The 144,179-nt window shown below is 34.3% G+C and overlaps 11 protein-coding genes across 23 annotated transcripts; 4 read left to right on the top strand and 7 right to left on the bottom strand.

The window, feature by feature from the left end:
• Positions 1–5,859: 5,859 nt before the first annotated feature.
• LOC122309888 (GRIP and coiled-coil domain-containing protein 2) lies at positions 5,860–22,556 on the top strand. 8 transcript variants are annotated; one of them, XM_043123650.1, is made up of 14 exons: positions 5,860–6,208; positions 6,707–6,804; positions 7,880–7,965; positions 8,639–8,767; positions 8,975–9,077; positions 10,265–10,465; positions 10,651–10,773; positions 10,997–11,034; positions 11,109–11,238; positions 12,438–16,931; positions 20,647–20,802; positions 20,988–21,089; positions 21,167–21,309; positions 21,934–22,556. In XM_043123650.1, the coding sequence occupies exons 5-14, from the start codon at positions 9,000–9,002 to the stop codon at positions 22,214–22,216; spliced, it is 5,748 nt and encodes a 1,915-aa protein (XP_042979584.1). In that variant the 5' UTR covers positions 5,860–6,208; positions 6,707–6,804; positions 7,880–7,965; positions 8,639–8,767; positions 8,975–8,999; the 3' UTR covers positions 22,217–22,556. The 8 variants fall into 8 exon arrangements, with proteins under 8 accessions (XP_042979584.1, XP_042979585.1, XP_042979587.1 ...); XM_043123648.1 differs by lacking the exon at positions 8,639–8,767 and having other exon boundaries at positions 5,861–6,208; positions 7,869–7,965; XM_043123646.1 differs by lacking the exon at positions 8,639–8,767 and having other exon boundaries at positions 5,861–6,208.
• Positions 22,557–23,529: 973 nt separating this feature from the next.
• On the bottom strand, positions 23,530–25,934 carry LOC122309890 (membrane-anchored ubiquitin-fold protein 6). The gene is made up of 3 exons (XM_043123655.1): positions 25,323–25,934; positions 24,527–24,697; positions 23,530–23,915 (listed from the first exon to the last, which is right to left on the bottom strand). The coding sequence occupies exons 1-3, from the start codon at positions 25,450–25,452 to the stop codon at positions 23,860–23,862; spliced, it is 357 nt and encodes a 118-aa protein (XP_042979589.1). The 5' UTR covers positions 25,453–25,934; the 3' UTR covers positions 23,530–23,859.
• A 6,580-nt stretch (positions 25,935–32,514) lies between these two features.
• LOC122309891 (F-box/kelch-repeat protein At1g22040) lies at positions 32,515–35,292 on the bottom strand. 2 transcript variants are annotated; one of them, XM_043123656.1, is made up of 2 exons: positions 35,136–35,292; positions 32,515–34,245 (listed from the first exon to the last, which is right to left on the bottom strand). In XM_043123656.1, exon 2 carries the CDS (start codon positions 34,141–34,143, stop codon positions 32,722–32,724), a length of 1,422 nt encoding a protein of 473 aa, XP_042979590.1. In that variant the 5' UTR covers positions 34,144–34,245; positions 35,136–35,292; the 3' UTR covers positions 32,515–32,721. The 2 variants fall into 2 exon arrangements, with proteins under 2 accessions (XP_042979590.1, XP_042979591.1); XM_043123657.1 differs by having other exon boundaries at positions 35,030–35,260.
• Positions 35,293–37,174: 1,882 nt separating this feature from the next.
• Positions 37,175–39,942, bottom strand: LOC122309892. Its single transcript, XM_043123658.1, has 2 exons — positions 39,564–39,942; positions 37,175–38,663 (listed from the first exon to the last, which is right to left on the bottom strand). Exon 2 carries the CDS (start codon positions 38,528–38,530, stop codon positions 37,436–37,438), a length of 1,095 nt encoding a protein of 364 aa, XP_042979592.1. The 5' UTR covers positions 38,531–38,663; positions 39,564–39,942; the 3' UTR covers positions 37,175–37,435.
• A 20,614-nt stretch (positions 39,943–60,556) lies between these two features.
• Positions 60,557–64,797, bottom strand: LOC122311981. The gene is made up of 2 exons (XM_043126786.1): positions 63,814–64,797; positions 60,557–61,621 (listed from the first exon to the last, which is right to left on the bottom strand). The coding sequence occupies exon 2, from the start codon at positions 61,546–61,548 to the stop codon at positions 60,697–60,699; it is 852 nt and encodes a 283-aa protein (XP_042982720.1). The 5' UTR covers positions 61,549–61,621; positions 63,814–64,797; the 3' UTR covers positions 60,557–60,696.
• Positions 64,798–65,150: 353 nt separating this feature from the next.
• Positions 65,151–67,480, bottom strand: LOC122311982 (60S ribosomal protein L30-like). Its single transcript, XM_043126787.1, has 5 exons — positions 67,318–67,480; positions 67,124–67,229; positions 66,892–66,993; positions 65,492–65,560; positions 65,151–65,401 (listed from the first exon to the last, which is right to left on the bottom strand). The coding sequence occupies exons 1-5, from the start codon at positions 67,336–67,338 to the stop codon at positions 65,361–65,363; spliced, it is 339 nt and encodes a 112-aa protein (XP_042982721.1). The 5' UTR covers positions 67,339–67,480; the 3' UTR covers positions 65,151–65,360.
• Positions 67,481–72,904: 5,424 nt separating this feature from the next.
• On the top strand, positions 72,905–78,195 carry LOC122311842 (aspartic proteinase-like protein 1). The gene is made up of 10 exons (XM_043126579.1): positions 72,905–73,423; positions 73,764–73,902; positions 74,750–74,991; positions 75,129–75,353; positions 75,491–75,629; positions 75,706–75,776; positions 75,861–75,960; positions 76,588–76,648; positions 76,825–76,896; positions 77,811–78,195. Exons 1-10 carry the CDS (start codon positions 73,101–73,103, stop codon positions 78,065–78,067), a joined length of 1,629 nt encoding a protein of 542 aa, XP_042982513.1. The 5' UTR covers positions 72,905–73,100; the 3' UTR covers positions 78,068–78,195.
• A 6,725-nt stretch (positions 78,196–84,920) lies between these two features.
• On the top strand, positions 84,921–86,232 carry LOC122311456 (heavy metal-associated isoprenylated plant protein 24-like). 2 transcript variants are annotated; one of them, XM_043126009.1, is made up of 3 exons: positions 84,921–85,080; positions 85,292–85,504; positions 85,663–86,224. In XM_043126009.1, exons 2-3 carry the CDS (start codon positions 85,348–85,350, stop codon positions 85,956–85,958), a joined length of 453 nt encoding a protein of 150 aa, XP_042981943.1. In that variant the 5' UTR covers positions 84,921–85,080; positions 85,292–85,347; the 3' UTR covers positions 85,959–86,224. The 2 variants fall into 2 exon arrangements, with proteins under 2 accessions (XP_042981943.1, XP_042981944.1); XM_043126010.1 differs by having other exon boundaries at positions 84,954–85,076; positions 85,663–86,232.
• Positions 86,233–93,692: 7,460 nt separating this feature from the next.
• Positions 93,693–101,057, top strand: LOC122311528. 3 transcript variants are annotated; one of them, XM_043126115.1, is made up of 22 exons: positions 93,693–93,891; positions 94,069–94,126; positions 95,750–95,920; positions 96,214–96,429; positions 96,706–96,915; positions 97,254–97,384; positions 97,487–97,607; positions 97,704–97,813; positions 97,934–98,020; positions 98,144–98,257; positions 98,335–98,445; positions 98,575–98,661; positions 98,787–98,891; positions 99,022–99,123; positions 99,233–99,328; positions 99,479–99,592; positions 99,799–99,916; positions 99,999–100,070; positions 100,199–100,282; positions 100,390–100,514; positions 100,634–100,729; positions 100,841–101,057. In XM_043126115.1, the coding sequence occupies exons 2-21, from the start codon at positions 94,112–94,114 to the stop codon at positions 100,719–100,721; spliced, it is 2,277 nt and encodes a 758-aa protein (XP_042982049.1). In that variant the 5' UTR covers positions 93,693–93,891; positions 94,069–94,111; the 3' UTR covers positions 100,722–100,729; positions 100,841–101,057. The 3 variants fall into 3 exon arrangements, with proteins under 3 accessions (XP_042982049.1, XP_042982050.1, XP_042982051.1); XM_043126116.1 differs by having other exon boundaries at positions 100,002–100,070; XM_043126117.1 differs by having other exon boundaries at positions 96,709–96,915.
• Positions 101,058–111,473: 10,416 nt separating this feature from the next.
• On the bottom strand, positions 111,474–113,578 carry LOC122308774 (zinc finger CCCH domain-containing protein 15 homolog). Its single transcript, XM_043121979.1, has 2 exons — positions 113,411–113,578; positions 111,474–111,774 (listed from the first exon to the last, which is right to left on the bottom strand). The coding sequence occupies exons 1-2, from the start codon at positions 113,507–113,509 to the stop codon at positions 111,640–111,642; spliced, it is 234 nt and encodes a 77-aa protein (XP_042977913.1). The 5' UTR covers positions 113,510–113,578; the 3' UTR covers positions 111,474–111,639.
• An 18,140-nt stretch (positions 113,579–131,718) lies between these two features.
• Positions 131,719–136,448, bottom strand: LOC122311736 (low affinity sulfate transporter 3). Of its 2 annotated transcripts, none has more exons than XM_043126383.1 (12): positions 136,030–136,445; positions 135,873–135,921; positions 135,477–135,684; positions 134,977–135,151; positions 134,745–134,810; positions 134,413–134,643; positions 134,198–134,324; positions 133,769–134,055; positions 132,659–132,852; positions 132,486–132,571; positions 132,170–132,246; positions 131,719–132,072 (listed from the first exon to the last, which is right to left on the bottom strand). In XM_043126383.1, exons 1-12 carry the CDS (start codon positions 136,363–136,365, stop codon positions 131,923–131,925), a joined length of 1,986 nt encoding a protein of 661 aa, XP_042982317.1. In that variant the 5' UTR covers positions 136,366–136,445; the 3' UTR covers positions 131,719–131,922. The 2 variants fall into 2 exon arrangements, with proteins under 2 accessions (XP_042982317.1, XP_042982318.1); XM_043126384.1 differs by having other exon boundaries at positions 131,925–132,068; positions 136,030–136,448.
• Positions 136,449–144,179: the final 7,731 nt, after the last annotated feature.

Below are 144,179 nucleotides of genomic sequence, written 5' to 3' on the forward strand. Positions count from 1 at the left end.
TGATCATGCCCCATGTTTGAGCAGATTCCGTCTAAGAGGTGCTGCCCTTTGGTTCACGTCCCTTGCCATCTTTACATAGACTACAATGCACATTTTGGGATCACAAAATAAGGGTGTTTCGGCTTAAGGGTTAGCAAATGACAAGTATTTTTGCTGCATGACTCTCTTCTTTTCTTTCCAAAAATGCCCTACAGCCCATGAACTCTGATGTAGCTTAACATTTGCATTATAAATCTTTTTGAGTGCATAATATCAGAATTTATCAATTGACTTAAGTACCATAATCTACTGTATAATTAAGTGCTTAACTCATTTTTCGTTAAATAATTTATTCATTTAAGCAGTTTAATCATGCAGTTTTAACGCTTCATCATACATCAAGCCGCAACATCTTCCCGCATTAAAGCAGATCAACCAACAGACACCACCCATTCAACCCTCTCAGTTTCTTTCCCCACGCCTCCACCTCCAAGAATATCAGCCCCTCACATATGTTTCCATCACCATCACCAAAAGCCTATGTTTCCAAACGATGAAACTACCAAGCACAGGGATCACACGACAAGCTCATCTTCTTCCTCAAGTACCTAAGGGTCGCTACAACCGTGATTATTTTTTTGAAGCTCCCCCTCCATGCACAACGGAAATCACCATCACTGAGGCCCTATTCTAAGCAAGAAAAATGGAGCAATATTTCCCCATCGCGAGCCAACCTATGATGCATACAACCATTTTGGCCATGTGAATAAAACTAAGAATCTTAGTAGTAAATAATAAAAGTTAAATTTATTCTTAACACTTTAAATACGAATAAGTCTATTTTATGAAACGAGTTTTCACTATTATTTAATATATTATAATAAAATATCTTAAGCAAGCCAAGTTTACTGATGAGTTAGATGGTTAAGTTGGACTGATTTTAATTGTGGTAGGACACCATTATAATATTTTGTAGTAAGCTAGGCTGAAAATAAATTTTAGATTTAGGATAGATGGGTTGTTTAGGTATTTTGGGTACTTAATTGTAAATTACGTGCTTAATTAAAGAGTCACGCATGATTGAAAATTGATACAAGTTGCATGCCTATTTATAAATGACGATTGATATTCGCTTGACATTGTGGTGAAAAAATTCAGAGAAGTTAAAAAATCTAGGTAATCGAAGTTCATATACTAGACTTTGCATAAAACTAAATGAACCAATATTGATTTTGAAAAAATATGCATGTTTGTTTTGAAAGAAATGGAAAAAATGATCTCAGTTATGTGTTCTGCATTATTTATAAAATCTGTATAAAAGAGAAAGTATTTTCTGTTATGACTGATGTAGACATGAGCAAACTTTTGGCACTCTGTTTTCTGAACTGTGCAAAAAGATCGAATATGAAATCTAAAAATTTGTGTATGTTATGTGAATATGTTCTAAATCTGTTTTGATTAAGTGAAGATGATAAAATTTTGTTCAGTACTATGTTTTGATATGATGTGACATATGAAAACCTGTATCTGGTTTTACTCTACTTTGCTCTGACTTTATTATAGGTGTAAAATTATGGCCTCTATTATATAGTTGATACTAACTTCTATGTCTCTGAGTGCACCCACTTTGTTATAAAGTGATTTTTTGTGTGACTTATTTTGTGTGTATACTCAAGGCTCTGAGAATGATAAAAGAAAGATTCACTTCTATCTTTGTTTGGTTTGGCCATCGGATATAGCACAACTCTACTATAAGGGTAAAACATGGCCTTTGTTCTAATAGGATGCTCTGATACGATATGATATGAGATGATTTGATGATGATGTTCAGTTATGCTATATCAAAGGATTTTTTTAATATTAATATTTTTGAACTGCCGTTCTGATATTTTGAGAACATGTTTTGGTTCCGCACTCTGAAATTAATAATGTTTTGCTTTGCATTTTGAACTCATAGTATATGTACTTTGTTGACAGAATTGTTGATAACTCATATCTTATTTCCACAATATTTTCAAATTTTTTAGATGTTTTAGCTAGGGATTAAGGATAGGAAGCATGGGAATGACTATGTGAGTATAGTGGTTTAAGTGCAAAGATGATACTTTGATTATTGGAGAATTGTATTTAGTAGATTTGTTTTATTATGTTGACTTGGGTTATTGGGATGTTTTAAGACTTTGTGATGTCTTAGATTAATTATAATAGAGTAGTTGATGTGAAACAATGAGTATATGTTTGATAGAGAATTTTGGAGTATATATACTATGTGGTTGGAAGATAATTTTAAGTTATAGGAACTAACTCCCTGGACCTTTGGGTATGGAGCGTTATAGGCGATATAGACTTGAGAGAGCTTCAGAGGGAGAAAAGTTTTCAAAGATCAAACCAACAAGCTGGTTTTAAACGAGAGGATAATTAATGGGAATTAAACTGATTAGGCTAATAAAAGTTATTTTTTCTCACATGTTTAGTAAAAAATTTTCCCTTTCATAGTTACTTCATAAGAGATGATCCAAAAGCTTAGGCCCTGTTTTGGATGTTGAGATGGTTTTATCTCATCTCCACATCCAAACATTACTTACACACACATTTTTTAATTTCAAATTTTCAACTTCTTCATCTAATCATTATATAATCATTATAACTTTTCCAAACCTCCAAATAAAACACAAAAAATAATTTAACTTTTTTAAATCTCAAAATAAAAATAATATTTCACTACTAGTCACAGATTTCTTATTTCAACATCCAAACTAGGCCTTAAGAGATGACCCAAAGGCTAGGACCATGATATAATTTTTGTTTGGGAGGCAGAACTATAAAAAAAGGTTGTTTGAAGCGGATGAGAATTAATTTTTAAAACCTACTAGGAATTTGGGAGACTCCAACCATGAACTTGGGTTATGCTAGCTGATAGAGAGAAATAATTGGAGGAAGAATATAATATGTCATTAGGGCAGACATCAATAAATGCAAATGTTGGCTAGCTTGAATAAAATCTCAAACTCATGGATCTTCCTACATTTTGTCATCCATATTTATTTTGGACAGTATAGTACACAGTTTGATCACCATCTTCAATTATCATCTTCTCTTTGACAATATTTGCAATATTACTTGTAATGAGCATTTTATTTTCACTATCTTACGTTTGGGTAGTGAAAAGTGTTGAAAAAAGTTATGAATAATAATGAAAAAATAATAATAGAATATTAAATAATAGCAAAAAATAGTAAATAATAATAAAAAGTAATTGAATAATAATAATAAAATAATGAATAACAGTAGAGTATTCTGAGAATACCTGAAGTATTTCTGGTATCCAAACCTAAAAGTGTCATTAATATCATTAGTGTCATTCTTTCTCTGGCTATGCTACAAATTTAATGTCTAAGATGCAGTCTTTTCCTTTTTTCTTTCATTTTATGCACTGATGAGAACTGAACCCTAATTCTTTTTTATGTCCATCTTCTTTTTGCTTTACTTAATTGGTAATTATCAGCCGCATGATGGGATTTAGCTTTCCTGTCTGAAATCATTTCACCCTTATTAGTTTAACCTGTCTAAGAGTAAGACCATAGTCCTGGTGCATGATTATCTTGTGTTTCCTGTAAAAAAGAATGAAATTTCAGCAAAGAGAACCAAAAACTTGAAACTTTAAAGGATGAAAAGCTGAAGCTAAATTGGCATTTTGTCTCTCTGAGTTTGGCTATGCAAAAGTGTAGGACCCAAGAGATTTTAATCTCAGGAAACATCAAATCAAGGTGTTGATGCATTTACAGGTGTTGTTTTCCTCCCTTCTGGACCATCATCTGTAAAATGTAGCAATTTTATCTCGACTTGATAAAGGCGCTCCTTCAGTCATGATGCACGTGTAGCTCAAATGGTGTCACGTGATAAAGCACACACAAAAAGCTTAGCTGTGAAACTATGATGCCCACTCTGACTACAAGTTGATCCATGGTGCCACCAATTGGTACCAAACCCATGTGCATTCGTGCCCACTTTGAAGGCGACCCCATGATCCAAACCCTCCCCCCTCCCAAAATTGTAATGTCCCATTTCTATATATGAATAATTTTACCTATAATCTTTATTTAAAAATTATAATGATACTATATCCATGTGCATTTGTGCCCACTTTGAAGGCAACCCCACGATCCAAACCCTCCCCCCCTTCCCAAAATTGTAATGTCCAAATTCATGCCATTTCTAGTTTTATCATGAATAATGTTACATATAATCTTTATTTAGAAATTGTAATACAGGTCTAGGTAATTTTATTTTTAAAATATTTTAAAATTACAAAAATATCTCTTCTAAAATAATATTTTTTTCCTTTAATAAATGATCTACATATATAGTTTCTACTTAAAGACTGCAAATAGAATTTTCCTTCTATTATAGCCCGGACTTTCTCTCTGTCTTTGGCTGCACCCCCGTTGTCCTTTTGCTTGCCATAATCACATTGTGACCTTTGTTAGGACAAGCTTAATAAAGCCAAGAGCCGAATTTGGTTTGCATTATTACAGACAAGCAGCAACTTGCAACCACCCCACACCCACCCCCCAAAAAAAAAAACATATAGAGTTCAACTTTTATATGCATTAATTAAAAAAGAAGTGTTACATTTATATTCGGACTTTACAAAATAATGTGGTTTAATTTGATGTATCAGATTTATTTTATAATAAAAAATTATTTTATAATATGATGTACTTGCTCAAATCATGTTCATTTGTAATTTTTTTTTTAAAGATCTTCTATAGCACATTTTTAATATTACAATATGCTATAAATTATATAAAGCACAATATACACTATAAATTATGTATAATGATATTTAATATTACAATACTAACACAAATATGAATTTTTGGATTCTTCAATGACCTTATATTTATTATTTTTTTGAATTAAATATATTTTTTATTTGCACACGATACTACGACTGAAACTTACAGAAGATTTAGGTCTCGTTTATTTTTTCGAACATAAATGACCTCATTTCATATCATTCTATCCTTATAATTTTTTAAAATCTACACATAAAATATAATAAATAATTTAATTTTTTTAAATTTTAAAATAAAATTGATATTATAATTTTTTTAATTTAAATTTTAATAAAATATTTTATTTTATCTTATTTAAACTGTATAACTATTTTAATTATTGCTAGTATAAATGATCGTTGACTAAAGTGGTAACAATTTTTTTTTGGAGGGAGGAAACTAATAAGAAGTTTCATACGTGTCAATCATTGGCCATCCGTAAAACAAGGGAGAAAAATACAACAGTCTACAATATATTGTCTGTATGGATGGAGAATGAAGGCCACAAAGGAATCAAACCCAAGGGCATTTCAGTAAATTGGAGACTCTTCCAGACCAGACCAGTAAAAATGTAAGGAAATTGCTTATCCAATGTATGGTTTCCGACGGCCACCGATTTACGGAAAGTTGGATTCATAAAAAATCTCATATTATTTTATCCTATTATTAATTTTTTTATTAAATTTTTACATAAAATATAATAAATAATTTAATTTTTTTTCAAAATTTTAAATAATAATAATATTAAAAAATAATATATTATTTAACTTTTAATTCACATGTAAAATTATTTGATCTCATCTTACTAATTAAATAAGTCTTTAGTTTTTTATTTTTATTTTTATTTATTTAATAGTTAAGTTAATATTTTTTAATAAATTTATAATTTTTATTTATCATTTTAAAATTTTTAATAAGTTTAAACAGTATTTGAAAAAAATAAAAAATAAAATAAAAAGACATTTGCCTATTCTGTGACTGTTTCGGTGGAATCCGTCTGTGGGAGTAGCACCACCCAAAATGTGAAGCCACACCGGCAACCTTGGTTTGTGTTAATTTAAGTGAAGTGAAGGCGAATAATGGAGTATCAATCACAGTGTTTGGCGGGTTTTTGAGGTTGATATAACATCTGAACCCCCCACAAAGCTCCATTTCACCTTATTAATGGCGATAACCCCCCTTCTCCCCCACATTTTTGCCACTTATTTACTCCAACTCTCTCTCTCTTTCTCTCTCTCTCTCTCTCACAACTAAAGTAGTAAACTAAGGCATGCCTATAACCTACAACATACTGTTTTCAGTTTCTCAAATCTCAGTGGGAGTCTCAGAACCTTCACTCTAAAGCTTTATCTTCTTTCTTCCACACCAAGCACCTACAGATCCGGAACTAGGTACCCACCGTCACTGCTTTCCCCCATTATTTTAATCCCATTTTGTGTGTTATATATATTTTTTTTGTTTGGTTTGAATTTCGAATGTCAACATTCGCTGGTTTCTCTCTCTGTGTTCATTTCACTGCTCTGGGTGCGGAAAAATCAGCTGAATTATTGCGCATTCTTTTGGCGTTTTCTTCATTGTATGGTTTGGTTTGAATTCGACGTCCAAACGTGTCAAATCTGGTTTTTTTTTTTTCCTTTCTTTTTATTGGAGTAGTTTTTTTCGTTTTTCTGACGTTTCGTTTAAGAAAAACAGTGGGGTTGTAGCTTAAGATACCTTTTTTTCCCACATTTGGCTGGGCATTGGGTTTGGATTCTATTCCGCTCTTTTCCCTGTTTCAGTGTTTTAGCATTGTAGTTTTTCTAGGTCTTTTCCTGTCCTCTCTCTCTCTCTCTCTCTCTCTCTCTCTCTCTGTGTGAGAGTGAAAAGCTAAAATTCTCTGTGTTTTCTAGGACTGGGATCCGTGAATATTTTCTTTCGAGTCGGTATTTGAGATTGAGATTGTCTCTGGGTTTGGCATTTTCGGAAAGTTTATGACTCGTCGAACAAGGTACGAGCCGGGATTAGCTTTTGTTTCCGTTCCTCGTTAAAACTTTCCCCTAATATGTTTACTTTCTGTTTGGTTGCTGAGAAAATTGTGGAACGAAATGACAGATAAAATTTGGATGCTTGAGCTCTACCCAGCTCGACCAAGTAGTTGTAGTAGATCCGGTTAAGCGGACTATCCGCATTGTATGATTCCCAAGGGGTTCCGTTAGGATTTGAAGTTATATCAACGTATTTTTTGTCGGACCAACCGTGTCTTAAATTTTTGATAATGTAATTTGAAGATCTGATTTGTATAAACGTTTGTCTTGTCTGAGTCTCTTCATGATTTCAATTGTCCTTTTTTTGTGCTATCAACATCCTCATTACTTTTCAGTTCTGTCTGGCCCAGGGAGTTGTGGGATCAAATGCCAAAACCCTTTTTCTTAACAAATATTTTTATTTTTTAAAGAAATATGTGCGTAAAATGTCATGTGTATTACCATTTTATATCAACGGTTTATTTAACAAGACTAATTATACACACACACGCACACATGCACACACGCACACACCTATATTGGGCCTGCCAATTAGTGTGTAACTAGCTATCCCTAAATGAAGGAAAAGTGGCATAAGCAACTGTTTGTGCTGAGAAAAGGATTCTAATTTGAATTTTGAATGGGAAATACTGGGAAATTTAATGGCATATGCAATTTGCTTCTTTTTATCACATTTATATTTTAGATGTGTCAGAATTTGAACCCTGGATTCAATAACTACTGGAAAGTGATTCTCGGTTCTGTTATTACTAATTTTGACACTGAAGAATTTAAATTATCAAGTTTCTTCTTTTGTCTAGTTAGTCTAAATTCTGGTTGCTTGGTAGAATCAACCCTTGAGGATGTTTTACCACTTTTAAGGTATATTACAAGTTAACTTACTTATAAGAAAATGTTTGTTAATCTTCAAAGCTCAAGGCTTGAATTAGTGGAGATGACGTTTGATTAAAGGTTCATGTAGTTTATTTATGTTTAATTTAAGAAGGAAAGAGTTTGGTAGGACCGAGCTTTAACTGACAAAATGTAGTGAGCTTTCAGGTTTATAATCTTGAGCCATGTTGGATGCACCATGTCAATGACTGAATCTCTTCTATTTCTTCATCCATAGAAAAAGTTTCCCAACTGTAAGTTTTCATGCTTTTATAAGAAAAACTTGTCTTGCTGAATACATTTGCCCATTTGAGTTTCCATGAGTAAGCATCTAGTTCGGGTTCTGGTATGCATATCCTGCTCTAAAATCTTTGTCAGGTTCCAATATATATGTTTTTTTTAGAAGTAAGAAGAAATTTTATTAGAAACAAATGTATAGGCAAAGCCCATGTACACAGGAAGTATACAAAAGAAAACACCTAAATACATTCTAGGAAATAGAAATTGACATCAGAAAATCATGAATGGAAGTGCTGTTAATCACTAAAGCAGAAAACCAAAACATCAAAGAGTGCACAAAAAAATTCCGAAGTTGCTCCAAAGAATGCTACTTGTCATTACAACACCGGTCATTCCTTTCCATCCACAGTATATGTTTTTCTTTTGTCAGATTTATTTCTATGTGCTACCACAAGGGATTAATTATGGTTGCCTGAAATACTATGCTTTTTGGTTGTTCATTTCTAGTAGACTTCCAAGCATAATGATGCCTTTCATTGATTGCTTTTATATGTTTATGATCTCCCTTTTTATCAAATAATATACTCTCCTGCTAGCTATGGAACTTGTTAGTCATTGCTTCTTGAAAGGGGATTAAAAAAATATATATTTCTAAGAACAAACTGCTACTGATTCTGGTCTTTCTAGGAGACCTTACTGACCTCCAAACTGAAAAAAGAAAACTGACCTCCAAGCTGATTCGAGGAATTTGTACCTCTTCAAAGTTGTGGTCTTCCTGCACAATGGACTAATGTTCCTTTCTATGCATTTATTCTTGTAAGCTCATAATATTAGTTGAGAATGAAAAATTGTTGCTAGAATATTGGTGTTTGTCATCCAGCAGAGAACAATTTTCACCATTCCCCATGTTTTCTGCTTTTTAAGGTCCATCATTATTATATTTATTGTGAAATAGTAAAACTTTTTGTGTTGATTTAGAATAAATGCTAGAGGGGACTGATGTGGAACCCTGATATTATGCAGCCGATCATAGATCAAGTTTCCAGCAATGTCAAGGATTACAAAGTGGAAGCTTGAGAAGACAAAATTAAAAGTTGTCTTCCGGCTACAATTCAATGCCTCACATGTAAGTTTGCTTGCAACATTGTAAAAATTTATGCAACTGCGAGAAATTTCCATAAGTTCAGTTTATCATTATCTGTGTTGATTTCCTTGGAGGTGTAACATATGCTTCTGGTTAAGTTTTTTCATAAGTTAGGGTTTCACTATTTAAATACTTACAAACAGGCACCCACAATTGCTTCATATATTGATACAGAAATTACAGCAACATAAGGTGAACCAGAAAAGGTTATTAAACCATATGAGTTCATGTAAAGTGTGAAATTATTGCAAGATGCTGATCTAGCTAGGGATGGAGCCAAGTATGGCTGAGTAGGGCAATTGCCTTCACTAATTTTGTATGAATTTTAGGTTTGGCTCATAAATTCTACAATTTTTAGAGCGTCTATGTTTTGCACGCACTGAGATTTTTAAAAATGGAAGTTGGTGATTCTAAGAAATTATGAGTTTTTGTCGTAAAGGAAAATTACAAGATTTCAATACGAAGACCTTCATTTTTTGAAATTATGTACTTATTATTTTTCATTAAAAAATATTAGTTATTCTGGTGCAATGCAGGGTTCTGCAACTAGTTTAAAAAATATTTAAGAAGCTAAAAGAACCTACACATTTGAATTTAGTTGCATGAAAAAGTTTACTGAAAACTCTTATCTGTATAGTTATCTTCTGGTGTTTTGTGTTTTATTATTTATGAGTGTACACACACACACACACACACACACACATATATATATTCAATATTACTGTAATTATAAAAAAAAAAAAAAAAAAAAAAAAAAAAAAAAAAAAAAAAAAAAAAAAACTTCCTTTTTGCTGTGATAGTATGTTGTGATAGAACTGTTTCTTTTATACAAAAATTTCAATGCTGCAGTATTTGTCCCAGTATACCATACACATGTTTTTTAAGCGTTAGAGACTATGATGTAGACTGAAGTATTGCAAGCATTATTTATGTTCTTATTTTTCGGTTCTAATAAGCTTTTGTTACTTTTCCAAAATACACAAGTAAAGGAATCTACTCTGCACATACTAAATTCTCAGTCCAAATGACTGTACATTCTCCCATGGATGTATAAATGTTCACCACGTTTTGAAGTGCTTTACAATGCATTCTGAATATGTGAATTTTGTTTATTTTTCTGATATTTTTATATAAGCATTAAATAATTTTTTTTTTTCTCTGTGATCTAGATTCCCCCAAATGGATGGGATAAGCTGTTTATATCTTTCATTCCTGCTGATTCTGGAAAGGCAACGGCAAAGACGACCAAGGCAAATGTGAGAAATGGGACGTGCAAATGGGCAGATCCTATTTATGAAACTACCAGACTTCTTCAAGACATCAAAACAAGGCAGTATGATGAGAAGTTTTATAAACTTGTGGTGGCAATGGTAAATTCCTTCTATCATTACTTCAAATGATATTTTCAGTAATGTAGTTAACATGTGAGCCATATAAGCTTACCTAATCTGTTCCCAGTTATTATCTTTTTCTTCTTAACAGTGGTACTTCCATCTTTTCTTTTTGTTTCCTTTTTTTAATAGCTGATATTGACTTCATATTGGCCTAAATCTAGGGTTCTTCACGTTCCAGTATCCTTGGTGAGGCTAACATCAACCTTGCTGATTATGCTGATGCCTTAAAGCCTTCTGCTGTTGCACTGCCTCTTCATGGATGTGACTCTGGAAGTATCTTACATGTGAGGATTTCTGCATTTCATTCTCTCCCTTACATAATACTTTTTTCAGAAAAGTATTTGTTAATTATGTGCTCTCTAGCTCATATATTAATAACAACTAATATCTTCCTCTGTAGCTTCCAGTAACAGTGTGTTATTCTAGCTTGCTTGCTGTAAAGTATTTCCTATAGAGATTTAATGTTTTTTCTCATAATGTTTTGTTGGTTTTGTCATTCAATGCCAGGTCACTATACAGCTGCTAACATCTAAAACTGGTTTCAGGTTTGCATCTAGAAGTATATTTTTTGTACTTAAAGCTAATTTCAGCGCATTCATTTCTATGTGTTGGCTTTCAGAGAGTTTGAGCAGCAGAGGGAACTAAGAGAGAGGGGTCTGGAGACAACTTCAGACCAAAATAGTCATTATGAATCTGCTGGTAGAAAAGTAACATCTTCTGGAGAGACTGTCAATGATCTAATGGATAAGGTTTGATCATTTTATTGTTGCTTTGTATATATAGTATTTACCTTCTCTTTGTTATAATTAAAGGTCAAGTAATCTGTCATCAGGAAAATGTCCTCCTCAATAACAATGTATTTCTCCTGATTTGTCCAATGCTAGCCTGAGCGTCTGGCTTCAGTGTCATGACTAAAAAGACTTATTCTAAGATTACAATGCTTTTGAGGTTGTTTTAGTTGCATTTCTAGGAAATTCTTGTCTGGCATGAATAAAATTCCTCTTTCAAGGATTCTATGCTTCCGTAGAAAGCTAGCAATTGAGGCTCTGTTATGCTGTTCTATAATCGTCAAACAATTGGCATGAATCCGTACTACACAAGCTTAGTTTCAAATAGCCTGGCAAGAAAATAGTCATTGTTTTGCATTTGAAAAATAAATACAGTGTCACCATTGCCTCTAAACTTCAGCCAACAATTTCAGTCTTGCATTCATGTTATTGGGGCAACTTTGTTGAACCTTTTAGGTGATATGGTTTTACAAGTTCACTAATTTCTTGGACTACAATTCAGTACAAATTTTATTGTATAAGATATTTGTTTATTCACTAAAAAAATATTATTCCTAGAAATACAAAGGAAATATGCAGGTCTTGTTAAACCATTTTGGGGAGGGTGTGGCCTCTGAAAATTCAGAACAGAAAAGCATAAGAAACCATAAAAGCAAGGTGGAGAAGCAAAGAACTACTAGGCGATCCTGTCTGGGAATTGATGCTTGCATGATTTAGGCTCCGTTTGAGTAGTAGAGTATTCTGAGTTCATTATTTTATCATTACTTTTTCACTGCTATTCATATAATATCTAAAATCACCTCACTCATCTGTTATAATTATGCTCTCTCTCATAATTACACCACAAAGTCAGTGATACTGATGAGATTAGCCATCTTAAAGTGATTAGCTCGTTTCATTGTTGGAATTACTAGTGACTCTGTCTTGTCTGGCATACATTTTTTAATGCATATATGAAAAAAGATTTCTCTTTAGTATCATTGCGTCCAAAGTACTAGAGATTTCATTAATGGAATTTTGTGTACTTTGGGACAAGTTGAGTGGCCTAATTATTTGATGGTGAATGATACAATTTAGTGTTCATATTCAAAGCAATTTTCTTGGCTCAAGGATTTTCTTTATGATTGACAAGCATACTTGTCTTCTTTGATTTTCCATAGGTTAATGCAAGAGTTAGATTCAAAAAAGAATCTCAAGAACTTCCTTCGCTTGAGGAAGAGGTTGGACTGAATGAAGAGTATGCAGACTCTGCGGTTGGATTTGATGGCTCATCCAATACTTCAGAAAGTGTATATGCCGAGAAGCATGATGTGTCCAGTACAAATGAAATTGACAGCCTTAAGAGTACAGCCTCGGGCGATTTAGGTGGACTCTCCCTTAGTCAAAGTCCTCAGCCAGAGAAAGGGGACCATTCTGATAATAGATTTTTGGCCCAAGGGACCAATGATTGGGTTCAGGGCTGGAGTTCGGACTATTCTGCAGACAATGATTTAGCAATTGTTTATGAAGAGAATAGTAGACTTAGAGGAAGCTTGGAAATGGCTGAATCTTCTATTCTCGAACTTAAGCTGGAGGTAAGTGCATTACAAAGCCATGCTGATGAAATAGGTGTAGAAGCACAAAAAATTGCCCATCAGCTTGCTGCAGAAATTGCTTCAGGAGAAGAACTGGCAAAGGAAGTATCTGTGATGAAATCAGAGTGTTCAAAGTTCAAAGACGATCTTGAGCAGTGTAAAAGTTCTAAATTAGGCCCTCAACGTTCGGAATCTATTGTGACAGACCAGGAACACGTATTTCAAGAGTTACATATAAGATGGTTAAAGGGGCTTTTACTAGTGGAGGATAAGATAAGAGAGCTTCAAAACAAGGCATTCTTTGGATCACATGAAGGAGACTTAAGGTTTCTGCACTCGGACTTGGAGGCACTGCTTGGTGTTCTGCAGGACGTCAAACAAGGAACTGGACAGGCAATATCAGGGCCCAACTTGAAAAGTGTAAAGGATACCAGAGAAATGAAGTTACATAGAAGTGAGCTAGTTGTGCCAGGAACTGGGTTTGATGCAGACCTGTATCAATCTGAAGGTATCCTTCATTGTCTTAAGATTCCTAGCCTGGTGTCTCATGAATCTGATTCTGTTGATTCTATGAATGCATTGAAAGGGAAACTCTTTGAACTTCTAAGGGAGTTGGATGAGTCCAAAGCTGAACGGGAAAGCCTTGCCAGAAAAACGGACCAGATGGAGTGCTACTACGAAGCTCTTGTTCAGGAACTTGAGGAAACTCAGAGGCAGATGATGGGAGAGTTGCAAAATCTCAGAAACGAGCATTCTACTTGTATATACACAATTTCATCCACTAAGGTAGAGATGGAGACTATGCACCGAGAAATGAATGAACAGCTAACAAGACTTGCTAAAGACAAGTGTGATTTGGAATCTCTTTGCAAAGAGCTTGAAAGAAGGGCTGCTTCTGCTGAAGCTGCACTCAAGAGGGCACGCCTGAATTACTCGATTGCTGTGAACCAGCTACAGAAGGACCTCGAACTGCTTTCTTTCCAGGTTCTGTCTATGTTTGAGACTAATGAGAACCTTATCAAGCAAGCTTTTGCAGATTCTCCTGGACCAGTCTTTCAAGGATTCCCCGAAATGGTGAAGAAACAGAAATTGGATTCAGAGGAATTTGGCACTTCCAAATTGTTGCACTGTCAGCATAACTATGCTGGGGTGAATAAAGAGAACTTGTGTGGAGATATTCCTTTAGAGGATTTGAAAAGATCACTATGCTTGCAGGAAGGGCTTTGCCAGAAGATTGAAGAAGAAGTTTACGAAACGCATTTAGTGAACATGTACTTGGATATTTTTTCCAAAACTCTACAGGAGAGTTTGCGTGAAGCAGGTTGTGAATTTATACTCGTGAAAGAGAAACTGGAAGAATGTACAAGGCAGCTGGAGCTTTCAACCAAGTCCAAGGAGTTACTGATGCTTAGGCTGCAGGAAGCTCTGGACGATGTTCATTCTCTTAATGATTACAAAGCCACTTGCATTGCGAAATGCAATGAGTTGGCTCAGCACAGCCAAATTTTAGAATCAAATTTACAAATTGTTACCCATGAAAATAGTCTTCTCAATCAAAAGATTACTGAATGGGAAGCATTGATAACAGAGTACAAAAGTTATGAGAGTACATATGAGGCCTGCACCACAGAAAAGTTAGAGTTGGAAAACTCATTGAACCAAAAGACCTTAGAAAATCACAAGCTTCGAAATGATGTTTCCTCTTTTCAGGAAGAGTTAAAAGCAGTTAGAACTGAATTTGATGAGCTGATTTCCGAGAAGAAGAATCTAGAGGATGCTATCAAGTTTCTGCAAGATAAGTTGTTAAACCGGTTGGCATCTTGTGACAAAAAGTGTGATAGACTGTCTCTCCAGAGTGAATCTTTCTGTCAGGATTTGGAGTCAAAGAACTTAGCAGGTGTTGTGCTGCAATTAGAAGAGCTTCATCATAATGCATTTGAAAAGATTCTCCAACTCATGGAAGAGAAGGAAGGTCTGGTGGATGAAAGAGATTTGGCTCAAGTGTCCCTAAAAACAGCAGAATCAGATAATTTGATCACAAAACAGAAGTTTGAACATTACATACGGGCTATAATGGATAAACACGATGTTTCAAGTGCCCTGCTACAAAAGCTTCAATTAGAAGTTGATATTATTGCTAACAGAGTCAAGATTAGCTCTGAAGCTGAAGAAAGATACTCACAGCAGCACAGAGAACTCTTATCTGATCTAGACCGGTTCGAAGTTGAGCTGCAACAACTTACTTCTCAAAACAAGGATCTTGTCGAAGAAATTTTGAAGTTAGAGAGTGTAACTGACAATCTTGAAAAGTGTAAGGTGACCATAGCAACATTTACTGAAGAAAAAGACACTTTAGTGGCTTCTTTAGAGGATAAAACAGAGGAATCTGCCAAGCTCGCATTGGAGCTTAATAACTTGAAAGAAGGTTTTCAATCCCTGCATGATGAGTTGGAGATTGAGAGAAGCTCCAGATGTGAATTAGAGAGTACAGTTTTGAAGCTTAATTTGCAACTGGATGAGAAGCAGCGGCAGTTACTTCATTATGATCAGCAGAAAGATGAGCTGTTCCATCTCAATCAAATGCTATCAGATCTAGAATTAGAAAAAACGAGAGTCTGCCATCTTTTGTTGACCACTGAGGAATGTCTTGAAAGTGTTAGGGAAGAATGTTCCTCTTTGGAAACTTACCTGTTTGAAATGCATGAGTTTTCAATTGATACAAATGTTAGACTCATTTTCACAAGAACTCAGTATGATGCCTGGATGGGCGATATCATTCAGAAACTTAAATCTGCAGAGCAGCAACTTGCTGAGCTTCACCAGAAGCATCTTAATGAAGAAACAGTACGTGATTGTCGTTTAGGTAGTGAAGCCTGCTACATTGAAGAGCATGCAATATGGTCAACAAGTCTGGACTCCTTGAGGTTGGATTTAGAAGCCTCTAACGCTGAAAACAGAATTCTTCTTCATAGAAATGGTGCTATAACTTCTGAACTTGAGAAGTACAAGAAGGTGGCTGAAAATATGGAGGCTACTTTCTATATGGAGAAAATTCAGCATGCTCTTGATCTTGAAAGGCTACAGCATGAGTTAATGAATTCTGAAGAAGTGGTTGATAACCTGATGTTCTCCAAGGAGGAACTTGACGTCAAATATTCAATACTCAAAACCAAGTTAGATGAACAGAATGCTTATATAACCTTGCTGGAAGAAAATAAAGATGAACTGATAGCGCTGAGGAAGCAATGTGGTGAGGTTAACCAGAGGCTTGCTGAGCAGGTTCTAAAGACAGAAGAGTTTAAAAACTTGTCCATCCATTTGAAGGAGCTTAAAGACAAGGCTGATGCTGATTGTCTCCAGGCTCGTGAGAAAAGGGAACCTGAAGGACCACCCTTTGTCATGCAAGAGTCCTTGAGAATTGCATTTATCAAAGAACAGTATGAGACCAAGCTGCAAGAACTGAAACACCAGATTTCCATCTCCAAAAAGCATAGCGATGACATGCTGTGGAAATTACAAGATGCAATTGATGAAGTTGAAAATAGGAAGAAAGCTGAGTCTTCTCACTTAAAAAGAAATGAAGAGCTGAGTTTAAGGATCTTGGAATTGGAAGCCGATTTGCATTCAGCCCTTACTGAAAAGCGTGAACTAATGAAGGCTTGTGACCTGATGAAGGCTGAAAAAGAGTGCTCATTAATAAGCCTTGAATGCTGCAAGGAAGAAAAACAAGAGCTTGAAGCCTCTTTACAAAAATGTAATGATGAAAAATCTAAATATGCTGCAGAGATTAGATTGATGAGAGATGTACTAGAAAGTTCCACATCCCAGATAAATATTCAGAAGGATGGCTATGATAGATTACTCAAAGAGAATTGCACACATGCTGAGCCAATTGGTGGAAAGCTTCATCAGAAAAACCCAATTCCGGGGATTCCAAGTAGTGTAAGAGTAAGTATGGAGGCCACTCCTGGGAATAGTACGACGGAGGAACTGTTTCGTTCAATAAGTTACGATGAACCTGCTATTCCTGCAGATGAAACTGGCCAAGCAAGTGCCCTCATGAATGTACAACACATGCAGGTACTTCATTCTTTGCTTTTCATTTTTTGTTGGGATCATCCTTTAACATGTTAATTAATATAGTTCGTTGTTACCTGTACAAATCTTGCAATTAACTATTTAAACAGTACAATTTTACTTTATATTTGAAAATTGATTAGATGACCCTACGAGAACATATTCATGAAGTGCTTATCAACGACGCCTGTAAGTTAACCCACAATATGTTGGTGTAGAAAGAAATATTTAGGAAGTCTATCTAATGTTTCTCGACAAGCTTCCATTCTGCCTACAATTTACTGCTTGTTAACTTGCTAGGTTCTGTTTGCCCAGGAGACCCTTTTTCCTTTTGGAAAAACGAAAAAGGCAATATGATTTGTTGTATAAACATGTAGCAAATATTCTTTTGCCTTTTCTTTTCAATGAGGGGTGAGCACGGTCCAATCCGGTCCGGGTGATGGACTGAAATTTTTGGTCTATCATTTCCTCGGACTGGACATCCCTATTGACCGGACCGGTAGCTCTAGTTCGGTCTGGTCAGTCCAACTTTTTAAAAAAAATCGATTAATAAAAAAAAAATTATTTAAAATACTAAATTAAAATTAAGTGACTTATTATATGAGAATTACATAATAAATTATACAATTATTAATATATACTAGTACTATATATTACGGTTATACATTAGAGAATATAATAATACATTGATCTAAATATATATAGTTATAGACTTAGTACCAATACTATAACTAAAAACTATACTAGTAGAGTATTACTAATATACTATATGTTAGTGATAAATTGGTAATGCTATATTAAATAATACTCTTATGTAGTTATAGTGATTTAATACCAACATATTGAATTAACTATACTAATAATATTATAAATTTATACATATACTATAATTTATACTATAACTCTTATAATATGATAATATATTAATATATACTAGTACTTTATATTATAGTTATACATTAAAGAATATAATAGTTATGTAATATTGTGATATATATAATTAATTTATACAATTATTTATATAAATAATATATATAAAAATTATATATATTTTTTACTTTTCATTTGGTTCGGTCAGTTTCTCCGGTCCGGACTGGCCGAATCTCACACCTACAGTTTTCATAGCATATTTCCCTTCTCATCTTTTTCACTTCACATTTACCTTTTGCCTTCAGTAGAGACCCTTTTGGAGCTTTTTTCAATTGTAAACAAGGATTTTATTGATGATGATGATAGACATTGTCTAATTGCATGAAACTTATACAATAGCAACTCGTAGGCATGATTATCAAGTGATACAAGTAAGTCATGGATATTCAGGCCATTAAAATCTATTGCGATCGACCAATGGATTTAAATGTGAAACAACTAAGCTCATTAATTAGCCGCTTGTGATATTCGAAACTTTTTCATTCCTTTCTCTCCAAAGACACCACCATATACAAATGGGGGTCATCTTCCATATTGTTGTGATTTGTTAGGAAATCATTATACTTCACGGCATCACCAAAGCTAATCCTACTCTAGAAAAGAAATCAATTCGTAGGGTCATTGACAGCCTCGCAGTGAAGTAGGAAATGGCAGTGGTCTCCCCACTCTTTTTGTGCACACAACATCAATCCATCACAATGCTCAAGCATTTCCTTAAATTGTCTAACGTGAGGATCTTCCCCAAGGAAACTGTCGATATGGCAAAAGCTGCTTTTTGGGGTGCCTTAGTCTTTCAAATACTCTTTCATGGGAATGGGTTTGCATTGTGCATAATAAGGGACTTGTAAAAATGAATGGATGGTGAACTTTCCTCTCTTCAAAGGGCGCCAGAAGATCTTATATGCATCTTCCACCCTCTCTCTAATAGCGTACGAAAGATTGTAAAACTCGGTGAATACTTCAACTTCACAATCTTTTGTGGCTCTGGAGAAACTGGTATTCTATTGAGCATAACCAATGGATAGTTCTAAAAGATCTGCAACTGAGGCAACCTGCATCCATGCAATTCCATAGATTTCTATTAGGCTTTCTTGATGGCCTTGTTGCCACACCATAGGTCATACTAGAATTTGATTCTGGACCCATCATCCACCTCAGAGCGAGTATATCTAGAGAAAATTCCCCATTCTTTTCTTATATGCATCCAAATCCCCACCCCATGTGCCCGTTTTGGAGCTTAAGAGGAGCTTGTAACTTGTAAGGGCTTTTATATTGGCATAAATGTGATTTGAATGTTCATGTGAATTTGATCAAAGTTAAAAGAAAAGGGATAAATAAATAAAATAAAAGAGGTGCTATTTGTATTTTCATTGTTATTATTTGGACCCATTGTCTTTTAATTAGGTTTGAAATGACTGGAATGCATCAGTCTATATCACATGAGTACCGACCTGAGTGCTGGAATCTAAATTTAACACATGGGGCACTGCTCTCTTACATGGCCATACTACAATTATAATGTAGTTCCTTTTTTTTTTTTTTTTTTTGTTGGGGTTCCCCGAAGGAATGCTTGTATATGCATAAGTAGAGGCTTATGGGCTGCGTCATGTTTTTCTCATCACTAATTGTCCAAAAACTATATGCAAGCAAAACTGTCCATTATCTCTAGCATTTAAGAGTTTATTTAATTTGTTAGGCCTGTAAATTAGGTTTTTTCTTCGCAAGTTTATGTGATTGTCTTAACAGTACTATCGTACTAGGTCATTTGGGGTTTGAATAATTGAAATGGTCTTGATAGTTTTGTCAAATACGGTGATGTCTTCATGTTACACTACAAATAATGCAACAAACTAGCAAAGGTATGAAAAGAATAACTCACTGGTTCAACTCTTGCGTGAATGCCTAACTTCAAAAGTCAAGAGCCTTGCCTTAGACAGTCAATTGAAAGAGGGTAGCCAGGATAAAACATATTTCCTTGTATAGTTTGTTTATCATCTTAAAGCAAGCAATGAAACCAAGGACAATCATTTTGTGCGTTATGTATCGCCTCTTTCATTCCCATGCTTCTTTTTCTTCTAGATTAGCTGCAAGTCTTTGATAATCTTGAATCCTACAGACACTTTTTTACTTCTACTTCCTCAGTCTTGTAGATTCCGTTGTGGATTATGACCTTGTACAGAGGAAAGGAGGGGGGGTGGGGGTGGGGTTGGGGAATGCTACATTCCTCTAACATTGTATTTGCCAGGAGCAACCTCTGCCTTTTTCCAAGCCAGAGATTTTATAGCTAGTGATTTTGCACCTAACTCATGGGCTTGTGTTGTCTGAGATGCTTAAATTAGGCAACTCTTGAGACATCTTTGCAATAACATTTGGCCATTTTGGGAAAATTTCTGTATGACTAAATGCTTTTGTTACTTTGTAGCTGTAGGGAATTGATTAAATGAAACTCATCAGTTACTTTGCTGAGAAAAATGACACTAAACTGATGTATTCATATCATCTCTCATGGTTTCTATTTTTATCTGTCTTCTGTTGCTCAAAGTCTTCAGTTTCTGAGTGATGTAATAGCACTTGCTTGCCTGTTCTTGTCAATGAATTAGTTAGCAGTTTTGTTCATTTATTATACCGAATTAACTGATGTTACCTTTAAATCATATTTACACTACTGTTATAAAAAAAAGAATGCGTAAAAGAAGATATCATTTACTTTGATTTTTCATCTATGGTGTGTATTCTCTTGTAAGATAAACTTGATCTCCATTAAGTTTTGTGAATAATCATTTGTCAGGATATTCTTGAATCTGGAGGTGAAGAAGGTATTTCAAGTATTGTTCTTGTAAATCGGGAAGACTTACTTCACACTGACATAAAGCATTTAGCTCTTGCCAATGATCACACTAAGGCTCAGAGTCTAAAGTCTAGCCTGGACCATTTAAATAAGGAGGTATACATATTGTATTTTGTGATGGAAAATGATAAGATGCCTGTATGTCATTTTTAGTATGGTCTTGGAAGGCATGGTTAAATGAAATATAGCATTTATTTCCTCATTAAAGACTAGAAGTTCGTTGCATTATATTTGTTAATGAGTATTTCCTAATATAGAATCTAACTGTTTTCTGCTTGCAGTTGGAAAGGATGAAACATGAGAATTCGCTCACTCCCTTAGATAATAGTGATGTTTACTCAAATTTTCCAGGTTTACAAAGAGAACTAATGCTGTTACATAAGGTAGATGAATTAGCGACTTCACCACCTTGCAGTATTTAGCGCTATATTCTAGATACTCATTTCTTCTTCTTTATCAGGCAAATGAAGAATTGGGGAGCATGCATCCTTCGTTCAATGAATTTTCTTTTAGTGGTAATGCATTGGAAAGGGTACTTGCCTTGGAAATTGAACTTGCTGAAGCACTGCAGGCAAAGAAGAAATCTAGCATCCATTTTCAGAGGTACATAATTTATGACTGTCATAAACCTGGCTAGTTGACTACTGGTTGGCATTGTTGGGGTCACAAATATGTTTGGATGAGCAACTTCTTCTTTTGCACGTTCAAGGTCTTGTACTTTAAAGAGATATATTCTGTATATAAAAAGCCCAACTCTGCCTTGTAAGGAATTTAATTTGGCCCCAAATGCAAAGTACAAACAAGAGCACAAAACCAGTATTATAGGTATCCTGTAAAGCTTTGGCCCCAAGGTTGTCTTCAAAAAGTTTGCCAGTCCGCTCAATTTCATATAAGGCACATTAAATGCACTCATTCAGCTCCTTAATTCTTTCCCTTATAATTTTTTAGAAGACTGTCATGTACATTTTTACGAGTAGTGCATTGAATCGTTGTTTAGAATAGTTAAAGTTGGTTATTTTGATATAATCATGTATTTGTGAGCATTTATACTTGGTGTTCCTATAGCTTTAACGAAAGCCTAAGATAACCGAAGTAACATACTAAACCAGAAGTTTCAGAATACAAATGTATCTTAGAATTTTAGGGGATGGAGGTAGTTCACCCTATAACTAGCTAGACAAAGGATTCATCATATTAATTAACATGATACTCTTTCCTGTGATCCAGTTCTTTCTTGAGACAGCATGGTGATGAGGAAGCAGTATTCCAAAGCTTTCGAGATATCAATGAGCTTATAAAAGACATGTTGGAACTGAAGGGAAGGTATTCAAGTGTGGAGACCGAACTGAAGGACATGCATGATCGATACTCTCAACTAAGCCTTCAATTTGCCGAGGTTGAAGGAGAGAGACAGAAACTGATGATGACTCTTAAAAATGTTCGGGCATCCAAGAAGGCCCTACTCTTGAATCGATCCTCATCAACTTCCCTTGGAGAAAATCCCTCCTAGCCTCACAAGTGTCTGCCCAGAAGCCATCCTATACTGAGCTTAGTTAATACAGGTGCACATGGACACCGCACATTCAAGGACTGGGAAGCTGCGGCAATGGCCAACTAGTTTGAAGCTTAGTACAGTATGTCCAAAGCCAAGTAGCAGGTACTCGTGTAAATTAAAATTTTACTGTGCTTGCTGGCCATGTCATCGGTTATTCGTATAAATTATAGATCCCTGTAACGTCTTGGCTTTTTATTTTTATTTTGCTCCGCCTCATCGGTGCAATTCGTTCAGCTGTATAGTAAATCAAATTTTTTTGACTGACATAATAATTCTATTTAGATCTTCAGAAGAATTACAAGAACATGCCCCCCCTCCCCTTCCCATTATCTTGTTGCTGGAAATTGACCAGAGCATTTAGATTATGTTGCACATGACCATAGTTTTTTTTTCCATTTTAACTCAATGTTGGACATTGCGTTCGGATCTACATTACACATTGACTTGGTCGGATTTATTGGTAGCAATGAGGATAGGTTGCTTATTGGGTGGAGTATCTTATAGTTGAAGAGCTGTAAAAACGACTCCACACGGCTTGCAGTTTGATCTAAACGACGTTCGAATCAACTTCCAAAAACATCAGGATTGTATGTTAGCCCTCTCGTGAGTGGTTGGCCCAAAAGACACAGGAGTAGTAGTTTTGTTTGTGACCCAACCGACCAAATTCGATTCTTGGTTATAGAACAAGATGTTTACTCCTACCATCAAGCCACTCTAAATCAATTTAATTTGGTGGTGCCAATAGGGACCTGATTTTAAAGGAGAGCTGGTCTTAGCTTTTACCAACCAAGTAATGTTACAAACAGTCATGAAGTATGTAAATGTTGTACAATCACTTTGAAAAAAAAAAAAATTACTAATAAAAAATTAATTTTTTTTACATGAATCTCATATTTATTTATTTATTTTAAAATAATTACGCGACGTTTGCACTCACAATTGCAAATATCATTTCTCTTACCGATATCATTAACTGCATGCAACATGGACATTCTGGACTAGAATGTCCATATTTTTTTTTCTTTTATAACCTTGGGTGTCCAGATCAGCTTACGCGCACCTAGGAATGTCCATATTTTTTTTCTGCCACGTGGTGATGCCTAGTGGTACATCTCACTTCTCATCGCTCCACTCAGAATTATGTGGATCAAACTATGTTAATTTCGCCCTGGGGATTATATTGCTGTTGGTGTTTAATGAATGTCATATAAGATTATATTCTTGTAACGTCACGTGATAGATCCCCAAATCAAAAAAAGAAAAGAAAATAAAATAAAGAACTCTTTCTTTTATAACACTTTTTCTATTTTCTTTCTTTTTCCCCATTTCACATTATGCCGAGGAAAATCTCTTAATAAAATAAACTTCAAAACCAGCCCAATTTCGTTCTATCATTCACAAAAAAAAAAAAAAAATGAAGAAACCACAAAGATCAAAGTAAATGATGTGGTGGGGGAGAAACCTCCAAGCTTCTTGTTTCTGCATATGCTCAATATTGAGAACTGGGTTTGCTGAACTGTATATCAGCAAGCCTCTAACTGCAGCACGTGGGAGATACTTAAACACAATTGGAGATGCTCTGGTTGTCTGGCTTGAAGCTACATGATGGAGCATGAACAGCAGGCCGCCTTTGGAGAATCATCTTGCAGTTTCTCTGTACAGAATGCAGCAAAGTGTTACTCTTTTTGGTTGGAGCTGCATTTTTCCTATCTTTTGTGGTTGAACGACTAAGATACTCACCACCACCATTAAAAAGAAAAAGAAAAGAAAAAAGACTAGCTGGAAACAAATACCACAAGAACACAGCCAAATGCAAATTATTCACAGGTATGACAAAATATAGCAAATAGTTGATCTGGGAAAGTACAGCGCTCCCCAAAGAGCTGTGCTGCAGAGGAATACTATTCTATGCAGCAATCACAATTACAGAACGCTGGATTGGGCATAAAAGGAGTGATTCTGCGTAATGTGAGCTGAAGAAAATGGGGATGATGAGGGCAGTAAGAGTAAAAGAAACTTAAAGCTAAATGTTCTACAAAATATTGCCAAAATGATGGGCAAAAAGGTATCAATATGGCCACAAACTTTACTCACTCATTAGTATGAAAATATTACCGACTTCATTTAGCCCAAGAACGAGGCATCTCTACGTATTCCTTAGCACACCCATAGTAAAGACAGCCATACACACAAGCACATACATAAACACAATGGATGAGCAAGTATGTCTAGTGACAATTAAGTGCGATATGCATCATGGATTACCACTGCTCTTGTCAGAAAGTGGAGGCCGCACAACAACATGCATAGTGATGACACTTTCTGAGAGTTCACCAACTGGGAGCCTGGACTCCGCCAGCGTCCTGTTATTTTCCAGTATCTTTCCGGCATTGATAAGCTTCACATCGTTTACTGTTCTCGGACCATTTTCTTTGTCTATCAAATAGGAGAAGATATTGATGAGAAAATTGAGAATATCAATCATTTGAATAACAAGTTTTAGCACAATATTGTGATCATTAAACTACACAATAGTTCAACAGTTTAGGCAAAGATAATTTTCCTATGTCTATCAGTTTGTTCTTTGCATAGTAGACAAGCTATTGCCAAACTACCAACAAGACAGAATGACAATAATAGAGACAATAATTCCAAACAACATTTCAGCATCTCAAGCAAAGCAATCATACAGACAAGCAACATGTTCTTTGTTTTAAGAATTCTGCTTTGTAATAATCTATGTGAGTCCGTTATGCTTTCAAAAGAGAAAACCCTATCTAGTATTGGTCATATAATTTGCAGAAACCTACCAACTTAGAAAAGAATGCCATCAAAAGGACGAAAAAACTAAGCCTCTTCTCTTTAAGGCAGAATGAGAAGCTCGATCTATTAAAAGACTTTCAACAATGGAAGAATTTGAATGAGATATACCGTTAGTTTCAGAAACAGTAAAACAAAAAGCACCCAAGTTGTTGACAAGTGCAAGAAGACACAAATTAATCTAGAACAGCACAAAAGCACAGAAATTAATGGGGGTAGGAAAAAAAAATCATTTACAAACCTTTGGGCCACTGTGTAAGTATTTTTCCTTTAAGAGATGCCACAGAGGTAGCTGGGCTGTACTTGCTCGGCCCTATGTCGGTGCCATCAGCTAGCCTGAATTTGACCTCTATCAAATCTTCACTTGCCATTGATGAAGCTCCCACCAAAAAACAACCCTCAAATTCTCATATCCAGAATCAGATTCAATTCCACAAAGATCCAATACCTCTTCAACACAAACCCTTTTCTCTAAACAGAGAGATTTTGGGTCGAGAAACTAGAAAATCGCTATTACTCTGTACTACAGTCTGAAAACCGACACTGAATAAGAAGATATTGAAAACCCAGATCAAATCTCATAGGATTTTTCAAAAAGAAATGATTTGAAATCCTCAACAAGGACGTAAAGCAACCATTAAAGAAGCTCAGTAATTGATGGTACACAGAAATACCAGATCCAATTTCTAAAATGTCAACCAAAGAACAGTAACGGAACAAAAACTCTTATGAAATAGAGAATAAAGACAAGGATGTGGTAAAAGAAGAAAGGAAGGAACTACCTATATGGGAACTTTTTCAAGGGACATCCTTTTACCTGAATCTAACGGAAAATTCCAAGCATGTAGAATTGCAGAAAGTGACAATTTTTCTCATGGCTGCCCATATTATTTTATAATATTCATTGGATAATCGATGAGTTTCATGACAGTGATGACACTAATAATTTTCATAATGAAAAATGATTTATATAAATCTTAAAATAGATAAATTTCATATAAGTCTACGTAAAATAATAAATTTTGCTTAAAAAATAAAAAAAAAAATTATTTTTTATTAATAAGATCTATTTTTTTTTATAAAAAATTTATATAAAATTGATTATATAAAAAAAGAATTACTATAAACATAAAAAAAAATTATATAAAATAAATTTATAAATTAACATGACTTCATAAAATCTGTTAGATTTAATTTATAATAAAAATAATTTTATAATCTCACATATTATATCAAATTAAATTAATTTATAAAATTACTTTTATATATATTTTTTTATAATTAAAATATTTTCTTTATAAAAATGGGAAGAGCATTACCTTTCATTTTTCTTTATGATTTGAGATTTTGAAAAGTGGGCCCACCAATTAGCCCAAGATCCTACCCAGTAACTGCAAGCTGGCCGACGTTTCCTCCCCACTCAAAAAGTAAATACAACTCTCATTATAATTTAAGAACATTATTTTGATGTGATTGCTTTCGTTACTCAATATAAAGACAGATATAATATTCTAACGGCAATAATAGCAATACATAATATGCAAAAGTAGGGATGCCATGGTCGGCATGCCTTTTCTTTTCCTTTTAATAAGAGTTGGGGATATCAGTGCTATTTTTTTATTTTTTATTTATTTTTTAATGAGAATTGATTAAGTTATAAAAGAAATTTTTTTAGTAAGAGAGTATTTGATGTGGTATGTCATCCTATAAAATTATTTTATTAAAAAATAAACTAAATATATCGTATGAATTTATATCCGTCCGTAAATTTATTTTTATAAAATTTTTTTATAATTATATCACTTCTCTTTTTCAACGATATTACGCTCAAAATGTTATGAATATATTTTTTTCCTTTTAAGTAATATTATATATAGTCGTAAAATATATAAACACCATACAGTCGCTTTAAAAAAGAGTAAAATCTATTATTAAAATATTAATTTAATTTCATGTGATCTATTATTTATTAATTTTTTTTAAAAATAATTATATGACGCTTACACACTTATGACTATGTCAAATCATTTCTCAAATAAAATATTAATATGTAAGAGTATACTTTCAGGAAATCGACCTCAAATAGGAGGTTTAAGACTCGGTCCGAGATGGAAGGAACGTTCGATTACATTAATACTAATCATATCCTAATCTATATTAGTTTCTCCATTGATCATTAGCTGTATATCAGCAAGTTGAAATATTAGTGGCATAAGCACAAACATGAGAGAGAGAGAGAGAGAGAGAGAGAGAGAGAGAGAGAGAGAGAGAGAGATCGTTTGTTGGAAATTCTTGTTTGCTCTATAATTAATAACTCTCATTATTTGTACATGAGATGGCTTTGTCTAATTTTGTCTGCAAAACTAGAACCACCAGCCCTGGAACTTCACATTTCCATGAAAGATGATAGGATTGTTGAATTTACCACATCAAGATAACAAAGAAGGAAAAAAAGATAAAAAGGAATTTATTTGACAATAAAAACTTCTACCGAATTTGGGTATTACATACAGATAGCCTCATAATGTTTACCCATATTGTAGAAAATCAGTTCCAGATCAGAAAAGGATAAACTAGCTGTTTGATGGTGACATTTGAACATATCAATTATTCTTGACCAAACTTTTGTCTATATTACTTGCTTATGAAAAAGGACCACAAATAATACAAAAAAAAAAAATGAAGTGGATGGAGGGATCTTGAATTGATTCTGTATGATTAGCGTTTCAGTTGGTATGAGGTGGATAGATTCTGAAACAATATGTATTATGGAGAAAACTAACATACACTCATCATTAAGACATGAATTTGACAATACAACCATTAAGTGTAATTTGAAGTATTGTTGAGATAAGATATAAGCTAATGCTTAGATGACAATTGAGAGATTTTTTTGTACTCAGTCAATATGTGGCCACACCTACAACTCTTGAATCACACTGTCATGGAAGGCCAACACAGCAAAGCATATGACAACTAAAAAGAACCTAAGTAAAAACAACACAGCAAAGCGGACCATATGACATTAGCTAACATCTGTAAAAATACTGCCAGAGGAGAACAAAAAACTAACAAACAAAACAAATGCAAAAAACAAAAAACAAAAAACAAAGAGCAGTTCAAGCATTCGGTTAAAATAAATGATGAGGCCCCTTACTTTTAAACCACAATTCATCATACTTCTCGGAAATTAACTAGATCCACAGTTTTCAGGACTTGGAAGAATGGAAAAGGCCAGAAAGTGGGGTACCCTCGTGACCACATGACTTGGCATTTATTAGTTGGAGGAATAGTCCTGAAGGTTTTCAGAGAAGTCGTTGGTAGTCTCCTCTCAGGAGAGATTTAACAAGAAAAGGTATTCTCCCCACCCCAAGTCCCAACAGCAGAAAAATGTTGCCCTCTTCAGTGGTTGAAATTGCCAGATCTCATATCTTTACATTTCTGTTTGACACAGAATCCGAAATGGTAGCTTTCTCCATCAATTCCCATTATCTCCAACCTCCACCACCATCATTTGTTTTCTTTCTCTCTTCTTCTTCTTCTTTTTTTTTTTTTTTTTTCCCAAATAATGCTTTCTTCTTTGAAAGTTTTTCGTATATGGACAACCCATCTACCATTCAAGCGCCAAGAGATTCCCTCTTAGGGGCACTGGCAAAGCATTACAAGTAGAAACCAATAATGCAGGTGCAAAATAAGAACCCTTCTTTTTAAGAATCAGCTTAGACATTCTCTGTAACTCCAGTGATTTAGATAATTAAACCGAAGTGCCTTATAAACATAATAAAAACCATTTGAAGAATAATACTCGGAATTCATAAAAAAATTCAACTCAAATTTTGCAAGAGTATTCGCATGGATAAAGATTTAAAGCAGTGTCTCAGAATTTGCATGAGTTTTTGCATGGGTAAAGACTTAAAGCAGTGTCACATACATCATTCTGATATAAATAGTTGATATTACAAAAGATGCTAAATAACATCAGGCATATTTTTATACTGTAAGTCTGTAAGCATCCAAACAAAATGGCCCACCACTGAGAAAAGAGGGAGTTAAGTGGAATAAAGAGAATAAGAACAATGGTATTTATTGAAATGATAAATCTGAGACCAAAATTAGAGAATCTGATCTGGCCTTAGATTAATACAGAACTTTGAGAAGGGAAAAGAGAAATTACCAAGCACAAAGTAGCATAATGAGGAACTCAGCCAGTCATTGTTCTTCGTAAAGAAACTTATAATCAAATGAAAAAACATAATTCATCAAGTCAACAAAAATTAAAGAACAAAGGATGAAAGGAGCAGAAAGAACAGCTCCACAACACTCCCACAAACATAGAAGTAAGTGTGTTAGTCTCTATATTACCATTAGAGTAACTTCGCCAGTATTTTTTCTCATATATTTGTTGTCAACATCCTTCCTTAAGCCTACTAACAGCAGTTATCTGATATCCATAAGTGGTTCAAACAACTCAGATAATAAGGGATTACTGCTTATCAGAAAAGAAAGTATTACCGCTAAATTGTTCAAAATAGAGATTGGAGACAAGAATTGCAGCACCATGCTTCTGTAGTCAAACTTCTGATGATTATGATGCAGCCAAATAAATATTGTGTTGATACATTGAGCTTCAGCCATAATCTTCACCATGAAATTGTTTTAACATAATTTTAGGGCACCAAGTGAAAGGGATTCCATATGAAAAGCTCTAACAGCAAAGCTCACATGAATTTGACTTCGTAAAATCCTCCCATTAAGATTACTCTTAACTTCAAACTTATTGTAAACATTCTTCCCAATCTGACAGTCTAATCTGGCAATTGGTTAGCAGTAAAAGGCTCAGTTTCTACTGATTTGACAATCATTTAGAGGCCTATATAGTCTCACACCACCAACAGTATCAAAGACATCAAACAAGCAAAAGATTAAGAGAAGTTAAAGCTCAGCATTCACTATCAACCTCTCATTATGACATATTTGATTCACAGCACCACTCAATATGTAGATTGTGCAAAACTCACTTTTAGGAGTGCCATTTCTAAACAACTGTTATGTTCTCTCTAATCACAGAAAAATTCTCTGTGGCTTTTTGGTGAGTCTAACTTTGCCTGAAAACTGCTTACATTCTGTGAACAAAGAGCGTTCTTCCAACCTGATTGGGAGAGAAGTCACTCTTTCGCCTTCCGACCCAACAGAAGTCAGATGACTATACTGAAGTTGACCAGTAGGGTTGGAAATACAGAGCTGAACTGCCCTTTGACTGTCAAGTCAGAAATCGGAAGGGTTAAAACACAGAAAAGCCCACATTTATCATCCATAACATGGGTTAGGCTTCCCCTTAGGCATAAACCATATATTTATTTACTGATTTCTTGTGTTTTTCTTTTCTTTTTTTTTTTTTTTTACCTTATGTTCCCAATGTTGGGTCAAAAGGTGAAAAAGAAAATTCCTCTTTTGCATCACCCCGCAGATGCAGCACACAGCATCGATAACAATAACAACAATAAGCATAGAGGTTTTGGAAATGAACCAATAACTTCATATGATCCATTGTCTTCTGGATTCAGCGGCCAAAAATAGGACTTCCAGAAGTGATGGTTTGTGAAACAGTCCTAGCATTGGGCTGCTTTAAGAAGCTCTTGCATCTACAGCAGAGATACTTGCATGGAGCAACAGGGAAGATGTTGCCATGAGCAACAGTGCTGGGGCTGCCTGAGAGGAGCTCCATGATATGAGACAGACTGTTAGCCAAACGTTGGCAAGGGACATCAAATTGGGCATTCTTCATAGGCAAAAGAGCGGACACCTTTGATGGGCAGGCATATGAGAAGACAGTGGTACAGAAGATTGTACGGGGCTGCCAATCTGGACAGTGAAGGGTGGTGGTGGGGTGCGTCTAGTAGACAGAGGGTGGCAGATCTGACTCTCAAAATCAAAATAAAAAATAGAGAAAAGAAAAGAAAAGGGATAGGGGAACAGGAAGTTGGGGCCAAAAAGGAAAAAGGGGTGGGGGATCTCCTCCTTGAGCACTGTCAAGGAGGTAAAGATACTCACTAGAGAGGCAAGGGAAGAGACACTCAGGGAGGCTTCCGGGGTTTTGGCTTACTAACATAGTATTTGTAGACATTAATAGGGCTAATCTATTGTATATGCAGTTGGAGCATTAATAGTTAGTCATTTCTCTACTAAAAGGTACATTGTGAAAGCAGATGTAACGTGGAAATTTCAGATATGCGATATATCTGCACTAGATCTTTTAAAGGTCAATCAATTTCAAGTTAATTATGATCCACAGTTTCAATTTTTTTTTATATGAATCCACAAATTAAATCAATTGCCTGAGTGATGAAATTTGGCATATTTTCTACAAGTAATTCATGTTTTGGCTTTATAGTCGGACTCCCATCAATCAATTAAAACCATAAAAGTCAAAAAATATCAGAACTACCTGAGATTTATAATAAAGCTTTTCAAGCTCAATTTACCATTTCGGTCAAGATTGTTATTGTAAAACTTTTGAACCAATTATAAAAACAGATAAAATATAACAGTTTTAAATGCAATCACCTAAAATGTTTAGATATGTCAGATGTGATCATGTGAGTTTCAAAAAAGTCACAAGGCATCAAAAGGATAGTGTACCCATAGGATTTGGTGTAATTAGCACTAAGACATCTCAAAAACATGCTTTAACAGCCCTCCCAGAAGGGAGGGGGATGAGGGAGAAAGAAAATGTCTTCTGAAAGAGCTGAGCAGATCAGCAGAGAAACTAAATTCTTGTCAGTACCTCCGAATGTATTAAGTTAAAAACCTAAGCTGATGAATTTAGGTCAACATTTATCACTGCAAAGCAATTAGCATTGTAATAATGGACAGATGAGTTAATACTATCTTGCTTAGAAGATAAGTTGTTCAGCAAACATGCATATCATCAAGTACTTCATGCACTAATATAATCTGGAGTTTTAATTGGTATACTATAAATGCATCTAATTGTTTATTTAAACCACAATGTCACCTTCCACCCATAATTAAGGGAAGGAGGCATCATTTGAAGTCAAACTCATTGATACTGTCATGTTGATACCTTATGTTCTTAAGTCAGACAAAGGTGAAGGATATATGACATGATATACACACACGAAGTCCTAGCATAGGAGCAGAAGCAACAGTAGTTAAATGATGTTCAGAAAGTGACACAAACAAGTGACAGTACGCTCTCATTTCTCTATACTTCTCACTTTTTTCCACGAAGAGTTTTGCAGTAACATATTTACATGCACCACAAGATACAGAATTAAGTAAACGCACTTCTCTTTAATGAAATTAAAATGATAATTGTGTCCTAATTAGAAAAATCATAAAACCATACACAGTAACTTACCCGATTTCCATAAGCAACAGCGTCAAGATAGGAGGGAATAGCATGTATGATGTGACAGAAGTAAAAACTTGCCAATTATCTTCTGGCTATTATAATAGCATTTGCAAACTTATGTATTACTGCCTCATGAGACAGTTCATATAAATCATACAACATTTGCTTATGTATATATATGAAAAACAGATTATATAACACTTTCAATGCTTTAGTATCCAATTGCCATTCAGCATCCAGATCACTCATAAAACTTAATATAATGCTAAATTTCAAGTACTTGACAACTGACCAGCTCAGCAGACCCAAAATCCCTAGTAGCAATGACCTTCCAAAAAACAGCATCAGATTCTGCGATTGAGTCAGAATGTTCATTTAAGGAGCCAGAAAAAAGAGAAGTGGAGCTGGATGGTGAAGAACACAAATCAGCCTGCAGAACTGCAATGTGATGATCAGCATCTTTTGCGATGACATGAAGCTTTCCATGAAAACCAGCAAGTAAATATGGAGATTCTGAATCTGCATAATCATAAATAGGGACTTTTCCAATAACAACTTTCCAAGTATCTTCTCTTTGATCATATACCTTAATTTTACCACTATCCAGAGTACTAGAAGGATCAAATGCATATAATTCACCATCTACAACAACACTCAGTTTTGTACCAGCTTGTCGTGCAGGCCAACCTTCACCCATGCCATTTGGCATTTCAATCCATGAATTTGTTTCGGGGTCATAAATCTCTCCTCCAACATCAACAAAGAAGGGCCACGAATATAAGCTTTGAGGCACACATAACCTTCCCATGTATGAAGTCAACCCAGTGGCAATAGGCTTTAGCATGTCGGCCAAATAGGCAGTGGGTAACATTTGTGCTTTTGAGAATGGCATGCTTGGTACTTGGGACCACGTCCCCATCGAAGGGTCGAAAACTTCAGCAGACTGAAGAGGAGTCAATCCACCTCGCCCTTGACTAACACCTCCAACCACATAAAGCTTGTTATTTAAAATTCCAGTCTTACAATAAGCTCTGCGTGCAGACATAGAAGTCATTTCCCTCCACTCATTTTGAATTGGATCAAATCTCCAAACACATTTCATGGTCAAAGCTCTAGAGAATCCACCAAGAACATAGAGGCATCCATCAACAGCTCCAATAGCACAACCACAAAATGGCATTTGATCCAACGAGTCCTTTCGCCCAAGCCAGCCTCTAATAACTTCAGCAATGTTAATACTTGCACCAGCCATGTTCCACATCCAAAGCCCAGAGAAACCCTTCCTAGAGTCGTCTTCATAAACAACACTGGGCATCATAGGAAGCCTATGCCATTTTCTTGAAAAAGGGTCTAAAGCATGCCAAAAAAGCTTATCCTCCTCAACCTTAGTCAACAAATATAGCCACTCTTCAGTCGTCCCAAGCTCCTTCCTTAATTTAAATAGTTCGGGGCTCCTAATGGTTGTCATCCACTTCCGTGACACCAACCGCACATTGAAATAGCAAATTCTAGGAAGTCTTGCAATAATCTGGATTGACAACTCATCAGGAAGACTTGGAATCAGCCTTGCGCTCTCCTCATCAAAGTTTGATGACATTCTTTGCCTCTTACAAGTCTCATTTTGAGAGACCTTGTTGTGTTCACTCGTCCTACACTTTGGACCAGCCAAACTCAAAAATTGCCCCATTGAGTAACTTGCGAGATCAATGTTTGAAGAAATTCCTAACTTTTGACTTTAGTCCAAGCACAGCCAACTAATCCAGTGACTTTCCCTTCATCAATGCAAAACCTAAACACAGAGAGAGAGAGAGAGAGAACTGTCAATATCATGCAAGAAGCCTTTTACCCAGGGTCTAGGATGATATTTATGAAATTTTCATAACCTTTACACGATGTAGCCACAAAGCCAATGTATGCTAAAGATCTTCAAAAGCATGCTTTCGAGTTTTATGAAATGACTGAGAAGGAGGAACACTAGTATTTCTTCTTATTTAAAAAGTATAACCTTCAAAAAATACAAGTGTCCCACAAACCAAACCATTCATACTTCTGCGCCAACTAATGTTGAACACCCCATATATATATATATATATAAACATATCTCCAGAAAAATTCACACCGCTGCGAAGTAGAGAGAATAATTTAGTAGTACTATACTTCTGCAAACTGAATTAAATTGGTTTCCCCCATTTTCACCTAACCTTTTGAGCCAAGAAATTAGAATAACTTTCAATGCCTCATACACACGGGCATCATGCAAAAACACATCACGAAATCAGAATCACACAACAGTATTAGTATTAGTACTCTCATTTCCCCCAAATTACTCACTAACCCATATAACAATAGGACATTGGATCCTTCTCAAACTTAGTGAAACACTCACACACAAACTGAAACCAAAGCTGTAAAATTTCACAAACGCGATCAAATTAAATTCAAACAAATAGCATGAACAAAGACAAAGTAAAAGAAATACCCATGAAAAGTGAAAACAAACACGCAGACACCCTAATACCCACTAACCAACCCAACCCAAAAACAATAATGATGATGATTATAAAATTACTCACCGCACTTGCAATTATCATTTGAAGTTTCGAATACGGAATTCGCAATTCTAACTACAGATCACGTGGATCATAAAATACTAATACAGAAATTCTTCATCGCATATACCTAAGAGAAAGATCCAGTGAAATGCAAGAGCCCAGATTTGTCATAGAATTTCGAAACGCCTGGCAGATTCATGCTCCCTTTAGATGTCTTGTATTGAAAACTTATCTGTATTATGTACTTCTGATTTACGAGTTACCGAAGCTTTTGTCCACTAACCATTATCGTGGAAGTTTTTATTGGCTCATGACACGTGGACCCGCAAAATCATCCCACGTGTTGTTGTAGCATCCTGGTAGCGTACCTCCCAGACCAGGCAAAATTTATTTATTTTTTTATTTTTTTTAATATTTAAAAAAAAAACTTTAATACATTTAAAATCATATTCTTAATAATTAAATAAAAAAATTTTTGACCAGTGGTCAACTAGAGGGTCAAATATAAGGAATATAGAAGCTTTATCTTTTTTTTTTTTTTTTAATTTTTTTAATTTTATATTTTAATCACCTTTTTGGGGGTTTAGATTTTGGACGGCATTGTATCAATTTTGACGGCCCTCGGCTGCTTGGATTCCCTTGCGCATTCATGAATCTGTACTATTCATGACGTGCGGCACGTTGAAGATTGTAACGTCAAGTCGTTTTCGATTGTCCCCTTTTATTATTATTATTATTTTAAAAAAATAAAAATCTTATTATACAAAAATAAAAATCGTACGTAATTGGATGTTTCACTTCGGCATGAATACCGGGGAGGGAATTTAGTAGCTGATTTTCTGGGAATTAAGGCAAGGCAAGGCCATCGATCTTGATCTGGAATATCTAACTTAATTAATTTGATTTCTATCCATATCATTTTCCTTTGCAGATTAGTGGTGCATATACATATTTATATATATATGGATTGGATCTTCTTGGACTCCCTAGTACTTTTAGACAATATTAGTGAAAAAAATATTGTTTGTTTTTATATTCTTAGAAATTTTGTGAAAATGTACACAACTAGTACTACTACCAGTAGTTGTATTACTATATTTGTTTTTCATGTTGTAAAAAAGGATGCAAGAAAAATAAAGTAAAACAAGAATCGATAAAAAAATTTATGTAGTTCGGCAATGTGTCTCTAATATCTATTGAGTTGCAGAGCATTTTATTTTCTTGAAAGTCGAATACAATACTGCGATAGAGCAATACAATATATATGCAGCGAAAACCCTAATTAGGGCTCAGGTCGAATTGATTTACCGTCTAAAAGCGGATCAAGATTTTTCTTGGACCTCACGGGATTTGTATATATTCGCTTCCACTTCGACACGCTTCATTGAAAATCTATAAAAAAACTATAATAAAATCTGTATTAAGTTAGATCATCAAATCGAACCGCCACAAAGAATAAACCAAGCTATTCCATATAGATAAGCCCAACATTTTAATATATATATATATATATATATATATATTTTTTTTTTTTGTTTTCTTGAAAGTCTTGGTTTTGGGATTCATTTCCTTAATTATGTAAGCCTCAAATTAATAATGTGGAAAGGTGAAAATTTTGATAACTTTTTAGGGCGACATGGACTATAGGTATCCTTTTTTTTTTCTTTTTTCTTTTTTAAATAAATAAATATATATATATATATATAATTATTTTATTGTTGTTATGATTATTTTTTATCGCTGTCTATTTAGGGACGTTGGCCATTCTTTCTCATTCCTTGAAAATATGGGATGTCTTGATTGAAAATTCTCTAACAAAAATGAGAATCAAAAGGTCAATAAAGTAGCATCATCATGTCCTTTTGAAAATACATTCAATTAACTTAAAAATAAATACAATTTGCAACTTCAAAATTAATATTAATATATATATATTATAAGTACTGTCAAGATTACGCCACGTCACTTATTTTCATTCAACTCAATGCAGCATGGCACAATGTGTATATATATCTAGAGATCATCATCTGCTTGCTTGGTAATTCCCTTTGTAATCATCCGACCATCGAGATTGCTGGACGTTCTAATTTCCGAGGCCATCTTAATTTAAATTAAGCCTCTGAGCTATAATATAATTAAACTCCTATTTATGTACATACGATTGACATATATATATATATATACAAAAATGATACACATACAATCAGCTTATATATTCACAATTCTTTACATAATCTTATTTTAATTGAGGGACATTTTTATAAAATAACTATAAAAATAATATTATTTTATGGAAATATTCTCAATTTAAAACATAATTATTATAAAAATGGTTGTATATATATATAATAAATACACTTACCACAGTGATCATCTTGTTAGACATTGGGTGATGATCAGGCCGATGAGCTGATGGCCGGCCGCCGGCTAAGCATGCGCGAAAGCATTCGTGGATATTAGCATTGCGTTTGGATTAATGAAAACATCCGCATTATTGGTGAAGCACTTGCGCAGATTTTCGCTTCTTTCTGTAGTAGTAGTACTGCTACTGATCATGATCCCATTCTCCAACCATATTTTGACAGGAATGGTAGAAGCTAATGAAGTGATCATCAAATCCTCCTCTGCGACGATCTCATTATCATCATCCACATGCGGATAACTGCCGTCGTAACCAACTCCAGGTTCTTGATATTGGATTTCGACTTCCTGATCATCATGCATCGACTTTCCGTGATCTGTCTCTTTGTCTTCAAAATGATCATGGAGATCTTCCGGTTCTAGCTCCTCATCATCGTGGTTGATCATCTCCTCCTCGCTTTCGACTTCGTCGAGTGGTACGAGATTTAAGATAAGCCGGCCATTTTCCCTGTGTGCTTCCAAGTACTCATGATGCTTCACTCTCTCAACTTCAATGATGAGCTTTCCATCTCCATAATGTCTGGTTAACACCCAAGGCATCCGACCGGGCAAATTACCTGTCTGTGCAAGCAGAGGTATTGGAGGCGGGTAATGATTTGATCTTGTCCCTGCAGCACGGTACCGTTGATTCGGCTTATGATCATGTTGACGGCCATTCGATTTCTTCAATCCTTTAATTTCATCTTCATTAGAGCTCAGGTAAACTCCACTCTCTGTTCCAATCAAATCGTCCAACATTATCGAAGACAAAGATGAAGAACTATTACTCGAGGTCGACCGGAGCAACGATGGCGAAATAGACGGTAATTCTGATGAATATGATGACGCCGACGATATCATGTAGGAATGAACAATGTGAAGAAAATGAGTTGGATCTCGAGGGCTCCTTGCTTCCAGGTAAATTAGGGTTTTGAAACCCAGTTGGAGATCACAATTATGGGTTGGAAAATCTTTTGGGGAGTGTACGGGAGATGGCTGTAACTTTGATACCCATAGCAAAATTCCACAGAGGGACGAAAGTATGGACTTAGCCTTGCTGATTAAGCCTTGATCACCCAAATAATCCATTCTATCTTTACATACATACATACATACATACATATATATATATATATATAACCTTAAACCCTAGCCTTTTCTCCCCGGCTAGTTACCAGAGATCACTGTATATAGGGTGAAGCTTGGAATTAGAAGCCTTCTAAATTCTCATACCAACACACTAATAATATTCAACCTGCAAGATCATGAAGAAGATTAAATTAAATTAAATCAAAAAATAAAAATTGGTACTTCACAATTAGAAGTAGCTATATTGTAATTGGGCGACAAGTGAGACACACGTGCATTTAAATAATATTAGAAAAATTAGTATGTTTGTCGCATATTTAATAAATACTTATCAAATTTATAGATGAGTTCTCCAGCTTAGATTAGAAGAGAGCTACGTCCGTTACGATTTACAAACGAATCAGAGATGGATTGTCAGTTATATAAGAATTTTTGGTTAACAAGGTTATTGCACGTGGTATTATGCAAGTTATTCAAAGTTGTGATGAGCAATTTACAAAATTCTTGAAGAAGTTTTGTTTACATTCATCAATACCGCTCATCTTAACAGATCAATACTATGATTCTTATGTGAACACAATAAACGGGCATGATAGCGAAATCCAGCCTGATCTTCAAACACCCACAAAATATTTGGACAATAAAAATATATAAATAAATAATCGATATCGTCAATATATACACATGAACAAACAGTCTACAGAGAAACAATTGCCCAATGATGAAGATTCCATTGCCAAACATGCAATATATAGCAGCTTTACCAGTAAAAATCATATATATATATATATGTAAATGCAGTTCCAAAGCATGTTATATGTAGCAGTGATGAAGAGGCAAGAACACCTTGAGAATTCCTGCTTTAATTCAGTAAATATCGAGAGGGAATTAACCCCTACCCAAATATATTATAAACCTTTTCAAATGAAAACATTGACTCTCATGCAAATTACTGCTGATCTAGAAAACAGCCATAATTTTGCAAATGAGGAACAAATTAGAGAGTGAAAAAGTACAAGCTAGCAAGAAAAAGAAAATGTCATCAAGAAAGAAGAGAGTCAATGACCTGAAAACTGAGATGATCATCGGGAATTAGGAGTTGGTGACATTGGCAGCACCAGACAGATTTCTTACTCGTTCATGAGAAGCACGAGCTGTGATCTCTTCTCCTGATCAACTCAACTCAGACTAACAAATCCACACCATCTCTACAATTCTCCAAAACCAAGAAGCCCATTTATAAGAGAAAACTTTGGGTAATAAGTACTGATGACGTTACCTTAGTTGCCCTTGATGAACATAGACGACCATCCTTGCCCACACATATTGCTCAAGGCTAATCAGGTGATTTCACTTGCTACGAGAAACGACTCCTCGTTTTAGGACCTGGTTCTCATGCAAACCAGAACCCTTCTAATTCCTGCAACCTGAAGCCACAGTCGCAGATCAAAATCAAACCCCAATGCCAGGTAACATAAGATAGAAGAACCCAAGATAAAACAAGAGGAGATGTGAACAGAGGATCACAAAATGAAACATCTATCAACTGATTTTGTTTGGTTCTGTAGCTCTGGCAACCATGTTCGATGCCAGGTCTGTTCCTTAAAGCTCCTTTCACTGACCACCTTAATGGACACGTATAACCTTCGTTTGCATTCTCTTTTTATGTTAAGTGTCATAACTTTCCCCAGATACATCTGTAGTTACCTAAAAAAGGTAAAGTTAGCCTCGATTTTTATGGTATTATATCGATCTTTGATTGTAGTTGTGAGCATTATCACAGCTAGCTGGCTAGCTCCCTGCATTTTCTTGTGATAATTAATTAGTCGATAAGGTTAAAAATTAGAAAATCATGGAGGATTTTCCTGATCCAATGTGATCATAATTACTGAAGCTGCCCTCTAAATTATCTTTTGTAAAGAATATGGCATATATTGCCTGCCAAATTTTAGCTATAAATAATATAAATGAAGGCACTGATACCCATATGGGAATATATTAGATACCCATATGGGAATATATTAGATACCCATATGGGAATATATTAGTACCATTTCCGGTTTAAATTGGGTGATTTAAATATTTTTTGGATAGCATAGCATATATACCATATTGAAACCGCTGTTCATGTATTCAATCCAGCTTGCAGCGAAGGAATACATACATGATATATCTACTAAAAGTCATTACTTTTTTCCACTTTTTTTTAAATGAGAAATTGACTTCATTCATTCATTGTAGAAAAGTTACATTCATGACTGAATACATACAGAGAAATTTCTAAATCATAAGCCAACCATTGAGCTTTTGGAGCTCTACTAGTACACAAATTTTCTTATGAAAATTTGTGTACTAGTATGATCTTAACTACTTTTGTAACTCTATACAGACAAAACGTCCAAGAGACAAGTTAAAAAATAAAAAATAAACAAAAGGAAATGCCAAAGAAAATAAAAAGATAGATATGAAAATGACAAATTATAATTTAGATCATTTATTCCGATAGAGTTTAAAAGTAGCCATAAAAAAAAGAAGGCTGCTAGAGCCACACAAGAATTCTACAAATGATCTCAAAAACTGAGATCTCACAATGCCATGTCATCTAAGTTATTATTATTTTTATTATTTTTTCTCTTTTTCAATTTTACCCATGCATTCCCCCCAGCCTCAAGTCCCCCTTCCCATCCCAACTCCCAACCCCCAGACCCGAGCCCACCCAGCTTTGCCACCAATTCCTGTCGGCGGCGTCGACACCAATGTCGTTGCCAACCCACTTCCACACTACCCATTATTTTATTGATGCATGCCTATCTCTTTTTCTCTTTCATCTCTTCATCACCTCTCTCTCTTTCTCATTCCACCACTCCGAATTCTCAGACCCATCTTATATATTTGCCTCTTAGCTCATCACCAGATCCTAAAAAGTCAGTCTTTTTCTTTTCTAGATTTTTATTTTTTTATTTGTTTCATTTTTTATTAAAAAGAAAGAGATTCTTGGAGGGTGGGTGAATTTGCTTCAGATCCAAGATTCGTGGATTGCCTGAAATTTCTAGCTTCAAACTAGCTTCGAGAATGGTGGCTCCACAATCAGTAATATTGAATCAGAAAGGTATGGTTGTAGAGATAGAGTAGGAAAATTGTAACTTTTTCGAACCTTTGATATTATTAATTGGGGACCAAGGAAATAAAAAAAAATACCGCTAGGCAAAACCCTTGTAAAGTCTTTTAGCTTATTTGTCTTACTTACCCACACTTTTCTGGATAGTCAAGCGGATTAATCCATAAAGCATCAACCTTTAGACCTTTCTAAATTACAAATATGGAACCTGGCAGTGGTGGTGGTGCGAGATGGTACATCGTCAAGGGGTTGGGGGTTTGGAAATGCAGGGAGACATGAGGGCGCAGGGGTCTTTTGGGGACAGAGGAGAGATGTGGGGCTATGGGAGAAATTAAAAACATAAAAATAAAGAGTTTTATTACGTACACGTAAAATTATGTACTAATCTATACATCAATACTAATTTTTTAATATTTAAAATTTAAATTAATACTGATTTTAATAAAATTTAAATTAGCAACTAGATTTTTCAAAAATAAATTATGTCATCAGTTTGTGGAAATCTATTTGTGAGATTACTTTGTGTTTTTAGTAGTTTTCTAAAAAGAAAAAAAAGGCCTAGAATATATTTTGATTGGGTTAAATTACATCGCCAACAGTCTAATTAATACAGAAACGCCATAAAATCTATTTTCGAAATACCAATCGTATGCATTAATTAATTATTTAATTAAGAGAGGATATATATATATATATGTATATGTATATGTATATGTTATATATAGATATATGGATAAGACTGGCAGTAAAAGAAACCCCCCACCCCACAAGTTTGAATTAGACTCGTATATATATAAAACCAATTAATTAAGGATCAGCTTAATTAGCTAGCAAGATGCACGCTCCATGTATATGCAGAAAGAATCCCGTGTACGTTGCTACGTATATACGTCATGAAGTAATAATATTAGTTATTAATCATATATATATATATATAGTAACCGCTTATTATAAAATGCATGCGTTTTGTCCAATTAATCATGTCATTCTTATCATGACATGCTCCTGTTAATTAATTATAAATTCTTCGATCTGGTCAAATATTGCATCTATATATATTCATGAACTATATGTATTATATATATCATCAATATATATTAGTACTTGCGAATGTCACACACACACACACTATATATATATATATATATATATATATGTAGTATGCAGTACATGATCAAATTTTGTAGTGAACTAGAGTTAATTCGCTCATCATATATGTTAACGTCGTGTTTAATTAGTACGCCTTTAGGCCAGGCTGCTCAGCGGTCTGGGCCTTCACTCGATTGGTATTTTGCAACGGAGAAAGGGGTGGCTCTCGGTAGCCTGAGATGCTTCCAATGCCTAAGTCAGTCGGTTTCTCTCAAGAATGCTCAAAGGAAAATGTAGAAGTATAATAACAATTCTTTCTGTAGGATTGATCCCACTACCTCGTAATTTTGAGTGTCTCTTTATACTTAACTCTTTTAGTCAGGAGGCCATACCCTGCGTTTTGGGGAAGAGGGATGCTCCTCGAAAACTCAACAGCCATGCTATCTGTTGAACTCAAGGTTTCAAGTTTCATGTGATTATAAATCTACACATGGATTTTGATGATAACAAATGAATTCAAAGAATAAAGAAGTCTCAAGCTCAAGTTGTCTACACAATGGAGTCAAGCACATCAAGGAAACAAGCATGAGCAAGAAGGGAACAAGTTCACATTAAAATTATAGAGTAATGTTGTAAATCTCTTCAAAATTCGAAATTAGGATTAATGCTCAAAATTAATATTTTATCATAAAGCATTAAAATACATTTTCCACATGTGCATGAATATTTTTGAAAATTAAATTTGAAAATTTTGAAAGATGATTGATAATCATCTTTTGCATGTGTATGCCTTGATTAAAGGGTTGAACTTTGAAAATATTAAAGATGATTGATTGTCATCTTTCACATGTGCATGTTTTATTTGAATATTTTCAAAAGTGATTGATGCTTTTTTAGACTTATAAAAAAAGTAAAAGATTAGGTTTGAATTTTTTGAAAATGAAAGTGTGCTCATTTTGTCATATGCCAAAAGTAAAAGATTAGGTTTGATTTTTTTGAAAAAGTGAATGATGTTGTCTCTGACAATTGAGAAAGAAGAACCTTTTATTTGAATTCTTTGACAAAGTGAATGATGTTGTCTTTGACAATTGAAAAAGAAGAACCTTTTATTTGAATTTTTTGAAAAAGTGAATGATGTTGTCTTTGACATGTGAATCTTTTTAAATTTGAATATGAAGTCTCATATGCCTATAAATAGATCATTTGAGAGCTTCACATTCACAACACCAAGAGCATACAACATTCATTCAAAACTTTCATTCTCTCTTCTCTAAGCATTGAGCCTTAATCCTTGTTCATTTTGAGAGATATAGTTTGCGCTGTATTGTTCTTATTTCACTCATTGAGGAGTGTTTTCTGATAACCTACCCACTATCAGCTCTTGTATCAGAAAAATGGTGTGTATAACCCTTGTGTGTGTAGAAAGTATTCTACACGGGGAATAGTTGAATCACCACGTGTAAGGTGATTGCAAGTGTAGAGGGTGTTCTACACGGATCCTTTGTAGCGGTATTGTTCAAAGGTGTAATAGGTTTCTATCTCCACCTGAAGGAGGTTGAATAGTGAATTTGGAAATCCTCAAGGGGTAGCTTGAGGCGAGGACGTAGGCAGTGGGGCCGAACCTCGTTAACATACTGAGTTTGCTTCTCTTTTACCCTTACTCTTTATATTTATTGTTATTTCATATTTTGTTTATATTTTATATTATATATTTGATTTATAATTGTTATTTTTTTTAATACAACTCAATTCACCCCCCCTCTTGTGTTAGTCATCTGGGCAACAATTGGTATCAGAGCTAAGAGCTCTATTATAAGATTAACTATCTTTTGAGTTAAGATCTTATGGCTAACATTGCAGTTTCATTTGGTGAAGGTCAATCTAGCAGTCGGCCTCCACTCTTTTGTGGAGATAATTACTCATTCTGGAAAGTTAGAATGAGAATATTTCTTCAAGCTCAAGGTAGAGAAATCTGGAAATGTATTGTAAATGGACCTTATATTCCAACAAAAATGGTTGATGGAGTAAAGGTCAAAAAGGAAGAAGAAAAGTTTGATTGTGAAGACGATATGCTTTATACTTTAAATTTAACTGCTATGAATTTATTATATAATGTTCTTAATGGAAATGAGTTTAATAGAATAATGAATTGCGCTACGGCAAAGGAAATTTGGGATAACTTGGAAGGAACTTATGAAGGAACTTCGCAAGTAAAGGAATCAAAAATTTATATTCTTACTCATGAATATGAAATGTTTAAGATGAATGATGATGAATCTATTTCTAGTATGCACACTCGTTTTACTAACATCATAAACAGCTTGACAGCTCTTGGCAAAGTTTATTCTAAGGTGGAGATAGTAAGAAAAATTCTCAACTCTTTACCAAAACGTTGGGAATCAAAAGTTACAGGGATTCTTGAAGCTAGAGACCTCAAGAAGCTCGAAGTCAATGAACTCATCGGGTCACTTATCACCCATGAGTACACATTGAAAAGAGGAGAAGAAGAAGGAAAGCCAAAGAAGAGCTTAGCACTTAAAGCTGTTCCTCATGAAAGTGAAAGTAATGAAGATGAGGAAAATGACGATAAAGATGAAGAAGTTACGATGATAACAAGAAAAATTCAGAGGTTCTTGAAGAAAAATAGAACTCCTCCGAGGAAATCTTTCAAAAAGTTTTCCAAGAAAGATTCAGGTAAAAACGACACTTTAATTTGTTATAAACATGGGATGATGATTCAAGTAGCTCAGATAGTGAAGCAAGAATGAAGAATCAGCAAATCTTTGTCTTATGGCTAAAGATGACATTGAGGTAACAAATCTTGATAATATTGAAAATCCTTCATATGAAGAATTGCAAAATGTTTTAGAAGAGATTTATGAGGAATTTAAAAAATTGGGTATCAAGTATACTGCTTTGAAAAAGAAAAATTCTTTTTTAACAAACGAAATTGAAATTTTAAGAAAAGAAAATATCATTTTGAAATATGAAAATCTTGAATTGAATAAAAGAAAACCGATTTAGAAAATATTGTTGAAAACTTTACGAATGGAAAAAGAAATTTTGAAAAACTTCTTGGTAGTCAAAGATGTGTTTTTGACAAGGCAGGTTTGGGATATATGCCAAAACAAAAATACAAACCTTATAAAAATTTCTTTGATAATCATTCTACCTCAAAGACTAATATTCAAAATTTTTTTCATAAAAATAATTTTGTCAAAAAAGGATATTATTATAATCATTCAAGTTTTTCATATATGTCACATGCTATTTGTAATTTTTGTAATAGAAATGGTCATAATTATCATACTTGTCCTATTAGAAGAAATCATACAATGACTATTAGGGTCATATGGGTACCTAAAAATCTTGTTTCTTCTAATACTAATAAATAAAAGGCCCAAAGAACTTGGGTACCAAGAAAAATCATTTTAATTGTTTTTATAGGTATGCATGAAGTCATCCACAAGCAAAAATAAGTGGTTTTTAGATAGTGGATGTTCAAGACACATGACGGGAGACAAGACTAAGTTCTTTGATCTTAGATCTAAAGAAGAAGGACACGTGACATTTGGAGACAACTCGAAAAGGAAGATCGTGGGAATAGGTAAAATTGAAAGTATAAATAACACAGAAAGTCTCAATCTCAACAAAGAGAAAACAATAGAGGAAATTCAACATAGAGCCATCAGGAAAGATCATCAAAATTTAATACAAGATGCAACCAAACAGTGAAAATTTGTGAAAGATCATCCAGTGGAACAAATTTTGGGAGAACCTTCACAAGGTGTAAGTACTCGATCATCTCTTAGAAATATTTGCAATCATACTGCTTTTCTATCTCAAATTGAACCCAAAAATATTGATGACGCACTTCTTGATGAATCTTGGATTCTAGCTATGCAAGAAGAGTTGAATCAATTTAAAAGAAATGATGTTTGGACACTTGTTCCTAGACCCAAAAATCATACTATTATTGGAACAAAATGGGTTTTTAGAAACAAGAAAGATGAGTCATTACTAGAAATAAGGCTCGACTTGTAGCCCAAGGTTTTAATCAAGAAGAAGGAATCAATTATGATGAGACATATGCACCTGTCGCAAGATTAGAAGCTATTCGAATGCTACTTGCATATGCTTGTTATAAAGATTTCAAACTTTTTCAAATGGATGTTAAAAGTGCTTTCTTAAATGATTTTATAAATGAAGAGGTATATGTTGAGCAACGTCCAGGTTTTGAAAATCATATTTCCCCAAATCATGTTTTCAAACTCACAAAAGCACTATATGGACTTAAACAAGCTCCTAGAGCTTGGTACGAGAAACTCAGTGGTTTCTTGATTGAAAAAGGTTTTTCAAGAGGAAAAATCGACACAACTCTTTTCATTAAATATGAAAATGATGATATTCTTTTGATTCAGATTTATGTTGATGATATAATATTCGGTGCTACTAATGAAAATATGTGTCAAGTTTTTGCTAAGACTATGCAGGAAGAATTTGAGATGAGCATGATGGGTGAACTTACATTCTTTCTCGGATTGCAAATTAAGCAAGCAAAAAGTGGGACATTCATCAATCAATCAAAATATATTAAGAAATTACTGAAAAAGTTTGGGATGGAAAATGCTAAGGAAATTGGAACACCAATGAGCCCATCAACTAAACTTGATAAAGATGAATCCGGTAAGCCAGTTGACTCGAAGATATATCGAGGTATGATTGGTAGCTTATTATATTTAACAGCCAGTAGATCAGATATTATGTTTAGTGTGTGCTTATGTGCACGCTTTCAATCATCTCCAAAAGAATCACATTTAATTGCAGTTAAGCGCATTCTTTGATATCTTAGTGGTACAATTAACCTAGGGTTATGGTACCCTAAGCACACATCTTTCGATCTAATCAGTTACACAGATGCAGATTATGCTGGCTGTAAAATAGATCGAAAAAGCACTAGTGGAGCATGTCATTTCTTAGGTCATGCATTAGTTTCCTGGTTCAGTAAAAAACAAAATTCTGTTGCACTATCTACTGCTGAGGCAGAATATGTTGCTGCGGGTAGTTGTTGTGCTCAAGTTTTCTACATGAAGCAACAACTTGAAGATTTTAAACTCAAGTATAATCACATTCCAATCAAATGTGATAATACAAGTGCTATAAATCTTTCAAAGAACCCAATACAACATTCTAGAACTAAGCATATTGAAATAAGATATCATTTTCTTCGAGATCATGTGCAGAAAGGCGATATAATATTAGAGTTCACAAACACACACGATCAGTTAGCAGATATTTTCACAAAACCTTTACTAGAAGATAGATTATGTATGATCAGAAGAGAAATAGGTATGATGCATGTTATGAATATCTCTTAAAAGATAGACCAAAGTCAATAAAAATAGAGATAGATTTTTTAAATACTTTTACATAAACTTGAGATTCTTAGCCTCATGTTTGAGACGCTTATTCTCTTCATACAATATCATGTCATTCTTATTCATGGGAACCGGCAAGCGGAATGAAGAATCTAATAAAGATTTTAACTGTTTATTCTTCTGCCGAATGATTCCTTCCCTTGTATAAGACTCTTGAACAATTCGTTGAAGTACAACAATTTGTTTTTTGAGCCTTTCAACTTCATGATTTTTGGCTTGTAGCCGCTGAGAAAAAGCAACAATAGAGGAAGAGTAGCGAGTCCCAAGACTCACCAAGTCATAAATAGCATCAGAATCTGACTTATTAGTCAGATTATTATTTTCTTGCTGCAACATAGCACCAATGGCAGCTGCAGAAAGGACAAGAGGTTGAGATGCAGAATGCCTCATGGATGGATCTAGAGAAATGTTAGAAGAATGAGCCATTGAGAAAAAAAAAAATAGAAGGCTTAAAACGAGAATGCTGAAGGAATGCAGATGAGTTATAGAGATGAGATGAAAACTTGATGCGGATTGGATGAATTTCAGGACTGATTTTATAGAGATAGCATAAAGAATAAGACAAACTATTTTCTCTTCAAATCTTATTTAGTCAAAAGAAATACAAGATATGCTAGACACACATTGTCAAAAGTTTTCTTACTAACCCAGCGAGATTAACAGTAGATTGTCCCTATTTTTCTAATAAACGGTGAACCTCTGCTGTTATCTGCCGATGTTGACCTTGTATCTGAACCCTTTCTCGTTCCAGCTCCTCTATTCGTGGTTGCAGATCATGAGCATACCAATCTGTAAATTTTTTCAACTCTTGGTTTTCTTGCTTTAGCCTTTTATTCTCATTATCCTTATTAGCAAGCTTCTGTCGTAACTCAGATATTTGCATGTTAAGATGATCAATCTCACTCACCCTCGCTGTTGCCCAGATGACTAACACAAGAGGGGGGGTGAATTGAGTTGTATTAAAAAAAATTAACAATTATAAATCAAATATATAATATAAAATATAAACAAAATATGAAATAACAATAAATATAAGGAGTAAGGGTAAGAGAGAAGCAAACTCAGTATGTTAACGAGGTTCGGCCCCACTGCCTACGTCCTCGCCTCAAGCTACCCCTTGAGGATTCCCAAATTCACTATTCAACCTCCTTCAGGTGGAGATAGAAACCTATTACACCTTTGAACAACACCGCTACAAAGGATCCGTGTAGAACACCCTCTACACTTGCAATCACCTTACACGTGGTGATTCAACTATTCCCTGTGTAGAATACTTTCTACACACACAAGGGTTATACACACCCTTTTTCTGATACAAAAGCTGATAGTGGGTAGGTTATCAGAAAACACTCCTCAACGAGTGAAATAAAAACAATACAGCTCAAGCTATATCTCTCAAAATGAACAAGGATTAAGGCTCAATGTTTAGAGAAGAGAGAATGAAAGCTTTGAATGAATGTTGTATGCTCTTGGTGTTGTGAATGTGAAGCTCTCAAATGATCTATTTATAGGCATATGAGACTTCATATTCAAATTTAAAAAGATTCACATGTCAAAGACAACATCATTCACTTTTTCAAAAAATTCAAATAAAAGGTTCTTCTTTTTCAATTGTCAAAGACAACATCATTCACTTTTTTCAAAGAATTCAAATAAAAGGTTCTTCTTTCTCAATTGTCAAAGACAACATCATTCACTTTTTCAAAAAAATCAAACCTAATCTTTTACTTTTGGCATATGACAAAATGAGCACACTTTCATTTTCAAAAAATTCAAACCTAATCTTTTACTTTTTGTATAAGTCTAAAAAAGCATCAATCACTTTTGAAAATATTCAAATAAAACATGCACATGTGAAAGATGACAATCAATCATCTTTAATATTTTCAAAGTTCAACCCTTTAATCAAGGCATGCACATGCAAAAGATGACAATCAATCATCTTTCAAAATTTTCAAATTTAATTTTCAAAAATATTCATGCACATGTGGAAAATGTATTTTAATGCTTTATGATAAAATATTAATTTTGAGCATTAATCCTAATTTCGAATTTTGAAGAGATTTACAACATTACTCTATAATTTTAATGTGAACTTGTTCCCTTCTTGCTCATGCTTGTTTCCTTGATGTGCTTGACTCCATTGTGTAGACAACTTGAGCTTGAGACTTCTTTATTCTTTGAATTCATTTGTTATCATCAAAATCCATGTGTAGATTTATAATCACATGAAACTTGAAATCTTGAGTTCAACAATCTCCCCCTTTTTGATGATGACAAATATTTGATAGAACTTGAAACCTATATTAATACTTAAGCTCCCCCTGAAAATATGCGTTAGTTTTTCAAGCAAAAGTATAAATATAATTCCAAGCATATATAACAAGTTTAGCAATTTAAACAATGTTAATGTTCTAGTCTAACACTTCTCCCCCTTTTGGCATCATTAAAAAGGATCCGCAACAAGAAAATGGACTGAAGAAAACGATGCGTTTAATAGTCACTGTAGATAGTTGAAAAATGGAGCCGTCCGTGACCCGACAAGTGCTGCAAAGCCTCGAGGCCTAACTCTATGAATTTAATACGGCTGAAGATTTAAACAATCGCCTGATGTTGTTGACAAACGGGATTGAAGGCTCCGAGTTTCTATAAAAAAATGATCATTTTCATCTATCGGATGCCAAAAAAATAATCACTTCTTGACCTGAGTTCTGTTTTTCCACAACGATAGAATGGCTGAGCAATTCTCTTCCACTAATGTTCCAGACTTGAATCAGGAACCCTTGACGCATCAATCATCAATCTTCTCTCCTGAGGCCGTCAATACCATGATAGGAGCAGTGAACCGTTTTTCTAGTAAGGCTGATTCTGAGATTATTGCAGAATCAAGAATGCTCAGTAATCAATATGCTGCCTCTGTTACGATCATGTCTCGAAGGTTAATGGCGAGGGTGAGTGAGATTGATCATCTTAACATGCAAATATCTGAGTTACGACAGAAGCTTGCTAATAAGGATAGTGAGAATAAAAGGCTAAAGCAAGAAAACCAAGAGTTGAAAAAATTTGCAGATTGGTATGCTCATGATCTGCAACCACGAATAGAAGAGCTGGAACGAGAAAGGGTTCAGATACAAGGTCAACATCGGCAGATAACAGCAGAGGTTCATCGTTTACTAGAAAAATAGGGACAATCTACTGTTAATCTCGCTGGCTTAGTAAGAAAACTTTTGACAATGTGTGTCCAGCATATCTTGTATTTCTTTTGACTAAATAAGATTTGAAGAGAAAATAGTTTGTCTTATTCTTTATGCTATCTCTATAAAATCAGTCCTGAAGTTCATCTAATCCGCATCAAGTTTTCATCTCATCTCCATAACTCATCTGCATTCCTTCAGCATTCTCGTTTTAAGCCTTCTATTCTTTTCTCAATGGCTCATTCTTCTAACATTTCTCTAGATCCATCCATGAGGCATTCTGCATCTCAACCTCTTGTTCTTTCTGCAGTTACCATTGGTGCCATGTTGCAGCAAGAAAATAATAATCTGACTAATAAGTCAGATTCTGATGCTATTTATGACTTGGTGAGTCTTGGGACTCGCTACTCTTCCTCTATTGTGGCTTTTTCTCAGCGGCTACAAGCCAAAAATCACGAAGTTGAAAAGCTCAAAGAACAAATTGTTGTACTTCAACAAATTGTTCAAGAGTCTCACACAAGGGAAGGAATCATTCGGCAGAAGAATAAACAGTTGAAATCTTTATTAGATTCTTCATTCCGCTTGCCGGTTCCCATGAATAAGAATGACATGATATTGTATGAAGAGAATGAGCCTTGGGCTACAAGTCGAGCCTTATTTCTAGTAATGACTCCAGACTCATCTTTCTTGTTTCTAAAAACCCATTTTGTTCCAATAATAGTATAATTTTTGGGTCTAGGAACAAGTGTCCAAACATCATTTCTTTCAAATTGATTCAACTCTTCTTGCATAGCTAGAATCCAAGATTCATCAAGAAGTGCGTCATCAATATTTTTGGGTTCAATTTGAGATAGAAAAGCAGTATGATTACAAATATTTCTAAGAGATGATCGAGTACTTACACCTTGTGAAGGTTCTCCCAAAATTTGTTCCACTGGATGATCTTTCACAAATTTCCACTGTTTGGTTGCATCTTGTATTAAATTTTGATGATCTTTCCTGATGGCTCCATGTTGAACTTCCTCTATTGCTTTCTCTTTGTTGAGATTGAGACTTTCTGTGTTATTTATACCTTCTATTTCTTCATCAATAGATTTCTTGGAGAGTGGAGAATTAGATTCATCAAATACTACATGCATAGATTCTTGTACAGTTAAAGTCTTTTTGTTGAATACTCTATAAGCTTTACTATTAGTAGAATACCCGAGAAAAATACCTTCATCAGATTTTGCATCAAACTTGCCTAAATTATCTCTGTCATTCAAAATAAAACATTTGCATCCAAATACATGAAAGTAACCAATGTTGGGCTTTTTCTCATTCCAAAGCTCATAGGGGGTTTTATCTAATTTAGACCTTAACATAACTCTATTTATAACATAACATGCAGTACTTATCGCTTCGGCCCAAAAATAACTAGGCAAGTTGTTCTCATTGAGCATTGTTCTTGCCATCTCTTGAAGAGATCTATTTTTCCTCTCTACTACCCCATTTTGTTGAGGAGTTCGAGGAGCAGAAAAATTATGAATAAAACCGTTTTCATCACAAAATGTTTCAATATTTTTATTAACAAATTCTTTTCCCCTATCACTTCGGATACTTGAAATAGTATAGCCCTTTTCATTTTGAATTCTCTTGCATAACTTGGTAAAGGCATTATGTGCCTCATCTTTATGAGCAAGAAAGATGACCCAAGTATATCTAGAGAAATCATCAACAATAACAAATGCATAATATTTTCCTCCTAGACTTGCAACTCTATTTGGTCCAAAAAGATCCATGTGTATCAGTTGCAATGGTCTAGTAGTGGAAATATGTTTCTTAGTTTTAAAAGAAGTTTTTGTTTGTTTACCAAATTGACATGCATCACAAATTTTGTCTTTAAGAAAATATGTTTTTGGTAAACCTCTCACAAGATCATTTTTTGAAAGTTTGGAAATAAGTTCCATGTTGGCATGACCTAATCTTCTATGCCATAACCAACTAGTTTCATTTTGAGCTGACAAGCAAATAGCATCTTGTGAGGTAATTTCTTCAAAATCAATTGTATAAACATTATTGTTTCTAAAAGCAATAAAACAAATATTACAATCATGATCATTCAAAATAATGCATTTATCCATTTTAAAAGTAACTGTAAATCCTTTATCACATAATTGACTTATGCTCAAAAGATTATGTTTTAAACCTTCAACAAGTAGAACATCTTCAATTATGAGAGAAGATTCATTACCAATTTTACCTATTCCCACGATCTTCCCTTTCGAGTTGTCTCCAAATGTCACGTGTCCTTCTTCTTTAGATCTAAGATCAAAGAACTTAGTCTTGTCTCCCGTCATGTGTCTTGAACATCCACTATCTAAAAACCACTTATTTTTGCTTGTGGATGACTTCATGCATACCTATAAAAACAATTAAAATGATTTTTCTTGGTACCCAAGTTCTTTGGGTCCTTTATTTATTAGTATTAGAAGAAACAAGATTTTTAGGTACCCATATGGCCCTAATAGTCATTGTATAATTTCTTCTAATAGGACAAGTATGATAATTATGACCATTTCTATTACAAAAATTACAAATAGCATGTGACATATATGAAAAACTTGAATGATTATAATAATATCCTTTTTTGACAAAATTATTTTTATGAAAAGAATTTTGAATATTAGTCTTTGAGGTAGAATGATTATCAAAGAAATTTTTATAAGGTTTGTATTTTTGTTTTGGCATATATCCCAAACCTGCCTTGTCAAAAACACATCTTTGACTACCAAGAAGTTTTTCAAAATTTCTTTTTCCATTCGTAAAGTTTTCAACAATATTTTCTAAATCGGTTTTCTTCTTATTCAATTCAAGATTTTCATCTTTCAAAATGATACTTTCTTTTCTTAAAATTTCAATTTCGTTTGTTAAAGAAGAATTTTTCTTTTTCAAAGCAGTATACTTGATACCCAATTTTTCAAATTCCTCATAAATCTCTTCTAAAACATTTTGCAATTCTTCATATGAAGGATTTTCAATATTATCAAGATTTGTTACCTCAATGTCATCTTTAGCCATAAGACAAAGATTTGCTGATTCTTCATTGCTTACTTCACTATCTGAGTTACTTGAATCATCATCCCATGTAGCTTTCATTGCTTTCTTGCCCTTGTTTCGATCTTTCTTTAGCAGAGGACAATCTGGCTTGATATGACCAGGTTTATTGCATTTATAACAAATTAAAGTGTCGTTTTTACCTGAATCTTTCTTGGAAAACTTTTTGAAAGATTTCCTCGGAGGAGTTCTATTTTTCTTCAAGAACCTCTGAATTCTTCTTGTTATCATCGCAACTTCTTCATCTTTATCGTCATTTTCCTCATCTTCATCACTTTCACTTTCATGAGGAACAGCTTTAAGTGCTAAACTCTTCTTTGGCTTTCCTTCTTCTTCTCCTCTTTTCAATGTGTACTCATGGGTGATAAGTGACCCGATGAGTTCATTGACTTCGAGCTTCTTGAGGTCTCTAGCTTCAAGAATCGCTGTAACTTTTGATTCCCAACGTTTTGGTAAAGAGTTGAGAATTTTTCTTACTATCTCTACCTTGGAATAAACTTTGCCAAGAGCTGTCAAGCTGTTTATGATGTTAGTAAAACGAGTGTGCATACTAGAAATAGATTCATCATCATTCATCTTAAACATTTCATATTCATGAGTAAGAATATAAATTTTTGATTCCTTGACTTGCGAAGTTCCTTCATAAGTTACTTCCAAGTTATCCCAAATTTCCTTTGCCGTAGCGCAATTCATTATTCTATTAAACTCATTTCCATTAAGAGCATTATATAATAAATTCATAGCAGTTAAATTTAAAGTATAAAGTCTATCGTCTTCACGATCAAACTCTTCTTCTTCCTTTTTGACCTTTACTCCACCAACCACTTTTGTTGGAATATAAGGTCCATTTACAATACATTTCCATATTTCTCTACCTTGAGCTTGAAGAAATATTCTCATTCTAACTTTCCAGAATGAGTAATTATCTCCACAAAAGAGTGGAGGTCGACTACTAGATTGACCTTCACCAAATGAAGCTGCAATGTTAGCCATAAGATCTTAACTCAAAAGATAGTTAATCTTATAATAGAGCTCTTAGCTCTGATACCAATTGTTGCCCAGATGACTAACACAAGAGGGGGGGTGAATTGAGTTGTATTAAAAAAAATTAACAATTATAAATCAAATATATAATATAAAATATAAACAAAATATGAAATAACAATAAATATAAGGAGTAAGGGTAAGAGAGAAGCAAACTCAGTATGTTAACGAGGTTCGGCCCCACTGCCTACGTCCTCGCCTCAAGCTACCCCTTGAGGATTCCCAAATTCACTATTCAACCTCCTTCAGGTGGAGATAGAAACCTATTACACCTTTGAACAACACCGCTACAAAGGATCCGTGTAGAACACCCTCTACACTTGCAATCACCTTACACGTGGTGATTCAACTATTCCCTGTGTAGAATACTTTCTACACACACAAGGGTTATACACACCCTTTTTCTGATACAAAAGCTGATAGTGGGTAGGTTATCAGAAAACACTCCTCAACGAGTGAAATAAAAACAATACAGCTCAAGCTATATCTCTCAAAATGAACAAGGATTAAGGCTCAATGTTTAGAGAATAGAGAATGAAAGCTTTGAATGAATGTTGTATGCTCTTGGTGTTGTGAATGTGAAGCTCTCAAATGATCTATTTATAGGCATATGAGACTTCATATTCAAATTTAAAAAGATTCACATGTCAAAGACAACATCATTCACTTTTTCAAAAAATTCAAATAAAAGGTTCTTCTTTTTCAATTGTCAAAGACAACATCATTCACTTTTTTCAAAGAATTCAAATAAAAGGTTCTTCTTTCTCAATTGTCAAAGACAACATCATTCACTTTTTCAAAAAAATCAAACCTAATCTTTTACTTTTGGCATATGACAAAATGAGCACACTTTCATTTTCAAAAAATTCAAACCTAATCTTTTACTTTTTGTATAAGTCTAAAAAAGCATCAATCACTTTTGAAAATATTCAAATAAAACATGCACATGTGAAAGATGACAATCAATCATCTTTAATATTTTCAAAGTTCAACCCTTTAATCAAGGCATGCACATGCAAAAGATGACAATCAATCATCTTTCAAAATTTTCAAATTTAATTTTCAAAAATATTCATGCACATGTGGAAAATGTATTTTAATGCTTTATGATAAAATATTAATTTTGAGCATTAATCCTAATTTCGAATTTTGAAGAGATTTACAACATTACTCTATAATTTTAATGTGAACTTGTTCCCTTCTTGCTCATGCTTGTTTCCTTGATGTGCTTGACTCCATTGTGTAGACAACTTGAGCTTGAGACTTCTTTATTCTTTGAATTCATTTGTTATCATCAAAATCCATGTGTAGATTTATAATCACATGAAACTTGAAATCTTGAGTTCAACACTCGCCATTAACCTTCGAGACAAGATCGTAACAGAGGCAGCATATTGACTACTGAGCATTCTTGATTCTGCAATAATCTCAGAATCAGCCTTACTAGAAAAACGGTTCACTGCTCCTATCATGGTATTGACGGCCTCAGGAGAGAAGATTGATGATTAATGCGTCAAGGGTTCCTGATTCAAGTCTGGAACATTAGTGGAAGAGAATTGCTCAGCCATTCTATCGTTGTGGAAAAACAGAACTCAGGTCAAGAAGTGATTATTTTTTTGGCATCCGATAGATGAAAATGATCATTTTTTTATAGAAACTCGGAGCCTTCAATCCCGTTTGTCAACAACATCATGCGATTGTTTAAATCTTCAGCCGTATTAAATTCATAGAGTTAGGCCTCGAGGCTTTGCAGCACTTGTCGGGTCACGGACGGCTTCATTTTTCAACTATCTACAGTGACTATTAAACGCATCGTTTTCTTTAGTCCATTTATTTGCTACCGATCCTTTTTAATGATGCCAAAAGGGGGAGAAGTTTTAGACTAGAATATTAACATTGTTTAAATTGCTAAACTTGTTATATATGCTTGGAATTATATTTATACTTTTACTTGAAAAACTAACGCATATTTTCAGGGGGAGCTTAAGTATTAATACAGGTTTCAAGTTCTATCAAATATTTGTCATCATCAAAAAGGGGGAGATTGTTGAACTCAAGGTTTCAAGTTTCATGTGATTATAAATCTACACATGGATTTTAATGATAACAAATGAATTCAAAGAATAAAGAAGTCTCAAGCTCAAGTTGTCTACACAATAGAGTCAAGCACATCAAGGAAACAAGCATGAGCAAGAAGGGAACAAGTTCACATTAAAATTATAGAGTAATGTTGTAAATCTATTCAAAATTTGAAATTAGGATTAATGCTCAAAATTAATATTTTATCATAAAACATTAAAATACATTTTCCACATGTGCATGAATATTTTTGAAAATTAAATTTGAAAATTTTGAAAGATGATTGATAATCATCTTTTGCATGTGCATGCCTTGATTAAAGGGTTGAACTTTGAAAATATTAAAGATGATTGATTGTCATCTTTCACATGTGCATGTTTTATTTGAATATTTTCAAAAGTGATTGATGCTTTTTTAGACTTATACAAAAAGTAAAAGATTAGGTTTGAATTTTTTGAAAATGAAAGTGTGCTCATTTTGTCATATGCCAAAAGTAAAAGATTAGGTTTGATTTTTTTGAAAAAGTGAATGATGTTGTCTTTGACAATTGAGAAAGAAGAACCTTTTATTTGAATTCTTTGAAAAAGTGAATGATATTGTCTTTGACAATTGAAAAAGAAGAACCTTTTATTTGAATTTTTTGAAAAAGTGAACGATGTTGTCTTTGACATGTGAATCTTTTTAAATTTGAATATGAAGTCTCATATGCCTATAAATAGATCATTTGAGAGCTTCACATTCACAACACCAAGAGCATACAACATTCATTCAAAGCTTTCATTCTCTGTTCTCTAAGCATTGAGCCTTAATCCTTGTTCATTTTGAGAGATATAGTTTGCGCTGTATTGTTCTTATTTCACTCATTGAGGAGTGTTTTCTGATAACCTACCCACTATCAGCTCTTGTATCAGAAAAAGGGTGTGTATAACCCTTGTGTGTGTAGAAAGTATTCTACACGGGAAATAGTTGAATCACCACGTGTAAGGTGATTGCAAGTGTAGAGGGTGTTCTACACGGATCCTTTGTAGCGGTATTGTTCAAAGGTGTAATAGGTTTCTATCTCCACCTGAAGGAGGTTGAATAGTGAATTTGGGAATCCTCAAGGGGTAGCTTGAGGCGAGGACGTAGGCAGTGGGGCCGAACCTCGTTAACATACTGAGTTTGCTTCTCTCTTACCCTTACTCTTTATATTTATTATTATTTCATATTTTGTTTATATTTTATATTATATATTTGATTTATAATTGTTATTTTTTTTAATACAACTCAATTCACCTCCCTTTTGTGTTAGTCATCTGGGCAACACTATCTTTAATGCGGTGTGGTCTCCTGGTGTCAGTCATTTAATTCGGCGTGGCTGTCTGGTGTTCTCATTAAATATTGCGGCATGGTCTTATGGTGTTACTGTTTAGTTTTGTCCTTCTACTTGGCATGTTTCTCTCCCTTTCCTCCAACTAAGATTTTCCACGTCATTCCTGCAATGTCTCATCTCGCCACTAGGGTTGTCTCCGAATTGCACAGGAGTTTGCCCCGAGCTGCTGGGGGATCCCTCATGGGCCTGGACCGGTGACAACTTGACTCATGGGATCCAAAGAAGGTGATGAGTTTGGGACTGTTCGCATGGGCTTTAGGCCTCTAACAAAAATTCCCCCTAACATTATATTTATATATGGTGATCAAATCAAAAGTTAATTCACACATGAAAAAACACATTTATTGATATAGAAAACAAAAATGCATAATACAATCACGCCTAGCGGAATTGTTGGGGAGTCGGTTGTCAACATAAAAAAATGAAAACAGTGCGTTTCATAATGCATCAAAACGAATCATTCCACTACGATGACCTCCCTCCGTCTTCCCACAAACGAACACGAAGTCCTTCGAAGCCTCCCTCCCAAATAGAGTCCTTCGTCTTTGCAACAAAGGGTTCGCAGTTTCTTCTTCTCATCTTCTTCTTTGCATCTTTCAAATAGTCATTCGTCTTTGCAGTGTCATCTTCACATGTTCGTCTTCGCAACGTCTGAGTCCGTGTACAATTCGAAGAGATAGTAGCAGGTTATGAAGTCTCAAAATCGAATCTAAGTAGGTTCTCATCTTGCACTTTCTCACCAACCAGTTTGTGTCAATTCGTTCATCTTTGAGAACCGAGATGATAAGATCTTGATTTCCATTATATTCTCTCTTTTTATAGTTTTATTCCATTTTCAGGTGATTTTCTAGAAATTTACTCTTGGCTCTAACAACTAAATAGATGAGAAAATACATGCATGTGTCTGCAGATTAATGATCACTGACTTTGATCATATATCTGAAAAGAGGTGACTTTGGAGAAACTGGAGGTTGTGTGCGGCCAATTTGCTATAGGTGTAGTTCGTGATTTTCTTTTGAAAAATAAAATTGAAATTTTCTTGTTAGATTCCACTCAACCACAAAGCTAGAACATGCAAAGTGCATAGTTGGATGAGGGACCAACAAAGATCCAGAAATGGACAACACCAAAGATCAACTCAATATTTTGAACTCCCGAATTTTCCACCGGGCTGTTCTCATTAGTGTTATCCAGATCTTCGCTGATGAATATTAATTCAGGGAAAAAGCACTTACCATTTTCATCCATCCAAGCAATCGACCACCGACTATTGGACCCCAAATCTCTCTCTTTCTTCTTCTTCATGAATTCAAAAGAAAACGACGCACTGTCCCAACAAATTTGTTCCAAAGGATCATTATCAAATATGATTTAATTTTAAGAAGAGATCCTTTGTTTCTTTCAAGACTCCGACCAACTCAGGAATCCAAACCTTCTCTATTTCTTCTCAGATATTTACAATCTGATGATTAACTCCTTCCCGAAGGCTACTTTTCTCAAATTTCTATATTATCTTTTTGTTTTTTTATATATACTGACGGGACTGTCAGCCGATTATACAGCAGTTGCAAACACCGGTTGTACGTAACAGTTTTTGACATATATAGATTTTATATACTCAATTTTATGTATTCTTTATAAATTAAATTATTAAATTATTCATCTCAAAATGTATCAACTTAACATAACAAGATTTTCAAGGAAAAATTAAATAGCATTTCACTAAAATTGAAAAAAAAAATAGAAATTTATATATTGATGCTAGCTAGCTAGCTACGAACTGTGTTGATTTCACCGATCACTGGGACCCCAAAAATGCAGGACGATCCAGAAGTACACGTATTGTTGTAGTTTAAGCACTTTCCTGCCCCATTAACACCCAGTATTCCAGAACTCCCATTCATCGACGCTGAGTCTTCAACCACTGATGATCCCCAATCCTTTTCCACTATTTCCTTCTCAACCTCGTCATCGTCCCCACTCAGTAAGAGGTGATCACCACCATCAACGATATGATCTTCATCCTCGTTATCATGATGGACGTGGTGATCCTTTTCCTGATGATCTTGATCAGAATCGCTCATCATCAATGGCTCTTCATTCGCGCCATAATCGTCGTGCTCGTCATGATCAGCAGAGGGAGATCGAGAAAGCCAAGCGTCGTTATAATTGTCGAGAGGCACAAGCTGCAAGGTGAGACGCCCGTTAGCCCTGTGGGCACGGAAGTACTCGTGGTGCCTCACCTTCTCCTCCGTGAGAACCAACCTTCCATCGCTGGTGTAGTGCCGCTTAAGCACCCACGGCATACGAGAAGGCAGATTCCCCGTGCGTGCCAGCGACGGTATCGGCGGTGGAAACTCTTTTTTCTTCCATGCCACAAGCCTCTGTTCTCGCTTCCCACGACAGTACTTGCTGTAGTAATTACCCTCGTCATCATAATCATCACGAGACTCATGAACAATATTCTCCATTAACTCATCCCCCCGCGCAATAGTACTGATCTCCATTAATGCGCCGCTTACCAGCTCCTTGTTGTCATGATCTTTGAGATCAAGGCAGCTCTCCACGCCGATGTAGTCCCCAATAACATAGGAATCCGCCACCTCTGTGGAGGACAACATGTTAAAGCAGCTAGCTTGTAGAACTATTATAACGATGTCGGTCTCCTTCTTCGGAAGAGAGTTCGAGCTGGGACTGCATAATTATAAAGGAAAGGTATGGGTATTAATTATGATGCAAACCTGCATTAGGCAGACTGCTGGCCGTAAATGCATCTGGTGATTCATCTTTCAAAAACAGAAAGAGATCATGAGAATTTGTGTGTGTGTTTTCGAGAAAGGGGTCATGGCATTGAAGGTATGGATGGAAAGATAGAGATGGCAGAGACAGCTAATATGTGGAAAAAATCTAATTACAAGTTTAATATGTATATTAATTAAATATAATTGATAAAAAAGTTAATTCGATTGAAAATACTATTAATTTAAATTTTTAATATGAAAAAATTAATATTAATATATAAATTAATAAATTACTTTATTCATACTTAATAAAATTCATATATGTGAGTGAATGTCAAGATTGGGTTTATCTGCTTTCAAGAATCTGAATTGAAAAAATCTACACAATCTCTTAATACCCTAACACTCTACTTTTTTTTTAATTTTTATTATTTTATTTTTTATCAAATATTTAATATATAAATAATGAATAAAATAATTAAATTAATTTAAAAAGAATAAATTCAAAAAAAAATACTAAAAAAATATTAAAATATTGAAAAAATATGAGATGTTAGAGTGTTGGGAGGTTGTGTAGCAAAACTCATCTGAATTTATTCTCTCACGTACACTCTCGACTGCATACTTTTTCATAAAAAATTATATTCGTATGGACATTAAGCAAACAAATATGAAATCATTAGAGCCATGGATTTTTTGAAGCTCATGAGAAAGACCAACCTGCCACAATATCTATCTATACATTACATATTTTATATAAGAATTTTTCAATTTTGATCGCATATGCAAGGTATTATAAGCTGGTATATGGTCATGTCAAGTTCGCACATTCAAAACTTTAATGAAACCATGCGTACGTACACGCGCGTGGGCTGACATACGATGACACCACGTGTTGTGGACATGTTAACTTCCAAATTGCGCAAACAGTTCTCCCAAGGCTAGCTGTACGTTGCGCATCTGGCGGCACAGGCCGCCCTAAATGATTGCTCGTCACCCTCGAATTAACGATCATAGACTAATAATCATCAATTCAAGCAAAGTGCGATGCACTTGTTCGAATGATAATCCAAATGATATTTAAAGTTTTATTTATAATTTTAGAGTGTATAAACTATGCATTTAAAATATATATATATAATTTATATAAAAATTAATTTTTAATAATAAATTATATTTTTTAAAACAAATATAAAGAATTTATACATTTTAAAATTGTATATAATATTACTATAATCAAATATATTTAAGAGAGAGAATAAATAAATATAACACCTTAAATATAAAATTTATTTCAAAATACAATTACCATGCATCGATTATTCCCAATTAATTAATTTTTAAAGTATTTAATCTCATTCTAATTATAATTTTTTGTTTATAATATATAGTTGAATGGAAATTAGAATAACACATAATTAATTATATAAACTAATAAATAAACAGATAGAAGATACAAATTAAATAATTAAAATTAAGGAAACGTGTATATACGTCCAAAACCATTGGCAGCAGAGAGTAGGACAGATCATCTGGCATGCAAACTGGAAGACGGAAGATTCATACATAATTTATATTTTTATCTGTTTTATGAATGATATGTTTATAATTTTTTAACAATAAAAAATAAAATAAAAAAGAAGTTATCATAGACGTACACGACATATAATTATGAAAATTTAATTGCTTTTAATCTTGCATGTAAAAATATCTTTTTATATTAGATTAAAAAACAAATTATTAAAAAAAAGCAAATTAATTAAGTTTTATTTTTATTTTTTATTTTCATTTTCATTTTAATCACGTACGAAAATAATCTCTGAAAGAGAGAGAGAGAGAGAGAGAGAGAGAGAGAGGGGGGGGGGGGGGGGGGGGGGGGGGGGGAAATTACACCTGTAACATTAACATGCATGACTATATATAACATATCCTAATCAGAGCAAATGATCAAACACGTTTAGTTTACGAAATAGGCATGAAAAAGGAAAGCTAGCTAGCTAGCAGCTGAGACAACCATCGACGCACAATTAGTAGGAGAACGATCTAACAATATTAGTGTACATACGCGGGTGTGTTTATCTCTACATGAAAGAAAGACAAAAAGAAAATATATATATATATATATTGGCAGATTGATAAACTTACCAGCTGGCCGGGTGGGGTTAATCTTCTAGGCCGGCCGTGGCCTGTCTTCTGTGTCTCCGGCGGGCGCAGTTACTATAACTAGATCACAGGGTCGATATACTTATAATTAAGATCAAGACAACTCAGTCGTGAGAATTTGAGAGAGAGAGAAGGAATGAGATTTTTAATCTCTATTCCGTGTGAGCTATGGCATGCATATATATATATATATATATGTATGTATGTATGTGTGTATGTATAAGTACTGTAAAATGAATGTATATATCGTCGTCTCGTTTCAAACTTCCGTAGCTGATGTAGCTCATCATGTGTCTTTGTAACGAGTAATCATGAACGCAAGATGTATTTATTAATAATTTTTGGGCGGAGTTTCAGGGATTTATTGGTTGAGGTTGGAAGACTTTAAACGAGACAATACTCCATCCATACAATCTAATATCTATATAAAAATACTTCTCACAATCTGACCGGAGTCATTGATCGAACAGCTAGCTAGCTACCATTAATATTCCTGGCTTGGAACAGCTCAATTCAATTTTTACCTACTCATCATCTATAGTCATCCGGTCTAAAAGATTTACTTGGATCATCAATCTCCAACCTCTTGGATGGATTTCCATTACTGATCAGCACATGAAATAGTTCTAACTGAAGTGAAACGATTGTTCTGGTTTTCGAGTCCAATGGTAAAACATATTGTACATCTAAGGATAAAGAAAAAGAGAAGACATTTATTCCACACATGATTCATGCCCCAATAAAGACAAAAACATTATTGATGGTAGGCAAGAAAATTTGATTTCATCTTCTCTCTTGTGACCTTCCTTGTACCACAATTCATATCTAAGATTTTTAAAAAAAAAATAAAAAATCAATCTTTCAAATAAAACAAAAGAAATTTGTCTTTCCCCACATTTTGTATTTATTTGTCAGAAATAAGTGTAAAGGCTAGGACTTGACATGATCTCACTTCGACCAAAAATTTTATTTACAATTATTTTTATATACCCTTTTTTGCACTCTATTACTATAATTAGTTATATATTAGAATAAACTAATACAACCAATTATATTAGTAGCGTATACAGAAAATACACAAAAACTTTGAAGCTGCCACCTAGTGGAATGAAAAAGAGCTAGACGAGAGACTTCAATCCTCGTACCGAGAGAGATTTAAGAATCTAGATCATAGAAACAAATTATGGTCCAATGGGTACGAAAACTTTGAAACATTCATTTTTTAACAAAAGGCTAGGGCCGCTTTCATTTTCAAGTAATGTTTGATTGATTAATCATTTCATTACGTATTAAACAATATTCGATCGATATGAAAGAGGTTAAAAAAATGAAAATCATTTCATTAAACATGCATCAAAACAATTGACAATCATCTTTGCGCAAATCAAAACATTAAGGTCTCCCCTAAGCTCGTTAACATAAACTGATCATGTGCATTTCGGTAACAGCAAAAGTTGGAAACTCTATCAAAGGTCTTAGAAGACAAACTTAATGCTAGCTAGTTTCACGCCTGCAACCAAAAGGATCTCTCACTGCTCACCGGCTAGTGACTTGATAATATCTGAATCACCTGAGAAACGTGTAACAAAAGGTACATGAGTAAACCAAATCCGTCACGAACATGAAACCTTCTCACAACGGAGCACAGAAGCCGACTTACCTGGATCAACAATACTGAGGCATGACACACGAAAATACTTTCCACAAGCTGTCCCCAGATCGACATTGTCTGGAAAGCACAGAAAAAGTCGCAATGGAAAAGGGCAATTTAGTATCATACATCATATTAAATCATGTAAACGCAAACTAATCAAAGTCTACAATAAATGAAATTCAACAGTACATGAATTCCTGCCATGCAAAAGAAAATAACATGCAGGGGCAGGGCAATGGACATAAGTTGATATCAAGAAACTAACATTTTTCAAAGCAAAATACAAGCAAAAAGATATTCCTTGTTTAATGCGTTTTATCCAAGGATAACATATATTGATAGCCTAATTCCCCTTGCTAAGGAGGCCTCACATGCATTGTAAACTGAGTTGTTCCCAACTAATCGAGTCCTTGAACGGACCTTATGGACTTCAACAATATCAGGGTATTTTAGTTTTCATTAGTGTTTGAGTTAAACAAAGTAAATTACAAAGCTTGTAAATAAGCTCTTACTTTTGTTAAGTAAAGCTTACTAAATAATAACATGAATAATACCACCCAACCAATAGAGTCCTTGAACAACCCTCGTGGACTAAAACATCAGGATATTCTTCTGGTTCAGATAAACAACCTCTATAGTTTTCATTAGTTTATGAGTTAAACAAAGTAAATTACGAAGCTTGTAAATAAGCTCTTACTTTTGTTAAGTGAAGCTTACTAAATGGCAATCTTCCACTTTCACCATTCATTTGAAACTAATCCGCAACGCTTGCCCTCTAGATTTAAAAGTGGCCTACCCACCTTGCATAAACTTTTAGACAAGATAGTTTGTCCTTATGTCATTCCCAAAGTCTTCTTCATTCTCCTATCATACGCCGATGATGATGAACAACCCCATTTTAGCAGCATTCTTAGAGGTTATTTACAAATCACCAATAAATAATAAGCAACATTTTGTCTCCATATTAGTCGAATTTTGAAAAACATAGACATCATTTTCAATTTGGTTACAATAAAATACAACTGGCCGAATATAAACCATACAGACAAACAGCATATTTAACAAACCTGGTTAAAGTTTAACTAAATTACATTTTAGAATTGGTTCAGAACAATACACAGACATGACTAATTCTATGGTTCAACAAAAACCCCGTACAAAAGGAAAACATAGGCAAAATAGTGTACAACGTAGAAGAGATAAGATCCTTATGCCCACTGCCTGCACCTGCATGTTATTTATGTAGGCCAATCATTCTTAACCTCAGACTAGATCTACTACAGATCCACCATGTTTCCATAATTTCACACCCAAGAAACTTGCACCATACTCTAAGCTTGATAAAACCAAACGCACAAAAAAAATCTACAAAGCACACAACTAGAAAAGGCAAAGCGAACACTTACTTCCATTGTAATGGTGGACGCCAACCTTGGCGAGCATCGCGTAGTATTCAATCTCGGACTTGCGCAGAGGGGGGCAATTGTTGGAGAGTATAATCAGCTTCCCTGCATTTCCAAACCCAAGAAATCCCAAAATCTCGAATAAAAAATCAACTTCACAAATCGGAAAAATTAACAAACAAAATTGAAAAAAATAAATAAATAACAGAGGGGAAAAGAAAAAAGAAAAACCAACCTTTGGAGCTGCGGAGAGAACGTAGGACGGTCTTGTAACCTAGAGTATACTTGCCGCTCTTCATGACGAGGGCCAGCCTGTTGTTGATGCTCTCATGGGTCTTCTTCTGCATAGTTACACATAATATTTGGTTAAGACCCCTAAAGCCAAATCAAAACGTAAAAACTATATTTCCGATAGAAACAGAGAGGCACCGTCTTCTTCGCCGCAACCATTTTTCCTGCGTTCGGTGTTCAAGTACGAATCAGAGAGCCAAGTGCAGTCGGCGTAGAGAGTCTGCAAGGAAGGCAGGAGGCGATGGTTGCCGATAGAAGGGAGAAGAAGGCAAATGAGTGTGGTCTAGGGTTTAATAGAAAAATAAGCAGAAGTGTGTCGGCCCAAATCCGTTCTACTTTTGAGCCTAATCTCAAAGCCCAATCAGGCTATTATTATGAAAAGGTATTATAACATAAGCCCATTGCTCTCATTTATGCCTTACCGGCCCAACCTCAGCCTGCAATTTCATAACTTGCTCCCCTTCCAATTTAGAGATATCAAATCGTGCTAATGGATTATGTTCATGTTAGGTTAATACATGAATATTATATTATATGAGTAAACTTAAACCCGACTCATTAACCTTATCATGTTAAAATATCAAACCCTAAGACGACTCATTAACATAAGGAGTCGTGTCGTGTCAACTTGTTTTAATATATTTATGTAAATTGATTGAATAGATCCGAAATAATTAGTTGGACTTGATTAAATTTAATATAATTTAATAGAAATGTTAAAATTACAATATCTATAAAAATTATAAAACTAACTATAAATCTAAAATTACAATTCAAATAATAAAAATATCGAAATTAAAATTCTAAAATTGTAACTTTAGGTATAAGGGTATAATGATAACTTTAACTTTTTTAATGGTCATAACGGATTATAACATATTAAAATGGGTTGAGCCGTTATCAACCTCTTAAACAACCATGAGTTAATGGGTCAACCTGTTTTGACTCAAACTCGTTAAAACTAAATTCAAACCTACTATTATCGTGTCATGTTCATATTAGATTAAAAGATCGTATCATATATTGCCACATCGACCTTCCATGCCGCCATTTCTTTCTCTGTCTATATCCATAGAATGGATAAGCAAGCTGCCCAACACATCGTAAACTCACTCAAAGATTCGTTCAACCAAACCAACAAACATAACCAACACATTAAAGACAGAATGAAACTCATAATTTGAGCATTAAAGAACAGCAATATACCATCAAAATAGATGTGCTTTAGTCTTACTCTAGAGATTCATGACATCTCTATGCATTAATAAGAGAGAATAAGAGAAAACAAGGTTGTTCAATGAAAAGATTTTAGAATTTCTTTTTCTTATTGTACCTATGTTGTGAAGCCTTATTTGTGAATTGAAAAAAGGTCATATAAAAAATTCGTTCGACAGACATGCGATGGGCAACTCAAATGATACTCAAGCAAAGAGTTCACTCAAGGTTCGAGCAACAGGATACTTGAGTGAACATTGGACAAAGAATTCACTCGAAGCACACTCAATACTCCGTTTGAGCAAATAATCCAAAATCTGTTTTTCTACCATTTTTGCCACATGACTATATATATGTAATTATATATGTTTTGAAGGTGATCATTTGTGAACTGCATGAAACAAGGAGAAAAAAAGAAAGACAGCCCTTGAGAGAGAGAGAGAGAGAGAGAGAGAGAGAGAGAGAGAGATAGATAGATAGAGAGATAGATAGAGATATTGTATTGCTCTACAGTGTTCCTACTTTCTTTTGAATAAAAATCATATGCACTGTTGTAAATGTAGATCCGTTGCCAAATCATATAAATTTCATGTCATGTTTGCTTGATATTTGTTTATAACATCATTGGTTAATAACATGTTGATCGAGTCAATAACTTGGGTGGGTGGGCGAATGGATGGGTATTATACCCGCAACCCACCCAGTTTCTTAAAAAAATGTCGGTCATTTATTTCAAACCCAACACAAAAAATAAGATAATAATAATAACGTAATGTAAATATATCCATTAAAAAAGTGTGTACAAATTTTGGACAATAACAATAAGATTATTGATCTATTATGAAGCTGAGCAACTCTACATAAACCCAAATGACTTAAACTACGTTGACACATTTAGTTATTAAAATGGGTGTATAATTGACTAATTGATGATTCAGACTTGAATGGCCATATTCAAATTGCCATTCCTAATTTTATGATGTGCCTCTAAAGGCTTTATACCCAGAGAGCAACATTCTTCTCCCTCAACTTGGTTGTTGCCTATTGTCATTTGGGTGGCATTCCTTTACTATGATTCTTAGCTTCTTGGCTTCCTTTGTCGCGAACTTTGCATGGGGTTGAGTCTATTATGCCAATTTAACTTAGCCTTGCTTGTCGATAACATCAGTCTCATGCTCAACACATGCCTTCACTAGATTAGGCATGATAGCAAATATCATATGCCTTGTCTTGGTAGGCCTGTGCAAGAAACCGATTGGTCATGCCTGTCCGCGAAACCCGACCCAACCCATACTGAAACCAATGCTTGGGTTGAACCTATACAACCTGCTGAATGTTTTATGATCTGTAGATGAAACTCTAGCTAGCTACCCCCCTCCCCACTTCTCTTGGTTACAATGCCATCGCCACCATTCCCCCCTCCCTACTTCTCTTCGGCATAGCGTCATTGCTATCACCTCTATTCCCTTTTGTCCGTTTGTCGCCTCTATTCTACTATCTCTCCATTTGTTAGTGCCATTCATTCTCATATTGCCTTGAAAATTGATAGCAATGAGGTCAAGGCTCAGATTTGGGACACTGTTGACCAGGAACGCTTCTGCGCAATTCGACTTGATTTTTCTGTGCTGTCAAAGTGGGTTCTTGAGAAGGTAGAACTGGTAATTCAAACGCTTTTGCTTGGGATTCTTCTGAGGATTAGTGTTCTTTGTTGTTTTATTTTTCTTTAAATATGAGTTTTCATATAGTTATTTGTTGATACTCACACGTTAATTTGAATGCTTTTGTTGATGTTCTTTATTCTCTCTATTATATTTCTCTTTGTTATTTCATAATAAATGTTATACTCTTTCTTATTGAAATTCCTTAAGTTTTTTTTTTTTAGGTAGGGTAGTAGTTGGAAGTAAGTAGTAGAAAATGATGCCCCTGAAGCAAGAAACCATAGAGCACTCGATGATATTGGGAATGTGGTAAATATTTGAGGAATCGAAGGCAAGCCTAATCGTCCCATCACAAGGTGTCAAGGTCTCTCTTACTTTTCCTTTTACAACATTGTTTGGTTCAGTTTGTAGGATTGTGAATTGATGTTGTAGATATGGATTTAGAATGAACCCAACTTTGCCTTTACCCTATTATGTATTTGGTGTCCATGTTGCTTTTCTACCTCAACACTCAAATATTATATGAAAATGAAATGGTAGCTGTTTTCATGATCCAGTCGAGATTATATGATTTTAAATCATGCTAACTCAATATCTTGATTGTACTATAAGCTTTGAAACTATAGAGGTTTCGTACTGACACATGTAAGTAGGATTCTTCATGAAAGAGGGTGAAGTTTTGAAATAAAGTATGATTAAAATACATTGTCAAGTGGAGTGGGATCGTGTGTGTATACTCTTTTACAACGTAATTCTTGATTTTTTGGCAAGTAGGGTGAGAACATTATAGGTTATAAGGCTCTATTTACTTAATGTGATTTAGAATTCTTGTTCTTGATTTCGTGGGAGAGATTGTTTGGTTGTGATCCTAAAATTACTTGTTTTGGTGTGGTTTACAATTATTTGGTGGTTTGAATTTTTTCTTTAATTATAAATTTTTGTTTTATTTCTTCTTATCATAATAATCTTGTATAAAGAAAAGCGTTGGTAGCTTTTAATTAAGAGAACCTTACATTTTCTTTTTCTTTTACAAGCTTTATTTTATGAGCAAACTTATTCAAGTTGCATTTTGGTTAGGCAACATGGGCGGCCCAATGTGAAATCTTGTTAATAATCAATTGGTCTTCATTTAGTTTTAGTGTTTTCATTCTTTGCATTTTAGTGTTTCATACTCTCATTCATTTCACTTAGTTTTTTACTGTTTTTATTTTCAATTGTAGGAATAAATTAAAGCAGAAGATCAAAGAAAAGAGAGAGAGTAATGGAGAAAAGAATAGAAAAAGTCCTGAATTAATTGCTTATACTATCTAAATATATTAGAATTTTTGTCATTTTTCTCTTGGCTTTAACTAATTAACTGATATCTTTCCTTTCTAGATATTTTTTTTTTTTTAAATTTGAAACTGAAAATATTCATTCAACTCATGAATTTTAAGTAAATTATATGATAATTTAATTTTATGCATACTGAAAAAATATTAGGTTTTGTGAGATAATGAATGTAATAATTTGTCATAAAGAGTTCATTTCCATTTTTAGTATACACACAAATCAACTATAAAAATAATCCAGATTGACATGACTTGGATTATCTGGATCGGATCAGGTCAGGCTAAAATCTTGAACGGATTGCTCGGGTTGCAGGCCTATGCCTTGGTGCTTATTTTTAAGGGTAAGTAGCTATGGTGATTTTCATGGTCAACATGCTTTTATGACATCTGTTTCCTCTTTAATACCTAAATTTTAATAAACTTATAATTAGGTACATTTGATAATCTTACAATAGAAAATTAACGAGAGAATTGCCACTCTATATCAGTGTGTAATGTATTAGCCTTCAATTAGTTGCTAAGACATATTAATATCATATATCGATCAATCAAAGACTAATATGTGATCTCCCATTATCCTAATTAAGAATTTCTTAAAATTCAACCATTAATTTTGTAAGAGTATTGTTAATAAATTATGTATATGTAAATGGTAATTTTGATGAATGTAAGATGAATTTAAATTTTAGCTATTTCATTTACAAAAGTCTCTATATTGGAATAACTATTTTTTTATTATATAAAAATAAAATTATATAAGATGAATTTAATTTTAACTATTCATATCAAATCTCCATATTGAATATCTATTTATTTATTATATAGTAATGAGTAATTAATAATTTAAAAAATATTTAATTTTTTCAATTATTAATTTAATTATATTTTAATTATTAATTTATTTTATTCTATCACATTTTACTATTTAATTTAAAGAAATTTATGAAAATTTGTGAATATAGATGTTAATATTTTCTTTGTAATTACTGTAGATAAAAATTATAAAATTTGTTAATGGCTAATCCATTACAAAGTGAATGTTCTATCCTATAGTTAAAAATTTAAATATATCAATTCAAGAGTATTATTATAATTATAATTTTTTTTATTATAAATTAACGTAATATAATATTTATTTGAATGATATATCTACTTGTCTTGAAAAAAATAAAAAAATCTATTGGTCTGTGGTTCCATCTACCTTCCACTTCCCTCCGAAAGCTGGAGCCCAATTGCTTTTAAATTTCTAATTCAAAAAAATAAATTAAAAAAAAGAAGAAAGAAAATAAAAGTCTCACGAGTTGGTATCGAAAATTCAAAAAGGTGATTTGATGACACGCAATCATCGAAGTCTTTTACGTGGCGCTCCCTCACTGCGCCTCTCCTTAAATCACATCATAAACACCTATCATAACAAATCGAATTGTCCTACCACTACACGACGCGTGGTGCACATTGCGCACATTTCTCGAGATTCTCACCCTACGGCCTACGATATAGCTTTTTAGCAAAACCCCTGTTGCTAGTCTGCCACGTTCACGGGCACATTATTGTTGGAATGGGTGCGCACCACACCCTTCATCGCGCAGTTTAGCATTGTCTTCTAGCTTCCTGAGTCCTCACACTGCAGAGCAGCTCACTCTGCTACTTCAGAGATCATTTAACGTCCGATCGATACTCATAATCTCCTTCCCCCTCTCTCTACATTTTGTAGTTTATGGTTTGTTTCGGAGTCCTTATGGTGAATCGTGCGGTTCTTTTGGTGTTGCTGGCTTACCTCTCCGTGGATGGCTGCTCCGCGGCGCTCACGTTTTCATCGAAGCTCATACATCGGTTCTCCGACGAGGCCAAGGCGCTTTGGGTCTCGAAGGACGGTAATGCGCACGGGAGATCGTGGCCGAAGAGGAAAAGCCCTGAGTACTTCGAGTTGCTGCTGAGAAATGACTTGAAGCGGCAGAGGTTGAAGCTCGGCTCGCAGTACGACTTTCTGTTTCCTTCCGAGGGGAGCGAGACCCTGTTCTTCGGGAATGCCCTTTATTGGTGAGTCACCTTCAGTTTGTTTGGTGCCCGATAAAACGTAGTGAAAGAGAGAGAGAATTCACTCTCTGAATGTGATTCTAGCTGAACATAGAGATTGTAGTCTTGTGCTCTATAGTTTCGTGGCATGTCTCTAAATTTTGGAACAGTATCATACGGTTAATTTTGTGTTTGTTTTAATTCGAGCTTTTGAATTAACGATGAAAATCTCGATAGGGTTGAATGTTCACGGTTTCTAAAATAAAAAGAGAGACAAAAAAAAGGTATAATTCGTTATCCCATCGAAAAAATGCGCTTTGTAGAGAACATTTTGTCTGCTCAACTACCTCGTCTATCTTTTCAGGCTGCACTATACATGGATTGATATAGGGACACCGAAGGTTTCATTTCTTGTTGCATTGGATGCTGGAAGCGATCTGCTTTGGGTCCCATGTGATTGCATTCAATGTGCTCCATTGTCTGCCAGTTACTACAGTATGTTGGTAAGTTTGCCTTTACTAGGTATATTTAGTACCCTTATTACTGTTTGCCTTTACTAGGTATATTTAGTACCCTTAGCGTTTTCTCCTTCACTTGGAATTTTGTACCCTTGTTACTGTCATGAAAATTTTAATAATTGCAGCTGTTTGATGGATAGAGATATGAAAAACGAAATCTCTGGTTGATTCAAGTACTAGAAATCCAGAAAAGTAGGGAAAAGAAAGATGATGAGACACTGCAGGGTGCAAGTGTTAGGTGATAAATCTCAGTTTTTAGCAAAGGCTTTGTAATTGTGAAACCATCACTTGTCCCAAAAACTTAAGCTGATAAGAAGAGTTAATTATTTAAAACATATCCTTAACAAGGCAATACAAGCACCTGCTGAAGTGTATTTTAGTGTGTTTGATCTTTGCTTTATCGAATAATATATATTTTTCTCGGGTTCCCTCTATTCAGACTAGTTGCTTGTACATTTCGGTGGAACATAGGATGCGTTTGATTCTCTGTGATCGCCTATTTTTAATCACCGGTAAAATGAATGAATGTGTAATTTGTAAATGATGTAGAATGTGAAATACTCTTTTGCTTTTAGAGAGTTAAGACTTCTACTTGATATTTTTTAGTGACATTTTTTAGTGCTATTTTTTCAAAATAATTCTTTCACTTTGCTTTTGCTCCTCGCTGAAATTTTGATTCTGCATTCGAATTTCCAAAAAATAAAGAAAGGGTCTTAATGTAATTGCATTGCACTTGTTCTTTGGTTTGGCTAAAAATTGATACAGATTTAGCAGTTGATTCCAATGATTGATTGGCAGGTGCTCCCTCGTTTTTGGGGCATCTATTATGCAGGATAGGGATCTGAGTGAGTATAGCCCATCTTTCTCAAACACCAGCGAGGACCTACCTTGCAGTCATCATTTGTGCGAACAGAGTGGCAATTGTAAAAGTTTGAAGGAGCCCTGTCCATATATTGCTGAATATGACTCTGAAAATACCACAAGTTCTGGCTTTTTGGTGGAGGAAAAACTACATTTGGCATCTGTTAGCAATCATGCAACGCAAAATCATGTGCAAGCTTCAGTCATTTTGGGGTGTGTTTATATATTTTTGTCTTCCTTTCTGTCGTTGTGGTTCTTGTTATCTTTTGGACCTAACAAGAATGGCACTTTTCTTTCCGATATTTGAACTCATTGATTTACCTTCTTTCATATACATTTTGTCAATTCAGCTGTGGTAGAAAACAAAGTGGTGGTTATCTGGATGGAGCTGCTCCTGATGGTGTTATGGGATTGGGACCTGGAAACATTTCAGTTCCCAGTTTACTTGCAAAAGCAGGATTGGTTCGAAATTCATTTTCACTTTGTTTCGATGAGAAAGATTCTGGGAGAATTCTTTTTGGGGACGAAGGGTTGGCCACACAACAATCTACTCCGTTCTTGCCTATTGCAGGAAAGTATGCCATCTAAATAGCTTTTTGGCATGTTAATTCTAATAGCTGAGTGCAAATAATTTGCTTTGCATGCCTTACTTCCAAAGATGCTATAGTACTCTTGGTATGCCTTTGTAAAACTTGTTTGTTCATTATTTCAGTAATGCCTATTTTGTTGGACTTGAGCATTATTGTGTCGGGAGTTTATGTCTCAAACTAACCCAATTCCAAGCTATCGTGGACAGTGGCTCATCCTTCACATATTTTCCCACTAAAATATGTGAAAAAATTGTTTCTGAGGTGATTCCTGTTCCTAATCTATGAAGTGCAAACTTTTCTCTTATATGGCCTGAAATATTATTTCTTGTAATTACAGTTTGATAAACAAGTGAATGCTACCAGGATCAACATCCCAAAAAGCACCTTTAAGTACTGCTATAATGCCAGGTTGGATGGTAGATGAGAAGAGCTTTTGAAATTCTTTTACCTATTTCTATGGGACTCATAGTTGTCCATTCTTCTGTGCATCAGTTCACAGGAGTTGCATAACATTCCTACCATGAGACTCGTGTTCATAATGAACCAAAGCTTTTTAATCCATAGTCCCATATATTCTGACTCTGAGAATCCGGTGAGTGATTCTACATTCTAACTTGTTCCCATTCGAACATGAGCTCATGCAAATATTATTCCAAAAGCCATTGGTTTGCAAGAAAGTCCAAGCAAATTTCTGATACTTCACTGAGGAACGTGAGTATGATATTGGTTGTTGTGTGTCGAGACATTCAGACACCTTTATCTCTTAACTTAGAACTATATACAGTTTTAAATCATATTTTGCACATTCCATCGGGAAATACGTGTTGAAATTTACTTGTCAATGAATTCTGTATTTATAGAGAATAATGCTACTTGTAATACTTCCACCGTAACACCACTGATGTGTGCAAGCATGCACTAGCCACAAAAAAATTTGCAATTCAAAAATCAAAGCATAACTTCCAATACATGCCTGCCACATCAGTGGTGTAACGTGGGTGTTAGAAGTGGCAGTACCAGTTTATATATTAATTCTAGAATTCTTCACGTCTAGATTTCCTAGAACCTGAAATATTATTGTTGTTAGAAGCTGGGAAGCCTGAAAATATATTTTTTTTATTTTTGTAGAAAATATTCTTCAGTGATTTGATGTGGGGACTGCTCGTATAATGGAGTGTGGTTGTAATGTTAAATATCAATTTTCTGAAATGCGGTGCAGGGATTTACAACATTCTGCTTAACTTTACTGCCGTTGGATTATGACTATGGTATAATTGGACGTGAGTATACCTCCCTACTTGTTGCATTCCCATACTATTTGCTGTTAATTTTGATCTATTGCAAAAAGTCTCATGATATACTAATGCATGTATTTTTGTGTTTGATGTGTCACTTGCTCACGTACTAGTTTGCACATGCAAATTATTGATGACTCTGATCAACATATTTGGTGCAGAGAACTATATGATGGGTTATCGCGTAGTTTTTGATAGGGAAAATATGAAGTTGGCTTGGTCAAAATCCAATTGTAAGTACAGAAGATTTCTTTGATTCTGTTCCATTCAAGCATTGATTTTTCTAATCATTTCTGCTCATCTTACAAATTTAACCAGAATTTGTAACTACATGTCAGAGGGTTTTAGCTATATCATATTGTGGAATTATAAACAGAGCTCTCAAAATTAAAATAGGGAACTAGCAGGAGTTCTTTTGATGATACTTTTAATTAAAGATTCTATGCAAATCTATTGACTATATAATTTCTGAATCATCTTCTTAGTATTCTATTGAGCTACCTCATGATTTCATTTTATTTTGTTGACCTATCCCTACACTTCACACACTAAAAATACCTTTTATTGTATTGGCTTTGTTACCACAACTAACCCACTTGATTTTTGACGTTAAGATTTTGAAAAAAAAAGTTTGAAGAAGAAAGTTTTCTTGCACTGGAGATTACTAATTCAATAGAGAAGGAAAAAGAAAGACATTCCATCTTACTTGGGATAATATCCGCATGTACTTCATTGATTAGCAAATTTTCTGTCAACATGTAGGGATTGCATGTGCCACATAAGCTCCAATAAACCCCATGTGGGAAATCCGAAACCGCAACCCAAATATCCCCCCAACTCTCCTTCCTTCATCTCTCGATATTATCCACAGCTTCTTTATGAATACCCCAACTCCTGTAGCATTTCGTTGAGTACTGACTTCAATATTCTCTTCTTTTACATTACATTTTAGAACTTTAATAGTGAGTTGTTAATTATACTTTTGTGTAGTTTGTTATCATTTGTCCTGTGGTGTTTATTTTTCTTAATTTTTGAATTCATTTATTTGCTTCATCATTTGATTTGTCATAATGCTGCATAGCTTTCTAATCTGGGAAAAATGTTTGTAATTCTAAGTTTCTTACTAATAGACCACCTGACTGTACAGGTCAAGATATAAATGGCAAGCAAGTGCATCCCACACCTCCAAATGATGATGGATCGCCAAATCCATTGCCAACGAATGAGCAACAGAGCATCCCAAACACACAAGCGATTCCACCTGCCCTTGTGGGTAGGGCTTCATCACATTCCTCAGAAGCTGCCCCTTGTCAAATTCCCTTATGGCTTGGTTTGATAAGTTCATTAGCACATCTGGTATGTTTGTGTGCTGGTCACCTAATTTTCTCTACCTTGGACTTGTAAATTCTATATTTTCTTGTCAGACTCTCCCGGACACGGTTATTGCATTGATTGCGGGGAGTTTTGGTATCTACTTCACGTCTATAGACATGTCTTGTTTATTTAAATGGCATCAGATCTGGTTCATCATCTATGCTAGGCCTGTGCAAAAAACTACAAAACTGGACCCGCTTGAAAGGCCCGATCTAACCCTCCCAATAAAATTGAGTTAAAACTAGATGTGGGTTGGATGGGCTCTTTAGTGGGCGAAACCGTAACCCGCATTCAATCCCCTCGATTGCCTAACCCCCTTAAAAACCCTGGCACCACCTCCCCCCCCCCCCCCCCCCCCCCCGACGGGTCAAATGGTGGTTTGCTTTGCTCTTCCTCATCATCAGCAGAACATGGTGTTTGATGTAAACAATGGTGAAAATTACTTGATCAACCAACACGTAGGCCCCAGTTTCAAGCATCTGATCTAGTAGATAGATATCAACGATGACTACTTACCCTACGATGGCTTCGTCGTCTATGACCCACATGTAGATAGATATCAATGACGACTACTTACCCTACGATGGCTTCGTCGTCTATGACCCACATGGCGAGCTTCTATTTGAGCATGATTCCTATGACCCCAATTCCAAACCTAAAGCCCTTATCTCTGTTTGCAATTCCACTCACTTCTGCCTACTCTCACTCATCATCACTAATTTTTCTCCCTTTTCTCCAAGATGAAAAATTACAATAAGAAGAAGACGATGTAGAATCACTAGATGATGATAATGAAGAAGACGAGGAGGACCTAGAAGACCCAATGATGAGGTTCTTTACATCTCGCACTACAGATTCTAGGTGTGGCTTTACGGCATTAGATTGGGAAGTTTGGTTTACAAAACTGAGAAGGTCTACGATGGTACTAGAGAAGATCCATCTTGTATCATGAACATGGTGTTGTGACACCATCAGTGGAAACTTGGTCTTGTCAGGAGTTCCTGCAACTCCAGGTATCAAATTGAATACAGAGTCAAATGTTGGGGACAAACCTGTTGTGAATTAATTTGGTAGGGCCAGGCTTCTTCTGCTGCTGTTTCTGGTTCTATCCCTACTAGCTACTATCTTTCCTCACACCTTAACAGCTTTGGAATCTGTTATGTGGTCGGATAAAATGGTGGTTTTCACTCCTCTTTGTCCCTAATGCCACTCAAGTTGGATGGTCTCTTTGTATCATGGAAACTCTCATTAGATCACAACTAAAATGTTCAGTTAAGTTTATTTTCCTATTTACCTCCGTTTTGCCCATAAAAATGTTTCTTTAAAATACAAAATTTATTTCTCTCATATTTTTGTGGTAAGGGATGGTGTCAAGTCCCACTTTGAAATTTGAGGATTTTTTGGGCGATGCAAGCATGGAAACCCATGTGTATGGAAGTCATGAGAGAGAGGCAATGACTCTTAACTTAAATATCGTTTATTATAACTTAAATGCCAAGGCCAAAACCAACAGGGAACATTCCCTGTACCTTCTTCAAGAGCCCTTCAGGCAACAAGACCATCAGATTTCAGTTAAAAGTCATCAATATTATATTGGGCTTCCGTGCCATGAGATTTATCAACAACCCATAGAATAAAAATTTAAGGAGACCCATCTTGCTGATTTTGATTCCCAAATCCCTCAAATCTCAGAGGATGGGATACCTTGTCTTAAAAATTGGGTGTTTAGGCAGTACTCTGCCCATCACTCAGCAGATGGGTAACAACATGGTTGATGATGGTGAAGCTTTTGGGTCTGTTGGTGCAATGGGTTGTGGGGATTTAAAGTCTCTAAGTTTGCCCATGAACCCAGGTTTTCAGTCCAATTGCGTTATAGTTGATAGGCAGATATCACCTAATGAATTAGAATGAAACGTTGGTGTTGTAGTGGTGGAGTGTCGGTGCTTAGAAAAGGAAGAAGGGAAAAAGAAATAGATGAAATGTAGTATTCGGGTCTGAAAGTTTTTTACCCGACTTGAATGTTGCGGGTTGCGTCGGGCCAGTCTCATTTTGGATTGTTGTCGGGTCCAAATTTATCTTCGGTGGCTCGGGTTGCAGGCCTAATCTATGCTTTGAAATCTGAACGCTTAAATTATTGTTAAAAGGGGAAAACTTAATTGAAATATTTTAGGGAAACCTTCTATTATAGCAAATCTAAGGGAGATTCAACCACCTATGTTTGTGTCTTTGACGAGGTCGGTGTATTATTGTAATTATAATGCTGGGAGAAAACAAGGACAGGCATATGAGCAAGATATGAATGTATTGAAAAAAGGATGAACATTCAAAGGGGCGGCAGAGACATGGTTCCAGGATGGATGTATTGAAGAACATGTTGAATCAAGATATGGATCGTTGAATGAACTACCGGCCACTGGGGGACAAGGCGGAGACTGGCTACTTTTTTCTTTTCGTTTGTTTTTGAAAGGAATTGGTCGGTGGTTTCGTGTTAGTTAATTGGACCTAATCAATTATCATTGATTGGCGAAGGACTTCACTTAAACCGACCATGTCGATCTACTGACAATATTAGTGAGCGGTGGTGGTAACTTCATTTATTTAGTACAAGAAACTTCCTACATATATATATATTGCTATATTAACTAGACAATACGACCGTTCGTATTTTCAGTAAAAAAAAAATATATATTCAAAGAGGCTAGGTCTTGAGTATTTGTTTATTTTATAAAAATAAATTTATAAATTAATATAAATTGACGTGGGACGTTAAATTGTGCATAAAGTAACGCCAATTTGGCATGTAAAGGAAGAGGTGCAATATCTACCGGGTAATATATTCACATAATATATTTTACAGTATATTTTATATTAAAAATTATTATCGATATAAATAGATTATATAAAATAAATTTATAAATTAATATAAATTTATAGAATTTTTTAAATCTATTTTATAATAAAAATAATTTTATAACTTAACGTATTAAATCAATTTATATTAATTTATAGATTTATTTTTACGTAATTAATATTATTATATAAAGTATTATCAAAAGTAACGTGTGTTTTTCCGGTTCATAAGAGGTGGAATTTGAGGGAATATTTTCCACTTACATATGGCCACGTACGTGCACCTTGCGTTGTAGGGTACTAGACTACTTTTTTTCTTCGCGTGCTGGGAGCAGAGTAGTTGTAGGTTGGAAGTAGGCTACCTTGATTTTTGAGAATAATAATTAATTATTGTTTAGATTTGTAAAATATTTAATTTTATTTTATCTTATTATTATAATTTTTCTTTAAATTTTTATATAAAATATAATAAATCTTTTAATTTTTTTAAATCTTAAAATAATAATAATAATAATATTTAAAAATAATATTTTATTTAATTTTTATCTTTTATATAAAATTATCTTATTTTATGTTTGAATCAAACCAACCTTACAATTGGTGCCTTTTTTGGAGCAGCAGGGGGCCTCCCCGTCTACAATCACCGCCCTTCTCCATGCCTCTATAAAAGGTTAAAAAACCATACTTTACATGTATATTTTTTCTTCGTAAAAGGAGGAAGGAAAAGACCATTCCATCTGACATGGTCAATTATTTGTAAAATTACAGACATTGAATCAGGAGTTGCAGTCTGGTCAGTTTTGACCAACTGAACTAGTACGATATGGTATTTGCATAGTCACATGATATGGTTTTGTTTTTCGTTGCATTTCTTTTTTTAAGTAACTGAGGACATATGTAGATAAGGACGCATGTCACCTGAAAATCGGGTGATGGGGTCTAAGAAAAATCCAGAATTTTTGATTTGGCGATGGCGATGGCGATGGCGATGGACATATGACACGTGACTAACATCGAGTTATCGCATTTCATTTAATGCATATTGTCAAAAGAAAATATATTTGGATAAATGATTTATACATTCTCGGTACATAAATCTCGAGCAAGTTTTTTTTTTTTTTTTTTTTGTTTTTTTATAAAAAAATAAATTTCACGATAAAAAAGTAAAAAAAACTTAATTTTTTCATGATTATTTACATTTTTACAAAAGATTTATACAAAATTTATACATTTGGATTTATACTTAGCAATACTTAAATATTTATTAGTTGTGGCCAAATTTAAAGGTGACGAGCATTTTAGAAAGGAAAATTCTATATATCAATCACATTATTATTTCACTTTTATTATATTATGTAAAATATAATATATTTATTACAATTATATAATCTTTTATTAGATAATTATTTATTATCTAATAATGATAAATATTTAATTATATTTTACATAATCGAATAAAAGTAAGATGAGAATATATTGTATAGTATTATTCTTTTATAAAAGAGTAATATTATATATAATTATAAAGTGTGTAAGTACCGTATAGTCACTTAAAAAAATATATATTATAAAAAATTAAATTTTTTATATAAATATCATATTTATTATTATTTTTTTAAAATAATTACGTATGAACTGACACTATCATTTCTTTAATTGGAGAGGGTGCACCGGCCCCCCTTCCAATCTGTCTCTGCCCACAATATCCTCTGGTAATTGGTCTCCTAGACGAACGACTTTTAATTTTAAAGTTATGGGATATTGGTACGTAGCAATTATGATTAAATGTACAGCATATTTCAGATGCATGCATGCAAGACATGTTGATGCCTGATATATATATATATATATATATATATAATCTGCATAATGTATAGTTCCCAAACGGAATTCAATATGCATGGGACAATATTGACTTTAGAGGCAAAAAAAGATTACAGCTTATTCACATGATGACGATCTAATTAAATTAGGCAGTTAATGAGACCATGTGAATAGTAATCACATTGACTAATCTTCGAGTAATTAAGATCCACAAATTAATTAAGGAGAGCTGCACATGAGTACTACTATATATCGTGTTACGTACGTACGACGTAGTGTACGTCGACCCAGCACGTACAGGAAGTGGCCCGCTAGGTATTATTTTCATCTCAAGATATATATCATCGAACCCTATCCTTTTTTTAATCATGTGAGAGATCTACCATTAATTTATCCCTCTTTGTGGTTACGTGCTCCTCCTAAAACTAGTGATCATCATTTGGATAAAATATGTATATATACATGTGATCCAAGGGATCATGGATGATCAGATAGCGGCTTGTAGATCATATGTAGTGTGACAATATCATTACACAAGTTTGTAATATGATTAATGAAGATACCACGAAATTACAAATTCCAATATTGCAAAATCTGTTTTTTTTTTTTTTTTTAATTTATTTTTTAATCGATACACAATTTCTCATTTTATTTTACTTTTAAATTGACGGATATATCACAATTAATTATTTTACGATACCATCATACCATTATATTGATCGAGTAATTCATATGTCTATATATAGTATTGAATATTGTTATATCCCAAACATTTTACTTCTCATCCATCGATCGAACCTAGCTAGTAGAGAAGAATATATATATATATATATATATATATATATGTTGATGATATATATATATATGTTGATGATATATAGAACAACTATATAAACAAAGAGATTACATAAAGTAAACTCACAAATTGATGTGGTTTTATGGGATCCATTAGATCTACTTTACAATAAAAGTAACTTTCAATCTGACATACCATATCAAGTCATATAAGTCTGTGGGTTTATTTTTATGTAATTTTTTTTTGTCTCTAATTAAAGTATTTCCCATACATATTATATATATATATATTTATATATTTATGTACAATATATATCTCAACCGAAGGGCCTTGGAATGTATAAAAAGGCTCATAGTACAATAAAAACCAAGAAGCTCAAAAGATGGGCCCAGGGATCACAGAGGGATAGTCAAGAAAAGTTTGAAGAGCGATATGCATGGCACCACCTTTAATAGAAGGATAAAAATAGCAAGAAGTAACGCGATTATTCAAAATCTTAAGTAGTGATCCATTTCGATAAATCTTGAATAAGATAAGTACAACAAACGTGCTTATATATGCAGGTAATATTTGATAATTAGGGATAACTCGAATACAATGACCTCTTAACTGACCGTACAGTGAAAAATTGAAAGTGAGACACGTCCCTAACATATATATTATTGATGACTGGTCTCACCGATATATATAGTAAAGATAATAACGAAGGGAAACTTCGTTTTCATGGAAACGAAGAAATCCATTAGCTAAAGGTCCAATAGACCTAATTTTTCCCCGCTCAAAGGTGGTGAATCTTCTGGCTTTCAGCCACCTTGACCTGGCACAGCAGCCAACCCCACTTATGGCTTTGTTTATTCTTTCTTTTCTTTCCCCAATCATCTTCCTCTTTTATCTCTACAGTCCCACCGTCCCGTTATACCTTTTTCTATGTCCTTTGAAATTAGTAGCATCGATCATACCCCAATCACAAGTCCCCAAGTGGACACTTAATTAATCGCTAGAGAAGACACTCCCTTTTAACAGGCGGTTGAAACAATCACCGTCTTCATTCAAGTATTTGTTGCCACGTGCCTATGATTTCAGCCATTGATCGATGTATTTCCGATCCACGCGTGGATATATAGGAAATACATGGTATCTGATGATGCCATCGATCCATATCCATGCCGTCCCCATCAACATGCATTGAAGTATCAAAGTTTAATTAGTTGGGTATTTTTATTTATTTCTTCAAACTTTAATTTGACGAAGTGATCTCTTCCTCATGAGGCATAGTCCACAAAACTTAACTTTCGTTTACTTTAACCTTTCGTGTCCCCAAAGCATGAAACTTTGTTTTTAAGACAAAAACTATGGTCTTTTAGGAAAACTCAAGTCTACCTAAAATTACGCTGTTTAATTTAAGGAAATGGTCATGAAATGCCTATATAAGGGAGACAGCACGTAGCAAAGTTATTCATTATAAGAGCAAAAGCCTAAAGTACTGGTGAGGTTTAAAGAGCAACGTTTGAAACAATTTTCTCTTGGACTTGTGTGTTCTCTTTCGAAGCTAAGAAGCTGGGAACTGTCGTAAGTACGTGTCGTCTCTTTTCACTACTCTTCCATTTCTATTCTCCTGCATGTAATTCATGGCCACTTAGACAAACAAGTTTGGAGTAGTAGCTAGACTATTCCCCTTTCCCTTTTGTTGCTTATACTTCGACCTTTTGATCATCTCTCAACATACCTAGCTAGCTTGTCTCTAATCTTTTGCATCTCAATCTGCTTTATTATCTATTTTACAGAAGCTTATCCAAGACAGCAACACGTACGTGAATTAAGTGGTTTGAAGAAACGGAAGATGGGAGTTGAAGGTACTTTGGAGTACTTGTCCGATCTGCTAAGCAGTGTCAAAAAGCGCAAGAAGAGGAAGCAAATACAAACTGTGGCGCTCAAAATCAGAATGGACTGTGAAGGGTGTGAGCGTAAGGTCAAGAAAGTTCTCTATGGTGTAAAAGGTATTATATATATATATACACGTATATTTCTTCTTCTTATTATTTTTTGCATGCAGTTTCATGCAGATCATGAGCTAGCGGCCAGATCAGATTAAAACATGGCATGCATTTTCATTGTTTATGGTGTTTACGTTTTTGAATTAATTGTTAATTTGCAGGGGCAAAATCTGTGGACGTGGACATGAAACAGCAGAAGGCGACGGTGACAGGATATGTGGAGGCAAAGAAGGTGTTGAAGGCAGCTCAGTCAACGAAGAAAAAGGTAGAGCTATGGCCCTATGTTCCATACACACTGGTGGCTCATCCTTATGTTTCTCAGGCATATGACAAGAAGGCACCTCCTAATATGGTGAGGGGCATTGCCGACGCTGCCACCATTAAAGAGACCACGATGGATGACAGCTACACCCTTATGTTCAGCGATGAGAACCCAAATTCCTGCACCATCATGTAGAGTACTACTTACTCTGTCAAAAATCTAGAAAAAGGCACAATATCGATGATCACTGTAAAAAAATCTGTACATATTGCAATTGATGTATTGTAATTTCTTAGTTTTTTTTTTTTTTTTAAAGTAAATTTTCTTTGCGAGGTTTTTGTGGTGAAGAACATGAGCTCGAGATATCTATATATGTTCTGAATGGGACATGGTGTGGGGTTTGCTCATGTCTTGGCGCAATTGATAACCTTTTGCATCAAGAATATTCAAGCTCATGATTATTGCATGGTGTTGATATATAATAATATTCCCAGATGCACTTGGTACATTAATATACGTACGGGAAGCTACCAACTACTCATAATAGACGATATTCCAAAGGGCAAAACTAGCACTACTTTCTAAAAGATAAAGATACCTTGAATTGTTTTGATGGAAAAGTAAGCAGTGCCGGCGGACCTACACGTATCTAAGGGGCCTGACCCCAAAATTTTTGGTCAAATCAAAATATAACCTATTTTTAATCATAATTTTATAAATTTAAAAAATATCATCTTTAAAAAAATTTATAATTTTTATATACTCTACAAAATTTTATAAAATTTTAATATATTTAAAAATATCTCTTTAATTTTTTCCTATAATCTTAAAATTTTGTATAATTTTTATATATTATTTATTTTTAAGAGTGTGATCTTACCAAAATTAAATAAAAACTAAATTTAGAAAAAATAATAAACATATTAATATCTATTCCGGTCAAAGTTTTTTGTTATACAATATTCGGCTTTTTAATATAGAATCCAAATTATAAATACAACAAAAATGATTTAAGCTACTTGGTGATCTATATAAAAAATAGTTGATATGTTTTATCATCTAGATCATTTGATTGAGTAAGAAAAAACTTATTTAAAGTCTGTATTATAGTATTATATGATTAACATGATACGGAAATATCTATAATTTACATGAAACTTAATAAACTAAATTATATACTAGAATGAATGATGAAATTTTCAAAAATCACTTGATAGTTTATATGAAACAAATAAATTCTAAATATTTTATTATAAACATAATAATGGATGAATATTATTTAATGTAAAAAATTTGAAACATATATTAAGATGTTGTATTTTTAGAATTTTATTTTTACGTGTAAATTACAGATTATCGAGATCTAATTATATATATATATATATATATATATATATTTATGATTTTAAATTTTAATGTGTTGCATATTAAAAAATTTGGCTCTCCTAAAAAAAAATTACTAGCTCCGCCACTGAAATTATGGATCACCGATTGAGGGGTTAAAATGTCTCTCACCAGATATGCATAGAGTGATGACCATGACTAGCATGCATGCATGTCAAAAAGGATTTATGCAAGATTCTAATATACATAACGTCTAAAGTTATATATATATATATATGATCAAAATGTTGCATATATCATGTTATGATGTCCGGATTCAAAGAAAGTCTATGCGATAAATGTGTTTATTGTGTTGGCTATCTTTTGTAGCCAACTATTCCCTTGATCCCTAACAACTGGATCAATAACTCACGCGGGCCAAAATCAAATCCATTCAACTCTCTTTCGGGGATTTTTTTTTAAATTTTTTTTATTTTTATTCTCTTCAAAAGAAGGAATAGTTAACGTGGAATTCTTGGCTTGACTGGCCCAGTTCCGTCCGCTTTTGGGCTCTTTAGAATTAAGCTAGATAGGCTTGATTTGTTTCGATCAGGACAACTAGGGCCAGTCCTTGTTACAAGACTGGTCTGACCATGGGCTCAAAACTTTACAAATTACAGGTAAAATAATGTCTTAAGAACAAGTTAATATTGCTGGTCGGATATATCAATTTTTTTTTTTTTTCAGAAGAACTGCAAAACTTATATGTCCTAAACTTATATTATTGATCAGTAATATCATTTTTAAATTGTTTCGAATATGGTTTGATGGTGGTAAAAGAACATATCATAATTGACGTGTTTCACACTCATATCAACAATTTTCATGACCTGTATCAAAAAACGTCCTAGAAAAGGGCTTGGGACAGTATAGGATGCCTAAGTTAGGATAAAATATGTAGGGAGCTTCAATTCTCAGGAAAAATGGGTTCGAAGTTACCTCTGGTGTGTGTTGCCCCCCATATGTATATATAGAGCATATGTTTAATTGATATGGCTTGCTTATCGGCTTGGTTCCCTCCTACCTAGGTTAGATTGTGGGTTATTAGCACTTTGAATTTGCTACCGCATCATAAGGGATTAATATCCTAGGTGAGCAATTTGGGCTGTTATCTTGCTGGGAATGGTTCATAGTAATCTTTTTTGTTACCTCATTAAGTCTTATTAATGTTGGCCGAGCGAGAATCTTAGGTGGACACGCTTGTTAATTAATCTTGACTCTTCATTGGGTGGGCTTGTGATCCTAGGTTTATGGACCTTTAGGATGTGGGGGCTCGGCTCATTTTCTAGTAGAGAATACTTGTCGCTCCAGTTATTCCGCAGATTTTTCTCACAAGGGTGTGATAAGAATCTATCTCCATTCTACTCGTACCACCATTTTAGGATGTCTACTCTATTTTCTTTGCAGCCATTTCTTGACAACACATATTCCCATGTCTAGGTGGCTTGTGCCATTTTACCTTCCATGTCTCCTAGTGCAGCATAGATCACTGGATTTGTTTGTATCACCCCTTGCCTGCAACACCTGTCATTTCCTTATTGGATGCCAATCAACCGTCGGTTGTTCCTTTAAATCTCCTTCTCCTTTTACATCTTAATTCTTGTCGATTCATTCCCTCTCGAACTTTGACTGCCTTTTGTTGTTGTGCCCGCCTACAAACCCTAACTCTTCGCTCTTTGATTCTTCTCCTAACTTCTAGTTCCATCCTCATTGATGGTTCCCCGCAATGCTTCTCGCTTTGGTGCGTGTGGCTCTCGTTCCTCTTGTCTTCATGATTCTCCCAGCTAGTTTGGGAGTGTTGGTTCGCGTCGTCCCACTAACTTTGAGGGGCATCGTTAGTGTTGTAAGACTATCAATCTAGACTGGATTGAATAGTTCAGTTCGGATCGGACCGATAGTCTTATTGGCCAGTCTCGAGGTATGGTTTATTTAGACCGGATCGGATCGAGATTGACTATATGTATATATATATATTTAAATATTATATATAATATATTATTTTTTATAGTAGTTGTATAAGTTAATTATGTAATTTTCATCTAAGGGATTACCATTGACCATATATACAATAAAATTATTTAATATTCATTAACCATATATAAATTGTTAAAGATATCACTTAATTTTAATTTTATTAATTTAATAAATTTTAATATTAATTTTTCTGTCAAAAAAAGAATAAAGATGAATAAAAAATCCATGGATCGAATAAGATTGAATAGACCAATATCTAATGGTACAGTCCAACAAAAATGATGGACCGAAATTTTCGATTCGTGACCCTTCTTGGATTGGACCGATTACACCCTTGGGCATCGTTGGCCAGTGACTACCTCTCAAGTTGACCTAGATCTAGTACAGAACCGTTAATGGTTCTTGAATTACTCAAAGGCCGTCGTGGAGTTGTTGACTCGAAAGGGTTTGTTGCGTGAGTTGCTCTGTATACGAGCATGTTTTTTATGGGACTTCGTCTTCCCTTATGTCGCCTTGTTTGTGACGAGGTGGGTTTCTTCAGCTTGGCTCCATTGCAACTCCTCCCTAATGCTTAGAGGATTTTGATGGCGTGGCGCCAAGTTTCAGATGTCACTCGTTAGGAATATCTTGACCTTATTGATTTGGAGTTCCTCTGTACGTATGGTGTCAGAAGCCTTGATAGAAACCTGCATGGTTTCCGGTCCTAGACCAACTACTGGGTAGTGTGTAATGCCCCATATTCGGAGGGCTAGGGAGTTAGTTCCTGTAACTTAAAATCACATTCTACAATACAGGTATAAACTCCAAAGTCTCCATAACACATAAAACTCATTGATTCAATCCAAACTATGTGTACCTCTACAAGAACATTAATGAACTATTCCAACATAATTAACTAAAAACACCACAAAATCTCAATAACAACATCAATATCCTAAAATAGCACTAAAAAAATGACTAGTTTCTTGAATAAAATCACCTTAGAGACTCTTGTAACATTTGGTACTTATTCCACTACGCTCAACTAATCTCACCCATACTTTCTATTCTTGATCCCCAGCTGAAACAACCAAATCATCTGAAATAAATTAGAGCAAAACAGAATTTTATGCCTTAGGGTTTTCATATGCGTTATCATATCATAATAGAGTATTGAGCAGATAAATATCAGATAATGAAATAAATATTTCAAACTTCATATTCATATTCATGTTTTATGCAGTAGAGAAACAAAATACAAAAATTTCTCATGTCTATATTAGTCATGATAAAATATCAAATTTGTAAAGCTCGGAACAGAGACTAGTGTAGAAAAATAACTAAGGATGTTCTCGAACAAAATATGCAGTTTTCTAGCAAATCAACCTCAATCAATTTTAGGCAAAATCTAATAAGAAGAGAGAAAATACCTTGGTGACAAGAGACACATGTTGACTCCAATGGCCTCTATTAGTCGCGACCTAAAAATGAGAGAGAGAGTGTGTTGGTATTGGTGAGGGGAAAGAAAGAAACAGGGACACAAACAGGGAGAGGTGCTCGATAAAGGAGCTTAGTGTGGTGGGACTAGTCATCATAGAGGCCTTCCGATGGTGGCTATTGTGAGGCGATGATGTAGAGAACGAGAGAGAGATTAATAGAAAGTTAGAGAGATAGAACGCGAGGGAGATAGAGAGAACACGAGAGTGACGGACATAGGGCTTACTAGCGGCAATAGTTTGGCAACAGCCAACACCAGCACCACAGTTTGGCGACTATAGTTTGGCAATCACAGAGAGAATGGGAGAGTCGGGATGTGTGGGGGAGGGGGGTGGGGTTGAGCAGGAGGTCTGGGAAAAAGGGGGAAGAGAAGAAAAAAAAAAGATTAGGGGTGTGAGGTAGTAAGGCTTGGACCGATGGGTTGAATTGTTACATAGTGTGTTTGGAAGGTCGCTATTCTCATGCCTAGGAGTGGCTTAGGAAGTTTTTTTTTTTTTTTTTTTGGTTTCAGTTAGTGCTTGGGAAATTCCATTGAGTGAAGCTAACCATTAAGAATTCCCCGTTCAGCATTATAAGGCAGATTTGTGTTGGTGAGCAGTTGGTTGACAGATAAGGATGCGTCCATTCTACTATTCATCTCATTGTATTTGTCCATAAGGCTACTTAAATTATGGTTTCTTCTTCTCTTCATTGTCTCGGGGGGTGGGGGTGTGTTTCTTGTGCTTTGCGACCCCACTTTGACTCGATCATAAGGCTTGGAGCAGCATCTTCTCCATCATCGACATTCCTTCATTTTAGGGCTTCGTTTTCGTGTTGGAGAGCTTTCATCTCCAAAGTCATCTTCCTCAATCTTTTCTCCATTTCCATGAACTTCCCTTCCATATTTTCTGAGGTGGCCTCTTGATCCAACCCTTGAGAGTGCGTTGTTGTAGACATATGAAAAGCATGTTGAATTATCTACAGTTGTCCTATAGATGACGCTAATTGTTATGGACATGTTTTATACTTATGCCAATAACATACAATGACCTGTATCAAGAAAATTAGAAAAAGGCGCAAGGCGGTATGAGATGCCTAAGTTAGGGTAAAGTATGTAGGGAGCTTCAATTCTTATAAAACATGGGTTTAATGTTCTCTCTAGTATGTGCTGCCACCCATATATATAGAGTGTATGTTTAATTGATATGGCTTGCTTAGTGGCTTGGTTTCCTCCTACCCAAGTTGAATTGCAGGTTGTTAGCACTTTGAATTAGCTACCGTATCATAAGGGATTAATATCCTAGGTTAGCAATCCGGGCTCATGTTATCTCGCTGGGGATGGTTCGCAGCAATCCTTTCCATTATCTCACTAACTCGTTATTAATGATGGTTGGGCCAGAATCTTATGTGGGTATGCTTGTTAATTGTGATCTTGACTTTTCGTTAGGTTGGTTTGTGGTCTAGGGTTTATGGACCTCTAGGTCATGGGGGCTTGGCCCATTTTCTAGGAGAGAATATTTGTCCCTCTAGTTAGCCCACATATTCTTATAAAAAGGGTGTGATGGGAATCTCCATTCTATTCGCACCGTTTTAATACGTTCATTCTATTTTCTTCGTGGACGTTTCCTGACAACAGAAGTAATTGATTGCACCTGATAACTCTAATATTTGTTTTTTCTTTTAAAATCTTAGCTCTAAAGCAACAATTAATGAAACTTTTCAAAATTGCCTAATTAAAATTATAGTCTAATATAGAAAGAGACAGATACAATACTAAATATTTTTAAGAAGTGTATATCATTTAGAAGCTTTACAGAAATTACATTAAATCAATATTGCAAGCATCAGGTGTATTCTCCCTCCAACATTAATTATAGAGAATCTGAGGCAAGCGGTTCTTTGCTCTGATCTCCGGCCAGGAGCTTGTAATATATATATATAGCTAGTCAACTGTGCATGCAGAAAGGCATATTTAAGGTAATAATTAGCTGACAAATACATGAAATCCAGGGCAGGCATCATGCAATGATGGGAGTAATGGTTCTGATCTGTAAAATAGTGAGCCAATTGGTAGGCCAGCAAAAGAGACTGCTTTCAGTTACAAAGCAGACAATTTTCCATAATAAGTTGGTCTTTGAGTCTATCCTTTTTCCTCTGATCTGACACAATTTGCCAGGGTCAAAATGTAACGGTTTCTCATCTTTGTCTATAGCCATGCATGCATGCAACGCCATTGTCTAGGAGTCAACACATTTCAGAACAAACATGCGGGCCGGGTCAAGCCTTAATTAAAAACAATTCGATAAAAAAAAAAAAAAGGTTTTGAAACAGCTTTGTTTTGAATGGCATGATCTTGAGAACAGCTTTGTTTAACTCATGTATCTTTCACAATTAATGAGTAGACCAGAAATTTAACGTTATATGAGTGTGTGTGTATATATATATATATTGAGGAGAGAAAAAGAATAAAAGAAAAAGGAAAGAGAAAATGATAATAAATCATGCTAATTCTGATATTTTCATTGCATGGTAATGAGCAGTACGTAGTACTTCTGTTTAATTGTTACAAGATCATTAAGCTTGTTATATTAATAGTTAAGAATCTTAAGATCATTGTATAATCTTATCTTTTCATTTAATTTATTATTAGTTTTCTAATTGTGGTACGTACGTACGAAAATTAAGAAATATTAGTGGACATTTGTAAATGTTAAAATTGGCCAAATATATATATATAGTAATATTATATATAAGGTTTATATATATATATATATTATATAGAAGGTGTGATATCATGATTAGGGCGCTGGTAATAATTAATTAATAATGTTATGACAGATACAACACATTCAAAATACAAGTTTGGACATAATATTTTTAATTAATTAGTAATAAGTGAGCTCCTTGCATGCATGTTTACAATTGTATAGCCTAATATGCATCTTCCAACCAAATATATATATATATTAAAAAAAAGAGTCTTAATAATGGCTATATATGGTGATAATGAAAAAACTGATCAATCAATAAACAAACCTATAGCTGTATGACACATAATCCTGTTTTTGCCTATAAATAAGCTCTCCAGGTCTTCATTTTTTTAGGGAGGCAAAGAGAAGCTAGTTTTCTTCATGTTCACATGAGCACAGTTTCGATCTCTCTGATTCTGTAGCAGTTAATATAGTACTAATGTCTTCAGTTCTTTCTTTGCACCCCATATATGATCTCAACCTCGATCTCTAATTTGATGATGTTGCTCGTTACATCTCTTTTGTGTCAATCCGGCCAGCTCTTTTCAGACTATCAAACCTACAAAGTTACGGCCAATAATATTCTTGCATGTCTGGGGATAAGTTTTAATATTTGATTATTTTGTTGTTCATTATTTTAATTTCAAGATCAATCCGGCCATGACTTTCTCTTGGAGCTCGATCTGCTCATTAATTAGCTAGCTGTTCATATAATATATCCTTGTTTTACTTTTGACGTACAGGTGATCTAGTACAATCGTGCATGCTTGTGTATAAGCGAACAGAATGAAGGATTTACAGGTAAATGATGCCCGGCCGCCTCTTAACAAAGAGCGCCGTTTTGCGCTGTTTTTGGTTGTGCAAGTCTTGGATCTCTCATTCTCTCTTTTCTCTCTCTTTTCTACCGTCAATTTGTTTTTGAGTTTGGCTTATGTGCATTACGCAAATAAATGAATAAGATAGATTGAAAATAAATAAAAGGGTAGATCTTGTTGTTTATTTTTCAATAACATGGAGTGATTTTCTCGGCCAACATCTTGTTTCTAAGCCATGATAGTACTTCTTGAGAAGAATATCATAATATATTCTTTTGAAGTAGCGCGATCGTGCCTCCAAAAATCCATTTTCTAAAGTTAATTTATTTGGTAATTACCTTATTCTTGGTAAGACAAACACAAATACCCATGATTTCAAGCACCTAATTTCTTTTTGTCTCCCACCGGACCGGATATTACTAGAATTTCAAAAGCAGCACAAGGAGACATGGGTATCTCATGGTCAGCATTGCACGAGCAAGATGGTTGACCTTTTTCAGTCTCTAGCTTTTTTATTCTCATTTTGCTTACGTTATTGAGTGTTCAGTACTACTTTATACAACAATTGCTTTGTCAAAGCTTTTACGTTGGATTCCTCTCTGCCTGATGGCTATCATGCATCCCATTCATTAATAGAAAATGCCATAAATATGTAGTTAATACCTCTCGTTTTTCATGTACATTATAGGCATATCCTCATAGGTTGTCTCACATGCATGGAAAGCCATGCTGGACCTGACGGTGAAAATTAAAAGTAATTGATCAATCTTACTCGTGGGCTAAGTCAAATTATTCCCTCCTTTGAAAATTAGCCTCGATGTAACGAGAGAATCGATCTTATGTTTGGTTGCTAGAGTGAGTTTAACTAATCATCTCAAATGAATCATTGATGGAATTCATTATTTTTTCAACTTTTCATAAAAAAATTAGGTTTATCTTAATCCACTTTATATATTCAAACACACATCAATCTATTTACATTTAAATTCATCTTAATTAATGATATTTACAAAATATTACTATTCACAAATCAACTTAAATTATTTGAGATCACCTCAGCATCCAAACACAGTTAGATGATACTACTCCTATGTGTTAATAGTTTATTTTTCAGGCATAATACGATAGCTAGGTTTTTATATCAATAATATGTTTGATGTGTAAATAAGGCACGCGAAGTGTAAATATAATTTTAAAACAATCAACAAATTGTTCATTAATAAATTTTCCCATCACATTGTTGCCAATCTTACAAGTTTATAATTGGCAATCTAGGAGACAGCTTAAAAGGCTCTCTTTTTAGGTAAAATGTGGATAAGAAGGAATATGAATTGGCTATTTTAATAATTACCTTTCACTCGTAAAAAATTCTATTAATCAGTCTTACATCACACGTCTACATTAAATTTTTATTTATTTTCCTCAACAAGCATGTTTGATCAACTTTTCAGGCCTTTTCCTCACAATGAATTGTTAACCCTTCATCACATTCATATGTATACACACACACACATGCATATCTTTTCTATGCAGTATTCTATAAGATCAAGCATATATCTATATAGGTATATAATTTTAATTTGATGTGTTACTGAATATTGAAATTCAGGTTAATGAAATTCAGATCCAGATGGAGGACTCAGCTGGTCAAGTAGGAGTCTCTTTAGAGTTTGACTTCGACTTCGATGACGAGAATTTAATGGAGAATCCCAATACGCAGATGCCTTCAAATCATGACCCGCACGAGGCGCAGAATGAAACGGCGGAAAATATCTCTACTGTACGTTAAACTAATAGAAATTAAAATATTATAACGTTTTCTTTTCAAATTAGATTATCTAATTCAAAATGCAAAAGATACAATATCACATGTTTATATTATAGGGTCCTAAATGAATGGTATTAAATGTTGTACGATTCACATGATTTGTTTTGTTTTCAATTTGAGCAGAGAGAATCCAAAAGATCAGATCTCTATGATCTATTATTAATATGAGTTTGCATGAATACTTCTATGAGCATGCATAATATTTTACATGTAATAAATGTTTATTTCCAATGATCATATCTCAGCAAGAAAATGTGGAGCTTGGTTCATCATCCGGAAGCAACGATCATCAGCCGCTGATTCACCAAACAGACTTGAAGCAGAACCTCACACCATCAACATTGACCAATAGCGACCTTTCGAACCCACCAGTACTTGAAAACGTCCCAGATTTAGCACACCCAGCTACAACTTTCAATCCAACATTAATTGAGACACCACAAAACTGCCTTCCAATAACAGTATGTTGATGCATGTGTCATTATCTATAACTCTTGAATCAGCTAATCTCTTTTACATTTTTTAAGAAAAAACTTCAAGGGAATCAAAGTAGAATAGAAGTGTAGTATGTAGCATATATAATTCTTTCTATATATGTGCATAGACGTCATTCAATTTTGATATACATAAATTATGAATATTAATTGAATACTTTTTGAACTTCAGAAAGTGTATGATTCAATATGACTTTATCACCTGTTGCTGCTACAATCATTAACTTTTCATTAATTGATCAGCAGGAATACAAGGAAAGTGAATCACCAGATGGACATTGTCAACCTCAACTTGATCTTGGGGATCCTAACTGGAACTATCAGCAACAAGCCTATAATACTTCTGAAAACCAAGTCCCTCAAGTTTTTAGTACTCCAAACTTGCCACAATTGGGACCATCCTCTTTGAATGCTACATCTATGGGAGCACTGCAACCTTATCCTCCAACAATGGTATGCTATCTTTTTAGTCCTTAATACCTAACTCATATAACTAGTTTTATCATGATATGCCACTTTCTCTTCATTTAACTCTTTCTATAAACAATGCCAACTCCAAGCAGAACCTCAAACAATCCGTGCTTTAAGTTTTCAATGCCGTACACTCCACTTAACCTCTTGAAATGTGAGCCAAACAAAGTTCATCCTTCATCAATTTTCCCCTCCCAAGGATACTTCATTCACCATATCCCCAAGTAACTGTATAACCTTTTTTCTTTTTGTTAGTTGGTTCAAAGTCATTAATTTTATCTGTAAAGCGAAAGATCACCACTGACTATGATCACGATCAGATGGGATTGAACGGGAATGATGGAGCAATTCAGTCACTTCTAGCTGAATATGAGGCCAATATGATCTATCCCAATCAGCCGATGATGAATGCTGGGTTGGAGAATGTTCCCCCAAATGAGCATATGCCTCTGTATGCCAATAACTCTTTTTTTCCATGCAATATGATACTCTTTCTTCCATTCTTTTTCGTCTTTTCTGATTGAATCATGGTCAATATCCTTTATCATGATAGGCCTTACAATGTGGGCCCACTCAATGAATTTACCCCAAACAATCAGACGATACTACAAAGCATTACAAGCAATACCCGTCAGCAACCATCCCTCTGCCCTACATTATTGCCTCAGAACACAGTAAGTAGTCTAACTCCTGCATGAATTTCTATTCAATTAGGCTTCATTTATAATGTTCATGTTAGTTTGGTAGTCATAATTGTTGATCATGAGCAGATAGGGGTTGGAGTAATAAATCAAAGGCAACTGCCAATCAACCAACACCGAGCAAATTTACTCCCCCACAACCAGCTGAATGCTGCATGCAGACTCTTGACTCCATTGGGGTACATGACATCTCATCTTCTTCATTTACGTTCTTAAAAATATTGGTATTTAAATGTCCATGTATTCCTATCAGGTTGACATGCTTGTTTTAATCTAACATGTCATCTCTTTGTATACAGTTCGCAGCCAAATGAATTCATGACAACTAATGTATTTGACCAGCAATGTCTCAACTTCTTGCTACCTCAAGCTTATGCACTTTTAAGGTACGTACTGATCTATATATATGTAATTGCTTATCAAACACCCTCGATCACTCATCCACATACACTTATTTTCTTTTACAAGAATATTAATTACTGATAGATCGATATATGCTTCTAACTCAGGCCCCAACAATCCTCTAATCATCTACAACAACTCAACCAAGTCTCACAAGTGCCAAATTTACTTGATCCTCAATTTCAATTCTCAGTGCTACCTGGACTTTCTATGCCTCCTAGGTAACTTATATATGCCTTTTTTTCCTATTTGTAATCATGAGGACTTGAGTTTGAATTTCCCTTGTCATATTTTCCAGTTATAGCCCTCGAAGTTTCTTGTACCATCAAGCTGTCTCTGTGCCACCTAACGTGTACGATCCACAAGGTTTTAACTCAATGCTGTCGCCCGAGCTTTCTATCTCAGCTAGGTACTTCTTGATTCACTTTAATTGTTTCTATGTAGGAAAGTTCTACATATACACAATATGTTAATCCAGTTTTCATTCCCCTTCTTCTTTTCTGTATACGTAAGGAATTTTATGATTTTACCGATGCAGGACTCCTCAACTTACAAACTATCAACAACAAAACCAAGTTTGGATGACACCAAACTCATTACTGCCTGGATCTTCTATGGTTTCGAGGTCCCAATTTTTCTTTGATCATCTTTTCCATATGAGATATTGTTAATTGCTATAGCTTCCTGTGAAAATGATCACCTGCTATACACCATGTTGATTGGCACATTGTCATCTTAATTTGAGTTCAGGCTTCAAGAGCTGTATGGGCGTCAGCAACTTAATCAGATAACTCAACTGACCCCTAATCTTCATCCACAACTTGGAAGTTCCATACTTCTGGAAATGCTCTCTGGGTAGGTTAACTTTCTACCTTAAGCCTACAAAATGTGAAAAAGAAGCACCATTTAGATTGTTGATAGTGGGTCAAAAAAATTACAAGTGGATATTTGTTGCTCATCACCATTTCCTATTTGTTGAGTTTAGGCCCCCACAGCTACTGGATCATTATCAAGTCTCAGTGCCACCTTATGCATGCAATCCACAGCAGCATAACTCCATAGGGGCTCGACCCTCTGTACTGCCTAGGTACCTAAACATTTAATTGCAATATTTCGGTTAAATCAAGTATAGATAAGAGCCTTCCATTTCCAATATACTTTCATTTGTTGTTTTTGTTTTTTTCTTTTGTTTTTAGGCCTCAAAGATTGTATGATCATAAGCATCCACTTGAGCAAGTCCAGGACTCGCAATTTTATGGCTCCATGCTGCCACAGGCTCCAAATCTTTCTAGGTAGCATATATTTTACAATTCATTTTCAATCAAAATACAAAATTTAAAACTTGCTGAAAGAAATAAGAAGATTACGGGGTGTGTAACCATGTTTATAATTTACTTCGGCTACCAATCTTTCACCTAATGGTTGAATATTCTTTAATCTAGGCCTCAACATTCATCTAGGCATCAACAACTCAATCAAGTTCCCGAGACAGCTAACATGAGAGTTGATCCTCAACACGACAACATTTTATCTCCTCAATCTTCAAGGCCTTCCAGGTATCTGAGTTATCAGTACTGTTCTATGTCATTTCTTTCAGACGCTGATTATATAATTGGCTACTAAGCATTTTTTTTTCCACTCTTTTTGTCTTTGTTTAGTCAGCAGTGTTTGAGCAAGATTTTGTTGTGTATATTTTTTAATAGAGTTTAGAAATTACAATGTCTAATTTCTCATGCACTCGGTGGATTTTTTTCTCCTACAGTTCACAGACCAAACAAACATGTGGATTACTGAATCAAGCAGCTAGACAAAGTGTCTCCTGCATTAGTCCTGGCACAAATTCTAGACAAACTCAAATCCTGAATTCAAAAGCTCAACAAGTAAAGTGTTTTTTTTTTAAAGATATTATAGGGGAATTACCATCTTATTTTGTAGTTAATGGGAAACTTCCAATATTTTCAGCAGGAAATTGGGGGTGGAACCAAGATGGCGGTCCCTGATCTATGTGAAACTTCACCGATCAGCTTCAAAGAGGTACTGATCTCTATGGTGCTGAATGAATATTAGTGCAACACAGTTTCACGCACACACACACATACTCCTTTAACTTAGCTTGGGCTCTTGTTAATGACATTATCTTATGTTTAAAAATGAATTTATAGAGAGAACAACTGGAAGGAAACAAACGTACTGCAGCAAAACAACATGTGGTAGGAGAACCATCTCAGTCACCTAAACGCTCCAAGGTTAAACTTTTGATCTTTTCCTAGTATGTACGTAAAAGCTAATAGGTGCAAATAAGTTCTACATAATTCTCTTTGAATCTGATTGAATGAAGAGTGTAACAATACAGAAAGAAAGGAGTTTACCACCACCCAGTTCTCAAGAAGATCAGGATAGGACTTCTTTATCAGAAGGAAATCATGAAGTCGAAAAAGAAGGAAATGAAGTCCAAAACTCAAATCCTTCTACTGCAAGGTTATATGATGCATAATTCCTCTTCATTCACTCTAATGTTTTATCATGATTTTCAAGCGTTCCTCTTTACTGTTCATTGCTCTTGAAAATCGAAATTGATCAAAGTGATTTTGTTTCAGGCGAGTAAAGAATACTGTTTATGATCCAACATATGTGGGGTTTGGTTTACCTGTTGACCCACATCTCCGGCTATTCAACCCAAGCTAATTGCATTGGTAACTGCTTTCACTTACCACTTTCGTCTCTTTGATCCCATAAACTTTGATCTGCACATAACTATAATATATTTTAGTTGTCTGATTAAGTATTGTCTTTAAATGTCACAGGCAATGGTAGACCATGCGGATTAGATGATTCTGTTTTTCCTGGGCCAGCTGTGTTAAGAGGTTATTGGCGGTGTTTGAGCAGAGTTGGTCTTGAAAAAACCGGCATCATCTTTTAATGTTTAGCCTATCTTTACCTTTGAACTCAACCAAAAGATGTTTTTAACAATTAATGTTTGTTCTTTTTCCAATTAAGCTGCCATAACAGTTTGTCCAGTTTTATTTTATTTCTGGGAAAGAGTACGACATATGAATGGCAAAGTTGATGGCCCATCAGCTTTATATTAAATGTTGGAAAAGAAACTTAAAAGGAAAAATGAATCACAACATCACAAGGATTGACACAAAAAAGTTTCTGGAAACATAAAATTAAGGGTAATCTCGTTTAAATGAGATTCTTCAATGAAGACATGATTAGTACACGATACGAAAATGGTGAACCAATGGTAGCTTCTACTTTTTGGCCGATAATTGAATTTCCTAGCCTCTTACGTATTGCTTTTAAATATCTTATCTGCAAGAGCAATGAACTATGAAGTGAGAATTTCTTGGGATAGATTTTGATATACAACAAATGGTAGTTAATAGGCGTTCCCAAATCTAAAGGCCCAATTGTCCAAAAATTATTAAAAAAAAAAAATAAAAAATCTAGGGTTATATTGGAACAACTAACACAAATTTTGGTTGTAATGGAACTCTTTGTAAAGCCTTAAAACAGTTTGGATATTATTTTTGTGAGGTCTTTATTCCTGAATATCATCATGTTACACCACGCTTTCTAATTCGGTCTCTATGACTATCCACCCTATCAATATTAACCGAGTAGTAGTGAAGGCCGACTTTCTCATAAGGTGAGTTAGGCGGTTGCCTAAAGCCTATAGCGGAAGAAAGCCCCAAAAACTATTATAAAGACAATTACTAAAAAAAACTTTTAAAAAACTTTAAATTATTAGACTAAACAGAGACGTTGACATTGAAAATTAAAAAAAAAAAAAAAAAATTCTCAACTTCACTATAAAAATAAAGACATTAACAATTGTAAAAATAATATAAATTTTTAATTAATTACATAGACTCTGTAATTTTCTTTAAGAAAGTTAAAAGTCACAATAATGACTGTAAATTCAATAGTTCTAATCTATCTCCACATTCAATGGTTCTAATCTGTCCCTACAAAGTTCAAAAAAACTTCAATAGAACATCTCAAAAACTCTCCTTTTATATTTGAAATCGATAAATTTTATTTCATCTCTTTTGTACTCTAGACTCTAGTCTCTGGTCTCTAATCTCTCTCTTACATCCATCTTGCTTGTATTTGATATTGGCAGCCTCTCTATTGTTTCTAATCGCACTGGCAAACGTTAAGCAACTCTGCTGTGCTGTGGTGATGAAGGTAAAATAAATAAAAAATATAATATTTTGTTTGTATATGCAATGAAGTTTTTGTTTTATATATTTGTGGCAATAAAAGAGACACTTGAATGACTTGTTTTCTAGAACATCCTCGATTGTTTTTTGTCATTTTTCAAGACTTTAACTGACCATATATAGCTTGCAAAATTCACATGGCCCATTGGCCACCAATTCATTCTTTTCAAACTTCGTTTCTTTCTTTTTCAATTCCTCTAATGTATAATTTATTTCTTCATTTTGGATATTAATATTAAGATATTTTATTTTACTATGGAGATTAACAATTTTATATAAAAGGGAAAGTCATTTAGATAAAAGTAAAGCTCATTTGATAAATCAGGTTCTATTTTTTTATGTTAATATTTATTTTATTCTAGAATATTCATAAGCATGGTAAGATTTTATATAATAGGTATTGTTCTTTTCTATTAGAAAATGTGTCTAATAGAAAATATGCATCTGGATATGAGAAACTTTGAAAAAAGAGAAGAATAAAAAAATTGATTGAATCCCAAAAATGATATTTAAATAAATTTGTTACCAGCAATAAACAAAATATAGTAGAAAATTTAGGTGAAACATTTGTAGATGATCAAGAAATACACTAAATAGGACCAAAAGTTAACAAAATAAATCAAGAAATACAACAAAAGGGATTCGGGTATAATCAAACAACACAACAAACTCAACAAAAGGGATATGAGGATAGTGCTCAAGCATGTATGGGTATTGCTATAGTTCTTGGATTCTACTCCTTTAAATATTCATAATACTTCTCAATGGAAATATGTTGATATAAACTTAAGAGATTTATTAGTAGAAATTGGTCCAATTAGATATAGCGATATCAATTTTCTTAAGGATAAGAACTCTAGACATTTTTTTACTACATATTATATATGAAACTTATTAAACGGGGAGAAACATGATAGAAAACGGCTAGTGCATTCAAAAGACTTGAATAGATTAAATGGACTAGTCATATTATCAATTGAGAATGAGATATTAAAAGAACTTAAATAAAAATTTAATTAGCAATTTTGCATCTCAAAAAGCAAGAAGAAAATTTTTTAAATGAAAATATATTTAGATATAACTTATTTAATTTGATACAAGAAAATGCCCATTTTAACTTATCGTCTTAAGCCTCAAAATCTATTGAGCGGGCACTGGTAGTAGTCTTTTCCCTTCTAGTAGTTTCACTCATCTGTAAGTATTCGATGACTTAACACTATACACATAGATAGTACCAAATCATTTCAATCTAGCCTATTGATCTCTTCGTGACAAAGTTCGTGGCTTTGATATCAATTATTAAATACATAATCATTAATCTAAAAACTTTAAAACTATTGGATACTAATTTTAATCCTCATAATCACAACATTAAACTCTTCAAGTAATAAAACTGCCATTTATGTTTGACCACTACCTATAGAAGTATATATAGTTGCATCTTTCCTACTCTGATAAACTTATTATGGAACAACTTTAGTTACCTCTTGGGAAGTCAAAAAACTAAATATTAGACTTTTGTTCAGGAACAGGCCAATGGAACGAGTATGGTTAAACTCAATGTTGATAGCAGATGTTTAGGGAACCAGGGTAATTGTGGTGGAGGAGTAGCGAGAAATGAGTAAGGAAACTACTGGTTCCTTTCTCTTCCTTCTATGGGAAAGGTACAAATAATAGGGTTGAACTAAGAACAGTTGTAGAAAGACTTAAAGCTTGCATCCAACTAAACCATCTACTAGTAGAGGTTAATTTTGATTCCCAAGTGGTGGTCCAATAGCTTCAGAATATAGAGCATTGTCCGTGGTATTTGCGGAGTTATGTGACTAGTTTGAGGAGTTGAAAAGTAAAAGTAATGTTATGGTCCAGTATAATTACAGAGGGGTCAATCAAGTTGCCAATAGCTTGGCAAAATCAAGAGTTCAGGGAGTCTTTTATTTTTTATACTTGGAATGAGTTATCATGAATGGTGAGGGGACAAAGCTGACATCCCTTATTTATGTTGTAAATGAGTCCGTATTCACTTTTGTACTAAAGCTTGGTGTAAAGGTATAATAATTGAAGATTGTAATCACAGTTTTCTTCAGACTAAATAATAAGATTTATTTTATCATTATATTTGTAATTTTTAGATAAATATAAAATAATTATCGACTTTATCTCTAAACAATATTGAATTTATTTATAAGTCTTAGATGTTATTTATATAAGTCATTTAAGTAAAAATTATGTCCAAGATGATCTACATTTATCCAAAATAGAAGCTGAACAAAAATTAGTTACTGCAGAAGAGAGTGTGAAGGATCATTGATTAGATTTTTGCCATTGGAGTTCTAGGAGGGAAGTCAATAGTTTGAAAATCACCAAAAGTTCTGGTTGCTACTGTGGTAGAAAACAAATGAGTCATTTGTCTGGACAAGTAAGAAAGCCAAGTTACAAAGATTTTGTAATTGAGAATTACTTGTAATTGATTTTCAAATAATAAGATTGACTTTCCTAGATTTGGTTGCCCCGTAGGGTTTTACCGTTAAATAGTTCTTTAAATGGTTTTCTTTCGTAATCAATCACAGTGTTGTGCAAATTTATTTATTTTCTTTAAATATTTGATTCATTTAATAATCATAATATTAAGATTTAATCAATTTGTTTAAAGAAATTGGTAGACAATTTCATGGTTTTACAGAGATATATTATGAATTTTAATTGGCATCATAGTTAAGTTCACTTATTCCAATGTGATCCGTGTCCTTGTAGATCATATCGACGTCATTATATGTTGTACAACACTTCGATGAGAAAAATTATGCTTATTGGAAAGTTCGTATGAGGGCTTTCCTCAAGTATTTGGATGAACGTGTATGACATTTGGTTGAATGATGATGGATTAAATCCATAATATCTGTAGATGCTTGGACGAAAGATGAAATCAACAATTGCAATTGGAATAGCAAAGGACTTAACGCTATTTTCATAGCGGTGTCCCCCTAAGAATTTAAAAGAATCTCCATGTGTGAGATTGTTTAAGAATCTTGAGATATTTTGGATGTTACATATGAAGGTACAAGAATAGTAAAAAACTCAAAATTGCAGATGCTAACCTCAAAATTTAAATAGATTAAAACGTTGGAAGATGACAGTTTTAATGATTTTTATACTAAACTAAATGATATTGTGAATTTCAGGTTTAATCTCGGTGAGAAAGTAGAGGATTTAAGGGTCGCGAGGAAGATTTTAAAGTCTCTACCTGAAAGATTAAGGCCTATGGTTACTGCCATTGAGAAAAGTAGGAATTTGGATACAATAAATTAACTTGAAGAGCTGGTCGGTTCCTTACAGACATATGAATCTTCACTTCCTCAAACAAGAAAATGTAAGTCCATTGTTTTCAAAATAATAAAAGAGAATCAAGATGATTTTTCTGATAAAATTTTTTTAAAAATAAGGATATAGATCTCATAGTAAGAAAGTTTAGAAAATTCATGTATAATAAAAAATCTAGTGGAAAGCAAAAAAGAGGTAAAAAATTTTCTGCAAAAAAAAATTATTCTAAAAAATCAAATAAAGAAAAATCTGAAAAAATTGATAAAGTAAAATGCCATGAATTCTTAGGATATGGTCATATAAGATTTGAATGTCCAAATTTTAAGAAAAGTAAAGAAAAAAACATTGAATGTCACACTGAGTGATAATTTTGATTTTGAAAGTTTAACCCATATTCTGATAATAAAAAATATTTTTTTAGTTTTTTCTACAATTGTGAATGACTTTTCTGAGATTGCACTAACAAAATCTGAAAGTGGTTGCGATTACAGTGATTCGGATGTATCACTTGTTGATGCTGACCAAAAATTAAGTTTACAGGAAGCATACAATGATGTTTGTAAAGAAGTGATCAAATTAAAAAAACTCAACAAAAAAATGTACAATAGATTTACTACCGTGAAAAATGAGAAAAACAATCTTTCTGAGACATTAAAAATTTCTGGTGTTAAAGTATCAAAATTAAAGGATCAAAAGGTTGTACTAGAAAAAGAATTGAAAAAGGTTCAAATGTGTAAGCAAAAAACAGCAATACAAAAATTAGATGAGATGTTGAGTTTTCAAAAGTCAAGTTGTGATAGATTTAGCTTAGGATACACAACTTTCCAAGACAAAGATCTTACAACGTCATAATCCGCTGCCACTATCTTTAAGGGTATTGTCTTTGTCAACGGAAGTCAAGTGGTGGATGATCCAAAAGAAGTCATTTTAATGTCAAATATTTTTAGAAAGTTCCATGGAAAATCGATCCCGAAAAGACCGATTCAAGGTAAGTTTATTCCTATTTTTATTATTGTGGTGTTGTTGGTCATATTGTTTTAACTTGAATAAAGTGTAGAAAAATAAAGGTGAAAGAAACCCAAAAAGGAAAGGGAAGAGTATAGAGAATCAAATTTGTGATATGAGTCAATAAATCAACTTCTTAAGTCTTAAACTTGGTAAACTAGTAGATATTTACTTTCAAAATAAAGAACAAATCATACAAAGTGATGTTGATGAAATGAATAGGTCAAAATTTAAATCAAAGTAGGTGGTCAAAGAAGATACCATGTCATATTAATTGATAGGACTTTTTACATGTTTTTGCATTCATTGCATATCATTATTCAGGACATGCATGTTATTTTTTTTTTTTTGTCTTATTTTGCATATGTGTCTGTTTTTAGTTTTTGAATTAAAAAAAACATATATATATGTATATATATATACATATTAATTTTTCTGGTTTGGTTTAAAATTTTTCTTTAAGGAAAGTGCATGCTTGATATGTCAAAGTTTGAGCACTTGTGTTCTTACTTAATAAATTCTTGAACCTATACATCTCTCTATTTTGTGTAATTCACTTTGTGCATACTAACCTTATGGATTATTTTGGCAAAGTTCATTACAAAGCACTGTGAGGAACTTATATGTATGCATATTATGATTAAAGTTATATTGTTTAATGAGATGCTCACCATAGAAGGGGTCTATGTCTTGAATTGACTAATACTAGTTGAACATAGTACATTAATAAAGAGTTCTCCCCTTACCAAATACAAAGAGTTGATCAATATAGAAAAATTTAGTGTTAAATCATTATGGAAAAAGACTAACACCCTGCACAGATTTATCTCCTTAACTCTTTATAGAAAGAATCATTACTGATTTATCTCCTTAACTCTTTATAGAAAGAATCATTACTTTAATCATTGTTGAAAAAGATGAGCAACAAAAACGAACATATAAAAAAAGGGGGTTGTTCAAATTAGTGTTTGGAGGAGATGCTCTTGTATCTAGGCCCTAACATAAAGTTTGACTTTTGAGATCAGTGACAATCTCTTAGAAGCATCTATAAGAAGAAAATACTCAGGAATAATATTATAAAAAATATATTGAAAGGAAAAAGAAATAAAGAGTTGCTACCTTATATAAGTTTGATCACTCACACACTCACATGAACTTTGACATTGATGATCTTATGAGGAGTGAACATCCATAGTGATTGTTGCAAATAAAAAAGTGTACTCTAATGAATTTATTTTGTGAGTAACACTATGTTTTTTGAGTAACACTATGTTTGAATCGAGATGCATCAAAACATGTTATTTTCCTCATTGTTTATATATATAAGAAAAATATTAATTTTTTAGTTTTCTTTTATTTTTATTTTTATTTTTTATTTACTTATTATTTTATTTAAAATAAAATAAATAAAGTGATAAAAATATAAAATATATTTTGTGATTGCATTAATGTTTGATATTTATGATTATGATTCTAAAGTAGAAGTATGGAACTTGGTTTCTAATCTATTGGAATAAGTCCCAGTGAAACTTTAAGGCACAAAGCACGTGCACAGTTTAAGTGACTTAAGTCACAAAGATGCATCCAGCCCCTCGGCATAATTGTCCCTTCACTTGCACGGAAACTCATCCAAACACACGACACTCCTCATACACGAGCCTTAGCCCTCCTTATCTCATCCACATCTAATTCAATTTTCTTGGAAGAAATACTCGATTCCAGGTTTATTGACTAAAGGCTCTCCATCACGGTAATATTTTGAGTTTATTTCAATCATTCTCTCTTTCCAGTTCTAGATCTCAACACATATATATGGAGATTAGGATTTTGATTGTTGTTTGATGTTGGGACTAGAATACTTTGGATACATAAATATTTGTTCATATGAGATTATTTTATGCATGTATTGAGGATGCCTTTTTGTAAATTATGTGATTATACATGTAGGTTTTATCCTAGTGCATACTAAGTGTTTGTGTTTATTCCTTAATCAAGTCACACTACTTATTTGTGCATATTTGTTATGGTTATCTTACTCATATAACTAGAACATAAGTGTGATTGGTCCGTGTGGAAAGTTGAGATTATTCCGAGTTGTTCATCATGTCTTGTTAGATTAGTGACAAAAAGGGGGAGTATTGGAAAAGCAAATTGAAACATTTTGATATTGTGAAATTTAGAGGCAGTTTGAGTAAGTGAGAGTTTAATGAATTCACTGAAATGAATTTATTGAGGGGGAGTTGGATGATATTTGTTTATTTTTGCTGGATATAAGTTTTTATTATTGATTATTTGCTTGGAATTTCTACTCGGTTTCTTAGTTTGCTGTTTGTGCTTTTGATATGTTTTATATTACATTCATCAATTTGGTTTTGTCACCAATTAGCCAAAGGGAAGGCAAAAGTTGGTTAGAATTAGATGACTAAGTGACGGAGTTTATCTTATCATTATATTTCTAATTTTTGGATGAATGTAAAATAATTATCGACTTTATCTCTAAACAATATTGAGCTTATTTAGAAGTCTTAGAGGTAATAATTGAGTTTATGAGAATCTGCATTTATCCATAACAAAAATTAAATAGAAATCAATCATTGCAGAAGAGAGTTATTGCGAAATGTCAGCAATTCTTCAGGAGACGTCCTCGCGACAGATTCTATCCGTCAGTAGAATCCTACTTCATCTGGAACTCTTTCCAAATTGTTTATTTAAGAGATCCTATTAGTTAGAATTTGCAAATATTCAGATCTACATATTTTCTAGAGCACTTTCTAGTGCATATTTTGGTGAGAAAATTTCTTAGTGAATTTTCATATTTGTGATCTCTCTTTGAGTGTGATTGTGTTTCAAGTGTAAATGATCATTGATTGGATTTCAACCACTAGAGTTCCAGGAAGGAAGTCAATAGTTTGAAGATCACTAAAGCTTCTAGCTACTACTGCGATAGACGACAAATGAGTCATTTGTTTGGACAAGTAAGAGAGTTAAGTTACAAAGATTTTGTAATTGAGAATTACTTGTAATTGATTTTCAAATAATAAAATTGACTTTCCTGAGTTTAGCTACCTTGTAGAGTTTTGCATTTAAAGAATTCTTTAAACGGTTTCTGTTCGTAACCTATCATTGTGTTGTGCAAGTTTATTTATTTTCTTTAAATATTTAATTTATTTAATAATCATAATATTGAGATCCAACCAATTTGTTTAATGAAAATGATAGATAATTTTGTGATTTTATAGTGATACATTGAGAATTTCAATTGCAATGACCCAAAGTCTGACTGGTATCCTCGTAGGTGACCTGTCTACTCAATTTTTATAATACAACAGTTAGGCATGCCGACCTCTTATAATTTCACTCCCAGGTGCCATTGTTTGCACTCCAAGAACACTGATAAAGTAACCAATAACAACCAAAGCACAAAAAACAACAGCATGTTATTTGTGTATAGAGACCACCAAAGCTTTTAGGATTTGAGTTCTGAGAATAAAGTTCTCTCGAGGAAGACGATTGAGATTTCTACTGTGACCTCTCGACTTTTAAAACGGTGCATAATAGAGTTCGGTTAGAGCATTTCCAACAGATTTTGTAAAATACATAAAAACTGTAAATGTGTAACTATTTGTCTGAAAACAACTTCAAACAGATCATATATCTCAATTGTATTTCGAATTTATCTACATGTAGCGGTACTGTTCACCCTCTAAACAGTTTTTATTTTTTGTTTTTTTTTTATCTTTTCCTTCCCGTTTCCCTTTTACTCTCTTTGTTTTCACTTCAGCCCTCTCGTTTGGCGGCATCCCATCTCCCACGTTACTCCAGCTTTGTTGTCATTGGCCATTGACGTTGCAGTGCTATGATCAATGGCTTCGGCTTTTTCTTCAGGTCGGTGGTCTGGCCTCTTCATCCTCCACTTCTTTTTCCTCTGTTTACTTCCGGACCCAATATGTTAGGCGCCATGCTTTTCCGGGGAGAGCTTTTGTTCATGCTGCCATCGAGCACTCCATTTTCCATTGCAAATCAATAGTGTTATATAGGCACTACACCTTGCTTTCTATCTCTTTGCAAAACTCCAATCTTGTAGATCTGTTTAATTTCTGGTAAAATTCTCAAAATGCAAAATAGAATTGAAAATTATTGGATGTCATAAAATCAAAATATAATCTCTTTTTTATATTTTGAATCAATTTAAATTTTAGTGTGACTTATAAATTTAGATTAATATGAAATAAAACATAATTATATGATATTATACAGGAAGATATTGCAAATATCAAATGATAAAAAGATATCATCGAGAGTTGGAAGAAATATCTTAAATAAAAAAAAAAAATATAACATTTAAGTGATATAGAGAAAAAATAAATAAACTAGTGTAAGTCAATATATAAAATAGAAAAAATAGACTTTAGAGATGTCTTTTAAAAGATAGGATAAAGAAACAAATTAGGAATCTCTTAGGGGGTTTAATTGGAGGGAATGCTCTTATGGGTTTTATTGGGGCGCACAAGTTCAACCATTACCAGTTTATGTGTAACTGCCAGAAGGAAGAAATATAAACTTGTGAGAAATGATAGAGACATTCCATCTCCAATCTAAATGACAAAGATGAACTGGACAAGAAAGAAAACAATTAGAAGTGGGCTACACCGTTTTTTGTATTTTAATCATTCAGAGCATGAGATATCTCTTACTTTTAAGTTATGTATACTTTATAAATCTTTTACAGGGATCGATAAAAACAAAATATATCTTTTACAGGGCAACATTCCACACGAGCGTCTATTAGTGATGCGGCCATTGGCTTCTGGTATTGATGATTGAATACAGTGCTTCTCTGGCATGAGGTTCTTCATGAGAACCTGTGAATAAATGCAGACTACTGTTCCCAGCAAAGCACGATAACTTGTATATTCTCAAAAAAAAGGAAAAAGAAAAAAGGCAGCATAACTGAAAAGTAAAGCAAAGCAAGATAGGAAGTCAACATCATGAAAAGAATCACTAAAGTCGAAATTGTATAGCTGAATCATATAATTCTTCGCAGGAGCAACTCAATAACGGGTGTTATCAAACACCCAAGGCTCATGCGCAAACAACTCCCGGCCATTCATCTGGACTGTTCCTGCAGCGATATCCTCTTCACGTTTTCTAGCTGCTTCGGCTTTTCTAGCTGATGCATCTGAATCCTGCATTAAAGTACATACGTTTTAAAAAACCATTAGAAATGTCAGTGTGGCTGGGCAACGAATCCTAAAGCAGGTTAAAGAAACCAGATTGCACATCCAGACACTTCAAAACATGCAATGCTAATTAACCATCCTAGTTGGTCAAGCAACCATGTTCAAGATAACATTTAAGTCTACAAATATGGTTCAGCACAACATCTAATTTCCCGTATCAGTCCAGATGTGAATTGGAGGTAAAAACCTTGCGAGTAGCAGCAGGGCACACACCATCTGATGAATGCCCTGCTATGCATTGGAACACTGCCGATAGTGTTCGATATCATCTTCCCATGATGGCATAGAAATGACATGATAAATCACTCAGATAATTAATGGTAAGCCCCTACTGATCTCCAAAGTAAGCACCAGGCAAAATTCAAATTAGCAAGCTAGCAGTGCCTCAAGAATCTACCACTTCAATCAGCCAATATGGTTTCTCTTTGTCACAAGAAACAGCATCATTGATCACTTGTGTACGTTGGGGCTAGAGGCAAACTTTTTTCTCCATCTGTCAATTTCGTTTGTACTTTAAAGACCATTTCCAATATTTATAAGTTCTATTGCACCTTCCTTTGAATCAGTAGATAGGAATTTTATTGATGAGAAATAGGCATAGCCCAAGTATACAAGAAGTATTGCCCTTTCTAGCAGGATAACTCAGAAAATTTCTTCATAAAAATGTAGGTCTAATGAGATGGTTTGTTTCTTTGGCTAAGAAGTGAGATTACTGGGTCAGGGTGGTATGAGAACCGACAGGTCCTAACATCAAAAGCCACATATAAATCATAACCTTGAAATACAACAATCAAACAAGCAACTAAGCGGAAGATGAGTGGTAAATACACTTTCTCTGCTCGATTAATGGGTTCGTATCCCACAACACTTATATGGCAGTGGAGCAGTAGCTGAATCTATGGGGTTAGTGGGGGTGATTCCCTTCTCAAAGTCTGCCATCTCAGAGCCACCGTTAGGAGTCTCATCCCTTCCAGCCCTTTACCTCCAAAAGAAAAGTTTCTGCTCCCTACTTCCTTGGGAATGTAACTCATTATTGGAGGTATGTGCACGTGGCTCTATATCAATGGAAACCTTTGAAGCGCCTACACCATGTCTCAACTAAATGCGTATGGTACTATAAATCTCACCCACCACTACCACTTCTCCAGCATCTAATCTAAGCTTCTATAAAGTCTTAACCCCAATCGTTCCTAGAACCAGAGAGATATATCAACCGGGCCAGATGCTAATCTTCCTTATTCCCGCTATTATTAAATTGCTACTAGTCTAAAGCTAATTAACGTGAACAAGAACGGTAATAATAGCACACAAGCTACCATTCCCGAAAAAATATGCAAATCATCCAAACCAAAATATTAATTAATAAGAACAGAACACAAAAAAAAAAAAGAAAAAAACCCTAATTCTCCGTTTTCATGAATATGAACTCCTCAAACGGCTAACAGGAAAACCATGAAGCAATTATCACAGTAAGCGTAACATACTGTGGGGACAATACGACCTAAATAAAAAGTGGAGAGGGAAAACCCTAGCGGAGACCTGAGAGAAAAAGATTAAATAAAAAAAAAAAATCGGATAGGACCTTCTGCCTTTTCCAAGAGAGGAACTGGGCCGGCGTAATGGAGTTGGGTTTTGGATTCTGATTTCCCTGCTTTTCCTGCTCTTCCCCTTCCGCTCCCATTCTCTTTTCTTTTCTTCCAAACGGATGGTCTATGTGATGGCGTGCTTGGGACTGACTGCGGTCTCACGCGTAAGAGCACTCATTGTTTTATCCACATGTAAAAGGACATTTTTTATGAAAATAAGATAAATTTAAATATTAAATATTTCATTTACATAAATTTTTATATTAAAATAATTATTTTTTTATTATATAATAATAAAATAATATAAGATAAATTTGATTAATTATTTATATTAAATTTTTACATTAAATTATCTGTTTATTTATTATATAGTAATAATTAATAAATTAAAAAGTATTTAATTTTTTTAATTATTATTTAATTTTATTTTATCATATTTTATTATTTTATTTATTATATGTTAATTAGTAATCATATTTTAATTAAATTATGGATTAAAAATAACAAAAATTTTAAAAAAAGTAACTATCAAAGAAAAGAGACTTAAAAAATAATAAAATAAAGATTTATTTGTAGAACAGTAACTATCAAATTTGATTTTATCTTTACATGTACTGTAACTAAAAGTTAAGAAATTTGATTATAAATAATCTATTGCAAGTAGTTTTTATGTCTAATAGATAAAAATAGGCTTTAGTTTTGGATAAGAATAATCCAATGAGAGTACTCTAACTTATCTTTGTTTACTATACCAGGGCCAGTAGACCAATTATATATAACTAACATATACTGAAAAGAAAAATTTATAAAACAATATTTATATTAATATGTTGAAAATTATAATATTTAAATTTAAAAAAATTAATGAAATGATAATTATAAATAAATAGCAAATAAAATTATAAATACTTATAATATTATTCTATTTATGAACAATAAAAATTCTATATGAAATTATTTTTACAACTTTTTTGTACACTTTATTGATGTGATTAATTGAGTATTTAAAAAATAATACAACTAATCATATTAGTGAAGTGTATAAGAAATATGAAAAAATAATTATATACAGCATTATTCGTGTGAGAGCAATATTGATTATTAATGTTTGGGAGTAGGAAGAGAAATATTGCTGCCTCATTCTCATGTGACGTGTCTAAATTTGATTTGAACACTCATTTAATTATGTGCAGCCTCTTTTAATTATATCTCTTAATTATTTTGATGTTGTTTAAAATTTATATTCAAGTTTTATGATGAATTTTAAATTATTTAAGGATGGAGTCTTCATTTGATTCGGATCCATTCTTCGCCACTTTTTTGCAAAGTGATGGACAAGGGGAAGACAGCACCCTGTTCAATAGTATACATGATAATATGGTGATCCAACTATCACAAGCTGAAGCTGAAGGTACGAAGGCCACATCACAAGTTTGGCAGCAACTATGTGACCATATGTTGTTACCCCACTTTTAATTTTATAATTGAGCGATGTCTTTATCTTTTGTGGTGGATTGATTTTTGTGGTGAAAATGTATCTATCACCATATCTGCTAATTATGTAAAGGAAAAATATAGTTGCAAGTATAATTGTGTACTAATCTGTATACTAATATGATGTGATTGGTTAAAAAGTAAATTTTATTGAAAACAGTGTTAATGTAAATTTTAAGTATGAATAAATCAGTATTGGTATACAGATTAGTGCGCAACTGTGTTTGTATGTAGCAAAACTCTTATGTAAAACCAAATGTGCTAAACATTAGTGATAATAGTTTTGTGATGTGGAATTTGGTTTTGTGATGATAGTTTTTTTACCAGATTTGGAATTGTGGAATGTCCCATAATTGGTTTTGTGGAATTGATGTAGGTTATATGTGTTTTTTTCAATTAATAGTTATATCATGAATGTTTGTACACATGAGTTCCAGGATATATATGGTGTATACTCCAAGTTTGTAGCTGGATAAGTTAGATTGATGTATACTCCAGAATGTTTATAGTTGGATAAGTTATGATGTATTCTCCAAGTTTATTAATTTCTTCTCTTTATCCAAGTCTCCTATTGTATAACATTAATATTTCCTTGTAGCTCTTAATTTAGAAACAAAACTAATAGAATTTAAAAAAAAATTAAATTAAATTGATAATATTTTGTTATTATTTTAACTAATAGATAGATAATCTAATGTAGAAATAAGTTTTGAATGGAATTGCCAAATGTAAAATCCTGTGATGTTATATAAATTTTATATTTACATTTATATGATCTAATGAGAATGCTCTAAGGAAAGTATAGCCTAAGTGCCGCCGAGTAATGATACCTTTACCGCCCTACTACTACTCGTTTACTATCCAAACTTACGTGACTTTATTTTTTATTTTTTCCTTATATTCTATCTTTTGCCCTTTTGATCTACATTCTGTCATAATTTTTATGCTCGACTATCAGAGATTCAAATCTCTTAGCTTTAGAAACATGCAGATCAGTCCCTTCACCCACTCTGAGATTCAAATCTTTCTGCTAGTTTCGTTTTCCTTTTAAAATTCATAATTATAATCTCATTCCCACCTCTCATCACCATGGCGAACTAGATGAGGCAAATGGAGCCTCCTCTCCATCACAGAAGGGTAGAAGGTAGAGCTGAAGAAAAAAATAATAAAGCCCCGTAAATTAAAATAGTAAATAGGTAGTAGTGAAATAGTAAGGATATAATTACTCAGCCTCAAATATGAGGTGCATCAGCAGGTGTTACAATAACACTTAGATGAGTTTTGGCTAAAAATATGATTTATTACTTGAATATTCAATGGTCTGAATATTTTCTTTTTGGAGATTTATTTTGAGTTTGGATGGAACCTAGAAGGTCCATAAATAACACCATTATTGACAATACGATGTGGAATATTATTGTGACGCCCCCAAATTCCGTTTGGGATTGGAAGGACATTTGAAGCGTCGAGACATGCAACACAAGGTTACCTGCCCCCGTTCATGACATATAAGATGCAATAATCCTAACATGCATCTAACATTATGCAATATTCGCAGCGGATAATTTTTTTCTTTAGCAATACTATGCACCAAATTGAAAATATCCCAAATACTTAAAACATACTTCATACATAAAGATCCATTGAATAACTAAGATCATAGCACTATTCCAAAATAGTTATGATCCAAAAGTACTGGAGATGCAACTCCATCGTACAAGTAGTAATTTAACTACTATATTAACATTAACGACGCACCGTCGTTCAGTCGACTGTGTCTAGTTGGTCAGCTCCTGATCCTCCTTCAGGTCCTGTAACAAGATCTACCATTCGGGGGGAATGGTAGTTGGGACTACCACAGTGAGATTTGATTACAAATGTGACGCTCCCAAATTCCGTTTGGGATCGGACGGACATTTGAAGCGTCGAGACATGCAACACAAGGTTACCTGCCCCCGTTCATGACATATAAGATGCAATAATCCTAACATGCATCTAACATTATGCAATATTCGCAGCGGATAATTTTTTTCTTTAGCAATACTATGCACCAAACTGAAAATATCCCAATACTTAAAACATACTTCATACATAAAGATCCATTGAATAACTAAGATCACAGCACTATTCCAAAATAGTTATGATCCAAAAGTACTGGAGATGCAACTCCATCGTACAAGTAGTAATTTAACTACTATATTAACATTAACGACGCACCGTCGTTCAGTCGACTGTGTCTAGTTGGTCAGCTCCTGATCCTCCTTCAGGTCCTGTAATAAGATCTACCATTCGGGGGGAATGGTAGTTGGGACTACCACAGTGAGATTTGATTACAAATCTCAGCAAGTTAACAAAAAACTTCCATACAGACTAATGATGCATGTATGACAGTAAAAGCATAAATGCATAATCAAATTTATAAGTAATTAAAGCATAACTTAACGTACAACATAGCATAATTGACATAGCTTAAAATGAATCATGAACTGAACTTGACTTGACATAAACTTGATCTGAAACTTGACTTAGCATGAACTTGCTCTGAAACTTGAATTAACATGAAAAATACATACTCCACAGTTGTTGTGGCCCCATGTATTCTACGTGTGAATACATACTCCACAGTTGTTGTGGCCCCATGTATTCTACACAAACTTGACTTAACATTAAAAATACATACTCCACAGTTGTTGTGGCCCCATGTATTCTATGTGTAAATACATACTCCACAGTTGTTGTGGCCCCATGTATTCTATACATCACTATGCAGTTAAATACATACTCCACAGTTGTTGTGGCCCCATGTATTCTACATAAACTGAATATACTCAAGATGAAACGTGACTGGAATATGAAAGGACTGAAGGCCTGACGTAACATAACGTGACTTGAACATAATTTGAAATACATAACCAACTTGAGATAGTAACATTTCGTAACATGGCATAACATATAACAAACAACATATTTAGCATGACATATTTGTAATGTATAGTAATACATGACAGAATATATTGTGCAACAGATAAAAATTGATGACAGAATAAATTCTGTATAATAGACAATTACATGATAACTTGGCATAGCATGACATATATGATAACATACATACATACACTGTAATTCTTTTACTTAGCACACATACACAGTAGACTGCTAGTAAGTTAAAAGCTAACTTACCTCGATCTCCGCGTTTCTTATAAAACTTCAAATGCGATCACGAGGAACTGTAATTAGTGATTCTAAAAGTTAGAACTAAATCACTAATAATTTGAAATATGGAAAATACTAACTTAAAGAGTAAAATTTTCATTTTACTCTCTACATGTGGGAAAATGACCGTTTTACCCATAACTTAAGGATTTTGCATACTAACTCCAAAAGTTTCTAAAATTTACATTCCTCATGTAAATCTTGTCCTAAACTTAAATATCAACTCAGAAAAATTTAAAACAAAACACAACTATGAAGAACACACTATGGTCGAAACATGCATATGCCATTTCCCTTTATTTTTGTTGCAATTCCTTCCAACTTCAAAACTTATGCTTAAACCAAAATTTTGCAACAAACATCTTCCAATCCTAAGTTCAAAACCATACTTAAAACATCCATTTAGAAAAAACTAATAATCAACACCAAACTTTTTTGTAAAAAGATCCAAGCACTTGAATCACAAGTTTTGACCTTAAATCAAAACATCTCCAAGAATTTCAAAAATCAAATCTTACTTCTAACATATTCATAATATCATCCTAACATCAACCATGCTTTAAATCATCAAACTAAAGTCACCAAAATCACAAAATAACATTTGGAGTTTTTGGTTTTACACTTAGTCCAAAAACATAAACTTTTCCCTCAACTAGTTTTGATAAATCTCTTGATCTATGACTTATAAATATATGATCTTCAAACCAAACCATCATATGGTTTAAAAAGATGTCCTAAAACATATATAAGCTTCTAATTCAAGATCATATGGTTAGAAATTAACCAAAACATAAATTTAGCCAAGAATATCCACACTTTGACTTATTTGAATATCTCTTTGCATAAAATTTCATATCTTTGAAACTAACATCAAATATCTTCAAAATAATAATATAACATGTATATAAGATGTTTAGGATCCTCCAATAAAATTATCAAAGTCATTAGAATAGGTTTAGACCACCAAAGAGTTAAACTTTCTCAAAACAGAAACTGTTTTTCCTCTTCCAGTTTCTAAGTTTCTAAATCTAAGAACATCTTTCATCAAAACCTTTAATCATGCAAAAATCCTCAACCAATAGTCACATATACATGTTAACAATACTCCATAAAAATTTCGGACCAATATCTATCCATTAGCTTGGTCAAAAACTCCAAACTATATCATATTCTCCAGTTTATCTCCCAGAATGACCTTTCTATAGTTTACACAATATTTGACTGACCAAATGATCTTCAAATGGGGCAAATAAGATATCCATGTAAACTAGACTCAAAAAGGAACAACTTATATGAAGGAGACTTTATGATAAAACACTTACAACAGCTTCGAAATGGGCATGCAAAAGATCTCCTAAAATCTGTCCGAGAGAGAGTGTTTGATAATCTTTTATTAGAAGGAGTTATTGAAGATAAGTTCATGGGTGATGGCTGGACACATTTATGGACGAGATTAGGGAGGTGATAAGGCAGGAGTTGAGAGTTAAGTGTGGTTTTCTCCTACCCGAAATATCTATAAAAGATTATCTCATAATATTCTATCCAATAATATCTACAAAAATCAACTTAAGATATTTTTATCTAATAATATCTATAAAAATCAACTCAAAATATTTTTACCCAATAATATTCACGAAAATTACCTCAAGATATTTCTTTTTATCCAATAATATTTACAATTTTGAACAGACATTTTGTCCGAAAATATGAAAAAATGTTATTGCGCCATAAGACTTTAAATAACCCTCCGAGTCTAATGGCACAAACCATAATACATTTTGACACTTCTAACTATCTCCAATAATCAAAAATACACTTCTAATACCATAGTAAATAATAACACTAACTATGTAGTTAGACAAAAAACCTATACGATTAATGGATTCGTGAAAACTTATGGGTTTTTCACGAGATTCCTAAAGTTAATAGAAATTTCACAATTGAATTTCTAGCGGGCTGTTACAATCTCCCCTCCTAAAAAAAAGATTTCGTCCTCGAAATCGAAGTAAGTAAGAAATAACAATTCAAAAGTTAAGGAAACACATATACTTTATTGATATTCGAATAACGAAGTACAACGTCTGATATTGTCAGTCCCGTACAAGTGAACCACAAAGTATCAATTAAGCAAAATCCCAAAACAACTCTGCAAGACTGAATTTAGATGTCAAACAACTGGGGGTACTTGGCTCGCATATCAACTTCCTTCTCCCAAGTCGCCTCTTGAATATTATGATTTTGCCAAAGTACTTTGACCAATGGGATCTTACGGTTCCGCAACTCTTTATCTTTCCAGTCAAGAATTTGCATTGGCTTCTCTTCATAGGTCAAGTTGGGTTGTAAAGGTATGCTGTCAGGATCCACTATCATTGGTGTCTGATTCCCAAAACTCTTTTTCAAAGAAGACACGTGGAAAACATTATGAATTCCATGGAACTCAGTTGGCAATTCCAAACGATAGGCAACTACTCCCACTTTCTCCACTATCTCATAGGGTCCCACATATATCGGACTTAACTTGTTTTTCACTCCGAAACGACTTACTCCTCTCATAGGAGATACCTTCACATAGACCCAATCTCCAACTTTAAAATCTATGCTCCTCCTTCGATTATCAGCGTAGCTCTTCTGTCGACTCTGTGCTGTTTTCATCCTTTCTTTAATCAAGTGTACTTGGTCCTTAATCTCTTGTAAGACTTCTGGTCCAACTACTTTGCTTTCCCCTACTTCATCCCAATACAGAGGTGATCTACACTTTCTACCATACAAGGCTTCATATGGTGCCATTTGAATAGTGGCCTGGAAACTATTGTTATAAGCAAATTCTACCAAAGGTAATTGTTTCTCCCAATTCCCTTCGTAATCCAAAACACAGGCTCTTAGCATATCTTCCAAAGTTTGAATCGTCCTTTCTGTCTGTCCATCTGTTTGTGGGTGGTATGCACTACTAAACCTCATACTAGAGCCCATCGATTCTTGTAAACTTTTCCAGAAGCGTGACGTAAAACGAGGGTCTCTATCTGATACGATCGTCTTAGGCACTCCATGCAATCTGACAATCTCTGCTATATAAATTCTCGTCAATCTTTCTAGAGAATCTGTATTCTTAATGGGTATGAAGTGAGCACTTTTTGTCAGACGATCAACTATTACCCAGATAGTATTATTTCCGGCTGAGGTTCTTGGAAAGCCTACTATAAAATCCATGGAAATATCCTCCCATTTCCATTCTGGGATTGGCAATGATTGCAATTTACCGGCTGGCTTTTGGTGCTCTGCTTTTACTAATCTACAGACAGAACATTTGTTCACAAATTCTGCTACGTCCTTCTTCATTCCTTCCCACCAAAAAGACTGTTTCAAATCCTGATACATTTTTGTACTACCAGGATGAGCAGTGTAAGGTGTGTTATGAGCTTCCTTTAGTACTTTTTCCTTTAACTCTTCATCTGCTGGAATGACTCTTCGGTCCTTGTAATACAGAGTCCCATCCTCTCTGAGGCTAAAGTCCACTGGTCCTTTTGACTTTTCGATCTTTTTTACAACTTCTGCAAGTTTACTGTCCTTCTTTTGACGGTCTTTCAGTTCTTCCCAGTCCAATGGAATGAATTCTTGGATTGTAGTCAACATGATTTCCTGACTACGGTTTCTAATCAACAGTTTTCTCATACTACATAAGAGGGAATTTACTTCTGATGAAGGAACTGATGAAGCTTCTTGTCTGCTCTTGCGGCTTAAAGCATCAGCTACCACGTTGGCCTTTCCAGGATGATACTTGATGTCGCACTGATAGTCGCTGATTAATTCCAGCCATCTTCTTTGCCTCATGTTAAGATTCTTCTGCTCAAACAGGTACTTTAGGCTTTTGTGATCTGTGAAGACTTCACACTTCTCGCCATACAAATAATGTCTCCAAATTTTAAGAGCAAAAACTACTGCAGCTAATTCCAAATCATGAGTAGGATAATTCTGTTCGTGATTCTTCAGTTGTCGTGAAGCATAAGCAACCAATTTCCCTTCTTGCATTAGCACACATCCGAGTCCTGCCTTAGATGCATCGCTATATACTACAAAAGATTTAAGAGGTTCCGGCAGTGTAAGTACCGGTGCAGTGGTAAGTCTTTTCTTCAACTCAAGAAAACTTGTTTCGCACTTATCATTCCAAGTAAATTTCACATTTTTCTTAGTTAGGGCGGTAAGTGGTCCAGACAAACGGGAGAATCCTTCCACAAATCTCCTATAGTAACCAGCCAGTCCTAAGAAACTTCGGATCTCATGCACACTGGTCGGTCTCTGCCAGTTCGTTACAGCTTCAATCTTGCTCGGGTCTACTGCTACTCCTCTACTAGAGATCACATGACCTAGAAATTTTACTTCTTCCAGCCAGAACTCACACTTACTAAGTTTGGCATAAAGTTTCTGATCCTTAAGTATAGTTAAAGCCATGCTTAGATGATGTCTGTGTTCCTCCTTGTTCTTAGAGTAGATTAAGATGTCATCAATGAATACGACAACAAAATTATCCAAATAAGGTCTGAATATTTTGTTCATCATGTCCATGAATGCGGCTGGAGCATTGGTTAACCCAAAAGGCATCACTAAAAACTCGAAGTGGCCATACCTTGTCCTAAAGGCAGTTTTCAGCACATCTTGATCCTTGACTTTTAGCTGATGATACCCGGATCTCAGGTCAATCTTTGAAAACACTGCTGCTCCTTGTAACTGATCCAACAAATCATCGATTCTGGGTAATGGGTATCTATTCTTAATCGTCACCTTATTCAACTCTCTATAGTCTATACACATCCTCATAGATCCATCTTTTTTCTTCACAAATAACACAGGTGCTCCCCACGGCGAAGAACTAGGGCGGATAAAACCCTTCTCCAAAAGTTCTTCCAATTGTAGCTTGAGCTCCTTCAACTCGGTAGGGGCCATACGATATGGCGCCTTGTGAGTCGGAGTTGTTGCCGGCTCCAACTCTATTTGGAATTCTACTTCTCTATCTGGTGGTAAACCAGGTAACTCATCAACGAAAACTTCAGGAAAGTCTTCAACCACAGGTATCCCTTGGATTCCTATAGTTTTGGTTGTCTCCTCTACAGTTATCAATAGAAACGCTGAGGCTCCATCATCGATACACTTCCTAGCTTGCAACGCCGAGATCAAAGGTGGGGTGGCCTTAACTGATGTTCCTGCGTAACTCATCCTGTCTTCAGTTGGAGGTTCAAACACAACCTCTCGTTTCCGACAGTCTATCTTAGCGTAGTGCTTGAAAAGCCAGTCCATCCCCAAAATCAGGTCGAATTCCATCTGACCGAATACTAACAAGTTAGCCTTCAGTGTCCTTCCTTCTAGCTCTAACGGACAATCATTAACTAAACGGGTACAAGATACTGTATTCCCATCGGGAATTAATACTACAACCCGTCGTGGTAATAATTCAGTCTGCAAACTACAAATTCGTGCAAACGCTGCAGACACAAAGGACTGCGACGCACCTGAATCGAATAGTGCACAAGCCGAGAACCTAAACAAATTAACCCTTCCTAAAAAAAAATATATACACCGATATTAATACTAATTCTAACACATTCATAATACCTGCAACATCATAAATACTAAAAGGAAAGAAAATAAAATAAAATAAAATAAAAATAAAAAAAATACCAGTCATGACGCCAGCTTCATCAGTTTCAGGTGTGTCAACATCAAAATCACCGGGTGTTACTGCATACACTCGTGCCGGGATGTGGGGCCTTGGCTTGCGATCACCAGCTCCACTACCTTGTTTGGCGTTAGGACAATCTCTAATCATATGTCCTGGTTTTCCACATCGGTAACAGACTCCATATCCCTTGTAACATTCTCCAGAATGAAGCTTACCACACTTAGGGCATGGTGAATAAAAGGACGGCTTCTGTCCTCCAATCATTATTCCCTTGCCTTTCTCCGGACTAGAAAAAGGCCTTTTTTTCTCAGCACTACTGCTTGTAGTAAATGGCATGGCCCTCTTTCGATCGGTCATGTTCTGGATTGCCAATTCCTTCTGCTCAGCCTCTGCTATTGTCGCTACATTTACCAACTCTTGGTAATTCTCTATTCTAAGGCAAGCTACTTGACTTCGGATTCTAGGCAGAAGTCCTGCTTGAAACTTTTGTGCCTGCATCTTTTGAGTTGAAATCAAGTGTGGTGCAAACCTTCCCAATGCCATGAATTTAGCAGCATACTGCTCTACAGTCAAACTACCTTGTTTTAAGGACGCAAATTCCAGGGCTTTCAATTGTTTGACAGAGTCTGGGAAGAATCTGTTGTCAAACTCTTCCTTGAACCTCTCCCAAGATAATGCAGCCATACTACCTAGTTCCCTAACTAGAAGTTGCCTACGTGTATCCCACCATATTCCAGCTTCTCCTTGGAATAGGTATCCAGCATACAGAACCTTTTGGTCCTCAAGACATCCACAAATCTCGTACGTTCTCTCGAGATCTATAATCCATTTCTCGGCTCTCAGTGGTCCTTCATTACCAAAAAAATTTGGGTAACGGTAAAGCATAAACTTCTCATATGGACAACCCCTAACTTCGGGTCTAGGTGCGATCACTTGTTGCTGTTGCTGATGTCTAAGCACGTCAGTCAGCATACGCACAGCTTCAGCTAATCCTCCATCCATCGGGGAATCATGATTCTCCTGATTGATACCACCTTCAGGGTTTTGAGGTATTATACCATGAGTCATTTCTCTCTTCCTGTAACACACGAGTATACATATTACAATCATATAATACCTCTCATACCTTTAAGAAATTCAAGCCTAATGACAACTAAATTTTAAACCTAATATTTGGTGCATTTCCTAAGGACATGTGGATTTACTGCCCAGAGACGTATTGCTCTGATACCACCCTGTGACGCTCCCAAATTCCGTTTGGGATCGGACGGACATTTGAAGCGTCGAGACATGCAACACAAGGTTACCTGCCCCCGTTCATGACATATAAGATGCAATAATCCTAACATGCATCTAACATTATGCAATATTCGCAGCGGATAATTTTTTTCTTTAGCAATACTATGCACCAAACTGAAAATATCCCAATACTTAAAACATACTTCATACATAAAGATCCATTGAATAACTAAGATCACAGCACTATTCCAAAATAGTTATGATCCAAAAGTACTGGAGATGCAACTCCATCGTACAAGTAGTAATTTAACTACTATATTAACATTAACGACGCACCGTCGTTCAGTCGACTGTGTCTAGTTGGTCAGCTCCTGATCCTCCTTCAGGTCCTGTAATAAGATCTACCATTCGGGGGGAATGGTAGTTGGGACTACCACAGTGAGATTTGATTACAAATCTCAGCAAGTTAACAAAAAACTTCCATACAGACTAATGATGCATGTATGACAGTAAAAGCATAAATGCATAATCAAATTTATAAGTAATTAAAGCATAACTTAACGTACAACATAGCATAATTGACATAGCTTAAAATGAATCATGAACTGAACTTGACTTGACATAAACTTGATCTGAAACTTGACTTAGCATGAACTTGCTCTGAAACTTGAATTAACATGAAAAATACATACTCCACAGTTGTTGTGGCCCCATGTATTCTACGTGTGAATACATACTCCACAGTTGTTGTGGCCCCATGTATTCTACACAAACTTGACTTAACATTAAAAATACATACTCCACAGTTGTTGTGGCCCCATGTATTCTATGTGTAAATACATACTCCACAGTTGTTGTGGCCCCATGTATTCTATACATCACTATGCAGTTAAATACATACTCCACAGTTGTTGTGGCCCCATGTATTCTACATAAACTGAATATACTCAAGATGAAACGTGACTGGAATATGAAAGGACTGAAGGCCTGACGTAACATAACGTGACTTGAACATAATTTGAAATACATAACCAACTTGAGATAGTAACATTTCGTAACATGGCATAACATATAACAAACAACATATTTAGCATGACATATTTGTAATGTATAGTAATACATGACAGAATATATTGTGCAACAGATAAAAATTGATGACAGAATAAATTCTGTATAATAGACAATTATATGATAACTTGGCATAGCATGACATATATGATAACATACATACATACACTGTAATTCTTTTACTTAGCACACATACACAGTAGACTGCTAGTAAGTTAAAAGCTAACTTACCTCGATCTCCGCGTTTCTTATAAAACTTCAAGTACGATCACGAGGAACTGTAATTAGTGATTCTAAAAGTTAGAACTAAATCACTAATAATTTGAAATATGGAAAATACTAACTTAAAGAGTAAAATTTTCATTTTACTCTCTACATGTGGGAAAATGACCGTTTTACCCATAACTTAAGGATTTTGCATACTAACTCCAAAAGTTTCTAAAATTTACATTCCTCATGTAAATCTTGTCCTAAACTTAAATATCAACTCAGAAAAATTTAAAACAAAACACAACTATGAAGAACACACTATGGTCGAAACATGCATAGGCCATTTCCCTTTATTTTTGTTGCAATTCCTTCCAACTTCAAAACTCATGCTTAAACCAAAATTTTGCAACAAACATCTTCCAATCCTAAGTTCAAAACCATACTTAAAACATCCATTTAGAAAAAACTAATAATCAACACCAAACTTTTTTGTAAAAAGATCCAAGCACTTGAATCACAAGTTTTGACCTTAAATCAAAACATCTCCAAGAATTTCAAAAATCAAATCTTACTTCTAACATATTCATAATATCATCCTAACATCAACCATGCTTTAAATCATCAAACTAAAGTCACCAAAATCACAAAATAACATTTGGAGTTTTTGGTTTTACACTTAGTCCAAAAACATAAACTTTTCCCTCAACTAGTTTTGATAAATCTCTTGATCTATGACTTATAAATATATGATCTTCAAACCAAACCATCATATGGTTTAAAAAGATGTCCTAAAACATATATAAGCTTCTAATTCAAGATCATATGGTTAGAAATTAACCAAAACATAAATTTAGCCAAGAATATCCACACTTTGACTTATTTGAATATCTCTTTGCATAAAATTTCATATCTTTGAAACTAACATCAAATATCTTCAAAATAATAATATAACATGTATATAAGATGTTTAGGATCCTCCAATAAAATTATCAAAGTCATTAGAATAGGTTTAGACCACCAAAGAGTTAAACTTTCTCAAAACAGAAACTGTTTTTCCTCTTCCAGTTTCTAAGTTTCTAAATCTAAGAACATCTTTCATCAAAACCTTTAATCATGCAAAAATCCTCAACCAATAGTCACATATACATGTTAACAATACTCCATAAAAATTTTGGACCAATATCTATCCATTAGCTTGGTCAAAAACTCCAAACTATATCATATTCTCCAGTTTATCTCCCAGAATGACCTTTCTATAGTTTACACAATATTTGACTGACCAAATGATCTTCAAATGGGGCAAATAAGATATCCATGTAAACTAGACTCAAAAAGGAACAACTTATATGAAGGAGACTTTATGATAAAACACTTACAACAGCTTCGAAATGGGCATGCAAAAGATCTCCTAAAATCTGTCCGAGAGAGAGTGTTTGATAATCTTTTATTAGAAGGAGTTATTGAAGATAAGTTCATGGGTGATGGCTGGACACATTTATGGACGAGATTAGGGAGGTGATAAGGCAGGAGTTGAGAGTTAAGTGTGGTTTTCTCCTACCCAAAATATCTATAAAAGATTATCTCATAATATTCTATCCAATAATATCTACAAAAATCAACTTAAGATATTTTTATCTAATAATATCTATAAAAATCAACTCAAAATATTTTTACCCAATAATATTCAAGAAAATTACCTCAAGATATTTCTTTTTATCCAATAATATTTACAATTTTGAACAGACATTTTGTCCGAAAATATGAAAAAATGTTATTGCGCCATAAGACTTTAAATAACCCTCCGAGTCTAATGGCACAAACCATAATACATTTTGACACTTCTAACTATCTCCAATAATCAAAAATACACTTCTAATACCATAGTAAATAATAACACTAACTATGTAGTTAGACAAAAAACCTATACGATTAATGGATTCGTGAAAACTTATGGGTTTTTCACGAGATTCCTAAAGTTAATAGAAATTTCACAATTGAATTTCTAGCGGGCTGTTACAACAAATCTCAGCAAGTTAACAAAAAACTTCCACACAGACTAATGATGCATGGATGACAGTAAAAGCATAAATGCATAATCAAATTCATAAGTAATTGAAAAATAACTTAGCGTACAACATAGCATAATTGACATAACTTAAATTGAAACATGAACTGAACTTGACATGAACTTGATCTGACATGAACTTGATCTGAAACTTGACTTAGCATGAACTTGCTTTGAAACTTGAATTAACATGAAAAATACATACTCCACAGTTGTTGTGGCCCCATGTATTCTACGTGCAAATACATACTCCACAGTTGTTGTGGCCCCATGTATTCTACACAAACTTGACTTAACATTAAAAATACATACTCCACAGTTGTTGTGGCCCCATGTATTCTACACATCACTATGCAGTTAAATACATACTCCACAGTTGTTGTGGCCCCATGTATTCTACATAAACTTGACTTAACATGAAAAATACATACTCCACAGTTGTTGTGGCCCCATGTATTCTACGTGTAAATACATACTCCACAGTTGTTGTGGCCCCATGTATTCTACACAAACTTGACTTAACATGAAAAATACACACTCCACAGTTGTTGTGGCCCCATGTATTCTACGTGTAAATACACACTCCACAGTTGTTGTGGCCCCATGTATTCTACGCATCACAATTGTAGTAAAATACATACTCCACAGTTGTTGTGGCCCCATGTATTCTACACAAACATAATGTACTCAAGATGAAACGTGACTTGAACATAACTTGAAATACATGACCAACTTGAGATAGAAACATTTCGTAACATGGCATAACATATAATAGACAACATATTTAACATGACATACTTGCAACAGTGAATATTACATGACTTGACATACATGTAATAGATGGCATACTTAGCATGACGTACTTGTAATGTACAGTAATACATAACAGAATATATTATGTAACAGATAAAAATTGATGACAGAATAAATTCTTTATAATAAACAATTACGTGATAACTTGGCGTGGCATGACATATATGATAACACACATACATACACTATAGTTCTTTTACTTAGCACACATACACAGTAGACTGCTAGTAAGTTAAAAGCTAACTTACCTCGATCTCCGCGTTTCTTATAAAACCTCAAGCGCGATCACGAGGAACTGTAATTAGTGATTCTAAAAGTTAGTACTAAATCACTAATAATTTAAAATATGGAAAAATACTAACTTAAAGAGTAAAATTTCCATTTTACTTCCTACATGTAGGAAAATGACCGTTTTACCCATAACTTAAGGATTTTGCATACTAACTCCAAAAGTCACCAAAATTTACATGCCTCATGTAAATTTTATCCTCAACTCAAATATCAATTTAGAAAAATTTAAAACTAATCACAACTATTAAAACTCCATAGGGCTGAAATTCTCATATGCTATTTCTATTGATTTTTGTTTCTAACTTGTTTTGATCAACCTTTTGATCTATGACTTATAAATATGTGATCTTCAAACCAAACCATCACATGGTTTAAAAAGATGTCCTAAAACATATATAAGCTTCTAATTCAAGATCACATGGTTAAAAATTAACCAAAACATAAATTTAGCCAAGAACATCCACACTTTGGCTTATCTGAATATCTCTTTGTATAAAATTTCATATCTTTGAAACTAACATCAAATATCTTCAAAATAATAATATAACATGTATATAAGATGCTTAGGATCCTCCAATAAAATTATCAAAGTCATTAGAATAGGTTTAGACCACCAAAGAATTAAACTTTCTCAAAATAGAAACTGTTTTTCTTCTTCCAGTTTCTAAGTTTCTAAATCTAAGCAAATATTTCATCAAAACCTTCAATCATGCAAAAATCCTCAACCAATAGTCATATATACATGTTAAAAATACTCCATAAAAATTTCGGACCAATATCTATCCATTAGCTTGGTCAAAAACTCCAAACTATAACATATTCTCCAGTTTATCTCCCAGAATGACCTTTCTATAGTTTACACAATATTTGACTGACCAAATGATCTTCAAATGGGGCAAATAAGATATCCATGTAAACTAGACTCAAAAAGGAACAACTTATATGAAGGAGACTTTATGATAAAACACTTACAACAGCTTCGAAATGGGCATGCAAAAGAACTCCTAAAAGCTGTCCGAGAGAGAATGTTTGATATTCTTTTAAAGAAACGTGTAAATGAAGATAAGTTCGTGGGTGATGGCTGGAGATGCTTATGGAAGAGATAAGGGAGATGATAAGGCTGGAGTTGAGAGTTGAGTGTGGTTTTCTCCTACCCAAAATATCTATAAAATATTATCTCAAAATATTCTATCCAATAATATCTATAAAAATCAGCTCAATATATTTTCCAAATGTGGAGTAGACTTGAAGAGTAAGGTGGCTAAAATCTTTCTATGTGTATTTTAAATCTCTATTCTTAAGATATTTTCCAAATGTGTATTTTGCTTAGGTGTCATGATCTCACACCTTAATTTCCTTCACAATTCCATCTAATGGTTTCTCTTTGTGCCAAGTATCTAATACTATTCATTATGTGTGGTTAAGATCTTGCCAAGTGTCCAAATAAAATATCGCTATCCTAATTTGGACATTTCACACTATGATTTTGAAAACACTGCGCTCAGTACATTTACCGAGGTTACTATTCACTCCAAAAATAAACGTAATAAACTTAGTACTGAAAAATTCTAAATATTTAATTAAGCCTAGTGGTGTAGACTATAATGTATTCTGACACTTTTAACTATCTCAAATAATTAAAATCGCATTTCTAGCACCATAGTGAGTGATAACACTAACTATGTTGACAGGCTAAAATTTATGCGATTAGTCGATTCGTGTAAACTTACAGAGTTTTCACGAGGTTCCTAAAGTCAATAGAAATTCCTTAATTGAATTTCTAGCGGGCTGTTACAATTATAGTTTAAATTAAAATAACAAAATATTGATACATAAGTAACTATTCATATAAGTTCATATGAACATAAAGGTAAGACGTCGTATAGGGTATACAATAACAATTGTTTTTTTTTAACTCTTTTTGTGTGAAATCATCGCTTGTAAAAATCAAAATAAAAAATTCAAAACGTCTAGTATGATATTATGCGAAATCACCATTTATTCCAAAAAGATTAAATTGATGAGAAAAAGTAAATTTTATTATTTCTATTATATTCTTAATATTTTCAGAGCGCATTGACAAAGCACTTATGAGAATTGGAGTAGGATTTCAAACTCTTAAATCCATATTTTACTAAATATTTAATCAAAATTCGACCTTTCACTTGGATGGATTTACCCAACTCCAGTACATATATGCAATCAGCTAAAGTTGTCATGCATTTTTCAAACGCAAAAAGTGAAGCTTAATTACATCTTCCAACTTTTACTTATCATCAAACACTAGTCTCATCAAACGGCAATTTTAACTAAAAATCCATAATGCACTGATCTTTATCCTCCAAGGCCAAAGTTCATGGTCACAACATCTGCTGCTACTGTGATTTCCTTGAGGGTTATTATATTTTACAAAATTTACCGACTTAACATACACAACGCAGCCATCAAGTGTCAAGATTCACCGATTTAGAACCGAGACATGCATCTACAGCTTCGCAGACAGTGAGGAAAACCCATCCTCTTCCAACTTTTTCTACAAATTTAGCCACCTTCAGCCTGTGAATCACTTTCATCCTTGGGTTTGCTAGAGCTAACTAGAAGAAAACAAGTAAATGTTTAATTTAAAAGCTCAGAAATCACATATATTGTAATTAACATGAGAAACGCTTGAAGTGCAGGTCGATTCCTTACTTCTTTGCCTTGAGAAACCAACTTCCTGTGCAGTTCCTCTAGTGCTATAATTCCTGAAGTGTCAATGTTCATCATGTCTATCATAAGAGAAATTCAACTTGGTCAGTGATGCCCTTAAAGAAAATTATATTTGCAAGCCGGTATGAAGGGGCATACTCTACACCGTTCAGACATTGCAAATTTTGAATTGCAAGATAAATTAATTTTTAAATTTCTCTTAAAAATCAAATCTTGTTATGTCAATAGTGTCCACTTCGCAAGTAGGAGGACCTAGAATATCTAGTTGGTAGTGGATACACAAGTATACAAAACTCACTGGACATGTCAAGGATTAATGCTTGCACAGTTCCATTTGCATTTTCTGTCATTTTATCTTCTTCTTCTTTCATCAACCCTAATATCCTGAAACAAGAGCATGAACTAAGTTCAACTTGAACCATTTCTCTATCGCTTTTCCGTGAAATAAGGAAATAATCATAAAACTCATACCTTTCTCTTATGAAATTGGCATTAACAAAGCACATGGAAGAAGAGTCGATGCGGATTATCAGGATGGCCGGAGTCTTAATGGCCATCGGGTATTGGCTTATGTCACAGAAGATATCTGTTCCAGGAAGTCTCCCCAGTTCTTCTATGCCGGGTCGAATTGATTTTAGTAATATTTTTCCAAATGAGATTGTTACCTGCACTCCATAAAAGGTAAATATCAAGATATAACTAGTAGTTGCTATCCCAGGCGATGGAAGCTTTCATATCCCCTCATATGAAAGAACATGTTTCATGTTGAACAAAGTTATAATTACCATCTACTAAGATTTGAATATGATCTGTCAACTGTGAGTGTTTGACTTGAACAGTTCAATAAAATCACTCCATCTTAGCATGAAGAAACCAGGCCTGAGATTCTATGGTTTCCATATATTAGCTAGCAAAAAAGTGTTCAGATTTAATCTTGTTTTTAATATAAGCAGAGAGTTTTCTCGATCATTTTTCTGAATGACGTGGCTCAACAAGAACAAAGCTCATGTATAGGCTGAAGCATGGTTGGAAATTTTGTGGAGCATTTCTACCTTGAAATGTTTCATAGCCCGTTGTTGGTGTATGTTTATTTGAATACAAATGATGCCATGATGGGTTGTAATATCCTATTCCCATATAGTGCTTAACTATATGCAGGTCGGGCCTGAGCTTAAAGGCCTACTACATCATTCATCCAGAAAGTACAGCAGATGCTGAAAGTGGGCGGTGGACACACAAAAGAGCATCAGCAGGACTCGCCAAAAAGGTTGACCTAATCAGTTTGCTGCCTTTGAAGGTCTATATATGGACCCCAAGTTTTGTGAGCACCCACTTGTCAGATAGCAGTTGAATTATAAACTCCATTGTGTTATGGAACCCACCAATCAGACAACCATTCTCTTCCAATTGGGAATTGAATACTCGGATTCTATCCGACAGTATTTGTTCTCTTAACTAAAGTTGTCTGTTTACTGCATTGTTTCAATAATTCATGCACCAAAATGGATCCGAATCAGCACGTTCAAAGTAAACTCAGAGAAGTTAACAGGTAAAACACCAGAGAAAAGTTTTGAACTTTACCGCAGCCAGAAGGCCAATCTCCACTGATGCAAACAAGACCCCAAGAAATGCACCAATACATGCAAGGAAATCTAATTTGTCAACCTTCCAGATATTGTAAGCTTCATTTATGTCAATAAGTCCAGGAAGAGCAGACAGAATGATTGAAGCTAGGATTGCAATCGGAGTGAAGTACAGGAGCCTAGTAAGCAATTCCAGTGACAGAAGCACAGTAATGGCCATCACTAAATTTGACACTACTGTTTGACATCCTGAGCTGACATTTACGGCTGTCCTAGAGAATGACCCTACAGTAATTCACCGAAACCTCTCAAATAATTTGATATGCTGTCTGTGGGATTGTTAGCTTAAGTGGACATCTGAACTTCTTGTAGTGTGGGAGATATGTGTTGGAGAAAGAAAGGGAAAAAAGTTACCAGAAAAGCTCACCAGTTGCCACGTAGCATGAGGATAAAGATCCTGCTACGTTCATAAAGCCCATGGCTACCATTTCCTGGTTCCCATCCAGGTGATAGCCCCTAATGGAAGCGAAAGATCGGCCAACAGCGATGGCTTCCTGAGGTAAAAATTGGATAACCATTGAAAAACTTATACTGAAAAAATTCAAGTATCACCAAATGGGGAAAGGGTTGATTATGACACACCGTGAGAGCAATAATTGCAGAAACTAGTCCAACTTTTGCTGCTTGTCCAACATGTGGACCTTTAAATTGTAATTGATGAACTGAACTTTGATTTAGTCCCCTTTTGATGTGTTTTATAATCTGAACTCCGTGCTTATCAGCTTTTGTCAAAAACACAATCAAAGTGGATAACACTACTGATATCAAAGGAGCGATAGCAGGCAACCAGAAGAGGTTCTTGTTTCTCCGGCCCTTCAAATGTCACAGATTTATCAAGATTGGATGAATGAAACAGAAAAAGAGTGCCATAAATGAGAAATCATAAATGGGGACACCGGGATTCAATTACTTACTAGAAATCTAGTAAATAGGAGGAAGATCAGGAATGAACAACCAAGGACGAAATTCAGAGGGGACAACTGTCAATAAAAGCACAAAAGATGGAAATGTCAAATTTGTGACACGTCAAAAAAGCGCATTAAACTAAAGAGCACAAGTACAAATAACAGACTAATATTTTAATACTCTTCATTTATCATTGCATTTTTTTCCTGTTAAAACCATGGTTCTTTAAGCAGAGCTTACTTCACTGTTAATTGATCTAACAACAGACTCTAGGACCGACACCACATCTGTTTTGACTGTGAAGTGACTAATCCCAAGTAGCCCTTTTAGCTGCTGAAGACCAATGATAATGGCTGCACCCGCCATGAATCCAACAATGGCAGCGTGTGAAAGAAAATCCACAAGAAATCCTAATCTGCAGATATTAGAGATCAGATATTAGACTTCTTAGAACTAAGCTATGTTTGGTTGTTGAACCAAAACTAAATTCATCTCAACTCATCTCAATCCAATTATTGATGTGACCCACTACTTTTTCAATTTCTTATAAAAATAGTTAAACTCATCCGAACTCATCTCAACCTACAAAAGTTAAACCCATCTAGATAGAACCCACAATATTGCTATTCACAACTTAACTCAACTCATCTCAATACCTAAATGCAGTATTTACAAGAAAAAGAATGAAGAAGAATTACATTACAAGAAAATGTAACTGGCTCTTTAAATCCCATAATTACCTGAATATTCCAAATAGAGCTTGGAAAGTCCCAGCGAAGAAGGTCACTGTGAAAATGAGTTTTCTGTAGGCAATGGGATCAGCCATAGGATCTTGTATTTGCTGAACCATGGAGGAGAGCAGCATGGAAACGACAGCTACTGGTCCAATAGCTAGCTCTCTTGAGCTCCCCATCAGAGCATAAATCAGAGGAGGGACAACGCTTGTGTCTAAATAAAGTAAACCAAAATCAGAAAAATGCCAATCTAACATCAAATAGAAGGTTCCACAATATAATAACAACTAGTTCTTTCTCCAGCAGTATGTCTCTGGGTGTGAAAGAATCAATGACCTGATCAGACCAGCAATTGAGAAACTTGACGCATAATAACGTACTAAACTGAACTCAGTAACTTACACAGGCCATATTGAGGATCAAGTTTTGCTAAACTAGCATATCCTATACTCTGCAAGAAATTTCATAAAATTAACATAAGGGGGAAATGATGAGAAAGAAGAAAAATGACATATAGTAGAATGTTTTAAACAAAAGATATAGGCTAACATGTGAATACCTGAGGAATGCTAAGGCTAGCCAGTGTCAAACCCGCCATCAGATCGCTTTTAAACGTTGAAACCTTGTAATTCTTTCCCCAGCTGAGGATGGGAAATAGACCCTGCAGGAATGAAGCCACAGCAAATCTCCATGGATTCTTCATCTTGGAGGATGAAGATGGCTTCTTTCTGTTAGGAAAGACTGTCTCTTTGATTGAACCTAGGAGCTCGTGGCATAGACCTGGTGGGTCAGGAGAATTGAGCACCCATTCAGCCCTCGGAACCCGACTAGAATCCTCGATGTCGAGCTGCCGAGTCTCCACACTGAAGGTCTCAGTTGGAACCGCACTGATCATGGCTGCTTGAACTTTGAAGTTGAAGTGTTTGGTTGAACTCTCTTTGAGTTACTTATTATGTAACTCAAAAGTTTTGGTTATATACAACCCATTAGTGTAATAAAGTTGAATTTGGCTGATGCCTTAGTACTATTAGAAAGTGCTTGGACTTCAAAGGTCACTATAGTTGGGTCATGTTAGGAGTTGCAACTTGCTTATCAGATGATTGGAACCCATGAAAAAGGAAGAATAAACATTTTTTTTTAAAAAAATCTAGTTTATGGCTTTACTCATCTAATATTTTTCTTAAAAAAATAATTTTCTTATGCTTCAATTAATTAATCTTCTCTGCAGTGAAGATTCCCAATGAACAAGCCACATATGATCAAACACTTCAGTGTGTCCCAAAAAAATATATAACTAATTATCACGAGAAGCAAAATTAAATAATTATCAAATTTCAACAGTTGTGTTAAAAGGCCTCATTTTATTGGTAAACTGTTCCATAATTTGTAATAACCTAATTAATTAATTAATTAGTTAATTATAATACAAGTAGTTGCAGTTGTGAATAGTCCATGATGCAAAGAGAGATTTAGGGTATGCAAATCGAATCCAAATCTATATAATACATTATACATGTGGGAGAGGATATATATGATCCTCCAACCTCCAATTTCACCCTTTAAAATGACTGATCGAGGGGTAGTGAGACGGCCACATGAATTAATGGAGAAGTGATTATCGACTACCACTTGAGTGATTACCCCATTCTTTATTTTGTCAAAGTATGCTGATCTTTATCTTTTAGACAGAATCTGTGCACAGGCATTCGACAGTACTATTTGATCGCTTTTTACTTTATATAATATATATATATATATATATATATATAGAGAGAGAGAGAGAGAGAGAGAGAGAGAGAGAGAGAGAGAGAGAGAGAGAGAGACCAAACACATAAATTTGAGGGACAAAGACAAGCATTTTTCTGACTTCGTAGCATACTCATGTTTTCTGGTGACAAAGTATACCTTCCTCATTTAACTATGTATTAATATAGATAATATATATATGCTTATATAGATCGTTTAAGATTAAAAGTCAATTCGATCAATATCAACGTACGTCCACGTACGTACGTACACCGTAAACATGGCATGAATAATAATCAATAGACAAGAAATATTTTTATGAATTTTTTACATTTTTATATTTTTTATTATCAATAGACACACAAAATCTTTTATAAAAGGCAACCCAGCTAGCAGCAACTCATAGTGCATATTATAGATGGAAGGCCAGTGCAGATCATTTTATAGATGGAAGGACCAACTGTGATTATCTGTTAATTTGTATATCTTGTATTAAATTGTATTAATTCAATTTTACGTGTACATGATAATACATTTAAGTATAAATAGAAAATGTTCTTTGACTTGATATTATTTTCAAGCCATTTCATCTTTAATTCTTTCATGGTATCATAGCTACAAACGGATGGCTCCTTGATCCTATGCATTCAAAATGGCCTCCTTTGCAACCTCCTTTGTTTTACCAATTAACAATCACTCACCAGATTTCTACCAAATTGGAAGGTACAAATGATTTAAACAGGGTCTCTCAGTTCATTCTTTATGGGCATTGGTGATGGCATTGAGCCATGCCCTCCCAAGTTCCTAGTTGATGATAATGGAAATATCATTGAAGTGATTTATTCTAGCTATTCTATATGGCAAAAGAAGGATCAGTACCTTCTTGGATGGTTTACAACCACACCGTCTAACAATGTTCTTTCCTCCATTTATGGACTTGGAACATCAAGACAAGTGTGGACCTCACTTGCTTCAAGATTTGCATCACAATCTCGATCATGAGTTGCATATCTAAAATGCCAGTTGCAGTCCTTACAGCAGGGCCCTCGATAAGAGTATATTAGTCAAGCCAAGTCTTGGGCTGACCAACTCACAACTGTTGGAAAGAATGAAAAAGATGATAATCTCATATCATGCATCTTAGGAGGTTTGAATCCAGCATACACTGCATTTATCACCTCTTTCAACTTTGCATCTCATGATGCAACTTTTTCATTTGAAGATTTTTAGGCTGAACTGCTTAATTATGAGATCCTGCTAGGAAATACTTTTGCCACAAGTAGTGGTGAATCAGGAAACTTTGCCTTATATTCTTATAAGCCAAAGCAATATAATTAGAAAGGAAAGACTTTTGGCCCTAAAAAAAAGCTACCAGCAAAACAACAAAGCTAGTAGTAGCTCATATTAGCAACATCAGAGGCGAAATATTATTGGTTAGGGCAACTTCAAAAACCACTCCTCTCTCACTGGAATTGTTGTCAAACTACCATATCAGATTTGTGGAAAGATGGGACACCAAACTCTCAATTACTTCCATTGCATTAACTTTGCCTATCAAGGTAGGCATCCACCCACGTAACTTACAGCAATGGCTACTAGAACAAATGCTACTCAATATTCATTAGAAGAACAATTAACCTTGATATGCTGATAGTAGTGCCAACAACCATGTTACATCAACACTAGAGAACCTGACAATAGAAGACCCTTACAAAGGTGATGAAGCAGTGCAATAGGTAATGTTGATGGTTTGTCCATTGCTCATACAGGTTCCAACACTCTCTTCAATTTTAATAATTCTTTCCAAATGAAACACATTTTGCACTGCCCCACTGCTGCTGCAAACTTACTATCCATACAGAGGTTTTACATTTTGACTGACTCTCATTATTTTGTGAAGGGCACTCACATGCGGCAGACACTTTTGTAAGGGCGCAGTAGAGATGGAGTTTATCCTATCATGCTGTCAACGTCAATAAATAAATCAAGAAAAACCATTGCCTTCATAGGGGTCCAACAGATTAAGTTACTTAGCATAAAAGACTAGAACATCCCACTTCACTAGTTTTTAACCAAGTCAAGAACCTTGTGAATCTTCCGGTAACCAGATCCAATCAACATAGTTCCTTATGTGAATCTTGCCAATTGGCAAAATGAAAATGTTTATCTTTTCCATAGTGAAATAATGTAACATCTTAGCCCTTGAAACTAATTAATTCATATCTATGGAGTTCACTTGTTCCTTCTCTCAGTGGATGCAAGTATTATGTTAGTTTTATTGATAATTTTTTGAGATTTACTTGCTACTTCTACCAAATGCCAAATCTGATAACTTTGATTGCTTTCTAAAATTCAAATGCCTAGTTGAGAATCTCCTTTCCACCAAGATAAAGGCTTTTCAATCAAATGGAGGTGGAGAATTCACTTCTCATCACTTTAAACAATTTCTGATTTTCCATGGAATCACTCATAGAATTTCATGTCCTCACACTCCTCAACAAAATGGATTGGCTGAGAGAAAACATAGATACATTCTTGAGATAGGTTTAGCCATGCTTGCACAATCTTACTTACCCTTTTCATTTTGGGTAGATTCCTTTAATACAACAATTTATCTCGTTAATAGGCTGCCTACTATAGTCCTCATAATCAATCACCATTCTTTAAGCTTTTTAACAAACAACAAAATTACACATTTCTACATGTTATCCTTTGCTTCAACCTTACAACAGTCACAAGCTGATGTATCGGTCCAAAAGATGTGTTTTCTTGGGCTACAGCTCCAACTAACGTGGCTATAAGTGTTATGAATCTCACTCCAAAAAGGTTATCATCAGTAAACATATGGTCTTTGATGAAACCAACTTTCCAACAAAGGATTGGTCTCTATCTCTACCCAATGCACTTCAACCTGTGTTTGCTCCACCTGAAACTGCTCCCTAACAAAGTCCACAAGTTGTTCATCCTTCACCTCAAGTATCACCTCTTATTCCAGCTGATAACACTTTTGAAACTGCAGCTTTATCCACAGTATCACCTCCCACCACAGACATCACCACCTCACCCCAAACTTCATCTACTCCTCTTCACCTCTCTGAAAATAATTCATTAATCCCTCCAAACCTAGATTCTAAAAATGGTCATCCATCATTCACAAACTTCACTCATGCCTAGGGGTGTAAGCCAGTCAGTCAAGATCGGGAAAACTGATCCGATCGACCCAATAGGACCGGATCGAACTCTAGATCAGTCAATCTCAGTCTTCAAAAGTGTGGACCGGACCGAACTCCTATATATATTTTTAAAATATTTTTAATAATTTAATATATTATTTTTATATAATAATTATATAAGTTAATGATATAATTTTCATCGAATTTATTATCATTGACCATATAAAATATTTTTTTAATGAGTTAATACATTATCTATATTAATAATTCACTTAATTTTAATTTAGTAATTTAAATAAAAAATTTTATTAATTTATTTGAAAAAAAAGATTAAAAAAAAGGACTGGATCTTACAGACCGAATCAATAACGGATCAGTCCCTATGGATGTTTGGTTCGGTCCGACGGGGTCATTGGGGAAAATGACAGTCCATCACCTTCCCTGGATCAGATTGGATCGACTTACACCCATACTCATGCCTCCACCTCTTCTAATCCCATGACTACCTGCTCCCAAGATGTTACTAGACAAGTCAAAACCTTTCTTGAATATCACCTTTATCACTCCACCAAGCATCCAATGACCTTTCACACCACTGTTCCTTCCACTCCACGCACATTTGCCCAAGCAAACAGATCACCTCATTGGTGCCAAGCCATGCAGGAGGAAGTTTATGCTCTCAAGTCCAACCAAACATGGTCTTTTTGCCCATGGCCCAGTAACAAGACCATTATCACCAACAAATGGGTCTTCAAAGTTAAACAAAATGCAGATGGTTCTCATTGCTTCAAAGCTTAGCTTGTGGCTCACGGTTTTGAATAGCAAGATGGCATAGATTACAATGAAACTTTCAATCTTGTGGTTAAATGCTCTACTATTCGTGCCATTTTAGCTGTTGTAGTTCACTACAATTGGTACCTTATGCAACTAGGTGTATCCAATGCTTTCCTTCATAAAACTTTTAGGGAAGAAGTCTTCATAGAGTAACCTCTTGGTTTTGTCAATCCAACATATCTTAAGCATGTTTGTAAACTTTAGAAGGGTATTTATGGCCTTAAACAGTCCCCTTAAGCTTGGTTCAACAAACTCACCAACACTCTACTTGGTCTTGGCTTTCAAGAATTCAGAGTAGACTACTCCATGTTTAGCTTTCATCAATCTAATGTTTGATTGTTCTTGCTAATATATGTTGATGACGTCATCATAACATGAAACAATTCAAATACTATTACTCATTTGATTGACTATTTGGAACTCACCTTTGCCATGAAGGATCTCGGGCCTCTCCATTTCTTTCTAGGCATTCAAGTTCATTGCACTAAGGCAAGATTTCATTTGTCTCAAGCAAAATACATTGCACAAATTCTAGAGAAGTGCAAGATGACTGGACCTAAACCAGCCAAAACACCTATGCTTGCAGGTGCTAAGCTTTCCCAAAATGATGGTGATCCCTTGCCCAATGCCACAAAATATCGTCAACTGCTTAGATCATTACAATACTGCACCCTTACACATCCCAATATTGCATTTCCTGTCAACCAGCTTTGTTAATTCATGCACAACCCCACCATCACTCATTGGATTGCAGCCAAGCGAGTTCTTCGATACCTAAAGGGTTTCTTACGCCATGATTTATTTCTTGGTTGTGGCACACTCAATTTAACAACCTATAGTGACTCTGACTGGGCTAGAAATCCTGATGACCGATGCTCCACTACTAGCTATGCTATTTTTCTTAGTCCATATCTGATCAGTTGGAGTGCTAAGAATCTACCTGTGGTGTCTAAGTCTAGTACAAAAGCTGAGCATAGGTTGTTGGCCGTGGCTACTGCTGAATTGTACTGGCTTCGCATACTATTTAAAGAGCTCCACATCCCACTTGCTGCTCCTCCTACACTCTAGTGCGACAACCTTGGAGCTCTAGCCTTAGCCTCTAATCTTGTATTTCATGCCCGCATCAAACACGTTGAGTTTGACTACCATTTTATAAAAGAGAAGAGGTTGTTGCCAAGGACATTATCACAAGATATATATCTTCGTACTCTTGATCAACTTACATATATATTTACCAAAGGTCTCACCACTGCCAACCACCAAATTTACAGCCAACATTAGGTCCTAAGATTCAAGCGATGCCACAAGAGACACACACCAAATCTTCTATAAAAGGCAACCCAACTAGTAGGAACTCATAGTGCAGATCATATATGAAAGGCCAGTGCAAATCATTTTATAGATGGAAGGACCAATTGTGATTATTTGCTAAATTGTATATCTTGTATTAAATTGTATTAATTCAGTTTTATGTGTACATGATACATTTAAGTATAAATAGAAAATATTCTCTGGCTTGATATTCTATTCAACCCATTTCCTCCTTAATTCTTTCATTATTTAGGTTTAGGTTAAACCAGGTCAATTCAATAAATAGACACAATTAATAAATGAGTTAATAACGGGTTAATCCGTAAAATCCACTATTGACTCGTATAATCTTAAAACTTAAAAACCAATTTATTGCTATATATATATAATTAGATATGCCCGAGCAAAGAAGTTAAAGTACTTATATATATTAATTATGGTTATGAATATATCTTTGGCCATAAATCTCAGCATGAATGTTTAGTACAATTGATATTACTTGTACTTCTAATATATCAAATTTATTAATTATAATGATAAATAAGATATTTGGATAAATTCAGCTCATGATTTATTTAAACCACCTGCTCTTTATCTATCTAATCTACATATTCTAGTTCTATCCACTCAAATTCAAAATAGTCAAAATGGGTTGACATTGATCATATTTTAGTTAAATATCTAATATGGATTGTGGATAACATCAAACAACTCGTTCATTTAATAGGTCGTGCCAGAGGCTCATGAGAGTTTTGACTTATTTAATTAAAAGGTCGAGTTATCATGCGCAAATTATATAAACATATATTTATGATTTGACACTGTACAAACCTAACCCATACACCGGAATAACCACCCTTACTTGATGAATTGAATCATCGGTTCCCCCTCGCCTTCCCATCCGCGTGGCCATATTCCTATACGTTTACACTTTAGGCATCTCCAAGAAAGGCAATCATGCTGAGAAAGAAATTGGAAAAAGGCTAATTGATGAGGCGTAGACGCTTCTGTAATGGGCCCTTTTACCTTGACTGATTCGAGAGAGTCACTCTCCAAGAAGTAGATGAATGAGAGAAATAGAGATGGAAACAGAGAGACGAGAGAATGATTGATAAACTTTCTGATGCCTTTCCTCTTCCTTTCAGTTTGTTATTTATAGTTGAAAACAATTACAAACGTCATCGTTTTTACTTTCTTCCTTTCTTTCAGATTCATACGACATCTGCCTTTTAATTCTTTTACTCCTAACATAAAACGACACCGTACTAATAACCTTTCTAAACTGCAACTCATATTACATGTTTGTTAAGAAGCATCTGTCGTTTAGCCTTACACACACACGTAATGCAGCACCTGCATCACTACTTCTCAACACCTCCACAACAGCATCTTACACACTCCTCCCCTTCAAAGCACCTTGCCCACATGGTGAGGAAATTTTTCCCGAAGCTTCCAATATGATTCCCATGTAGCTTCTTCTGGTGTAGCACCCATCCACTGAACCAACACCTCCACACAGCCCTGTTGTTAAGCTTTCTGCTCCTTCTTTGTAAAATCTGCTGTGGCTCAGTTTCAAGTTGTCCCTCTGCATCAACTGGTGGCAAGGTAGACAAAGGAGATATATGTTGACCCAATTTCTTTTTTA

This window comes from Carya illinoinensis, chromosome 5, assembly GCF_018687715.1.
Source record: "Carya illinoinensis cultivar Pawnee chromosome 5, C.illinoinensisPawnee_v1, whole genome shotgun sequence".
Classification (NCBI taxonomy): domain Eukaryota; kingdom Viridiplantae; phylum Streptophyta; class Magnoliopsida; order Fagales; family Juglandaceae; genus Carya; species Carya illinoinensis.

Coding starts and splice junctions, on each gene's coding strand:
- LOC122309888 (XM_043123650.1), top strand. CDS start 9,000: ATGTCAAGGATTACAAAGTGGAAGCTTGAGAAGACAAAATTAAAAGTT. Junction 21,090..21,166: donor AACTAATGCTGTTACATAAG/GTAGATGAATTA, acceptor CTTCTTTATCAG/GCAAATGAAGAATTGGGGAG. Junction 21,310..21,933: donor TCTAGCATCCATTTTCAGAG/GTACATAATTTA, acceptor CCTGTGATCCAG/TTCTTTCTTGAGACAGCATG.
- LOC122309890 (XM_043123655.1), bottom strand. CDS start 25,452: ATGGCAAGTGAAGATTTGATAGAGGTCAAATTCAGGCTAGCTGATGGC. Junction 24,698..25,322: donor ACTTACACAGTGGCCCAAAG/GTTTGTAAATGA, acceptor CCTATTTGATAG/ACAAAGAAAATGGTCCGAGA. Junction 23,916..24,526: donor ACTTTCTGACAAGAGCAGTG/GTAATCCATGAT, acceptor CATTCTGTACAG/AGAAACTGCAAGATGATTCT.
- LOC122309891 (XM_043123656.1), bottom strand. CDS start 34,143: ATGGGGCAATTTTTGAGTTTGGCTGGTCCAAAGTGTAGGACGAGTGAA.
- LOC122309892 (XM_043123658.1), bottom strand. CDS start 38,530: ATGTATGTATGTATGTATGTATGTAAAGATAGAATGGATTATTTGGGT.
- LOC122311981 (XM_043126786.1), bottom strand. CDS start 61,548: ATGTTGTCCTCCACAGAGGTGGCGGATTCCTATGTTATTGGGGACTAC.
- LOC122311982 (XM_043126787.1), bottom strand. CDS start 67,338: ATGGTTGCGGCGAAGAAGACG. Junction 65,561..66,891: donor CGTCCACCATTACAATGGAA/GTAAGTGTTCGC, acceptor TGTGCTTTCCAG/ACAATGTCGATCTGGGGACA. Junction 65,402..65,491: donor CCTCAGTATTGTTGATCCAG/GTAAGTCGGCTT, acceptor CACGTTTCTCAG/GTGATTCAGATATTATCAAG.
- LOC122311842 (XM_043126579.1), top strand. CDS start 73,101: ATGGTTTGTTTCGGAGTCCTTATGGTGAATCGTGCGGTTCTTTTGGTG. Junction 73,424..73,763: donor TTCGGGAATGCCCTTTATTG/GTGAGTCACCTT, acceptor CTATCTTTTCAG/GCTGCACTATACATGGATTG. Junction 75,777..75,860: donor AAGTACTGCTATAATGCCAG/GTTGGATGGTAG, acceptor TCTGTGCATCAG/TTCACAGGAGTTGCATAACA.
- LOC122311456 (XM_043126009.1), top strand. CDS start 85,348: ATGGGAGTTGAAGGTACTTTGGAGTACTTGTCCGATCTGCTAAGCAGT. Junction 85,505..85,662: donor AGTTCTCTATGGTGTAAAAG/GTATTATATATA, acceptor GTTAATTTGCAG/GGGCAAAATCTGTGGACGTG.
- LOC122311528 (XM_043126115.1), top strand. Junction 95,921..96,213: donor CGGCGGAAAATATCTCTACT/GTACGTTAAACT, acceptor ATCATATCTCAG/CAAGAAAATGTGGAGCTTGG. Junction 97,608..97,703: donor CATTATTGCCTCAGAACACA/GTAAGTAGTCTA, acceptor GATCATGAGCAG/ATAGGGGTTGGAGTAATAAA.
- LOC122308774 (XM_043121979.1), bottom strand. CDS start 113,509: ATGGGAGCGGAAGGGGAAGAGCAGGAAAAGCAGGGAAATCAGAATCCA. Junction 111,775..113,410: donor TCTCTTGGAAAAGGCAGAAG/GTCCTATCCGAT, acceptor ACTTTAATGCAG/GATTCAGATGCATCAGCTAG.
- LOC122311736 (XM_043126383.1), bottom strand. CDS start 136,365: ATGATCAGTGCGGTTCCAACTGAGACCTTCAGTGTGGAGACTCGGCAG. Junction 134,056..134,197: donor CTCATGCTACGTGGCAACTG/GTGAGCTTTTCT, acceptor GAATTACTGTAG/GGTCATTCTCTAGGACAGCC. Junction 132,853..133,768: donor AGATTGGCCTTCTGGCTGCG/GTAAAGTTCAAA, acceptor TATGGAGTGCAG/GTAACAATCTCATTTGGAAA.